The sequence below is a fragment of the Enhydra lutris genome, unplaced genomic scaffold, assembly GCF_002288905.1.
Source record: "Enhydra lutris kenyoni isolate GAN:26980312 unplaced genomic scaffold, ASM228890v2 scaffoldscaffold77, whole genome shotgun sequence".
NCBI classification, from domain to species: Eukaryota; Metazoa; Chordata; class Mammalia; order Carnivora; family Mustelidae; genus Enhydra; species Enhydra lutris.
This window is the reverse complement of record NW_019154161.1, coordinates 3,635,762-3,738,867: the sequence shown is the minus strand read 5'-3', so window position 1 is coordinate 3,738,867 and position 103,106 is coordinate 3,635,762. Positions and strand designations below refer to the sequence as shown.

Here is a 103,106-nt window from a genome sequence, read left to right as displayed (position 1 = left end):
CTTTCTTTCTTTCTTTCTTTCTTTCTTTCTTTCTTTCTTTCTTTCTTTCTTTTTTTTTAACATACATCCAAAAGCGATATCTCATGAAAAAATCAATGTCCGAGACAAAAGTATCATTGTTCCATAAGCACAAAAAGAATATTCTAACACATAAGAAATTAGTGGTCATAGCCACACTAAGAACCTCTCTCTTTTTTTTTTTTAAAGACGTTTATCCACACTATGTTCTATTTATCTTTTCAATGCAAACGTGTCCTGGAGGATACTTCCACGTAGGACCTGCGAGACCATCATTTGGAAAAAATTTCACAAAATAACTGTTTTCCCGGGTCTGCGTGACCCCCCACCAGATGTGCAGGAAATGCCTCTATGATGAAATTCCCTTCTTATATTGTCATCCACAATCACTGAAGGCCACACGATTTGGTAAAGGACTAAAACAGACTTGACAAAACTCAGTTCCATCTTCAAAGACTCGAATAAAGCATTTAAAATATGGTAGGGGAGAAGGGAGACACACGGTTATGAAGGAACATGACTCTGCCAGTGGGATCGTCCAACTTGCATTCCGATTCTTTTATTTTTATTAGTCAAACCTTCTTATATTTGTGTGTGTGTTTTTAGTATTTTTATTTTTTTTAAGATTTTATTTATTTATTTGACAGACAGAGATCACAAGTAGGCAGAGAGGCAGGCAGAGAGAGAGAGGGAAGCAGGCTCCCCGCCAAGCAGAGAGCCCGATGCGGAGCTCGATCCTAGGACCCTGAGACCATGACCTGAGGCGAACACGGAGGCTTAACCCATGGAGCCACCCAGGCTCCCCAAGACTCGATTTTTCAATGCTCACCCCCGACAGTGTCACATCACAACTCACCCTCATAGTCAGGACAGACCACACAGTGAAATCCACAGACCCAGAGCAACAGGAGCCCCACCGGCAAGGCCATGCTGCTCCTCTCAGAAACTGCTGGTCGACTTGCTCATCCTCAGGGCTTTATAGCCAACACCGCAGTCTCCTCCCTCCTCCTCTCCCTCTTTCCCCCAGGCTCCTCCTTCGCCCCTCCCCTCCCTTCTCTTAATGCCCTTTCTCCTTCTCTGCTCCCCTTCCTTCTTCTGCTTTTCTTATCCCTCCTTTCTCCACTCCTCTCCTCCTTATCCTCCCTTTCTCCTCCTCCTTCCCTCTCCCCTCTCTGCCCCAAAGCTAGACCACCTGCCTCGCATGGGAAGAATTGCAGGAAAAGAAATACACAAGGATTAGGTGAGTCACAATGAGGAATTTTAAGTTGTTCCCACAATCATCAAGGATCCATGAGCAGTACAGATAATCCCTGTCCTGGACCTTACTGGTCTTTGAAAGCCAAGCCAGGGGCAGCACCGGGGTGGCTCAATTGGTTTAGCATCTGCCTTTGGCTCAGGTCATGATCCCAGGGTCCTGGGATCGAGCCCCACATTGGGCTTCTTGCTCAGCGGAGAGCCTGGATCTCCCTCTCCCTCTACCCCTGGCTTGTGTGCTCTCTCACTCACTCTATCTCAAATAAATAAAATCTTAAAAAAAAAAAAGAATTGCAATTGCTAAACTACTCAAGTTTGCCTTTACCATCCCTGTTCCGTGTCAGTCACTACAGCAAGGCACGTCACCAATGTCCCACTCTGTAAATTTTTCCTCAGTCACGTTTTCCTTGTTATTAGCCATGTGAGATCCAAGAATCCCTCAGAGTGTGAATGAAGGAAACAGTTTCTCATGAGCACATCTTGCTGGCTATTTTTAATTTCTGTGATTTCTGTGAGTCTGAGTGTTGCTGAATGGGCTAAGAATCCACACATCTCATTTATCACTAAACTTCTGCACAGACAAATATAATTCAGGGAAAACTTTTTGAATCATTCATTTTCTAAAGTTTTTATTTTATTTATTTATTCATTTATGTAATCTCTACACCTGACGCAGGACTCGAACTCACGACTCTGAGATCAAGAGCTGTACACTCTTCCGACTGAGCCTGCAAGGCACCCCCTGAATCATGTATTTTCTAGAACATTGTAACTAGGATTTGCCTGAGCAAATCTCAAAAATCTTCAACTACCAAAATTTGTCAGCCATTTACAACAATAATAGAAAAACTTGCCTAAATTTTTAGCCTCTATAGACCTGAAAGAATGTTTTTCTCAAAATGTCTTGTAAAATCTGATGCTTTGAGGTTTGATTGATGAGAACAAAATGTATTAGGGTCTCTCATTAAAAATCAGTATTTTTATTATATCTAGAAAGAAAGATGATTGCACACGGTTGCCAGCAAAAGTGCCAAAACTGTCATTATGCTTTTAATTTATGTTCAGACTATTGAAAGGGTTCTGAAACAGGGTTTTTTGGAAGACAGGTGGCCTATAGGGAAGAAATGTGATTCCTAAAGATTTTGTTTAACAGTATGAATGTGGAGTACTGAGCAATTACGTACACATAAACACTTATTTTCTGCTTATTCTGCCTTGTTTATAATCATTTAAATCATCCTAATATTTTACCCTAAAGGGATACAATGTTCTTCTGAAAGTTAACAATCTAACTTTCTTAATCTTCATGTAAATAAATTCCCTTATTCTATATGCCTGTTTGAAAGGTTTTTTTTTTTATTTAAGATTTTATTTATTTATTTGACAGACAGAGATCACAAGTAGGCAGAGAGGCAGGCAGAGAGAGAGGAGGAAGCAGGCTCCCTGCTGAGCAGAGAGCCCCATGGGGGGCTCAATCCCAGGACCCTGAGATCATGACCTGAGCCGAAGGCAGAGGCTTTAACCCACTGAGCCACCCAGGCGCCCCTGAAAGTTTTTAACAACTAATTTTTATACAAAATTAATGACCCTCCCAAAGCTATTTTGTAACAGTAACATTGATTATGGTCACATTTTGCTCTTGCATAACAGATTAGACATCTCACTGCTGTAATCTCTACATATAAAGTACACAAGATTTGTTTGCTCCTTATGTCTAGAATGCATACTAATATTTAATATTTAATTTAGTATTTAATATTAATTTAATATTAATATCTAATATTTAATATTTAAATGTATATATTAACATGAAAAATGAATCTGAAACCATGCCTCATTAGTGTTACTGATGTTTCGCCTTTTAAAACGCATTCTGTGCATATTAACAATGAAAACAGCCGACGTGATCACAAAAATCACCGATCCAGTTGGCCATCTGTCTGTCTTCTTTGGAAAAATGAAAAGGAAAAAAAAGTCATTGATCAAACAAACAGTTGGGGATTCCAGGGAAGATATGGGCTGAGGCAACTGGACCGGCAGGCCAAAGATCAAAGTTGAATACACATTTTAGCCAAATAACAAGATCAAAACCAAACTTTCGGTCTAACTCACACCAGATGATTCCTCCCTTTTACTTAAATTTGCGTTTATCTGAACACTAATGCGATTGAGTGTTTCTTCCTCTTTTGCAAAATAAGCCATTCAGCATTCATCTCCTGTTCGTTCCCTTTGCCTACGTTTGTACTGGGTTCTTTGCCTTTTTCTTATGATTTGCATGAATTCCTCGAGTATGCTAGGTATTAATGCCAAGTCAGTCCTAGACAATGCAAACACCTACCCCTGCTCCCCCACTCTCACCTGAACCTCAGAGCACCCATCTTCTCACTCCTGGTCTGGGGGATGGGAGGGTGTCCTGCAACTGAGGTCGGGCATTCTGGCTCATAGCTTAGTCCTTAGCAGCTGTGTGAGCCTGGTCCCTAACTTCCTCTTCTCTAAGAAAGGGGTCATAGTGTCTGCCTGACAGGGCTTGTTGGGGGGATTAAATAAGTTCTAGTGGGTGAAGGGCTGGCCGAGTGCCAGTTCACTGTCTTTTCCTCTGTACCTCCGAAGGGGAAGAATTGAGGAAAATTCTTCACCACAGAAGGAGGCAGGAAACTTTGCAGGGAAGGCTGTCTGCCTCCCCTTCCCCACTGTGCCCTGTTTTGCCTTAGACGTGACATTGGCACCCACCGTTGCCGCCACCAGTGCGTCAAGCCCTGTTATCTCTCGGTATATGGGAAGCCTGAGGAAAAGAGAGCCAGCCTTGTCCTCATGAAGGTTCCACTCTAAGCAGGAATGGATGGTACCAGGAAAGGCGTTTGAAGTAGAGAGCCCGGTTGGCATCCTAGCCAAGAGGATGGTAGCTCGCTCTGTGTGTATGAGAGAGCATGGTGCTGGAAGACACCACAGGAGGGCTCGGGGCTCCCTTTCGATTGGTGGTTCCAAGGCAGAGATGAGGTCTCTAAAGTTGTTGTTCAGTGTGTATAAGGTTTCAGCCACGCAAGATGAGTATGTTCTGGACATGTGCTGTCTCTAACTAACGCAGTGTCCATACCCAGCAACACTATACTATGCACTTAACGGTTTGTTAAGAGGGAAGTCTCACGTTGAGTGTTCTTGCACACAAAGCAAACACAAACAAAGGGATGGGAGGGAGCTTTTGGAGGTGATGGACCTGTTGTTACCTTGATTGTTGTGATGGTTTCACAGGTGTATGCCTGTCTCCAAACTTGTCATCAGACAGGAAACGCATCCAATTATATCTCAAGAGAGCTGTTAAAAAATTACAAATGCCAGTAGGTCTAGGTTGGAGCCTGGGAGTCTATTCTTAAATAAAGCTCTCCAGTTATTCCAACATACATTCCTCTTTTATTTATTTCTTTAAAGATTTTATTTATTTATTTGACAGAGAGAGAGATCACAAGTAGGCAGAGAGGCAGGCGGAGAGAGAGGAGGAAGCAGGCTCCCCGCTGAGCAGAGAGCCCGATGGGGGCTCGATCCCAGGACTCTGAGACCATGACCTGAGTCGAAGACAGAGGCTTTAACCCACTGAGCCACCCAGACGCCCCTACATTCCTATTTTAAAATAAGGAGCGGTTGGGGGTGCCTGGATGGCTCTGTCAGTAGAGCACACGACTCTTGATCTTGGGATTGTGGGTTTGAGCACATGTTGGGTATAGAGATGACTGAAAAATGAAATCTTCAAAAACAAAAAAAATAAAGCATGGTTGAGAGAGAAAGAGAGGCAGGGTGATGGACTAAGAGAAAAAAAGAAAGAGGGAGGGACAGAGTCAAATGCACGAATTTATGGACACACACACACATATATAAACACACACACAAGTGTGTACATGTATCCAGTGAGACATTCGAGTCAGGATGACATGAGGAGACCGAACAACACCCAGAGACAGAGAGAGAAAGAGGAGGGAAGAGGAGACAGGGCTTAGAGCAAAAGGGAGAGGGGGAAGAAAGATGGTACAGGAGAGGCTGAGAGAGAGTGGATCTCCACGACACAGAGACAGGAACTGGAAGGAGGAAGAAAGGAAGGAGGCCACCATGTCAGAAATCAGAGACCTTAAACCTCTTATCTGGAAAAAAACCCCAAACCTGTGAGATGAGAACCTGGCACCAAAGTGACAGTCACATGAGACCCCAGACTCAGCTGCTCCAAGTTCCACTTTCCTCACATGTTTGCTGTATAATTTTAGCAAGTCCTTGAGCCCATCTGAGCCTCCATTTCTTTATCCTTAAAACCAAGAGGTCCTACCTGTGATCAGTGGTAATATTTGGTAAATTTCAATGGTGTCAGTCCTGAAAGATACCAAGACAGGGCTGTGGATTTCTGACAAAATTTTCAGAATGGTAGAATGGGATTTAAAAATGAGGAAAAATGAGATGATGTGTCTCAGAGAGCGGGTGGTTTGATTCACCCACGCCTCCCTTCTCACTAGAAAATTCTAGAGCACTTGGTCTCACATTATTCACTTAAAACCTGTCCACTTCCTTGTAGCTGCATATCCAGGAGCATTTTCTCCTCTGTTCATTAATATTCCTGCTCATGGGGCGCCTGGGTGGCTCAGTGGGTTAAGCCTCTGCCTTCAGCTCAGGTCATGATCTCAGGGTCCTGGGATTGAGTCCCGCATCGGGCTCTCTGCTCAGCAGGGAGTCTGCTTCCTCCCTTCTCCCTCTGCCTGCCTCTCTGCCTCCTTGTGATCTCTGTCTGTCAAATAAATAAAATCTTTAAAAAAATTATTCCTGCTCGTGACACCAGCCCCTGCACGATCCCATTAATGTACACATGACTGAATTTTATGGGCCTCATGGATATGCATGAGCTCATCTTGGGGCATCATTAACCATGGGGCTATCCCATCCAAATTTCCCCAGTTGTAACCAGTTACAGAAAACCTTCCTTTGGGGAGCTGCAGTGTCTTCCTACAGACAGGTTGGGGCCAAAACGGTCGGGCCTATCCCCAAACAACCCAGAGATTTGGGGAGCACAACCTTAAAGAGGGCTCGTGGAGACAGCTAGGGCCAAGAAGGACTTCTCTCAAAGGTACACCTCAACCTAGAAACTCGGGAGGGGTGTGAGAAGTGGGTCCTGGGGGCCCCCCCACAGCAAAGAAGGAGGGTTTAGAGCAATGCTCTCCTTTGGAGGAAATGTAACAAGAGCCATAAATATCATTGTAAATTTTATAGTAGCCACATTAAAAAAAATAAGAACAGGTTTAGTTTATTTTAATTATATTTTTGTTGAATCATAATATTGAAAATATTACCATTTAATGTATAATCAACACCAAAAAATTTAATGAGATACTTATATGTTTCACTTTTCCATACTTCATCTCCAGAACCCAGTAAGTATTTTACACTTACAACACGGGGCAATGAGAACTCACCACGTTTCAAGTTCTCAAGAGCCACAAGTGGCCAGTGGCCACCATACTGGATGGTGCCCTGGAGCTTTGGGAAGGAAAGGTCAGAGAAAGTGGGGAAGGGGGCCATGTGGGGCAGATTCCTTTCTCTTTTAGGCAACTCAAAGGGGTGGGTGAAGCCACGTCTGGCTGGATTCAGACTAACTGAGCTATGTAAAGCTACGGAAGGCTATCTGTCCCCCAAGTCTGGGGAACGGAGATGGAAGAAAAGAGAACTAGCCCGGACAAATTGCCTACTAAGTTCCTGGTAGTCAGCTACTGTCTTCATGGTCCCATGAATCTTTGCACTGTCCCTCTAAGGTAAGGCTCACTCTCCCTGTTTTATGGAGCAGAAAGCTGAGATTCAGACATCTTTCTGAGGTCCTGTCACTGCTCCTTCCAAAGGCAGTCCAAATACGTAATAGAAGGGGTGTGTGCGTGTGCGTGTGTGAGGAGGTCTCACACGAGGTTTTGTTTCACACATGGAGTCATCATCTGCGGCCAAGGAGTGGAAGGACTCAGTGTTTTGAAGCCACATTAAAGTTCAGTGACCTTATGTCCATGAGCTCCTGTCATTCCCACAATAGCTTCTGTAGTTGGATTTTTATCTCCACTTAACAGATGAGAATTTGAAAACTGGAAATCAGAGGTCAAATGATCTTTCCAAGGCCACCCAGGAAATAAATGGGAGAGGTGGGCTATCAACCCTGGTTGGTTGAGTGCCATCTTCTTCTCATGACTCCACTGTGACATTTTGGCTCAAGAGAACCAGCAAGCTGAGGTGGTGGGCTAGGCTGCCCCCTGCTGACCCTTTTAGCACCTTAATACTACCTGGCTTTGCTGTTCCATGTTGGGTGACAGATATTGGTGCCCATGTCTCATCTCTGATTACCGAGGTCAGAAATCACATCCAGTTCCTCTTGGTAGTTGCCACTGCTCTCTATATATGGTAAGGTTTTGGAATACTTATTCAATGGGTGGATAAAAAAGTAGATGGTGGAAGAATGGGTAGATGGATGATGGATGGGTGGGTGGATGGATGGAAGGATGGGTGGATGGATAGAAAGATGGATGAATGGATGGATGGAAGGATGGAAGGACGGATGGTGGATGGTAGATGGTTGGATGAATGGATGAATGGATGATGGATGGGTGGGTGGATGGATGGAAGGATGGGTAGAGGGTGGAAGGATGGATAAAATGATATTAACAATGAAGAATATCATTAAGCAAGAAAAGCATTTCCTAGAAGGTAACATTTAACAAAAAAGATTTTACTCACTTATTTGACAAAGAGCGAGAGAGAGAGAGAGAGAGAGAGAGAGCACACAAGCTGGAGGGGGCAGGCAGAGAGAGAGGGAGAAGCAGGCTTCCTGTTGAGCAAGGAGCCCCATGTGGGGCTTGATCCCAAGATCTTGAAATCACAACCTGACGCTAAGGCAGACGCTTAACCAACTGAGCCACCCAGGTGGCCCTAGAAGGTAACATTTTCCGAAAAGTTTGGAAGATGATAAATAACAAAAAGTAAAAGAAAGAAGACTATCATAGAACATTCCCCAAATAAACTTAACTTAATGAATTAATTACTACAAGCCTAGCATGGTGACGAGAAGACTGGCTGATATCATCATCATACCATTAATGGCCAACATCTACTGTGATCTCTCTACAGCAGACACTGTGCTAAGTACTTTATATCTTTTATCCAACAACTCTGTGGAGTAGGTATGATTCCCATTTTGTGGATGAGGAAGTGCCCTGCCCACCATCGCTCTGCCAGCTGCCAGGGACGCACCCACACGGGCTGTGGATGTGATCCCTGTGAAACGCTGGCACCAGAGGGCCCCTAGCACTGTGCTTTGCTCTGTGGGTGTTTGCTAGATCTGGTCCAGCGTAGCTTCCCCTGAAAATCAATCCATTCTAAAGCCAGACATCTATATAGATTTTATAGATTTTCAATTTCGTAATTTTGAATGGCCTCATGTTGCTTTATCCAGGATGCTCTCTTTTGTTTTACCAAATTTTAACCATTTGCACACTAGTGTGTGAGCATGTGTACATCCAAACGCCTGTGCATGTATGTATATGATGTGTGTGTGTTTGTGCATAGGTGTAAGTATAGACACCTGTAACATGTGCGCATATACATGTGTATGGGTGCGTATACATAATTATTATTTTTAATTATGAAAGTCACACACATCTATGGTAAAACATTTAAATGGAGAGTCTCACGGTTGTTCTCAGCTGCTCATTCTCGCTTCTGAGATCCTATCAACTAAACTATGGTGACAATGGCAGGATGCCAACTCCAACTACCCCACGGCCCAGGACAAAACGTCCTCTGCAATGTTTGAATGTGCCAGTGCTCAGAGAATAGCTTGGTCCTAACCTGAATGTTCCAGACGTGGGTGTCGGGCTATTATGGCTCACTTTATGGTTCAACCATTGTCTTGAACCACCCCCAAACATTTTCTATTAATATCCATGTGTCAATCCAAGGAGACTCATTAACATTCCAGACTATCAGTTCCTATTGGCTCCTTGCATACATACAACACCTCAGATACCTAGGGAGAAGCATCCATGTAGAGAGAAGAGGAAGTGCAAAGGTCCTGAGGTGGAAGGAAGCTTGGCCTGTGCTGGAAGCAGTGGAAAGCTTAATGTAGCTGAGGCAGATCAAGGGAGAACAAGAGTGATAAGGAATGAACTTTGAAGGGAAGGCCATGGTAGGGACTGTGGATTGTATCACAGAAGGGATGGAGAACTATGAATTAATGGATACCACTTGCCGCCACTTTAATCTCTCCAGTGGCTTCCATTTACATTTAGAATCTAAGGGTGGCTCTGCAGGGTCCAGCTCCATCCACCTTATCAAGCATCTCTCAGGCCTCACTCCTCCCTGCTCAGGCATTCCAGGTGATCCTTAAATACATCTAGCTCTTTCTTGCATCCTGCCTCTTTGGCCCAGAAGAGCTGCCACTGCCCCAGGCTCCCCTCACACCTACATCCCGCACTTCCTGCAAGCCTGTTTCAGTGTCATCTTCTCAGAAAAGCCTCCCCCTGACCTCCTGACCAGAAGTCACCTTGCCCCAGTTATTCCTTATGGCAGCCTTGGTCCTTTTCCTTTGTAATCACGATCATGAGCAAGAGTTTCATGCTTGTCTCTGGTTTATTCCCTTCCTGCCTGTCCCACGAAGGCAGGGTCCAGGCCTGTCTCACACACAGCTGTTGCTCATCTCTGAGCTCTGCAGACTACGCACATTGCAGGCTCAGTAATATTTAAACGAATGCTTTAAAGCAAGCACGAAGAGAGGCCCAATTTGCAGCCCTGTGGATGGGACGGGGAGAGGCTGGAGGCCAGGACATCCATGAGGGAACATGACCACTGTCTGGGGGAGAGAAGGTGAAAGCATGGCTTTGCAGGAGCAGGAGAGACAGAGAGAAGGCGCTGGTTTCAAGAGCCCTTCAGGAAGTAGAAGCTACCGGGGTTGATGATTGCTAAGACATGACACGGAGAAAGCTTTACTCTTGGGCTGACCACTTGGGAGATGGGGAAGGACATTTAGTCCATTTGGACTGCTGTTACAGAAATATCATACACCGGGGGACTTAGAAATAGCAGATTTCTTGTGGTTCGGTTATCAGGAAGTCCAAGACCCTGGCACTGGCAGATCCAGGGTCTGGGGAAAACCCACTTCGTGGTAGACAGCCACCTTGTCATTGAGTCCTCGTGTGGTGGAAGGGGCAAGGGAGATCTCTAGGGTCCCTTTGACAAGGGCACTATCCCACTCATGAAGCTTCACCCTCATGACCTCATCACTCCCAAAGACCCTACTTCCTATTGCCAACACTTGGGGGTTAGGATTCCAACCTATGAATTTGGGGGAGACACAAACATTCAGACCATAGGAAACATAGTGCAATTAAGCGAAGTCATGTGTGTGTGGGGGTGGGGGAAGGGGATATTTGGGGCTTTATATCAGGAGCCCAGTCTTGGAATCTGAGGTGCTTGAGGGCCATCCAGATGGACATACCCAGGAAGCAGGTGAAAATACAATCTTGACACTCAGAAGTGAAATTTGCCTGGAGAGGTCTGGTATGGACGATGATGTTGGCTGATACTTCTGGTGGGCTTAGTGCACATGAGGTAAGCCTGAAGACAGCGTCACACAGCAGCTAAGAGCCCAGTTTCTGGTGTTAGGTTGTCAGAATTCGGGTAGGAGCCCCACCGCTTTCGAGGTTTGTGATCCTCAGCAAGATGCTTAAGTTTTCTGTGCCTCCATTTCCCCAAATGTGCAACGGAGATGATACTGGTGCCTCCCACTTTGGGGTACTATCAGGATCATAAGGAATTTAGAATAGTGTATAGCACTCAGTGAGTATTACCTGTTTTTTTTTTTTTTTTATGATCTCACTTAGTCATAACAAGCCTAAATGGCAGGTAAGATTAGTATCCCCATTTAAAAAAAAGTATTTTAGGGGCACCGGGGTGGCTCAGTGGGTTAAAGCCTCTGCCTTCGGCTCAGGTCATGATCCCAGGGATCGAGCCCCCATCGGGCTCTCTGCTCAGTGGGGAGCCTGCTTCCCTTCCTCTCTCTCTGCCTGCCTCTCTGCCTACTTGTGATCTCTGTCTGTCAAATAAATAAATAAAATCTTTTAAAAAAAGCATTTTATTTATTTGATAGAGAGAGAGAGAGAGCATGAGCAGGAGAAGGGGCAGACTCCCCATTGAGCAGGGAGCCCGACTTCGGGCTCGATCCCATGACTCCGAGATCATGACCTGAGCCAAACACAGGCGCTTAACTGACTGAGCCACCCAGGCACCTCAGTAGCCCCATTTTTTAGGTGATGAACCTAAGGCTTGGAGAAGTTAAGTAAATCTGAAGGTCACCCAGGCGGTAAATGGTAGAGTCAGGATTTCAGCCAGGACAAGCTAGCCTTCACCATAAAAGTGTGTGTGGGGGGTGTCCAACCCTGGAGTCTGACCCACCAGTCAGGGTTAGTCATGAGTCGGTAGGCAGTGAATGAGGCTTTACTCAGAAAAAAGTTTGGGGCATGGTGCTGTGGTTAAAGAGAGTGAGAGAAATCAGAAAATGCTTCCATATGTAGCAAAAAGCCAAGTGAAAGGGTATGTTCAGAGACCCTGGTGCTCAGATCTTGGTCCTGTTGAGGACCGGAATCAATGACTTTGGGATTTTGTTTTCCCAACCCGTCATTCAGATTTGTTTTTAAGAATCGATGCCATCTGATGTCTCTCCTGAACTGCCCTAATCTTTGCCTTAATTATTCGTAAACACAACTAACAATTGACAATGGAAACATACTTTCGCATCAGGGTCCACCTGGGCCCTCACGGCTTCCCCCAGAGCCAGGAGTTAAGAACCTACGCTCTGCAGGTGAGAAGACAAAGGCCCACAGAGGGGAAGTGGTTTACTGAACTTGAGAACTCCGACGCTGGTGTAGACAGGTCTGCCGTTGAACCCGAAGTCTGTCACCTACCATCTGCAGTGCTTGGATAAGTTAGGGTTAGACTTACCCTCCCAAATCTTGGTTTCACTCTTCTGTAAACAGAACTGGTCATGCCTGCTCATCAGGTCGTTAGAAGGTGGCATACAGCAGGCGCTCAATACCGGGTAGCCAGCAGGAGCGGTAATAGTAACTGAGCCTCGACAGAAAACCAGACCACCAATTCCAGCCCTGGGTTGTTGTTTCTGTGGAGAACGGCACATCTATGTGTCATTAAGGAAAGGGCACAGAGGCAAATGGGGGTAGCGGAAGTTAAGGCTGGGGAGGATGGTAAATGGTGATCATTAAGGTACTTTAATATCCAGCTGGAGGTGGGTGTGAGCATGAGGAGGGTTTAAGGCTACTGTTAAGAACCCCATGATGAGTAGAGCCTTTGGAGCCACTTATATGGATTAGAATCCTGCCATTTCCTCGAAGTGTAACCAACTGAGGCAGGTCACTTGGCTTCTCTGAGCCTCAGCTTCCTCATCTGTAAAATGGGATTAAACTAGCTATCATTTCATTTCATAGTGTGTGTTGAGTCCCTACCTGGTGCTCAGCGAATACTATGTTTCTCCTTCCCAGCACAAGGACCCCTCCGGAAGGACTGTGGATATATTTTTTCTTTCCTGTAAGAGTAAATTATTCTTCACTGCCCTCTAGGGGTGGGAGGTAAAATGGCATGCGTGACACCAAACCTGAGAATTAGTGGAAGAAGGAACCCATAGGAGCAAAATTTTTGTCTTCCTGGGGCGCTGGGTGGCTCAGTTGGTTGAGCATCTGCCTTCAGCTCGGGTCTTGATCTTGGGGTCCTGGGACCTGGCTCCGTGTCAGGCTCCCTGCTCAGATGGGAGTCTGCTTCTCCCTCTCCCTTTGCCCCTGCCCCCGCCACTTGGGCACACACACTCTCTCTTTCTCAAATAAATAAATAAAATCTTAAAAAAATTTTTTTTTCTTTCTTGAGTCCAGAAAGAAGAGGCTAGTTGAGATGAACCCATGGTCCAGTTACCTGTTGGGATGGACGACCTTCGTCCTCTACTCCTATGAGATAAGTGGAAGTGAGTATACTGGAAAATGATGGATTCTGGATTTGGAAACCAGAAAGAATGAATGGGGCCAAAGCAAAGATTGCTGGAGTCAGGTAGAGAGGAGATAGAGAATCATCTGCTTCTGGACTGCCTTGACCATGGATAACTGAAAATGTGGAAAGCAAGATAAGTGGGTAGGAGCTATAATGGACACGAGCACTTTCATGATGGTCAGTACATGGTAGGGAAGTGCAGATGTGTTAATTAAAAGGGGGGCTTTAGGGGTGCCTGGGTGGCTCAGTTTGTTACGTGTCCAACTCTGAATTTTAGCTCAGGTCCGTGAGATCGAGCCCCGCGTCAGGCTCTGAGTTGAGCGTGGAGCCTGCTTAGGATTCTCTCCCTCTCCCTTTGCCACTCCACCACCGCTCACACGCTCAGTCTCCCACTCTTTCTAAATAAAAGGGGGGTGTCTATAATTCCAATAGATTGAGTCCTCAGACTCCAACTCAGACCCTCCACTCTTTTTCTTTAGATTGTAGTAAAATGCCCAGAACCTGAAATCTATTATTTTAACCATTTTGAAGCACACAGTTCAGTAAACAGCATTGACTTTGTTGTACAACCAAGAGCCAGCACTCTTTTTAGCTTGCAAAACTAAAACTCTGTACCCATTAAACGACTCGCACTTCCCCTCCCTCCAGCTCTGCCAACCACCGTTCTATTTTCTGTCTCCGTGAATTTGACCGCTCTAGATACTTGATGAAAGTGGAATCAAATCGTACTTGTCTTATTGTGACCGGCTTGTGTCACTGAGCATAATGCCCTCAAGATTCATCCATGTTGTAACAGCTGTCAGAATTCCCGTTCCTTTTAGGGCTGAATGATATTTCACTGTGTGTGTGATACACACATATACATACATTTTGTCTATCTACTCATCCATTGATGGACTTGGATTGTTTATACCTTCTGGCTATTGTGAATAATGCTGCTATAAACATTGGGTGTTACAAGAACTTCTTTGAGTACCCACTTTAAAAAAAATTATTTACTTATTTTACAGAGAGAGGGCACAAGCAGGGAGAGCGGCAGGCAGAGGAAGAGGGAGAAGCAGGCTCTATGCTGAGCAGGGAGCCTGACACGGGGCTCGATCCCAGGACCCTGGGATCATGACTTAAGCCAAAGGCAGACGCTTAATGACTAAGCCACCCAGGCACCCCAAGAGAACACACTTTCAATTCTTTGGGGGATATAGCCAGAAAAGGAATTGCTGGGTCATATGGTAATTCTGTGTTTAGGTTTTTGAGAAACTGCCACACTATTTTCCAAAGCAGCTGCATCATTTTATATTCCCATCAACAGGGCATAAGGTTCCAATTTTTCCACATCCTTGCCAACACTTGTTTTCTGCCAAAAAAAAAAAAGTAGCCATTCTAGTGGGTGTGAGTCTATGTTCTTAATATATCTAGGAATCTAAATCAGCTCCCCAAAGATCATATGGTAAACACAGAAGCAGAACAAAGAGAGACCCTGATTATATATAGTTCACTCAAGCTATGGTGAAACAATTCTCTACAATTAATATCCTTTTCTACCTGACAAGCCTTCTCCCTTGGATAGGCTCAAGAAACACTCCTTTTTTTTCTTTTTAAGATTTTGTTTATTTATTTGTCAGAGAGAGAGAAAGAGAGAGCATAAGCAGAGGGAGGAGCAGGGGGAGAAGAAGGATCCCCACTCAACAGGGAGCCCGAGAGGGACTCAATTCCAGGATCCTGGGATCATGACCTGAGCTGAAGGCAGAGGTTTAACCAACTGAGCCACCCAGGCCTCCCTCAAGAAACACTCCTATTTTCATGCCCTTGGATTCCATGAAGCCTTTTTTCTTTTTTTTTTATAATATTTTTAAAAGAGTTTATTTACTTATTTGACACAGAGAAACACAGTGAGAGAGGGAACACAATCAGGGGGAGTGGGAGAGGGAGAAGCAGGCTTCCCACTGAACAGGGAGCCCCATGCAGGGCTCGATCCCAGGACCCTGGGATCATGACCTGAGCCGAAGGCAGCCGCCCAATGGCTGAGCCTCCCAGGTGCCCCATGAAGTCCTTTTTCAATGATCACATTCTATACTCCAGAGATTCCTAATATCACTGGGCAAGCATTAGAGTCCATGAAATCCCGGATTGGTATTTAAAAAAGTGTGTATTTATCAGGGTAGTGAGAATAGATCTTGAAACAGATAAACTCCAAGCCATCAGCAGTTTAACATGAAACATTTTATTTCTCGTTCCTATAAAGCCCAGTGAGAGTGCTTCTGGTCAGCAGGGGTCCATGCACCTTCCACCCTGGGGCTCCACCATCACCGAGGGCTTTGGGGTGCTGTGTGGATTCTTTGTTTGGAGCTGATAGACAAGAACCAAGAGTGTGATAATATTGGAAGAGAGGTTTTTTTTGGCCAGGAAGTGATATCTGTTACTTTCTCCCATTTCCACTGGCCTGAACTCACAGAATGCTTAGCTGCAAGGGAGTCTGGGAAATGTGGCTTTTAACAGTACGTTTGGGAGGAAGATGAAGCCAGTTTTGAATCCACAGCAGTCTCTGTCACAGGGAGGTATGAGCGTTTTCCCGAGAGAAGGTCTGGCTTCTCACAAGAACTGAGGAGTCCCAAAAGGCTAAGAACCCAGAGTTTATTCAGACAGGGAACCATGCCAGCTTTCCCAGTTCTTGTCTCATTCTGGTCATACCTTCCTGAGACCACCCCCACATTCCTGTGGCGAGACTTGGCACATATTTTTGGTTAACTTATTCAGTACACGTTTACTGAGTGATTCCCAAATGCTGGGCACTGGGCAATGGGTCAGAAGCATGGCAATAAATGAACTTATGCCCTGTACTCAGAGACCCTGCAGCGAACGGGAGTGATAGACATGGAAACAGATAACTGTATTCTTTGAATATTTGGTAAGTACATTGATAGAGATTGGCTCAGAGTATTGGAAGAGTGTGGAAGAGTATTAATCTAGACTGAACCAAGTCATGTGGTTGAGTAATGGGAATAAGGCTAGAAAGAAAGAAAAGAGCAGGGTGAAGGGCATGAGCCAAATGCCAAAGACAGGAAAGAGCGTGGAGGAAGGTCGAGGAAATGTTAATCAGACAGTGAGAACAGAGAGGTCAGCAGGGCCCAGATTAGAGAGGATTTCAACCCAGTTAAGAAGATCAGACCATCTGCTGGGTTACTTTGCAGATGGCTAATAGTATCTATTATGTGTTGATTCTTACTAACAACTCCCAAGGATAATCTTAATTCTGGGTCAAGGGGGCATCTTCCTGCCCTCCCTTCACCACCAGCATCCTATGCTCTGGTGGCATCCCTGACTGAGAACCATGGATGACGATGATGATGGTGATGGTGACGATCGCTAACATTCGCTGGGTAGCAGTCATGTGCTCTTCTAAGCACTTTCCAAATATTAACTGGTTTCAACTTTATAAAACCAAGACCCGAAAGTTCTGAGACCGAGAGGTAGAAAACGCAATGTGAGTTCGGGGCCCCTACTTGCGTCAACTCACTGGCGAAGCTCAAAGATGGAGGTCTGCCTTTCCACCCCCTCCCAGGACATCCCTCATCCACCCTTATGATGGCTTCGGTCAGATCATACAGGCTAAGAATCTGATCCAGAAGAGATGGGGCTACTAGGTTGAAGGTAGAGAGGATGTCTTGTTCATCTATATTGGTAACAGAATAACTATCCCCAAACGTCAGTGGCTGAGCTCAATAGAGTTCACATCAAACTCAGCTAGCACTTCGATGTAGATGTGTAGTGGAAGCCTCTTTCGTTGAGATTCAGAGACACAGGATCCTTCTCTATCATGGCTCCTCCAGCCCCTACAGCCTCAAGGTTCTCTGCAGGGTCGTCCTCTTTATCTGAGTTTCTCAACCTGGCCACTGTTGGCATTTGGGGCCAGTTGGCTTTGTTGTGGAACCTGTGAATGGTAAAAAGTTTAGCAACAACCCTGGCCTCTACCCAGTAGATACCAGGAGCACACCTACCAGTACCCCCTTCTCCCAGCTGTAACAACCAAAATGCCTCCAAACATTGTCTAATGTCTTTTTCTCCACTGATAACCATGGCTGTATATCCAGCTGACAGAAGAAGAAAGGAGCATGGAGGTTTGCTTGGGAGCAAGGAAGTAGTGAACATCATTTCCACCCACATTTCCAACCACCAACATATGAGTTGTAACTGAGTCACGTGACCCCACCTAACTATAAGAGAGTCAAAAAATAGGTTCAAGCTAGGAACCCATTTAGTGAGTCCACGGAAGTTTTGTCTCACCGTGTTTGGAAGAGGAGCACAAACACACACACACACACACACACACACACGCACGCACACACACATGCACATGCACACACACTACATAACCTATCAGAATGTCTTTATCATGGTAAGCCTTCATTATATCCTTGAGGGAGGGGAGGAGGGAGTGACAGGATGAAGGCAAAGAGAAAAGCTATGATCTTGGACCATTAGGTAAAAAATTCTAGTTCTCGTTCTAGTTCTGCTTCCAAAAAAAAAAAGGCATTAAATTGAAGTGATTCTTTATCTTACGTGGGTCTTTACTTCCTTCTCTATGATGTGAAGAATTTGAACTAGAATTTCTTTCTTTTACCTACTTTCTTTCTTTCGTTTTCTCTTTCTTTCTTTCTCTCTTTCAAGATATTATTTATTTGACAGAGAGAGAGTGAGAGAGGGAACACATGCAGGGGGAGTGGGAGAGGGAGAAGCAGGCTTCCCGCCGAGCAGGGAGCCCTATGTGGGGCTCGATCCCAGGATGCCGGGAGCATGACCTGAGCCGAAGGCAGACGCTTAACCAGGCACCCCTAGAATAGAATTTCTTAAGATGTGTTTCAGGGAACATTATTCTCCAAAGCTATCAAGGAGTTGGGGAAAAGGACAGTTTAAGATACTCCATACGCCTCTTGCTAATTCAGTTCTCATTTGCATACTGGCCCTTCTGATGAGTCCTGCATTAAAGAAATCTGTCTAGCTTTTTTTTTTTTCATGTGGTATTTTCTGAACTTATGTCTTCATTTTGTCAGTTCTTTCTTAAGCATCTTCTATGAGCAAGTGACTGTTCTAGTTTCCGAGGATACACTGCATCAAAGACAAAGTCCCTGTCCTCACACCGAGGAATACAAAGGCCAAGGGTTGCATTTCTTTAACTTTCCTCATCCAAGTACCACCTCCTCAACATTTGCCATATTTGCACCCCAGCATCACTGGCTCTACCTTCTTCTTTAGATATGATCTCTTCTTCACTTTAACACCCTTATTTTATTTTTTTTTAAGATTTAAAAAAAAATTTATTTGACAGAGAGAGAGGGATCACAAGTAGGCAGAGAGGCAGGCAGAGGAGGGGGGAAGCAGGCTCCCTGCTGAGCAGAGAGCCTGATTGTAGGGCTTGATCTCAGGACCCTGGGATCATGACCTGAGCCGAAGGCAGAGGCTTAACCCACTGAGCCACCCAGGTGCCCCAACACCCTTATTTTAAAAGATAGTTAACATCAGGTCTATAATCTATAAAAATGCTTCTACTTGCCATAAATAGAAATTGCAAACAAAAATAAACACTATGAAAACAAAATCCTATTATTAGATTCTACTAGACGCTATTGTCCCAATATGGCTTTGAGCCCGAGTCCTGCCCTCTTTTTGTTGTTGTTAAGAGGGAGATTATTCAGAATTAGAGACATGGTAGAGAAATAGCAGCATTAAAATGAAGTTTTCTCTTTTGTCATCAGAAGGATTGAAAACAGCACTGCAAAATGAAATTGCTTTTCAGAATTAGTTAATGTGTGTCCCTCCATTACCTACTGTGATATCATGACCTTTACCAAATGTGTTTGCTGTGATGTTGATGGTGCTCTGCTGGTCTGAGGAAAACTTTATCCTGGTTGTTTTCATGGTTTATGAGACTCCTTCCCTGTATTCTTGGTCTCAACATAAGCTGGACATGCCCTTATATTTCACAAGAAAGCTCGATGCTAGGACGCCACATGTCGCCTTCAGACCCCCCATGGGAACCAAACTAAAACTCATCCTTGGCTCTTTGACAGTGATGAAGCCCCTCTGTTTTGTCTCTCTGTCTTCCAGATCAGAAAGATTCATGTGTCTTTCCCTTCATCTACAAGGGGTCTTCCTACTTTTCTTGCATCAAAACCAATAGCCTCTCTCCCTGGTGTGCAACCAGAGCCATTTACGATGGGCAGTGGAAGTATTGCACGGTGGACGGTGAGTGGCGCCATGCTGTCCCCTCAGGAGGCCTCCTCAAATGATGGGTCACAAAAGAGAATGTGTGGATTTGTATAATATGGTCATATTTTTGAACACAAGTTATGATACGTATGTGTGTGCCTAGAAATGCTGCGGGAGGCCAAGCACTGGATGCTAATAATGGGGTAATGATGTTAACAATGATAGTGTTGAAAATGGAGCTCTCTGAACCACCGTATTCTTTGTCTCTTTCTTGATTTTCTAAATTAATAAGGAAAAACAGAAACAAAGTATAAGGGATTTGAGAAGGGATATAAGAGACTCTGTTTACTTTTTTCTTAAAGCCCAAGACATTTTTGCAATTGTATGATTTCTATCTTTTGTGCACGGGACAAAGGGCATTTTGTTTTAACCAATATCCTATTGTTGGACATTTTAATTGTTCCTACTAGTAACCAGGTTTTGAATATTTAGAACCTACTTTTCCCTATACCACTGTTCTTGACTCTCTTAGATCGAATTCTCCCTTTGGTAATAAATATAACACCTCTTTTACTATCCTGAAATAAAATTTATAAGGAACATTACCTATTCTAAATTCCTAACTTCAAAATAAATCAACAAAATTCCATAACTGCAGTGGAAGAAAAATAAAAAGAAGCAAAATGGTAATAAAGTAATTAAGTACCCATAATCCTACTTAACCTACAAGATATTAAAAAGTGGCCAGACTCTTGTACCTCCAAGCAGAATCTCGTTGATTCCAAGAGATAAAAATGACTACAAAGAAGCCCCACTACATGCAAAAAAACAAACCAGACCTGGAAGCAGTACTATCCCTGGCTGAAAATATTGCTCAAACAACGCAAATCAGGATCAACTGGCTGAAACTGATCCTGAAAATTAGAGGGGTTTTTTTTCTTTTAATTCTGGAACATGTCCCCAAACATGCATAAGATGTACAAAAGGGGACAAAACTCTGCCAGAACTGCATACACTAGACACAGTCAAGGCCCAGAGAGTCAACAACCTGCATTTGATTAAACCCCTCTCAGCCATGTCACCAAGGGCTCCTATTAGATGAAGGTGTACCTTTTGCATCTCCTCCCTCAGATCTGGCTCCTGAACCAAGTACTGCTCTTTGAAGCCATACCGGCAGGTATCTCACTCCCTGTGAATAGTGGTGGGGAAGCGGTTTTTCATGGTCATTTCTAAGTACTGCCTCGCAGGACGCTTCTCGTGAGCAGAATATGGAGATCAGAAACAGATATCCATGGCAATCCCTAGTGACGTTAGCTTACGATATTCATATCACTTAACCATATACTACTGTGCAGATGCTTTTCTGCTCATTTGCACGCTTCCTCAATAAGGACAATGTGCCACTACTGTGTAAATCAGAAGAACAGAGTCATCCCTAATTCTTTCCTTCCCACCCCACAGGTAACCCACCAACTAGACTTAATTTTGTCTTCAAAATAGATACTAGCTTCAGCTTCTGGGGAGAACCTGCTTCCTCTGTTTCCATCCTTCTTGAATCACCATCAACTCTGCCCACCAATATTTGCTAACCTGTCTTCCCAAATCCCCCTCACCTCCCTCCAATAGATTCTCCACATATCAGTCAAAGAAACCTTTTTGGGATGTGAAGTCAGGCAAGGCTACTTCCCTGATCATGCCCTCTGTGGCTCACCGGCACACTTAGAGGAATATCTTGACCCCCGGATAGCCAATGCAATATTGAGAAAGAAAAACAAAGCAGGAGGTATCACATGCCCTGATTTCAGGCTATATTGCAAAACTATAGTAATAAAAACAGTATGGTATTAGCATAGAAATAGACACAAGGATCAATGGAACAGAATTGAGAGTCCAGAAACAAACTAATGCATATATGGTCAATTAATTTATGACAAAGGAGCCAGGAATATGTAATGGGGAAAGGACAATCTCTTCAACAGTGGTGTTGGGAAAACTGCATAGCCACATGCAAAAGAATGAAACTGGACCCCTATCTTACACCATACAGAAAGGTCAACTCAAAATGATTGAAGACTTGAACACAAGATGTAAAACCACAGACCTCCTACAAGAAAACATGGGAGTAAGCTGTGAGACATCAGTCTTGGCAATGATTTTTTGGGTTTGACACCAAAATCAAAGGCAACAAAAGCAAAAATAAACAAGTGGGGCCACATCAAACTACAAAGCTTCTGTATTGAAAAAGAAACCATCAATAAAATGAAAAGGCAACCTTAGAGTGGGAGAAAGTATTTGCAAAACATGTATCTGATAAGGGGTTAATATCTGAAATACCCAAAAGAACTCCTACAACTCAACTGGAAAAAAGAGGAAGAGGAGGAGTGGGGAGAGTTGGAGGAAGAGAAGAAGAAGGAGGGCAAGACGAGGAGACCCCTCACCTTGGTCTGGAAAGCTCTACTTGACCTTGCCCTTCCTGTCCCCATCTTCCATTCCCTTTTTTGCTTGCTGAGCTCCAGCTACACTGACTGACATGCTTCCTGAATATTTTGAACTCCTTCCTGTCTTTGAACTCTCACACTTTTATTCCTTCTGTCTGGACCTCAATTCTCCCCAGTTTTTGCATGGCTGGCTTCTCCACATTGTAAGAACCTCTTCTCAAATGCCACCTGCTCAAAGAAGACTTCCTTCATCCTTTCGTCTATGAAAACCCCTCCATCATTTCCAAATGACCCTGATTCCCTCACTTAGTGTGAGTAAATCCACCCACTATAAACATGATGTCCAAAACTATATTTGTAGCCCTACATTTGTGGTGGGAAATTCAATCTGTCTATGGAAGTTGCCATAAGACACCAGCACCTAGATGATAATTTTACTGTATTTGACTTCTCTGACATTTGACAATTTTTCTTTTTGGTAATGGCACCATTCTTGTATGTCAAGGTCTTGGCTTTATTTGTTGGTCATAAACCATCAAAATTCTTTGTCTTGACTTGATTCCTATAGGTTGTTTTCTAAGAGATTCATTTTTAAGACACAGTGAAGTATGTTGTTTGTACAGCAGGTGGGGACACCATGGTTGAGATTGGGAACTTCGTTGGGGAAGTTTTGAGGATGAAAGTACAGGAAAAGGCTTTCTTTATGAAATGCTTGATGAAATGAATGAATAAAATCTTTTCCAGACTTGATGCTTGTCTGGTACTTTGGTGGCTAATTGATGGTTGGATAGTTGGATGGATGGAAGGATGATTAGATGACTGTCCCGTGAATGGCCAAGAAAGTGAAACCACTCATGGGCTCCTTTCTGTACAGATTACCCACGATGCATCTTCCCCTTCGTCTATCGAGGAAGGTCCCATAATACCTGCATAATGGAGGGCAGCTTCTTTGGAAGGCTGTGGTGCTCCGTCACCTCCAGCTTTGATGAGAAACAGCAGTGGAAGTACTGTGAAATCAATGGTGAGGCACTGGCGCAGGGATGGGGTGTTTGGTGGGGAGGAGGGGAGATAACAATGATCCTCCTGAGGGGATGGTGGCACAGGGGAGAGCAGAAGAATGGGAGCAGTCTTCTAGGAACCAAATACCTTCTTGGAGAGTACATTAGGACAACCACAGGAGATAGGAATGTCTTGAGGCCACATTCCCCCAAGACCCCAATGTCAGCATGGAAAATCCAGTTGTCCTGAGAATAAAAACCATGGGATCACATTGGTTTTCAAGTGTTTCTGTCACCAGAATTGCCAATAAACAGATTCACCAAGTGCTGGACCTTTCCTTAACATTTCATCTTTATAATCTCTTCACTTCTTAATGACCTCCACTCATTCTAGAGCCCTCTCTGTATTAGACTCTGATCCAGGACCTCTACATATAACCTCCCATTGAATCTTTCCATGGAAGCTCTATAAGATGCTATTTTCTTCTCTATTCAATAAATGGTTGCAGTAAAATTAAGTCCTGCCCAAGGTCACACTCCTAGGTGATGTCAGAGTTAGGATTTGAATTCAAGGCCATATGGCGGTGATGTCCATGTTTCTCACGAAGTAGTGTTGCCTCCATTGAGATGAAGATTCACGTGAGGCACCTATCCATGGAGCACACTTATTCCTGTATAAAATCTTCACGATGTTCTTCCCTTGGCTCTCAAAAAATCCTAATCCCATAGAACACCTTAATTTTATCTTTGGCTTAGCCATCCATCACTTGTGTCCTTGCCCCTACCACCCTTATCCTTAAATCTCACAAAAACTCTGTTGATGAAGCCTGTAGAACACAAAAGCCTTTGTTCAGATAGACAGTAAACCGTGTAGTGGTTGACAGTTTGGGTTCTCCCTTGTATGCAAAGTGGACCTGATAACATCACGAGGAACTCGTTTGGGCGTGTTCAATGTTATGTTGCCTTTCATTAGATAAAACGTGGTGCCTAGTTCATGTGTGATAAATGGAAGCTCTTTTTGTTGTCTCTTCTCATCCCTGGGAACTTTCCATGATTATTTTCAGAGTATGGGGGAAATTCTTTCAGCAAGCCCTGCATCTTCCCCTCCATCTACAGAAATAGCACGATCTTTGAGTGTGTTGAAAATGAAAGCAACAAACTCTGGTGCCCAACCACAGAGAACATGGATGCGGATGGGAAGTGGAGCCTCTGCGCTGACACAAGTAACTGGGGAAGGGGACTGGGTGGGCACGGGTGGGTTTCTTCATCCATCTACTCATCATATGTTGGGAGGTGGGCATATTGGCGATGAGTAATTCAGGGTCTCTTCCTCATGGATCTGATGGGTGAAGAGCATAAACAATGCAACTGTGTGACAGGCAAAGTACAGGCTGCTTAAGATCCAAGAGAAGGGAGCCAGTATAAGATTTTCAAAATGCAAAACACCTAACACTTGCTTATACAAACATAGAGTAAGCACATGCTAAGGGTTTTTAAAAAAAAAATATTTATTTATTTGACAGACAGAGATCACAAGCAGGTAGAGAGGCAGGCAGAGAGAGAGAGGGGAGCAAGCTCCCTGCTGAGCAGAGAGCCCAATGCGGGGCTCGATCCCAGGACCCTGGGATCATGACCTGAGCTGAAGGCAGAGGTTTAACCCATTGAGCCACCCAGGTGCCCCTAAGGTTTAAAGAAAAATCTGGGATGCCCGTGTGGCTCATTTGGTTAAGCATCCAACCCTTGATCTCATCTCAGGTCTTGATCTTAGGGTCATGAGCTCAAGCCCCACATTGGGCTCCACTCGGGGCATGGAGCCTACTTAAAGAAAAAAAGCTATTAATAAAGGAACTAGAAGGATAGTGAAGCTAATACAGGGGACATTATAAGAAACACATAAAGTCAGTGAAGAGAAGAATGTTGAATGCAAGCAAGATTGTTAAGTTAGCTACCAAATCCATTAACATCTAATGGGCAATCAAACCTTTGTGGTTATCTTGTCTGCAAGACAGAAGTTACTGGCATCTCTATGGAACAAAAATCATTCATGATGTCTCAGTTTTCTACACGTCCAGAGTTGGAGCCTCCAACAAATACAACAGCAGGTAGTAAGTGAGACAAAGTTCTCTTTCCCTAGAGTAGGGGTCTGTGAATCCCATCCTGCCTATGGGCCACAGCTGGACCATTTTTTTTTTGTTCCCCAACCTAAAAATCATTTTTACATTTTTTTATGATTGAAAAAAGTCTACTCTCTCCCTCTCTCTCTCTCTGACAAATAAATAAATAAATAAATAAATCTTTAAAAAAAAAAAAAAGGGATGCCTGGGTGGCTCAGTTGGTTGGGCAGCTGCCTTCGGCTCAGGTCATGATCCCAGTGTCCTGGGATCGAGTCCCGCATTGGGCTCCTTGCTCATCAGGGAGCCTGCTTCTCCCTCTGCCTCTGCCTGCCATTCTGTCTGCCTGTGCTTGCTCTCTCTCCCTCTCTCTCTCTCTCTGACAAATAAATAAAAAAATAAATCTTTAAAAAAAAAAAAAAGAAAAAAGTCTAAAGAAGGATGGTATTTTGTGACCAGCAAAAGTATGTGAAATTTGTTACTCAGGACCCATAAAAAAGAAAGAGACTGTATGAGGCATGAAGCTGAAAATACCTACCATCTGGTCCTTTCTAGAAAAAGTTTGATGACACTGAGCTGGGGAATCAGGTGACTGTTAGGGACTCTTCAGACAATGCTCTAGGAGGACATGAAAAGGTCATGTGGCAATCTTTCGGTGCCATTGCATGTTTTGGATAATTTTGCTAACAAAGGAGAACAAATGTAGATTTGGTGGCTGATCGCGGCAGAAGCCCTTAAGGAAGGAAAATAGAACATTTCTCTGTAAATATAGTATAACATTTCCTCCCAAGGCACATCCCAGCCTGCCTGCACGTCAGGACCCTGGACAGCTCTACAGCATGAGAGTTGCACGGAAAAAGCAGGGTGCAGCCTTGCCAGGTTTCAGCTAAGAATGTGGGCACTATGTGTCCACACACGGCCACAGAAGCCCCACCAGTACTGATTTGGGTTCCAAATAAATTTTAGCATGTGGAGAATTCACACACTGAGGATCTGGGATTAAAGAGGAGCCCCTGTATTACGTCCTCTCCGTGCTTTCCGCTCCGCTCCCTGGTTCCCTTGGTGACATGATGTTGTCCTTGTCTCTCCGCCTGCCAGGACCCCTTGTGCTTTCACTCTGCCCTTGTTCCCCATTCCACACCCCATGGAACTAAACTCAAATAGCTTCCCAGGGAAGAAAATCTCTGTGAGATTTAGGATTGGGTCAGCATTTCTCTCCACTAACGGGAGCCTCTGAGCAGTGCCAAAACAACACATGCAAAGGTATTGTGGACCCAATTTTGATATCTTAGGGTGGGCTCTGAAGCCTAAGACTTCACCATAGTGTAAAAGGTACAGGGATAAGTACTGTCCTATCCCTTCTTCTCCCTAGGAATTTCCTCCTTGGTTCCTGGGTTTCCATGCCACTTCCCATTCAACTATAAAAACAAGAATTATTTTAACTGTACCAACAAAGGAACAAAGCAGAACCTTACGTGGTGTGCAACGTCTTACAACTATGACCGGGACCACACCTGGGTGTATTGTTGATGCAAAGGTGAGATGCGTAATGTACCCCGGGGCAATGCTGTGTCCTTCCAGCATGATTCGCTGTGGTTCCCAACAGGATGAGATCCACGTCCCAGAGGTGAGGTGAAGTGGGAGTGGAGAGAGACTGGGACAGCTTCCTGACTTAGAAGGAGGTGGATGAACTCTTTCAGACCCCGAAAGGTACCATGCCAAGTTTTAGGACCAGGAGGCCTTGGGTGTGCAAGGAAAATGGAATTTCTCTAGAGCATGAGAAGAAAAGATGAGCTTGAAAGGAAACCACCAGGACTTCTCCAGTCCCCAGAGGAGATGGCACCAGGTTGTTGATCTGCTAACCCCATCATTAAGTAGCCAGTGGAGGAAAAGGTGGGGTCATTTCTGCTCCCCATCGTGTGGGTCCCTCCCCCACCTCCACGCATAAGACTTCCCCTCTCTCCGCGGGACTCCCCTTCCAGCTCTTTCCTCGGGCTTCAGTATTCTAAGTCCTGTGGAAACTCTCCATACCTCCTGCATAGTTCTAATGACCTAATCACTCTGTGGTTCTGGGATTTAAACACAGAAGCCCTTCCTTCAGATGTGGGGACAACTCTCATGTTTCTAGCACTATATGCCCTTAGGATGTGTGTGCCTTATGGATGACTCCTAAATTTTGGCTTGGCCATGAAAATTATCTTCCTAGACTAGAGGAGAGGCAAAGGAGTGGCCTTGGGGCTCTGGGTACCATCCTAACAAGGTGGATATTTAAAAACACTCGCATGTTGTTGTGCCTGGGTGGCTCAGTCGGTTAAGCATCTCTTGATTTTTGGCTCAGCTCATGATCTCAGGGTCATGAACTGAGCCCTGAGTTGGACTCTGTGCTCCCTTCCCCTCATCCCCCACTCACACACACACACACACACACACACTCTCTCTCTCTCTCTCTCTCTCTCTCTCTCAAACAAAACCCAAACCCAAACCAAGAACACCCACAAGTCATCCCCAGGCTGTGGCTAGAAAGAAGAACATTTTTAGCGGACATCCAGAGCACAACTATCTTCTTCAGGTCCCTCTTTCACCAAACCTATTAGTAGAGGTGAGGCTGAGATGCTCATGGTCAGTGTTTTCCAGCCCCTGTGAGCCAGGTGAAGGGCAGGGGTGTCTAACCACTCTTGTCTCAGCTCCTCATCTTCTGACTCAGTCTTGAAAACCAATACAGTACTTTGGTATTCACATTGCATTTTTGAGTCAGTGCATACCTATTACCTGAATGCTGGCTTATGATTTTATTTTCCAGGGGAGGAAAGATATCTTCAGTGGAAGACGGACATACCAAGTTTAGAAACTGCTTTGTCTTTTTCATTGAGTCTTTCAAGTTTAATCGCTTTTAGAAATACCTTGTTCGCCATTTTGCTTGATCACTTGGTCCTTTGTGAAAAACAGAGGGGAAATGTGGCATAACCACCAAAAAGGGAGCCCACAGTTAACCCCGGGGCTGCCCTTTGTACCTCTTGGAATGAGAGAGATGGTGAGGGACAGGAATGTGGTGAAGGAAGCGTTGGTGACGGCACTGGTGAGTCTCACGGGGGGAGGTCAGATTCTCAGCCCAGGAGCCCAAGGAAGGAATTGCAGCCTGCTCTCTCTTTCTGGGAAATGGCAGATTTGGGTGGAGCTTTTATAGATACTTGTTAAATCATTAATAAATAAATTTGTAAGTAAAAAGAAGGTAGAGAAGTCATTGCACTTGATGTAAAGAGCACTGGGTGTTACATGCAACTGACAGATCACTAAATACTACCCCTGAAACTAATAATACAGTATATGTTAACAGTATAGGAATTTAAATAAAGAATTAAAAAAAAAAGAAAATTCATTGCAATACTACCTTGACTATTCCCTCCCTATGCCCGTGGCAGACATCAGTAATTGATTACAGAATCTGTTTCCCTGTGAGCCCAGATGTGTCCTCATGTTATTGTTCTCCTCCCTCTCCCCCTCCCCACTCTTCCCCCTCCTCCTCTTTCATAAAACACTGAGCAATTGCGGCCACTATCCCACACTGCCTGCAGACATCGGGGATAGACTTAACCATTCAGCCACAAGGTACCAATCTGATTGTCTAAAATGACGTTGCATAGACATTGGAGAAGCCCAAAGATCTCATTCCATGATGGCTCAAGAACCACCACACGCCAGTCACATACAAACATGCCACAGGAAACTTGGCTCTCCTGCTCCCAGATCCCACATGTGCCTCGCCCTTGTCTCCAGCCTTCCCTCACACACTTCCTACCTCTGCCCCCTCACTCAGTACACTCCAGCCCCTGCCCTATTCCTGACTCCAGCCTCTGTGCCTTGCTTATGCGGAATCCCCTTCCCCTTGCCCTCCTGACATCATTCATAAAATCATTGTTGATAAAATGTTGATTTAGCAGAATAAAAATAAAATTCAGTTTCTCAGCCTCACTCACCAGGTTTAAAACTCAGTAGCCACATGTGGTGAGTGGCTACCATAACAGTGCAGATCTAGAACATTCCATCATCATGGTTTAACCCTGATCCACCCCCTACCTCTGTCCAGCCACCATGGCTTCTCACCATTCCTCCAACACAGCCAACTACATTCCTGCCTCCAGGCCTTTGCATTTACCCTACACTGTGTTGGAAGTGCTCTTCCCCTGGATATGCCCCTGGTGCTCAGTAGACTCCCTGATGTCCCTACATGGAATGGGGACTCCTCCTCGTTCTCAGACCCCTTAAACCACCTTTCTGCGCCACTTTTCTCCATATCTCTTACCAACTTCTACCATACTAACTAGGATTATATTTAATCACGTATTTTGTTCCATGTCTGTCTCCTCCCTTTATAATGTAAGTTCTCTGGGAGGGGGGTGGGGATTGGTGTATTTCATTCATCAAGGGAGCCCCATGCTTGGAAGAGCACCTACAGCAACAACTTCATATATCACTGTTGAATAAATGCAGTACAGAAGGGGAAGAAGGGAGGGAGGGAAGGGAAGGAGACAGGGAGGAAGGAAGGGCAAAAACGAAATTTTAATTTTATGAAACGAGGCTATTGAACTGGATGACCCATTATATACATCTACTTAGTGGGTTTCAGACGTGAGGAAAACTTTCTGGAAGGTGGGACACGAATCTTGTACTTGGGGGACCTGGCATTCCTGGAGCATCCTGCCCGCAGGTAGAGGTGAGGAGGAACAGACCCTCCGGTTTCAGGGCGCAGGTCAGTGTCAGGGTGTGGGGGCTGGCATGACATCCCTCCTAACAGAGGCCATCTCCCGGAGTGCCCAGGGTGGCCCAATGCAGGGGGGCTGGGGTTCTCAGGAATGGTTTCCACACCACCTGGCTGAGCTGGAATTTGAGAACTCCCCGTCCCCCGCCCCACCTTTGCTTGATGACATTTTGCAGGGGATTAACTCCCCTGGGGATCAACTCCCCTGGGGATCAGCTTGCCCTAAACCTTGGTAATCCAGATTTATGATTTAATTCAGTGGCCTGAGTATCTTACACAAGGAAAAGGAAGTAGGAGGCCAGAGGGAAAAAGCAGACTGAGCTTCCGAGAAATGAACAAAACGGGCTAAGCTCACTTTTGAAAGCCTCTTTAATGAAACATTTCTAAGCCCAGTCTTATCAGGAACCCCGTTTGTAGCCCCAAGATTGGCATGCCCCCTCTTACTGGCAGAAAGAAACTGAGGAGATCGGAAGCAAGAAGGGGGGAAGTGTGGACTACGGGCTGAACTTTTTCAGGAGTTGGACCCAAGAGGACGCTGGGGAAGAGACATAGGCATTGGGGATTATGAAAAGTCAAAAGGTGTCCTTAACCTTTGGAATTGGGGGAGTGGCACTGACCCTAGTCCCAATCTCATTTCCGTATGTAGACTCTTCCTTCTTAATCTCACTCCAGAGAGGTATGTGCTATCCGGGCAAAGCGATCACTTCCAGGCTAACCTCAGCTCATGCTCTCTCTGCAGGGCCCATCACCACGCACCCTCCCACCCTCTCTCCTGGAAGGGCCCAGGGGGATTCAGTCCTCAGCAAATGTTTGATCCACGTTGGCCAGGGTGGGGAGTATGGGGCTTCTGGAACCTTCTCAGCGAGACATCATCTTCACAAACTCTGCAAAGAAAAGTCCCTGGTGAGACGCGCATTTGTAAGGGCGGCCAGCTTTACTTTTGAGCCCTTATTGTGTGTGCATGTCAGGAACCATGGGGGATCTGCAGGAAAGTCCCCGGTGTACCTCAGTTTCTTCATCTCCAAACTGGGAGTCACAGGACGGCCATAAGCCTTCTATAGTCTTTCAGATGGTTAAACAAGATCCTGCTTATAAGACACATGAAGTGTTCAATAATAACTGTGATTACCTGATCTCATCCTTTCAACTAACCCTGGAGGAGAAAATACCATTTTTACAGATAGGCAAACAGAGGCCAGTAAGGCTGAGCAGTGAGCCTGAGGTCAGGTGGATGGTGAGCGGCAAAGCCTGGAATGAAGGCAGGGTACTCCTGACTGCTCCGTGACTCCATGCCAGATGAGCTCCAGGGCCCCACCCAGGTCCTGAGGTCAGTCTGTCCCTCCCCTGCCTGGAGATCTGTCTCCAACCTTGTCCAGATTTCCAGTGGTGTCCCCTGCACACCTGAGCCTGGTGAGATCCAGCAGGCATCCAGCAAACATTTACTAAGTTGTGGTCATGCAATGAATATCTACCAAACTTCCCTCTGGGGAATGACAGTGGACGGTTCAAAGAACATCCTTCATTGCCCTCCAGGAACCTGACGGCCCGGAAGGCGAACACAACTCAGAGCATCAAAGTCTTCAGCGATTACTCCCTCTGAAGGGAGAGGAACAGGAAAACGTCTGTGGGACTACCGAGTGGGGTTTAATACACCCAGCTAAGGGTGAAGGGAAGCTTCTTGGCAGAGGCTTTGCTGTGCCGATTCCCAAGGGATGGATAAGACCTAAGAATGCACTAATGGGGAAGGTGCAGGAAGTGGAAGGAACATCAGGGAAAAAGGAACAGGATTTGAGGGACACAGAGCAGGGGCCAAGGGTGCCCCAGAGCACAGCAGCTCAGAGAGAGGTTGCTGAAGTGTGGAGTGGGTGGGGGGCAGACCATGGATGCACTTGAATATTGGATTAAGAATTTAGCTTTTGTCAGGGTGCCTGGGTGGCTCAGAGGGTTAAGCGTCTACCAGTGGCTATCCCCATGTAATGTCACCTTCAAAGTCGACGGTACCGTCTCCGTTCACATCGGCCTCCTGCACAACCTCCGAGATCTCACGGGGTGTGAGCTTCTCTCCCAGGAGCTTCTGCATGGCCTGCTGCAGCTCCCCGAGGGTGATCTCTCCATCTCCATTGGCGTCAAACTGACAGAAGCAGGGGGGTGATGTCAGCCACATGTACGACAATCCCAAGAGCAGTGTTTACTGACCAGTTAACTGTGGGTCAGGAATTAAGATAAGTGCTTTTGCACATGGTGTACAGGTGGGTCAGCTCCCCAAAGGTGGTCATCAGCACTGCCTTGTTCACTGCCCCATTCACTGCCCCGTGCCCAGCCCCAAACAGTGCCTGCCATCTGGTATGCTGAATCAATGAACTATTTTCAAACCTCTATGCTGCAAACACTTTACCGATCTACCAGAACATTTCATATGTTCTACATTCCAAGCAGGTGGGGCAGCTAACTATCCTTCCCTAGCCAGCCAATGCTAACGTGGCCCAAGCCACAATCATCTCTTGCCTGGACCATCATGACAGCCCCCCCATTGGTCCTCTGGATTCCCTCATGGTCCATACATCAGAGCCTTGTGTTCATGTTTGTTTAAAACAAATCAGGGGCACCTGGGGGGCTCAGTCGGTTAAGTATCTGCCTTCAGTTCAGGTCATGATCTTGGGGTCCTGGGATCAAGTCTCGTGTTGGGATCTTTGCTCAGCAAGGAGACTGCTTTTCCCTGTCCCTCTGCCCCTGCTCATCCTCTCTCTCTCTTTCTCTCTCAAATAGACAAATAAAATCTTTTTTAAAAAAAAGAAAAGGTAGACCACACACCCAAGTTTTTCTGAAAGGAATGTTTCCCAGTAACTGAACTGCGTATTTGTTTTTAAATTCACACAAATTGAATTTATATTCTGTTGAATGTAAGTGAAAATTGAAAAAATAATCGAATTGAAAGTAATCAAAATTAGATAAAATGAAAAAAAAAATGAGTTCCTCAATCACACCTGCTATATATCAAAGGCAGACGCTTAACTTACTGAGCCACCCAGGCGCCCCTGAGAAACACATTTTATTAGGGGATGAAAGCAAATTTCAGCAAGCCCCTCACCTCCCTGGGTCTCATTTTTAAAGCATCTCTACAAGTGGGTTAAACCAGATTATCTCTTTGCATTCCCCTGTGGGATCTCAAATTATTGGATTCCCTCTTCCCATTAAGGGCACGGAAATTAGAGGTCCTAACGTGTGTTCTGGGGATTGCAGGACCTTGGGTAAGATTTGTAAATTCCGTAAGCCTCATTGTTCTCATATGCATAGCTGGGGTAAGGAGTCACTTACCCCTACTGTTCCATATGATGTTTAAACTAGAGAGTATGTGTAGAGGGCCTTGTGCTTTGCAAGTGTTTGGAAGATGTCATTTTTCTTCCCTATACATCCCATTATAGTTCCCAAAAAAAACTTGGTTTGGGTGGGTTCCATCCACACTTGAAGACTAGTCATAGAACCTTGAGGTTTCCTTCAAGCACCGGCACCATGAAACTCTTAACTCACTTCCTTGAAGGCGTCTCTCATCTCCTGGACACCGATCATCCCTGCTGTTTCGGCCAGCAGTTTGGGCGTCATCAGCTCCACGAAATCATCAAAGTCGACACGGCCACCCACTGAGGACAGAAGAGGCTGGTCTAGTGAGATGCCAAGGAACCAACCCCCCATGACCCCGCTGGACTCTTCGATGTCTGGAGATCTGTTCAACAGGAAGACCTGTTCCGATCTCTCTGCCTTATGAGAACTTTCCCTCTCAGCCAACCTGGGTGCAGAGTCCCTCTAATCCCAACCAGGGTGGACCGGGTGTGTGGGATGGAAATCACTAGCTGTCCCTGTGACCTTGGGCAAATCTCTTAATTGGTTCAGATCTATGTTCGCTCATCTGTTGGTCTGTAGAAGGGGGAGAGTGAATTCAGTGGGAGCCAAATCCCTTCCAGATAGGAACACGATCCCATCCATGCCTAGCCTCATTTACTCTGTGGTACACCTGGAAGCAAACCCCAGAGCAATTTTGTCCAAGCTTCCTTCTCAAAATGAGCTCTGAAATCCATCCCAAGTTTGCTTCCGGTGATAAACTGGGTTCCAATCTTGCCCTCTACTAATGCATCTTGTGGTTGTGGTTGTGACCTCCATGAATCACCATTTACTGGAGGCTAAGCCTGACCTGCATCAGCTCCTTTATCGCAATCCCACAAGGAGCGACATCGTCTCCGCCTGACAGGTGGGGAAATGGACTCAAGTGTGGGAGCTGACTCCACATTTCAAAAGTACCACCATCAGTAAATGATAGAAGTGGGTCTTGAACCGAAATCTGCCTCGAAGAGTTACCCTTTTATCCACTTCCAACACTGCCTCCCTGAGTCCAGCCTGGAGTGCTTGCTTCCAGACTCCTAGCGACCCCTACCCTCTTCCTTCTTTCTGGCTTAGCCTCACATCCCTCCCCCTTCCACCATAGCCCACCCCCACCCCCAGCAGTTCTTCCCGCCCTGGCCTCACAGTTCATGCGGATTTGCTGGCCCAGTTCAATGAGCTCCATCTCTGTGGGCATGTAACCCATCGTCCTCATGAGATTCCCCAAATCTTTACAGGAGATGAACCCATCTCTGTCCTTGTCAAACTCAAGAAATGCTTCCCGAAGCTCTGAAAAGTTAAGAGAGAAGAACTTTGGGGGAGCATGAAACAGTCCATGGGGAAGACTGGCATCCCTTGAAACCATCAGGGAGTCACCGACTAGAGACTTTGCAAAGGAGAAGGGATCTTTGAAAACAAAAGTTTCAAAAAGGAGTGATGTATGAAATGTGGCTGGAGATTGTAACGTGCAAGACCAAAATGTACAAGAGAAATGATCCGTGACACTGCAAAGCGACGGCATGGCGGTCCTCCAGATTCTGGGCTGAAATTATGCAAAAGTTCCAAACCACCAAAAGAAAAGTCAAGTTTTTGATTCAGCTAAAACTCATGCATGTGAAATAAGTCAATTGGAGAAAGACAACTATCATATGATCTCCCTGTTATGAGGAAGTGGAGATGCAACATAGAGGGTTTGGGGGTAGGAAAAGAAAAAATGAAAGAAGATGGGATCGGGAGGGAGACAAGCCATAAAAGACTCAATCTCACAAAACAGGCTGAGGGTTGCTGGGGAAAGGGGGGTCGGGAGAGGGTGGTGGGGTTATGGACATTGGGGAGGGTATGTGCTATGATGAGTGCTGTGAAATGTGTAAACCTGGTGATTCACAGACCTGTACCCCTGGGGATAAAAATACATTATATGTTTATAAAAAATTTAAAAAATTAATAAACGAAACCCCCAAAACTCATGCATGTGTCTCTCCTGGGTCTCTGAGATACTTAGGGATGGGCATGTCTTCTAAATACTTTGGGAGGCTCCTAAGTGAGCATGAGAAGGAGTTGCACAAAATCATGGCTGAGTGGGAAGAGAGAGGGGGATGAAGCTTGCATGGGAAGGGTCTACCCTGAGATGCACAGGGAGAAGCCTAGGGGTGGATGACAATGAGGTGGCATTCGGGGACAGAGGTTACCTTCGATCTCATCTTGTCCCAGGGGTCTTTCCTGGAAAGGAATGCAGGGAGAGGGAATTTGGAGAGGGTCAGGGAGCCAATATCTACTTCTCTAAACGTGTCCCCTCCCTCCTCCGAGCAACCCCTTCCCCTTCCTGTCTCTCCCCACCCCGCCCTCCTCTTCCTTCTCCCACCTCCTGACTCCCACCCCTGATGGCTTCTCGCCCTCATTCTCATCACTTCCCCTTCCCTCTCTCCTATCCCGGAATCTTGAACTCTCTCCCTCTGTCTTTCCTGAACAGACATCCCTCCCATTGTGCTGCAAGAGGCTTTTGATGCCACGGCATCCAAAAAGAAAACGAGGCTAGAGGCTCGGAATCACGGCTAGGCTCGGAATCACAGCTAACGTGCTCTGAGCGCCAATGTCATTTAAATCTCAGAACCACCCCGGGAGGTAGGACCAAACAGCATTCCCATCTTCCTTGAGAGGAAGCTGAGGAACAGAGAGATTAAGGAAATGGCCAGAGGTCACCCGGCTCCTAAGTGGCAGAGCCCTTCCCGGGGGCAGGGAGACATTGAATCACTTTCTCAAGGTCAGTTCCAGTGAGGGTTGAGATTTGAAATCTGAGCCAAAATTCTTTCCACTATACCCCCTTGATTCTTTCCCTACGGGCCCTATTCTTTCTCCCAAGGGTTAGAAGCCATTTGCATGGGACCAGTGTTCAGTGGAGTCTGGGCAGGATGTCCCTGGGTAGGTGGCACGCCACCTGGGGACCCCCACCAGCCTCAGGCTTCTCCCTTTATTCTTGGAGCCCCTCCAACTTCTTTTATTGTCCCCCCCCCCAATTTCCTTCCTTCCCCCTCCCCTCTCTCTCTCTGGTCATCTGAAAGCCTAACAAGGAAAAGTAAGCCCCCTGGAATCAAACAGATCTGAAGGGACCCTGCCACTCAGTAACTGCGTAAGGCAGGGGCTTTGTGACTCAGCCTTAGCGTCTGCATCTGTGAAATGGGAATGCAAGCATGGCCTCGTGGGCTTAACGGGATGAAATGACAGCGGGAAAGCAAAGCCCTTTGTGCAGGGCTGGGCACGCAGCAGCGCCGTGGTGAAGTGGCTGCTGCTGCCATCATTGTCCCTGCTCTGGGTGTCCGTAGGAATGAGTGGCGACGAACAGGGACAGCCCAGTTCCCCTTTTATTTGTGGGTCTCCCTCCCCCCTTTTGCTGCTGACTTCTGATTTCACCCCCACCCACCTCACTGGCCCACCGAGCTCCCTGAATTCTACCTTCTCAGGCACGCACCCCCTGCCTGGGCCCCCCATCCGGCCCCCGGCCCCTTGCACCTGTCACACCCCCTCTTACCCCGCACCCCGGACTCCCTTTGCCTTGCCCGCCACCTCACCCGCTGTTTCTCGGCGATGCCTTTCCTCAAGAAGATGCAGGCGGGGCCCATGGGAAACTGCATGGAGGGGCAGGGCACGGGGCACCGGGCACCAGGCTCAAGGCGGCTCCCCCTCCTTCTTGTCCCCCTCCTTCCCGTCCCCCTTGGCGGGCTGGGCTTCCTTATCTTCCCCGGCACTCCTTCGCCAAGTCTTCCTGCCTCTCTGGGCCTCTCCCTCAGTCCGGGTCCCAGTGTCCGAGAGTTGCGACAGCTGGATCGGAAATCTCTCCCGAGGATGGGGAGGGAGCAGAGCTGTTCCTGCCTCCCCATCTGGCTTGAGTGACGTGGAGGGGGTGCCAGTCTCAGCCTCTGACCTTTTATCCTCAGAATAGAACTGGATGGTCTCGAAACTGGGGATTAGAGCGGAGAGCACCTATTGTTTCGCTTTCCAGTGGGCCTGCAGGGTGCTCGCTCCAAGCCGGGCCTCCGCCGGCCTCCAGGCCTGTGAAGCGGCCCATGGCCCACGGCCTCAGGGAGCTGCGGTCACTGAGCCTGGTGACAGTCCGACTTCAGGAAGTGGCCACCCACAGCGATTAAGGGCGAGCGAGCGAGGGGGTTGGGGAAGGGAAGCCCAAGGAGGCGACGAGGGTCTCTCCCTGTGGGGTTGGGAGGGAATCGGGACAGGGAGCCAGAGTTCAGATCAGGTGCAGGAGTGAGGGGGTGCCCACAGAGGGACAGTGGGGCACAGAGTGTTGGGGCGTGGGGAGAGGAGCCTGGTGGGCCCTGCGGGAGCAGCGGCAGCTGAGTGAGGTGTTGAAGGCAGGTCCCTAGGATGTCCACTCACGGGGGCAGCACGGTGTAGGGCGTGGATGCGGGGTCAGGGCCAGAAGGGCAGTCCCGCTGCACGGGGTGGGGGCGCGGAAGGGAGAGGAGTGGCACACGGGGTTCTACGACAGAGGAAGGGAGATCAGGTGCCTCATGGGTACAGAGAGTGGGGAAAGGAGGAGTCTGCAGTATCGGGATGAGAATCGGAGGCACGGGTTTGTACTGGTGGGTTTCGGTACAGAGAGAGGGACGTAATAGTAAACACAGATGTCATGGGGCGCACGGGGACGTCATCGAGCTAAGAGGACACGTCCAGCATCGGGGCTTGACTTCTAAATACCATTCCCCACGAAAAGGGCCCGAGTCCTGGGAGACTGAGCTGTTCCCATGTCTGGAGCAGGACGAGCAAGTCTAAAATGACCCTAAAACCTCTTGGGCGGTAAAGCAAGGACAGTTGTGGGGTCCCGGCAAAGGGTCAGAGGTCAGCCCGAAGAAGCTCCCCAGCCGTATCAGGGGCAATTTGAAAATCCAAATAAACAACGACAGGGCATACAGGGTAACAGAGGAAACCAGGAATCCATACGGACAGCAATAAGAGTGCCAGGTGTGGTAATATTTATTTACAACACACAAGGTACCCCTTACGATATGCTAACTGCAAAGGAGGGTCACTTTACAGGGGGGACACCGAGCAGACCATATCTTCATCAAATGATTCAAATGAACATCATCAGTAATGTGACAATTCGAGATTATATATTCGATTCATGCGCAATAATGAATGAGCACTCCTGTCCCCTCCCCCGCTCTGCACACACTTCCCTGGACCCAGCTCCGAGCACTTTCTGCCCTTGATGGGTCTCGACAAGTTCTAGAAGCATTGCACCAAGGAAAGATGTTCTAGCTGCTGCCCCCAGCCCCTGGACCTCTCACCCCGGGGTCATCCCTTCACCATCTGCATCTCCAGCCATCGGCAGGATCTTGTCACTTCCAGACCTTCACTACTTGCGGGATTAGGTTCCACACCCTCGAGGGGCCACACGAGGTTCCCCCCTAGAGGCACTCTGGGCACAGGGCCTCCTGCAGACCGCCTGGACCAAATCCTGGTCCTCTGTCTCCTAGATAGAGGATGTAGGGAAACTAACTTCCATCCCTTTGCCTCAGTGCCCCCATCTGTTAAATGAGGTAATAAAAATTGTTGAGAGGGTCTTTGGTGAGTGAGGACGATCCCGCCCAGCCCTGGCAGAGGGCCAGGCGGCCGCGGCTGCTTAGGGGGTGTGTTCACAGGGGTCTGCAGAGGCGTGGAGGGGAAAGAGCACGTCCCCTACCCCGCTTTCCTCAGGAAGACTGGGTTCCATGCCTAAGGGAACCACAGGGCTGGGGATCTACGGGTGACCAAACCTCACGGCTCAGGCCCCAGAATCCGCAGTCCCCAGTCGGTGGGCTGCAGAGCTGGGGAGGGGGTCTCACGGTCACTGCACTGACTGTCTCCCACGAGGATGGGGCCCGGAGCCGGACTGCCGGGTCAGAACCCCGGTGTGGGCCTGGATGCCCAATCCCTGCTCTGTGCCCCCCGCCCCCCACTGCCTGCCTGGCAGGACCGCTGCGGGTTACCGGAGTTAACATTCATGGTCAAGGCCACCGCTGTCTCCTACAATAGCCCCTAACGGCATGTGGCTGCTCACAGAAAAATTCATGAAAATGAAATAAAACACACCATGGCTCAGTGGTTGGGCGCGGCCGGTGGCTGTCCTGCTTGGCCGTGTGGACACGGGATGTTTCCAGCGCAGTGGAAGAGTGTATGGGAAGGTGCTGGCATGGGGCCTGTCACTCGCCACCCACGTGGGAGCTCCTGGGGCTGTACCCCAGAGCCCAGCACACACCCTGACACGGCGCCGGGTGTTCAATAATTATTTATTGAAGAAAATGATCGAATAAATCCCAGATCCCGCTTAACCCATCCCCCTCACATACACACACACACACACACACACACACGCGTGCGCGTGCACACGCACGCACACCTGTGACACTCCAGACCCCCCCCACCCCCCGATCGCAACAGCAGGTCTGCTGAGCAACAGGACATCTGCGTGTCTGCACCTCCGTGCCCCCAGCCCCCAGCCCCTGGGCGGGCAGGAGCCTAGTAGAAATCTTCCGAGTCGGAGTCCAGGTCCGCGCCCTGCTGATTCTGAATCTGACTCTGCTTCCTGTACAGCGAGGCCACCTGCAGAGAGCGGGCGGTGGCGGAGGGGCTCAGAAGCCTCAGGGCTGCCCCCCAACCTCAGTTCCAGAACCCTCCACCGAGAAGCTGGTGTGGCCAGGCAAGCCCACCCCGGCTGAGGCCTCACCTGGGCGCTGGTGGTGGCCTCCTCTGGCTTCTTGTCTTCACGGACGCGGATAAACCGAGGAAAGCGAAGGGAGATCCCCTTCTCACCATCCACCTGGGGGAGGGGGCGAGGGTGGAGATGCTCCTGGGGTCCAGCCCACAGGCCGCTCCCAGCAGCAGGTCCCCAGCCCGGGTCTCCTCCCCGCACCCGCCCTCTGGCCTCGGTTTCCTGATCCATACAACGGGGCCAAGCAATGGGTTGTCAAGACTGAATAAGGGAATAAAGCACTTGGAGCACAATGACAGCTTAAGAGCCAGCAGCTGGGACCTCGGCTGCCATCCTATTGTCACCCGGGGACAGGGCAGTAGAGACCCGGGGTAGGTTTGAGAACCAGACAGCACAGTTCAAATCCCAGCTCCCAGCTCAGGGACTGTGTGACCCTGGCCCAGCGCCCTCGGCTCCCGGGCTCTACCCCCCCACCCAGCCGCAGGCCGGGCTCGCTCAGTGCTTCGTGAGGATGGGAGGGTGTGAGGCAGGGCTGGGCCTGCGAGCAGGGCGCCTGCTTCGCTCGGAAGCTCCGTCTACGCCGCTCCTGCCACTTATCACTGAGGGACCCTGAGTGCCTAACAGGGAGCCTGAGCGAGAAATGTTAAGACAGAAATTTGATGTAAAAATGAGAGTTCTGGGGCGCCCTGGGGGGCTCAGTTGGCTGAGCGTCCAACGCTTGGTTTGGGCTCAGGTCACGACCTCAGGGTCGTGAGGTCGAGCCCTGCGCCGGCTCTGCGCTCTGCTGAATCTGCTCAAGATTCTCGCCCTCTGCACCCCCCACCCCTGCACTCTCTCTCTAAAATAACTATATCTTGGGTAAAAAAACAAACCCGAGTTCTGCCTTTAATTGGAAGTCCACTCCCAATCAGAGAAGCACACGCTAGCTAGATTCTGAAGGGTCCGAGGGGATCGCAAAAGAAGCACATTTTGAACTCAAGCCTCCCCTAGTGCCAGGCCAACCGTGGAGCTGGCCTGGGGGCCGGAGCCACTGGTCAGAGAGATCGGCCTGGGGATTTAAAAACCTGGCAGCATGAAAATGAATTACGGTCGGGAAAGATGGGCCCCAGCTGACGTCACTGCCCAGCAGGAAGTGTCCCAAGCTTTACGTTCAGAACTGTGTTTTCAAAAACGCTGAGGAGCCGAATGTGAGCTTATTGGTATTAAAGGAAATAACTTCAGTGTCTACTTTCTGCACCTGTGGAATTTCTTTCTTTCTTTTTTACATTGAGACTTGGAGCCCGTTGTTGGATGCCCAAAAAAAGGTGAGCTCAAGCTCTCCTAGTTACTACAGCCCGGGCACAGGCATGGGCTCCATCTCCCGTCCTGCTCCCCATCTCCCATCCAGAAGCTCGACCCCAGGTCCCTCCTGCTGCCTTCGGCCTGTGGGGCCCCGGCTACTCACCAGGCCCCGGGCAGCGGGGTAGATGGGGGACAGGGACAGGTCAGCGCATTTCACCTCCCACACGGCGCTGGGGTCCAGCCAGTGGTCAGGGGCCATGGCGCCGTCCACCCGGACGTAGGGGCGCGGGCTGGGCAGCACCAGGGCCTGCGGGCAACGGCAGTGGGTGTGAGGAGGACGGGGTCTCGGGTCTCCAAGTCAAGGCTGGGGGTTGGGGGTCGGGGAGACAGGAAAGGGGACAAAAATGGGGCAGGAGTACAGATGGTGACACAGGCATGTCTTAAGGGAAAAGCCTGGGCAGGGATGGGGGGAATGAAGGAAGAAAAGAGCCAGAGAAAGAGAGAGAAAACCGAAGACTGTCACAGAGACAGAGAGAGCACAGAAAAGGGAGTTGTACCCGCAAAATACCTGTGACCGTGCCACCAACAGTCCCAATTACTAGGGGCTTCCCCAGTCCTGTCGGGGTTCACTCAGGGCCGACTCGGGGACCCCCGCGAGAGTGCTCCCCATGACTCATCCCCTCCCCTCGGGGCAGCGGAGGCTCCCTCACCCACGCCCTGGGCTAGCAGCTGGCAGAGCCGGGACTTGAACCTGGACATGTGGGGCTCCCGAACCTGTTCCAGCACCCACGGCCCCTAAGAGGGTGAAGGGCCAGAGCCTTGCGCGCACACAGGGCGACAGGGGGCGAGGCCGCGCCCCTCACCTGGAGCCTGTGGTGGTGCTCCTCCAGCTCCTCGTCGCTGAAGCCGGTTCCGAGCTGCGGGGAGAACAGGGGCTCAGCCGTGCGGACCGGGGCTCCTGCCGCTGAGGACCCAGCTCTGCACAGGGGAGGCCCCCACCCTACCCCGGCCAAGCCAGAACCCACGGAAACCACAGAGGAAGTGCCAGGGGTGGGGGCGCCAGGATGGGGATCCCCTCTCCCAGCGGCAGTCCCCTGCCCACCCGCAGCCCGTCACTTGGCGCTTGCTGGAGAAGCCCTGGCTCCTTCCATCCGGTCCCTGTGCCCGCCCGTAGCCCACCGGCCCCGGAGCGGGCTGTCTTCTCCGATCTCTGAGCTGCTGAAGATTTTCCCTCACCTACCCACGTTGTCCAACCTAACAAAAACTCGGCTGCCAGCAGACGTGGCAAGACGCACGTCTCCAAACCACAGATAGGAAATGCCAACAGGAAAGCCCTCTGTGTGCCGAGAGCCTTCGGTGGTTTCTCTGGCACGGAGCTCTTCCAGAACACTGTCGTGGGTCGAGAGCGTGAGCCAGAGCCGGGCTGGTGCCCCGTGATGCATCTGAACGGGTAAGGCCACCTCTGCCATGGTTCCCTGGGGCTAAGCACCTTGTGCGGTGCGGAGTCACTTGTGAGAGCCACGCTGGCTACGAGGGAACCAGCCAGCTGCGCAGAGCTGGTCCAGGACCCGGGGCGCACCATCTCTCGGAACACTCTTCCACAAGCGTTTGTGAAAAATCCTGGGTCACCTCACTAACGCGGGGTCAGGGGCTGGTCAAGGGAGGCCCCCGATTGTCAGTTACAGGAAGAACTGGCCGTGACAGAGGCCAGCCCAAGCCTCTGTGATGGGCTCCCAGGGCGGAGGCCCCCTCGGGGAAAGATAGACTTTGCTCTCCGACAAGAAAGCGACCACCGCAGCCACTCAGCCCCCTGAGAAGAGGTCCCCACCCCACCCCGGGCTGGTGCTTTCTTCTTTTTCCTCCCCAGTGAACTTTTGTTCAAAACAACCCCTTCCCCTGCCTCCTTCTGTTCCATAAAATAACATTCCTCTCCTTCACGGGACGAGCCCATGGTTTCGCCACAGCTTGTGTGTCCCCAACTGCAATTCTCTGCTATTTCTGAATAAACCCATTTTTGCTGGTAAAATAAAGGACCGTTTTATTTTTAAGTTTAACACATTCGAGTTGTGCTTCTAGAAGTCCTAAAGACAAGGGCAAACGCTCTAACATCTTATATCACTACGTCACTTAAATGTATCTGATGACATTTAAAACACGATATTTCTGGGACAAAAAGCAGAGGAAAAAATTCCTGTTATACAAAGATCACAGCTTTGTAAAGGTGTTAATAAGACATTCCGTCAAATTTTATTAGTGGTTGGGGCGCCTAGGTGGCTCAGTTGGTTAAGCGTCAGCCTTTGGCTCAGGTCATGATCCCAGGGTCCTGGGATCGAGCCCCACATCGGGCTCTCTGTTCTGTGGGAAGCCTGCTTCTCCTTCTCTCACTCCCTGTGCTTGGGTTCCCTCTCTTGCTGTCTCTCTCTCTCTCTGTCAACTAAATAAAATCTTTAAAAAATTTTTTTCTTACTTGTGGTTATTTCTAGGCATTGGAATTGTGGGTAACAGTTTATGCTGTTTCTGTGGCAAAAGCCTCACGTTTGTTGGGTCAACAATGCGTGTAGCTTTAAACAAAAACCCAGACCACCGCATTTTCCAGGCTGCCCTGTGCGTGGGGGAGGGCCATGGAGCAGAATTCTGACCCACGCCACAAAAGCTGCTCACTGGCAGAGGCTGATGCGGGGGACATATCTCTCTGCTCAGGGCCTTCCTCCTTCCTGCTGCCTGGAGTGTGCACGGCCGTGATGGCTGGAGCTCCCGCAGCCACATTATGAAGATGAGGTCAGAAGCCCATGACCAAACCCCTGTGCGGGAAGAGAAGCCTGGGTCCCCACTGACATCGGAGAGCCACCTGCCCCCACTTCAGACTTCTCCTTATGTGAGAGAAATGTAAGACCCTCGTCAGCCATCCTCACCCACAGCTGAACTCTTGACGTAGCTTCCTTACAACTTTCTATGACAGTGCATTTCTCTACGTGAAGCAAGGGTTATTTACAGGATCAGAAAAAGCACATAAAAGCTAGAAAAAATAATCCTACACATGGCATGAGAGCTTCTTGGTTCACCCCCCGCCACCCCCCAGGCTGAGAAGACTCTACTTCCCTCCTGCCTCCCTGCACCTTGCATATGGCCTGGAGCTCCTCGCTCTCCTCGTCGTAGGCGGCCAGCAGGAAGCCCCCGTAGCGGCCGGCCCGCTTGCCACGGCCCAGGTAGGCGCCGATCACCACGAGGTCCAGGGTGTCGCCCACGCCATCGAGGTAGTCCTTCTTCAGCTGGGGAGGGAAGGCAGGAGGTGAGGGACGCTGCCGAGGCACGGACCTCGCTGCTGGAGGCTCTGCGGTCGGTAGAGCTGGGGCTGGGGTGAGTCTAGGGAGGGTTCCCACAGAGGCCGAGGACGGCCGCTGGGCTGAGGCTGGCCGCGGGAGGAGCTTCTGGACTTCCAGAGCGGATGCGAAAGAGATGACCAAAGTGGGAAGAGCTGGCAGGACTGAGGGGACAGGTCAGACGGAGAGCTTGGGGGTCCCTCTTGGGTCCCCTCTTTCCTTCAGGACGGACACACATTCCACTCACTCCTTCACACGGAGAACACTCATCATTTGTTCCAGAAATATTAACTAAGTGCCAGGCAGGACTCGGCCTTGGGGACGCAGCAGGGAAAGGGTCCTAAGACAGGAAATGCTCATACGCTTCCAGCTGCTGACAGGACCATGGGCAGCTAACACACACCCGAGAAACCCAGCTGGCTCTGCAGTCCTCCTGACCCCTCCAGGAAAGCTGCCCGCCCGCAGGCGCCCGCTCTGCCCAGCACCGCCCCCCACCCCCAACCATCTGCCATTCACGGCCAGCCAGATGTCTTGTGCAAAATGATAATCAGACCACGGGACTTCCTGCCTAAAACCTCACTGGTTTCTCAAAACCTTTAAAGGAAAAGCCAGAGTATTTTACAACAACCCCTGACGCGCTGGGTAATCTGAGAGCTGCTCTCCACCCCGACCTCACCTCACACCTCAAAGGCCTCGTTCGCTGCTTGTTCTGACCTCAGGGCCTTTGCACTTGTTGCCTCCACCCTTCTCCTAGATACTCTGTCCCAGATTTCCAGACGGCTGACCCTTTCCTGTCATCCGTGTCCTGACCCAAGCATCAGCTCTGGAGAGGCCTCTCCCCATGACCAGAGCACTGCAAGATCCTCGCTGGCCCGACCTCGACTTGCTTTCTTCACGATGCTCATCGACCCCAATGTCATCTCGTCTACGGCCTGGCTCTCTCCCTTCCTGCAGGCCCCACTCGACCCAGACGGCCCGCGCAGGGAACAGAAACGTCACGTAGCTCCCATGGCACTCAGGTGGGGGCAGCGCTCAGAGGGGCGGCCTCAGGCTGGCTGGACTGTGAGGCAGGCAGGACCGAGACCCACGGGATGAGGTCGGGGCTGGAACCCCGTGTGGAAAGATCGCCGGATGCGGGAAGGGCGGCCGGGCCAGCTCACCTTGAGCCAGTTGTGTGACCTCTTGGCGATCTCGTAGGTGGCGTCGACGTCCAGGGTTTTCACCATCAGCCCCTCGCAGGAGTCTGAGGGAGATACGGACAAGGGGCCTTTGTGAAGCCGCGGCTCAGGACAGCCAGCCCGCGGAAGGCACCGGGGCTGGGGCGGGCGGGAGCGCAGGACACACACGGCGGCCGGCCCCAGCCCCCCTCACCTTTCACAGACTGCTCCAAGAACTCGGCGATCTGCTCCGTGTCCTTGGTGTCCAGGGAGGTGGCGAAGACAAACTCGCCCTCCGTCTGCACGAAGTTCTCCCGGAGCAGCTGCCGGCGTCGGGAAAGCGGCTCGCGCACCAGGGACTGGGTTGCGGGCGGGGCAGGAAGAGAGAGACAAAGGGACGTCACTGTGGATGAGAAGAAGCCCGGGCCCCGGAGAGACAGGACGTCCGAGTGTCACCAGCCACTGCGCAGCTCCTGACGGACCGGCCAGAGAGGGAGGAACCATGCCGGCACCAGGATTTTGAGAAGGGAAAGGACCAAGAGCGGCGAGGGGACTGGAGATGGGAACGGACTCCCATTATTGGGGCTACAGGTCCTCGTTCAACACCGGCTGAACAGAGCCAGAAGGAAGCCGACGACCACAGGGGTGTAACCTAAACGTGTTTCTGAGGACGCGTTCCGTTTTCATCCAGGGGTCGGCAGCCCTGTCCCACAAAGAACCAGACAGTAAATATTCTCGGGTCTGTGGGCTACTCGGGCTCTGTTGCAACCGCCCAACTGTGGGCTGCTGGGTGGAAGTCAGCGGACGGGAGCATCAAACCTTACAGGCAAACAAGGCCGAGACAGACCGGGCCCGCAGGCCTTCGTCTGCCGGGCCCTGAGACCAGATCCACTCGTGGGAGAACACGGCTTGCTTTGTATGGTGAAACAGACTCGCCAACCTTCTGGAAGTTAATCTACTCTCTGTGACCTTATTAACTGTCCCCTTTCATGTGCTGTGCACTCCCCTGATTTCAGAACAGCCCTGCTGGAAACCACGCAGGCCGATTCCAAGCCGAATCTGGCAGGAAGCCCTGTTCTTACAAACCATCGGGCAGGCTGCGGGAAGAAGTCACCTAGCTCTCGCCCATCCAGCCCCAGGGGAGGTGCAGCCCTCCTCCACCAGGCTGAGGTGGGATGCTTCCTGAGATGGGGAGCTCACTCCTTCTGTTCTCTTCCATCCCTGCAAGGGGATGGAACTTATCTCAACAGCCCAGACTCATCCGTTCTGTGTCCAGATTCACAATGAGACTCTCCTAAGGGGAGACTCTGGTGATTGATCCCAGTAGTGATAAGGAAACGGAGACCCCAAGAGGCTGGGTCATTGGTCTGTGGCCTCACACCCAGGAAGGGAGAGCTGGGATGTGAAAAGACGTGGTCTGGCTTCTGATTCTTACCCCACACCCCAGAGCAGTAGTTGGCAAACTTTCCAGTCTCAGGACCCCCCTGACTCCAGATAGCTCGGGTGTATGTGGGTTACGTCTTTGGATATGTACCAGAGCAGCGACGGAGTACCCGCGATGAAATCGCGTGTTTATACTGGCTATGTGAAAAGTGAGAAATCTGGGCGTTTGTTAATTCATTTAAAATCAATGCCTCCCATATGTTAACCCAACAACAAATTTTTATGAAATGTGCCCGGGAACAGGTGGCATTAGTTTACGTTTTTGCAAACTCTTCCATGTCTGGCTGTTAACGGAGCTGGGCTCTCACGTGTACATGTGCACTCAGATGGCGGCCGCTCGGGGAAGCCCCACCTCACCCAGCTGCAGAGCTGGAGAAGGCGGGTGGAGCCTCACAGACTCCCCTGAGAGGGACCTGGAGATACCCTCAGGGGTCCTCAGGCCACACTTTGAGAACCGCTGCCTGAGCGTGGCCCCACAGACCGCCGGCTCCCAAGCTCACACACAGCACCCCCTGCCCCCAGACCCGCAGCCGGAACTCACCTGTCCGTTGAGGTAGATGAGGTCGAAGGCATACAGACACACCTGCACTTGGATTTCTGCTGCGTCCACCTCCTGGGTTGGGACAGAGGGGAAAGCAGGGGTGGGGGATGGAGACAGGGGCATGGTCGGTGTGCCTTCCACCGTGCCCCAGGCATGTGACAGGCAGGTGACGCCTGTCACCTACCACTCTCCCCTTCTCTCCAGCCAAGAGGCCACATACCCATGAGGGTGACAATGCTCCCGGCTCTGGGCTCTGCATCGTGATGGCTCTCAGCTAATCCCAACAACTTCACTCCCCTTTGTCAAATATTTGCTCTCCCAGCCTCCCTAGTAGCTATGGTGTTGATGGGACAGAGTTCGGGCCATTGAGGGAAAAGAAGTTTGAGGGGCACAGACTGTGGAGAGGCCTCCTGGAACCGATCTTTCACGATGAAACAGAGACATAGGAGAAGGGCTCTTCCCCCTTTGTACTAGGCATGCTGGGATGAGAACGCAATGGCTGGAGCTGTGGCAGCCACCCTGTAAAAGGCAGCAAGAACCGCATCCCAGTGGACACTCTGTTCTTCTGGGGACGGGGCAGGGCTGGGAGGAAGAGGAGAAAGTGTGTGACTATGGCAGGCAGCAGAGGGGAACAGAGGCTACCTTGCGTTTGCGGGTGGTGAGCACTTGGAATGGCTGGATCTGCTTCTTTTCCCTGTCCCAAGCCACGGCTTCTGTGTCCAGGATGAAGGATGTGACTGACGGGAGTTTAATCTGAAAGGTGGAGAGAGAGATCTGGGGCTACTAAGAGGTAGGGGATGAGGGCAAAAGACAGGCCCAGAGAAACAAAAGTTCTTTTCCTTCCACAGCTCTCGAGACCCACCGATGAACTGACGTCAACTTAGAGGCGCATGTACGGACACACCCTCGCTGCCCACGAGGAAGGGAAAACAAACTTCTCTGAGACTTACTGCTTGGTCCCATAAGCTGGAAACCCAGCAGCCTTTGTCAGTTCCCCGGGAACTTGTCCACTTCCCCTCTGAAATCTCTAAGCCACCTCCAGTCCCCCATCTTACTGAGCCCGGTCCAGCCGAGGCCACATCATCCTACCAGTCTCCCTGCTCCTGCGTGGACCGTGTGTCTAACCCACTCTCTTCACAGCAGTCAGGGTGCCCTGAGCAAACCCCAAGTCTGATCGCAGTGCATCCCTGCTAAAAACCATCTCCAGCTCCCCAAAGCTGTGGGGGCTCTCCTGGGTCAGCCTCTGGCCCTCCCAGACTCTGCACCCCAGCAGGCTAGCCTCTCCTGTAGATTGGCTGGGCCCCTCCAACCACAGGGCCTTTGCACATGCTAATCATGCTAGAATGCCTGTCCTTACTCATCATCTCCACGGGGAGGACTTCTTTTCCCTCAAAGGAACACTGCTACACAACCCCAGCAAATGCCCACCTTGGGGATGCGGCTGATGATGTCCGGGTACTTGCTGGTATTGTCTTCCTGATTCCTGCTGAAGATCTTCACCTCCCCGCCTTCCAGGACATGGATCTGAGGCAGTGGGAAAAGGGAGGGGGACTCAGAGCCTGGCCCACCCCACCTGGCCCTAGCCCCACCTTGACCGGCAGAAGGCTCCGGAAGCTCTGGAGGAGGAATCAGTGCAGAGACTGGAGGAAGTCATCTCTTCCATCCACACGGTGCCTCCCACCTGTTCATGGAAGCCCCTGCCATGTCCTTCCACATCCTCCCTACCCACCAACCCCCCAGCCCCGACCCTGGAGGTTCCGGCGTCTTGCTGTGTTTGCGCGGATATGCCTGAGTGTTAAACCATAAATATCTGAATGTATTGTGTTTCCATACAGAGCCTGGCCACAGTCCTTAAGCAGAACTACGAATATGTTGCTTTACTCGTACGACAGCTGCATGTGGGCTGGATACAGCATATGTGACTTAAAACACATATGTATTTTCAAGATCACTGCCGCTACTATGAATCCTTTTGTTTCTTATTTTTTCTCAGTATCACAGTTTGAAGATCCACCAGTCTCGTTTGCTGCTTCTAAGGGCCTCAGAGCACCACGTGTCACCCGCCACACGCGCTCATCCGCCCCCACGATGAACACGGCAGCCCCAGCTCCCCGCCCGGACAGAAGAGCCACGAGAAGCGTCCTTACAGACCCAAGCAAGGACATCCCTGACTGCGGGGTGGGGACACCCTTGTACACAGCCAGGGCACTGCGGGTTAAGGAGGGGCCTCCCACCACGGCTGGTACAGTGAACGACCCCACCCACAGGGCACGGGCGGGTGAAGCCAACATTGCTTCAACTCCTACTGCTGTGGCTCAGAGATCTGGATGATTTTATCCAATCAAACTGACTTCCAGTAAGCTCTCGTGGTGGTTACTGACACAGCCACTATGTGAAGGTGGAAACTGAGGCCTGAGAAGTGTGAGGTCGCATGGGTGGGCGGTCTGCAGCAGGACGCAGTCTGAGTTCGGATCTGAGTCACCCCCGGGCCCCACTCTTGGGCACCTTCCCTCCTGCCTCAGGGGTGTGTCCGCCCCCCTACCTGTGCCCTCTGCCCATCGTATTTGTACTCGCAGGTGAAAGCTGCCTCCTCGAAGCGTTTCAGGACCTCGCTGACTCCGCGGGTGGGGTGCGCCAGCATCGGTTTCAGGGGAACCCCTGGGAGAGAGGACTGAGAGTCAGCTGGGGGAGGCGCCAGCAACGCGTGGGATGGGGGTGTGTGTGGCAGAGACAGCTGGCTGTGCCCAGGGAGAACATGCCCTCACCTGGCCTCCCAGCTTGGGACACTCACAGCCTCCCCTGCAGGAAGGGAAGGCCTCGTGATTAGGACGCCAGTTAGGACGCATGGGGAGTGCTGAGTGCAAGGTCTGGGTCACACCCTCACCCCTCTTCTCTCTCTCCCTCTTCTGTGATCTAGAAACCTGAGCCACCTCTGGTCACACACCTTAGGGTGAAAACCTCGAGACAATAAAGTGATGGGGAAGAGGAACCTCAGTCCCCGGTCGGGGGAGAGGGGATCCCTGGAGCCCAGCCACAGTGTCCTCCCTGATCCCCTGCCTTCCTCTGGACTCTTACATGTGAGAGAAAGATTCTGTCTGGCCTGATCTGCTGCCTTTTAGGGTAATAACTCTGTCCCAGCATTTACCCCCACCCTGCCTCATCTGACTGGGACACCAAAGAGAAGACGGATAGGTTTCAGCATGGGAAACAGGATTCAGTTTTGGAGGCAAGAGGAGGAATCCGCAGATTCTTGGCGGGACGGAGGAAGCTATACTGGGAGGAGGGAGCGGAGCGTGCAGGAGGGCAGGTCCCCCAACCCTGCCCCATGCCCCCTGCCCCATGGTCCCGACCCCACCCCGTGGCTTTGTACCTGGGCTCAGCTTGCAATGCTCTGGGAGGCGCTCCAGGCCGTGCTCCAGCAGCACAGGGATGATCCGGTCCAGGTCGGGCACCTCGCTGGGGCAGAGGCAAACACGAGCCGGCAGGTGTCTTTGCAGAACTCTGGCAGCCTGGAAACCCTGTGCTCTGGCTGCAAACTGCGCCTCTCCCGGTCCTTCCCCTCGTCCGGGGGTCTGCTCCCACCTGTCCCCACCTCCTCCATGTCCCCTACTCCGGCTGTCTATCACACTGCCCCCCTCAGCACCACTGCACGTCGCTCCGTCTCCCCTGCTCTGGGCCTGCTGTCACCCCTCCCTGTCACCAGGAGACCAGGGGCCCTCTACCTGAGCTACACGTTAGAACCCCTCAAGGATGGATTAAGAAATTTCTCCAAGACCAGGCCCTGCCTCCCAAGAGTCTGATGGAGCTGGCTGGGGGCAGGCCGGGGAGCCCCAGTTTGCAGATCCTCCCCGTGGGCAGAGTGGAGACCGCTGCCCTGGCCCTGGGCGGGATGGTAGGGGGTGGCAGGTGCCCCAAGGGCATGTGCAGAAATGCTCCTGGGCCCTCCTGCCGCTGACACTCTCTCTGGGCACTCACCACTTCGCTGTGGCCAAGTCCCCCCTCCTTGGAGCCCTCGCTGTCACCCCGTGGATGTCCTAACCCCTCACTCCGCGTCGGTCAGTAGCCCTGCTCCGGTTCTCTCGGCCTCTGCGCATGTGCGGTCTCACTGGGAGCTCTCAGATGTCTGCTGCACGCACCTGTGGCCAGCACCCCGTGCCCCCGCTCCCCATTCCCATGTCCCTGGTCCTAATCACGGTCCCCTGCCTCATGCCCAGCACCAATCTTGTCTGGATCACTACCCCTGCTCTGTCACCCCCGCCCCACGATAGTCACTGGCGCCTGCCACGTCACACGTGGCCCTCTGTGCTGAGCCCGCCACCCCTCTGGCTCCCGCCACCCTCCCACTCTGCCCACAGACCCCGATCTCACCAGAACGTCTGCTTCAGGATCATGCCCTGCTCCTCCAGCCATGTCTTTCGGGCCTCTGCTGTCCTGCCCTTCCCAGCATCCACAATGCCCGGGGGGAATTCTGAGAACAGACCACCAGCAGAGGCTTTGGCGGCTGACCCTCCGGCTACCCCAGGGGCATAGCAGGCGGCGTGAGGGAAACAAGGAACGAAAACGAGGCTGCCAGGGAAGGAGCCTGGAGAGGAGCAGGGGAGCGTGGACTTCGGGGAAAGGAGGGCTACCCGGTTGACTCCGGTGCTGGGTGCGGAGACAGACCGCGGGGCCTCACCTTGGCCAGGGGGCGTGAGGCTCACGGCCTGGGCGAGGGCGGCCAGCACCGACTGCTCTGCTAGCCCGAGGCGCAGCCGTCCGCTCAGGGCTCTGGGGAGACAGCAGGAGAGGGGGAGTGGGCTCATGGCCACCCTCCCTGTCTTGCCCTCCATGCCCTGCCCCTGCCTCCTCCCGTCTCCCCCACCTCAACTCTCTGTAACCCTCTCCTCGAAACCTGAACCACCTTCAGGGCCAGAAGGGACCCGAGGGATCACACAGTCCCAGTGAGCAGACGAGGAAACGGAGGCCAGTCCCGAACGGCCGTGGCCGCCGGCCTTCCCTAAGCAGTACCAGGGATCCCGTGGTGTCTTTGCCTTTCAGTGGGCCTCTGGGGAAATTCAGTGAGGCTCGGGGCAGGCGAGCCAGGACACAGAGGGCTGCGAAGCAGGACGGGGCCTCCCCGGAGGGGCCCAGAGTGTGCTACTCAACAGCCTGTCCCCCACACAGGCCTGGCTCTGAGGCACTGCCCTTCAGCGCGAGGCATACCGTCCCCCGGCCTCCGTCTCCCCGTCTGTAGACCCAGCTGAGGGTGACGGGGCTGAGGGTGACGGGGCCTGCCTGGCAGCACCTCGGGGAGGAACCACACCCGGCTGGGGGCCCCGAGAAACGCTCTGTGATGGGGGCGACCCACGGTTTCATTTCCACCTGCACGGCCACCGCCGGGCCCCAGTCCTGTCCTGCTTCTGCTGAGGCCAGGCAGGCAACGCTCATCAACCCCGGCACTACTTGGCCACGAGCCCCAGGCCTTGAGGAGGGGAGCTGCCCAGGGAAAGGGACCCGGTGTTCCCAGTCCAGACCCTCAGGGCCCAGTGTGAGGGCGGTTGGGGTCCCAGTGGGATTACCACAGCTGGTCTTTCCCTCCCGCCGTCGCTCCCAGCCTCCCAGGCCCACAGCTACCTGGCGATGTATCGGGCTTCTGAGTGGCGGCAGGCGACAAATAGGCCTTTGATGACGTCCATCTTCTTGGCTGTGGACTGAAGGCCGGTGGAGCAGTCAGTGGCTGGGGCGAAGGGAGGGGCCCACACCTCCTCCTGGCTGGCCCCCCAGAATAGGCCCTGGCTGTTTCCCGACTCCTACTTCCCAGCCCACCTCCCTCCCGCCCTCAAGCAAGCACGTACTGTCCGGCGTGGGGTCACGTGGCAGCTGCGGAGCAGGTGCCGGGATTGTGGCAGGAGACCCCCGGCCCCACAAGCAGGCCCGAAGCGACCCAGCCCCAGAGAGCGTGACCGGAAGCCCCCCGCCACACGCATGCCTCCGGGCCGCCCAGGGGAAGGGCAGAGGGTCTGGGTGCAGAGGGCCAGCCTGCCCCACTCACAGCGCTGCCGGCCAGCCGCGCGATGTCTCGGAACTTGGCGAAGACTCCGGCGGTGGTGAGAGCGGGCGGGGGCAGCACGAGTCTCTGGGTGCTGCGGCTGCTCTCCGCCACCAGCCCCACGTCGCCCTTCTCGGCTGCTTCGGCCCTGACAGACTCCAGCTGCCGCCCTGGGGGTGGAGGGAACCCGTGGTAAGGGCGACGCACAGGGCCGGATGTCTGTCTCGGGTCCTCTCTGCTCACACCCGGCTTGGCCCCCGCTCGTGGTCTCCCCACATCTCCCCTTGGCCCTCCAGGCTCTGCCATGTCCCTGGGCCCTGGCCTTCGTCCTAGTGCCCTCACCCCGCTCCCTCTGCAGCCCATCTTCCCAGCCCCTCCCCCCCCACCCTGCCCCATGCCACCCAGCCTCCAACACCTGGAACAGTGCCCCACGCTCCCCCCACCAGACCTGTCTATCCGGTCGGCCCTTCTCCCCACCTTCAGAGCTCCCGCCGTGTCTCTCACCTCCTCCTTCACCTCTGCACCCTCTTCCTTGGAGCCCCCGTCCCCAACGCTGGAACAGCCACCACACCCCCTGCTTACCCGTGGCCTGGGCCACTGCCTTGAGGAGGACGCCGTCACCAACGCCAAGCTCCAGGCCCTGCTGGGGCGGCCCGAGGCGGTTGAGGCTGAGGTAGAGGATGGGGAGGAGGTCTGGAGGGGACAGGGCCACCACAGAACGCAGCAAGTTGCTCAGCGTCTCTACCATCCGGAGCCTGGGGGGGAAGGGGGGCAGAGGTGTGACCTCCTGGCATTCTGGCGTCAAAGCTGGGGGCAAGAAGAAAGGACCCCGGGGAAGGAGAAGAGGAGGAGCTCCAGTCCAGGCCCAGGGGGTACCACGGGTGCTGGGGACAGGGTGAGCCCATTCCATGCTTACGGCCAAGATAGGGACAGCCATCCAGAGGAGCAGCGGCTGCTGGGGGGGGGGGGCCCTTTGGAGATGCCAGACGGGGGGGGGGGAGGAGGGTGCTTACTGAACACTCCCGGCCCCGCCACAAGGGAAATACTGATGTTACCCCCACTTTACAGAGGAAGCAGCTGAGGCCCAGAGAGATCACGTAACTCGGCCAAGGCCACAGAGCCAGTGAGAACCAGGCTGAGACGTGAGCTGAGGCCGTCTGCCCGAGGACCCGTGCTTCCTACCCCTGCACCGGCTGCCGGCTCAAAGAGTAAAACCCCGTTTCTGCGTGGCTCGTGGCCTCTGTGCAAAGGTCTGCGTTTGCGGCTGAGAAGACCTCACTGGAAAGGGAAGCTAAGTCTCCCTTACAGAAGCAGCCCAGTGAACACACGGGGGAGGCACGAGAGAGAGAAACGCAAAGCAGCGCGGGGCAGACACCACGCACGTGACTTACGGGCAGACCAACGGCATGACCCAGACGGAGGGCCGCCAGAGCCCCAGGACAGGACCTTACTTGAAAAGAGGGGCTTAGCAGGTGTAACTGAGGTCAGGGTTAAGATGAGATCATCACAGATGGGTGGGCCCTCAATCCAGCAAAAGTGTCCATATAAAACCCACAAGAAGACACACAGAGAAAAAGAGCCTGTGGAATCAGAGGCAGGGACTGGAGTGACGTTGGCCACAGGCACGGATGCCCGCGGCCACCATCAGCTGGGGGAGGCACGGGTCAGGTTTCCCCCGAGAGCCTCCAGGAAGAACCAGCCCTGCCCACCCCTTGATCTTGGCCTTCTGGCCTCCTGAACCTCGAGAGGACACGTGTCTGTTGTTTTCAGTCCCCAAGCGATGGCGATCTGTTTCGCCGGCCCAAGGACACTCCTATGGATGCTAAAACCAGCGGTGCGAGTCTGAGGAGAAATGGGGTCGTTGCACAGGCGCAAAGGGAAGCCCCCAGGACACCTGCTCACTGCAAAGGGGAAGGCAGCAAGTGTGGAGCGGAGGCGCCGGCAGATGGCCCCGGAGCCGCATAACCAGCAATCAGACTGGTGGCCGCAGGGAGGACCCGCTGCGGGTAGGTGTCAGGGTCCGGGGCAGGTCCTGGCCCAGCAAGGACAATGCAAAAGGGGAAACTGGCAAAACCCAAGTGAAGTCTGGATGTCACTTCACAGTGCGCTGACGCTAACGTCCTGGTCTCGGCCACGGCCACGGCCACGTGCTGGCAGAAGGGGCTGGCGCCAGGGGCCGCTGGCGCAGGGTACAGGGTGACTGGTGATGCTGTGTCTGCAGTTTTTCTCTAAGTTTCAAACTATTTCAAGAAGATTAAAAAAAAATTATAAAACCCCCCAACTGGGGCATCTGGAGTTTGGACAGTCACCCATGGTTCTGAACTCAGGGACATTGGACAGTAGTGTCTCTGGCTGCCGAACAGCCAACTGTGCTACTCTTTGCTCCATGGGTCTCGGTGCAATCTCAAGACGGACGAGTTGCACGTGTTTCTTGAAGAGACCAAAGCTCAGAGAGGTCAGGCCACCGGCCCACAGTCACACAGCCAGGAGGCAGTGGAACTGGGCCCACTCCCAGACCCATGTGCCCACCCCGGGCAGGGCTCGGGCTAACCAGGCCCTCCCACTGCCGCAGCCCACAGGTCTGGCGCTTGAGGCCCTTCCCGCACCCTCTGTGGCCTGCAATTCCACTGTGGGGCTTCCGTCCCGGAGGACATTCCTCCCATGTTCGCAGAGACACACGTGCGCGAGAACAAAGTGCTGGGAAGAGCCTAAATGCTCCACTCATGTCTGAGAAGTGAAAGAGGAAGGAATCCCACGGAACCAGATTAAAAGGGCCAAGACCTACTTAGACCAACGTGGAAGGATCTTTTGGAAACAAGGCTGATGCGCAGGTAGGAACCAAAATGGCGGGGGAGGGACCTGATGATACTGACTAGAACCTGGGACTGAGAGCCAGGGGGCTGGGTACTAGGGGCCTGGAGAAGGGGGAGGGCCGGGGCCGGGCAGCCCGGTGCGCCAGCGGCCTGACTAGCACTCGCCGGGACTGGGGTTCCCACTAGAATCCAGACCCAGACCTCCTCACACTGATGGCAAGACGGTCAGCGAGGCTACGGTTACTTCTCCCTGCCCAGGGGAGATTAAGTTCTTGCCATCAGGAGGAGGCGGCTTCCCCACCCCGGAACCTGGGCTCACGTCCACGCCTCCTTCTGACCCACAGAAAGAGACAGAAGTGCGGCCCTCCGGGCCGGTGGCCCACGAGGCCCTGCAGACACTCCAGGGGAGCAGGCGGGAAGGTGAAGCGGAAAGGGCAGAGGCAGAAGGGACCGAGCAGCGCGAGCCACCGCCCCACCTGCCCCTGCCCGCCCAGGTGGGCCTGATGAGTTACCGAGCAGAAACTTCCTCAATCTTCTCAAAGGTCCGGGCCACAGCCAGGTAAGGAACCCTGGGGAAGGAAAAGAGACACAGGGCGGCATGTACAACCCGTGCCATCCATCTGTCTGTCCACCTGCCTCCCCCCACCGCTGGGGTGGCTGCCTGTGTCCCCAGAATGGGAACTTGAGAGGTCTGACGGCTTCCTCCAATGGAGGCCTCTGGGGAGATGTGCCTGGTGACAGGGAGAGGCGGAGGGACTGCTGGGGGCGGGGGGAGCCTCACTTCTGGCCTGGCTTCCAGCACGCGTCGTCAATGGGATGGTAGCTGTTCTTGGCAGGATTGTAGCTGGGGGGGTCCGGGGGTCTGTGGAGGCAACAGGGAGATTAGAGAAGAGGGTCAAAGAGAAGCCATTCCTCCAGCTAGTGTTTTCTGAGCACCTACTATGTGCCAGACACTGCTCTAGGCATGAGGGCACAAAAGGGAATGAAAACAAAGTCCGCGAATCTAGAGCTCACATTCTAGCCAGGGAGTAGGGGGAAAAAAACCCCAAAACATAGAAACGAATAATTTTAATATCAAAAAATTTTCCAAAACCACAATAAAAACACGCTGGGGGAAGGCAGGATGGCAGGTACCGCTTCTGAGAAAAAGGCTGGAGAAGGAGACATTTAGGCAGAATGACATGAGAAGTGAGCAGAGTGGGTATCAGGTTGAAGAGCACTCCCAGCAGGGGAAACAGCAAGTGCAAAGGCCCTGAGGCAGAGACGCACATGATGTGTTTGAGGAACGGGAAAGGGGTTGGTATGGATGAAATGGAGCAACACGATCTGCTTGGTTTCTGGGGGCCATTCTAAGAGGCCAGAGACCTCTTCGGGCCTCCCACCCAAGCCCTCCCTCCCTCTCTCCTGATGGAAAGGCAAGAACAGCAGAAGGGTGCAGTCCCGAGATGTCTCGAAGTGCCAGGCACTGTGCTCAGGGCACCTGCCTGTTAGCTCCCAGCTACACCAGGGACTCTTCTAACCCTGTTTCCCAGGCAAGTGCTTGAGGAGCTCACACACAGCTAGCAAGCAGCACGGCCCTGGAGACAGTATGCTGAACCTCTCGCTACCACGATCGCCCCTGGAAATGCCTCACGCCAGCCCTGCCAGGGGCCCTGCACTGTAGCCCCTGCAGTCTGATGCCTCTGGGCTCACATCCCCACACCGTCACTGAGCAGCCGTGTCACCCCAAGGGAGCACCCTCCTCTCTCCGAGCCACACTGTCGCCCTCTGTCCAATGCAGCTCCCGGGAGTCCCTACCACCATGTGAAATCAGGAGGGTGCCAGAAGACACGATGGAGGGCGTTCCCCCTCCTTGGAGCACTCTGTGGGGAGCCTTTTCAAAACAACACGGACTCCCCAGCCTCAGGCCTGTAGCTATGCAGGGGAGGCCCAGGAGGATCGGAGAAGCCTCAGGAGGTTTTCAGGCTCTTAAAGCTGATCCCGACACACAGACTATGGGTGGCCGAGCTGGACCCAGTGTGCAGGGCTGCGCATGGGGAGCTGGACACATTCAGCCTTTCCCAAGTGGTAGCCGTCCTGGCGAGCCCGCTGTTATTACGAGACACCAGAGTACTGTGGTTAAGGAATTCCGCAGTGAGGGGGGCGCCTGGGTGGCTCAGGGGGTTGGGCGTCTGCCTTTGGCTCAGGTCATGATCTCAGCGTCCTAGGATCGAGTCCTGCGTCGGGCTCCCTGCTCAGTGGGGAGTCTTCTTCCTCCCCTTCTCTCCCCACTGCTTGTTCTTGCTCTCTCTTACCCAAATAAAATAATTAATTAATTAATTAATTCCACAACCAGGAATCTCAACGGGGGTGCACTCCTCCTTTGGGCCGTAAGTGAGGCACTAATAGTAAATTCATAACAACACTAACAACAGCAGTGGCTACAACTTGCTGAACTTGACCATGGCCAGACCCTAGTCGAATGTTTCGAACCCTCAGGAGGAAACTGGCCCAGAAAGGCTATGTCACTTCCCTGAGGTCACACAGCCGGCGTGGGCAGAGCTGGGCTTTCTAACCACCCAGAGTACCATCCTGCTCCAACGCCTCACCCTTCCCATTTGTGAAATGGGGAGACTGGCAGAATCTACACACAGTGGTGCTGGGGGGATTCAAAGCGTCAGGATAGAGAAGGCACGCCGCCCGGTGCCTGGCCCACAGTTAAGAGTGGATCAAAGGTGTGCTTTCTGTCACCAGAATGTCCCCATTTCTGAGGTGAAGAGGCTGGAGGTCCTGAAGGTGTGTCGGTCTCCTTTAGGCAGCCGTCAGAGAGGGACAAGTGATTGGGCTGGGAATGGGCTAAGAGAAATGGCCACCAAATTCCACAAAATAAAAAGCAAGACAGAAAGCTTAGCGTGTAGCAGGACGCTGGTTTTGTCAGAGAAGCTTAGTCGTAGACACGTAAGCACAGGCACATCCCTGGAGGCAAGATGGGGCAGAAGCCAGGGAAAGCCCAGACCCAGGATTCAGGGGGACCCGAGTCCCAGGCCCGGCCCTGCCCCACCGCCTCCCTGTGTGACCCGGGGAAGCCAACCTAACCCCTCGGGGTCAATTATTCCAATGTCCGTAAAATGGCTAAAGTGCCCTCTCCTCTTCCTCCACAGGAGTAGGGCAGAGGGGAAGTAACACAGCCTAAAAGAAACCATCCCGTATGCAACGCACAGTCGGTGTTCGAGAAAAGGAGCTGACCGTTCGTAGAGTGACGTCACATGCTGACACAGCGCCTTTCGGTCTCCCCAGTAATGCCTCAACTGGGGCACAGAAATGACACTAAGAATGCCCAAAACACCGGCATTGTTATAATCAACCGTAATCGCCGACGGTTCGAGCTGCAAGAATTTCGGGTGCTCATTGGTCTCCTTGTAAGGGGAATCAAATCAGCAGAATCTGGACCCGCCGCGGGCCTCCCCTTAGCGCCCCCCCCCGCCCCCCCACCTCGACAGCCGACACGGACTCACCCCTTGGCCTCCTCCTGTCTTGGAGTGCCAGGTCCCTCTTCTTTCCCTTCTTTCTTGGTTGCCGGTTTCCGGGGGGCTGGGAATGAAGTCAGGCAACTGTGGGTCCCCCTCCTGAGAGCCCCCACCGGCCGTGAAACCAGGAGTCCGGGGTCGGACCTTCCACGGGGCGGGGTGCGCTCTGGGGAAAGGCCCGCCTGCCTCCTCCCCGCGCGGCCGGGAGCCGAGGGGCGGCAGACACTCACCGAAGAAGCTGCTGACCGTCTTGGGAGCTCTGGGGGGCGGCCTGGCCGGGTCCTCCTCCCGAGCCTCGGGCTTCCCGGCCACCTCAGGCTCCGAGGCGCTGTCCGGCAGGGACTCTGCCGCTAAAACGAGAGACGTCGGTTGGGGATGCCAACTTTCACCCCGGGACTTCGCTGGCCACCCACAGCATTCTGACTCCACGGACGGAAAACACCCTCGGTTCCACCCTTTTCCTTTCTGTGCGTAAGTGCTGAGCCCCTTGGGTCTGATGCCTTTCCATCAGCAGTAACAGAGTTCTCCCTAGCGTCCGGCCTGAGACCGGAGACTTAACGGACAGCGGTTTAAAAAGAAATCCCCGCATGAGCTCAGTGGGAAGAAAATGTTCCCACTTCTGCTGCAGTTGGCCGTGTCCTCAAAATGTCCCCACGGGGCTGTGTCGCGCACGGGAGGCTCCCAGACACTTGGCTGGAGCTGGCACCTCAAAAACCCCATAGCTCCGCTGGGCTAACTTCATCAACTACCCCTCGGTTAGTAACGTTTAGTACCCGTGATTTCTCGAAGATACAAGTATTTTGTTGAGGGATGACTGGCTCTTCTTTCCCGTGTGCATGGGGGGAGGGGTGGGGCATGGATTTTAGCCATAAAAACAACGATGGCAATAAAACCTCTGATTCCCTTAGAATTTGCATTTTAACAACATTTTTGAGCCTTACTTAAAATTAACTGGCCTCGGGGAGGCACCTGTGTGTGGCTTAGTCGGTTAAGCGTCCGCCTTTGGCTCAGGTTGTGATCCCAGGGTCCTGGTCCTGGGATCGAGTCCCGCATAGGGCTCCCTGCTCAACGGAGAATCTGCTTCTCCCTCTGCCCCTCACCAAGATTGTGCTCTCTCTCTCTCTCAAATAAATAAAAATATTTTAAAAAAGAAAATAAACTGGCCTTGTAAGATATCCGACCCGAAACCAGAGAGCCGGGGCCACCGGGGGACTGGAAACTCACAGGTCTCTGGATGCTCAGGGGACGTCACGGGCTGGTCCTCTTCCTCTGCTTCTTTCTCTTGGCTCACTTCAGGCTCTGTGAGGCTTTCTGGTGGGGTCTCAGCTTTGGATAACAGAAAAGTCACATGGCAAAAAAAGAATTATTCTGACCCCCAGGGACATTTCAACTCCCGAGACGTCCTGCCCCCATTTGCTCCTGTGCCCATCAAGCATGTCTGTAAAGCGACAGGAGGCGTGAGCCCGCTCCTGCCCAGCCCCAGGCACGGCGGGGCGTCCACGGAATCCACACCCCGGGCATGAGCGCCAGGGCAGCCAGAGACAGTCACAACCAGCCAGTGCCTTCTTTTTTTTTTTTTTTTAAATTTTTTTTATTTGACAGACAGATCACAAGTAGGCACAGAGGCAGAGAGAGAGAGGAGGAAGCAGGCTCCCCGCTGAGCGGAAAGCCCAATGTGGGGCTCGATCCCAGGACCCTGAGATCATGACCTGAGCCAAAGGCAGAGGCTTAACCCACTGAGCCACCCAGGTGCCCCAGCCAGTGTCTTCTTACCAACGTCTAAAATTATTCACCGCAAGACACGACTGGGAAGAGTTCTAAATGTACATGATAACTTGATGTAGGTAAAAATGAAAAATGTTTTAAACTGGAAAAAAAAAACCCCAGACTTCTAGGACAACAATACGCTGTGTAAGCGAACTTGTGAAAAACCAAGCAGCTACCTGCCCTCCCACGGCCCCAGACACTGACACTGGCTAAAAATGCACAATTTACAGTAAGGGTGGATACGGACTAAAAGACGGGGAGCCTAACAAGGGGCTTTTAGTAAACAAACACTAGCATAAGTCAAGGCTGCACACGGGCCCCACGGGACCAGTGGTTGTTTCCTGTTCCAAGGGACACTGGTGACACCTGCTGGTCACGGCGGGAACTACTAGCTCGAGGTCTTCCAGATTTCAGCGTCCTGAGCCCCCAATGGCCTTGCAGCTCCTGCCCTCACCTGTCCACAAGGCTGGGCTTCCTTCCCGTGGCTGCACAAAAACCAGTGTGAACGGGGAACAGGGGATTCCAAAGTTTGGGCAATTGTGCGGAGAGCAGGACACATCCTCAGTTAGAAACTCACTGTGATTCTTTTAAGGATGAAACAAAGAACAGTACTTTTCCTTTCACTGGACAAGTGCCTTTTTCTCAAATGCCCAAGTTTCTAGAACATCAACAGTCGTCCGGACATAGCTACTTAATGAATGGAACCATTGAGGTGCTGGCCCGGGGGGCCGTCAACAATTTACTTAGACACTAAGGGTGCTATTGCAAGGCTGGGGATCTCTGCCTCCTGGTCATGTTTCTAAGAACAAAGAAGTCGTGGAGAAGAAAACATTCTCCATCAACAGAAACAGAAAAACAGAGGGTAAAAATGGGAAACCACCTATGAATAAATCCTAAATTAAAGTGGCCCAAATGATTGCATTTCAAAACGCTCTCATAACCCAAATGCCTGTGTTGGTGTGTGGGCTTCTGACGGACACATCCGGATTCAGGGACACAGACATCAGACTGGGGATCCTCACAGCCTGGACTCTGGGAGAGGCCCCCACATTTCCAGATTCCCCACCGCGCACCCTCCAACTCTCTCTCGCCCTCCCTCCTCCTGGTGCCTCACCTCCTTTCTCCTTCTTCCTCTTGGCCTCTCTGTCCTCGTCCTTGGCCTGCTCCTCCAGGACATCCTGTATTGTCCGCTTAGGAAGCTGCTTCCGAGCTGGGAAGACAAAGGGCTCAGCGTGATTGACCTTGTGGGGCCCATCTACTCCCCAACCCCGTCCCAATGAGCTCAGGCCTCTATGATGGGGCCCCTGAGAAGGCTGCAGGACCCTCTCCCCTCCTGCCCCAGGCACGCTTCATCCTTCAAGCTCTGTTGCTTCCTGGCTGTGTGACCCTGAGCAATTTACTTAATCTCTCTGTGCCTCCATCTCCCGAGTGCACAGAATGGAAACAATCCCCAAGTGTAAGTGATGCTAGGACATGTTCGGCCCAGCACGGAGCCGACTCTAGCAGCTGCTCTTGGGGCCCCATCAGCACCCCTGGGATCTGCCATCAGCGTGTGTCTCCAATGGCTCTTCCAGGGCCTCAGAAGTCCACATGCAGTAGGGAAGCAACAGGCCCTGACAGGGGCCCTTGTTCATGACGGATGGGACCTGGCACATAAACGCAGTAGCCGCCCTGAACGTCCGTCTTCTGCCGGCCGTGTCCCCTTCCCCGAATCATTCACCGTCGTGCTCTCTGCACCCCCCAAAGACATGCCATGTGTCTGAGGCTTGTTTTGGAGCTCCAGAGGGTGCTTCTAGAGGCCTCTAAGCAAGGTGCTCACGCATGGTGAGGAACTCACTGAGGCTATGGCTTTTTTATTGTCACCAGTCCCCTTGCCCCTGGCCTCCTGGACCTGGTAGCTCCCTTGCACGGTCACAGAGGGGTCTACTATCAGCTGCCGCTGGCACTGTCCCCCCTTACTCAGAAAGCCGGCCATGTTTCCCCACCCCCCCCATTCCAGAAGCAAGTCTTCTGCTGCTGTGCAACCTCACCTCTCTCCAGCTGACCTTCTAACTCTTCCCACACCTGGCAATACTGCATTCCCAGCACGGCTGAAGTCCTGCTGTTCCCAAATGTAACTCTGGGCCCTGGCGCTTGCTGTTTGGGGGTCCTCCACACCAGAGTGCAGAAGTCCTTTCCTCTAAAAAATTCCCTGACACCCCCTGCCCCCAGGACCAACCTCAGGGTCAGCCCTGAGCTTCTGGCACACCCTGAGCCACTTAGCTATTTCACGATGAGGCCCTCCCCCCATTCTGCAGCCTTCCTGTGGCACCCCAGTACCCCCAGGGCGAAACCTGGGCTCCTGGCCTAGCACGCGAGGCCCTGTGGGGGCCAGCCCCACCCTCTGTGCCGCCACACTGTCCTCAAACTCACCCTGCTCCCCAAACTGCACTCGATCCCCCAGAAAGAGGCCAGCATGTGCCACCCCGAGTGTCACGTGGCTCAGCTCTGCGGGCTGCCCATGGCTGCCCGGCTTCCCCCGCAGCCCTGCCTCGGCACGACCCCACCTTCCATGGCTCGGCTCAGGTGTTACCCGCTCTGTGCTCCTACAGTGCTAAGCCCCGTGACCCCTTGAGACTCCTTTTCTTCTTTTTTGTAATCCCAAAAAACTTATTTTAAGTTTTTTATGCAAGTGTAATTCACGTACCATCTCTTAGTTTCAGCTGCGTTACATATATATATTTTTTAAGATTTTAAGTAATCTCTCTGCCCAACGTGGGGCTCGAACTCACAACCCCGAGATCAAGAGCTGTGTGCTCTTCTGACAGAGCCTGCCGGGCGCCCCCAGTTGTGCTGTTTCTCATACTAGCGCCACCCCATGGAAACAGACGGTGAGCCACAGACCTGATCCTAAACTTGCCAGGAGCGATACTGAGAAAAGCAAAAAATCCAGATACGCTTTGTTTTAATAACACAGTTTATATAACCCAATGTATCCAAAAACACTGTAACTCCAACGTATTGTGTTTTCAATGTTAAAATAACGAACGCTCTCTTCTCCGTGCTGTCTTCGAAGCCCAAGGTACCATCAGCACATCTCAACTGGGCGCTAAGTTTTTCTCAAAGACAGCGGATCTGTGTTTGGATTTCACAGAATTTAAAGCCGAAGAAGATTTACGCACCCAAGTCATTCTAAACGTGCCTGAGAGCCCTCGCTGATTCAATCCGGCATCGCTTGCACACTTAACGAAAATGCTGCAGCACTGAACATTCGGTCCCTCGGCCGCACCTGCCACATCTGTCACCGAGCATCACGTGAGGGTCTCTCACTGGTGCCTCCCCACCCCGTATGAAACACTCCCGATCCCTCGGGGGGATCCCTCGGGGGACAGAGGTGCCATTCCTCAGGCTGGCTTTCCATGGACCTTCTCCAGTGTCCCCGCTGGGGGTCCCCAACCTACTGCGCTAAGCACCAACACACCAAGCCATCAGTGCCCTGAAGGGCCTTCTCGATGTCTACTTCCTTCTGCCGTTAACCCTCTTCCTTGTCCTTCAGGGCTCGGCTGGGTGAATCTCTCTTCTGCAAGTCTCCCTCTTCACTGTGCTCCCAGAGTGAGCCGCGCTGCCTCCCTCATGGCCCGTACTCGTGGTTACAATAACCAACACTTCCTGAGCACTCGCTATGGGCTGGGCCCAGGTCCAAGTAACTTCCGCATATTTCCTCTTAATCTCTGCATGATAAATGCTGTCATTATTACCATCCCTGTTTTACAGATAAAGTAATGAAGCTTTGCTTTGACTTCTGAGAAGGTAAGTCATTTACCCAAGGTCACACAGTCAGTGGATGGAGAAGCCACGCTCTCAACCACAGCGCCAAGATCGGAGCTGTCACGAGGCTGGCCGCCTGGTGCAGAAATCCTTGCAGGGACAAAGACAGGCAAGGGAAGGGGGCGGGGGCCTGTGTGTCCTCACCTGTCCGCCGCTTCGGGATCCCTGCTGGGGAGATGTCCACAGGAGAGGTGCTGGAGAGGGAAGGGCTGCTCTCGGGAAATGTGACAGGGCTGGGAGGGGAGACTTGTGGAGAGCCCGGGGCAGGCTTCTGGAAAGCAAGAAAAAGCAATTCTAGAGTGAGGGGAGGAAGGAGTAGCTACCTCCTTGTCCTTTTCCAGTTGGGGTAGAGAGTTCCCTGTCCTAGTTCAGGGCTCCTCTTCTCTTAACCCGGGCCTTAGCCTCCTTCCCCTCCTGTGGAATTTCGTGGCACCAGACTGTCCCCATCATGGACAATAACAACTCTCTTTTTTTCTAAAGTAACAGAACTTTTGATTTTTAGCTAAACATATAATGGCCCAACTAAAAACCACATTTCACCGCCTCCCCTGTAGCTAGGTACGGCCCAGAGCCTAAGAACCACACTTCCCAGCCTCCCTTGCAGCTAGGCGTGGCCAGGAGCCTTCTACACAGTGCAATACAAGGGATAAGGGTGTACACTTCCCGTGGAATGCCTCGCTCTTCTCACTGGCTGAAAATGGACATTCGCTTGGACAAAGGCATCTAGGATAAAAGTAATGGCACAGAAGGAGCCTGCGTCTCTGACACTGAGAGACTGCCATGCTAATCCTAGACTTTTTGTGCTCATTAGAAGGAGAAATAAATTCCTACCTTGTTTAAGCCCATTATTTGTATGTTAGTTTCAATGCCTAACTCATCTTACAGGGTCCTCTGCCCGTTATTAAGTGACAGTCCCTCAGCTCCACGCCTACCCCGTCCACTCCCCCTCATGAGGCTGGGACTCCGCAAACCCCTTTCCCGTTCTGGAAGAAAGCTCCAGGGCAGGCAGCACCACCACAGGGCATGAGAGGGGCCTGCTTCAGGAGGATCTGATTTACAGCATTTCCAACACTCACGGGGCCCGCGACGTGATGCCCCATGGATGCCGTCGCTCGTCGCCCAGCGCCTGTCACAAAGATCTAACCAGGCCCTCAGGCACCACCTGGAAGCTCAGAGAGCCCAGCAGGCACCAGCTGGCATCTGAAGGTCTCACTGTCAGGTCCACAGCTCCCGGGGTGGCAGCTGCCCCCCACAGCTGCCACCTCCATGACGCCTTCCAGTTTTCTTTTGCTCCTGCAGTGACCCGCTTGAGAACTGCATGCCTAGTTGGTAATTCTCTGTCTTAAACTCTCTCTGCTCAAATCACTCATGTGGTTTCTCTCTATTTGGACCCTGATGGGTGGAGGCCCCAAAGGGATGTTGGGAAGGCTGCTCAGGACCCAAAGCCACCTCTGTCCCTCTCCTGCTCAAAACTATTCCACACATCCCTAGCGGCCACAGGGAAAAGTCCAACCTCCTAAAGATGGCCCCTTCTTGTCCCTGGAACCCGTGAATATATTCGGTTACACGGCAAAGGGCAATTAAGGCTGCAGAGAGAATTAAGGTCACCAATCGGCTGCCCACTGGGCGACTTTGGAGCAAGGGAAGAAGCGAGCCAATGTCTCTGGAAAAGGTGAAAAGCCCTCTGACAACAGGAGAGATGGGATGGGTCTCTGAGCCCTAATTCTGGCTCATGCATTGTTCTCAGATCCACAGGTGGACTCTTCCTGCTCACAGTCACCCCAAACGGTAGGTGCTCCACGGGGGCATATGGTACAGGTGAGGCGGCTGAAGCCTGAGGGCAGGAACCTGCCCCAGGCCACGGGGGCGCAGGTGGAGCAGAACCGTGCAGACCAGGCCGTCCATCTGCTCCAGGGCATGGCCGCTCAACTCGTCCACCTCCTGGGGCATGAGCGCCCGAGCAGCTGGACTACACTCCGCGTCAAAGGCTGCTGGGAACGATGGCTTCTTCCGGTCACGGTGGGCAGGCTTGTGGGGACCTACCTGGCCTTTGGAGGGTGTGAGGGCCTCGTCCTCCTCCTCCCCTTCACTGCCCAGGACCCGGGCCACCTTCCGCCCCGGCCTCTTCACTGGAGAATCGCTCTCAGGCACCTCTCCATTCCGCTCCTTCAGTGCCACCCTGGAAGGTGGGAAAATGGGGGTGCTCTGGCAGGTAGAGAGGGGGTCCTTCCCAAATGTTCCAGCCCTTCCACTAGGTCCCATTCCTTTCCTTTCAAGCATCCCATGAGCTTTTTCTAGGCGCTCCTTGGCATACACTCTTAATCGTCCATCCACAGCTCGAGACTATCCTTCCCAGCCTCCCCTGGAGCTGGGAACAGCCTTGTGATGGGTCCTGACAGAGACAATGGAAGGGATAGGACTAATGCATGCACCTTGCTCCTGAATGCCTGCCCACGGTTGTCTTAATCCCGGAACTTGCACTTGCCAACTCGCTTTGACAAGGCCGAGGCCCTGGATGCAGTTGTGCCTGAAGCTGGATCTATGCCTTTCGATGTCCCAATTACTGAAGTCAAAAAATTCCCTTGAGGACTCCAAGACATTCTGAGCTGGGTTTGACACGCTTAGAGCCAAGGGAGTCCTGACTTATAAAGGAACAAGTTCACCATGTCCTTGTCCCATTACGTACTTTGGAGGCGGCTCCGTCTCTCTGACGCTGTTGGAGGTCTCCTTCTCTGGCTTTTTCACTTTGCCCTCCTTCTTGGGGTAGAAAAATGACCTGGAGGAGCACAGAAGGAGACGAAAATGGGAACGATAACTGCACGAAGAATCAGGTAAGTGCTTCTGATGTGCCAAAGCCTCTCTGCACTGGGGAGTCGGTGGAGACAAAGACAGCAAGTCCCCACCCTCAAGGGGTTGACTCCATAGAAGAGGCAGCTGTTAAATAACTAAACAGAAAAGGTCAGGAGGTGCAAAGTGCACTAGAAAAAATCATTAAAGCAAGGTATTGTCCCTCCGTTTGAGACTGGCTGGCCCAAGCGCTGGCTTCCAGAGAACTGAGCACTGACGAGGGACCACAGAGGGTAAGGTGGAGAGGCCTCACCCACACTCTCCTGACCCGGGGATGTTCTGCACCCCTACTATGCGGGGATGAGAGGCTACCTTGCTTCGCTGCCTGTGACCCCCCCCTAGTTATGAGAACAACATCAGACATATTGGAGGACCGTCTGCAGGTATCCTGACAAACGGAGTCTGAGAAACTGTCACCCGGAACCACCAGAGGGAACCGAGGGGGCACGATAACTAAATGCAACACAGTACTCCAAGCCGGGTCCTGGGAACAGAGAACAGCATTAGAAGGTACACTGAGATCGGAATAAAGTGTGGAGTGTGGTTAACAGGAACGCAACAAAGCTGGTCCCTCACTGTGACCAATAGGCCACGAGACGTCAACGGTGGAAGCCGGGTGCCAGGTTCCAGGAATGGGCCCTATTATTGCTACAACTTTTCTGTACGTTTAAAACCGGTCCAAAATTAATACATAACGAGTGGTCAGTCAGTCAAATCAACCGATCAAGCCCAGCCCAGCCCAGCCAGGGGCAAAAAAGCCATGGAAGGCACCATCAGCCCAGGACAGACTATGCCCAGACTCGTCATCACGTGAGAAAAACGCAGCCTGTGATCTGTGACCTCCCAGATCTCGGCTGGGGCAAAGAGGGGGGTGTCGGTGTCCGGTCTAGAATCCATCCCCTCCTTCTAGGAGCAGCCCCTCCACCATCCTATCTGGACACCCTCTCGAATTCCAAAGCCCGAGGTCATTCATTCTGGAAGGTTTCAACTACACAAGCCATGTAACCGCCTGTCTGGTTCTCCTGAAGCCGGCTTGCAGGACAGGCTTTCCCACTCTGGACACCACTGATGGTTCAGGCCAGATCATTCTTCGTTGTAGGGGGCTGTCAGCAGCGACCACGCCCAGCCCCTATGCTCATCACAAGGCCCCTTCTCCCCCTAGTTGTGACAACTAAGAACGTCTCCAGACACAGCTGGCTGTCCCCTGGGCAGGGGGATCAAACCACCAACTGTGAACCACTGGGTCAGTGTTTCTGAACCTCCAGCTAAAACCCTCCGGTCGCACCACACGTCCTCCCGATTCCATGCCCCGCGCTCTGCACTGCTCGGCTTCCGGAAATTCCGATTTGCAGACTAACTTGTGTTCTTCCAAGAAAAGGCACAGAAACAGAGAAACAGAGATCGCAGCGCTTGTGAGACAGTGGGGTGGGGGCGCGGGTGGGTTCTCACATGATACTTCGCTGCATGATGGGCCAGAATTCTCCCTTCCCCTCTCCTCCTCCTCTTCTCCAGCCTCTGCTCCTGAAACAGAAACCCAGATCCTTCGTGAGACTACTGGTTGAGCACAGACCAAACCACGTAACCCTCCTTCTTTCAGAGAGAAAAAGAAAGAAAAAAAAATCCACAAAATCAGAAACATGAGTCTCCTCACTGACAAGAAACTCCCATTTTCGGGGCGCCTGGGTGGCTCAGTGGGTTAAGCCTCTGCCTACAGCTCAGGTCATGATCCCAGGGTCGTGGGATCGAGCCCCGCATCGGGCTCTCTGCTCGGCGGGGAGCCTGCTTCCCCCCTCTCTCTGCCTGCCTCTCTGCCTACCTGTGATCTCTGTCAAATAAATAAATAAAATCTTAAAAAAAAAAACAAAACAAACCTCCCATTTTCATGGACCAAACTGATTTGCTGCCGAGATTTATGAGTGAAGAGAAAGTCCCAAGTCAGAGCAAGATAAGAAGCCTCCTTGATCATACGAAGCCTGCTTCTCATCTAATAGGAAGGCACCATGAAGGCCTACAGGTATATTTTTTTTTCCAGTTTTGTTTGAGGTTTTTTGGGGAGGAGTTAAGTTTTAAGATTAGCAAAAAACTGGGGCACCTGGGTGGCTCAGTCGGTTAAGCGTCTGCCTTTGGCTCAGGTCAAGATCCCAGGGTCCTGGGATGGAGCCCCGCGGTGGGCTCCCTGCTCAGTGGGGAACCTGCTTCTCCTTCTCTCTCTGCCACTGCTCCCCCACTTGTGTGCACACACGCGCGTGCGCTCTCTCTCTCTCTCTCTCTGTAAAAATAAATAAATAAATCTTGTCAAAAAAAAAAGATCAATAAAAAACTGTTTTTAGGTGATTACATAATATCCTCAAATAACTCTGAAACATGGCAGTCCATTAAATTATACCCACTGGTGTATACAGACCAGCTGCTGAGCAGTTTCTAAGGGATGTTCTTACCAGAAACGAGGAGCAAAAACATCACGCAGATCTCAGAGAGTTACGTACTGTACGATTCCATTTATGGAACGTTCTCTAAGTGACAAAACTTAGGATGGAGAAGAGATTGGGGGTGGTCAGAGCTTAGGGACAAAAGATGGGGGGGTGGTCAGCTATAATGGGGCAGCACAGCGAGAGCATTTGTGGGGACAGAACTGTTCCATATCCTGACTGCGGTGATGGTTACACAGATCTATACATGGGTTCAAACCGTGCACGCGTGTGTGCACACACACACACAGCTTAACCAGCTCTGTAATCTAGCTCAGGGCCCAGCTTCCTGGTTTTGATACTGGACTACGGTTATATAAAATGTCACCACTGGGGGAAGATAGGTGTGTACTATTTTTATAACTTCCAGTAAGTCTATGTAATCTTTTCAAAATAAAAAGTAAAAAAAAAAAAAAAAGTAGAATGAAGACATTCTCTATGTATGTCCTGCTACAGAAAGACGTTCTAGGTATTTTAAGTCACATTTTATTTTTTTATTATTATTTTTTTTTTTTTTAAAGATTTTATTTATTTATTTGACAGAGAGAGATCACAAGTAGAGAGGCAGGCAGAGAGAAAGGGGGAAGCAGGCTCCCTACTGAGCAGAGAGAACCTGATGCGGGGCTCGATCCCAGGACCCTGAGATCATGACCTGAGCTGAAGGCAGAGGCTTTAACCCACTGAGCCACCCAGGCGCCCCTTAAGTCACATTTTAAACAGTAAAAATAAATAAAAAAAGGAGGCAGAACAGTGGACATAATATGCTACTGATTTCGTAAGACAGGAGAAAATAGAAACCGATCTATTCTTTGGTCCTGCTTTTGTTTGCCAAACAGAAACTCTGGAAGGATAGTCAGGAAGCCAACAGAAGTGGTTGGGGGGCACATTAGGTGACTGGGAGTAGGGGTGTGAACGAGACCAGTCACCGCATAGCTCTGTCCCGATTTTATTTTAAACTCTGCATATTTCCTATCCCTTCTATTAAAACAAACAGTAAATCCAGACCCCACATAACTGTTCAAATTTTATGATCCAGCCTCCTACCCCCTTCCTCCAGGCTCCCTCTGGGGAGTGCCCTCCCTGACCCCCAGCAGCCAGTCCCCTCCTGTCCAGATCTGAGCACTGGATGGATGTCTAGAAGCCTCCCCTGGGCACCTGCTAGAAGAAGCTCCATTTCCTGACCTCCTGGGGCAGTTAACTAGTACTTCTCACACATGTTGTGCTGACCCTGTGCTCTCCTGATGACGTCACAGTTCATCTTTCCAATCAGACTGGGAGCTCCGGAGCTAGGGGGCCAGGCCTATTCCCTCCCATCTCCTCCAAAAGTTATTTCCCAGACTTCAGACATCCTCCATAACTGCCTTTGAAATTTCAACAGTATCTCTGTAAAACCTGGATATTTTTTTTTCACTTAATATTTTTTCTGTAAAAAAAAAAAATCAACTTTATTAACTGGGGGGCTCCCTAGGAACCAGGCTTTATGTGAATTAATTCCCACAAAATCTACAATTCGTTATTATCCTGATTTTACGAAGGAGGCAAAGGAAGCAGAGAGGTCAAGTGATTTGCTCAAGGCCACACAGCCTAATGGGTTGTGAAGCCAGGATCTGAAGACAGCTGGTGAGGATGGGAACAATGGGAAGTCTCACACTTTTCTGGTGGGAATTCAACATGGTATGGGCACTTCTGGAGAAACCTGGCAGTTTCTCGGACGATTAAGTATACGCTTACCATATGACCCAGCTACCCCACTCAGAGAACTCTTATATGCACACAAACCCCTGTAAGCCAATGTTTTTAGCCATGGATCTGTTTATCGTCACCAAAAATGATCCAAACGTCCTCCCACGGGGAATGGACGAACCAACTATGGTACAGCATACAATGCTTTTACTTGCCGAACAGTATCCCACTGTAGGATGAACTAAATTAAGCTAATTTACACTCGCAGGGCAATAAAAAGGAGTGGTCGGGTGCACTGCAGGAAGACAGAGGGACGGATGGCTGCAGGTGTACCTAGGGAAGGGAAGCCTGAGAATCACTTTTTGGAGTGAGGAAACTGTGCAGTATCTTGATGGCAGTGGTGTTCACATAATTCTACACATTTCAAAATGGACAGAACCGTAGAGCGAAAAGAGTAAATTCACTTAATTTGTTTATATTTAATTTTTTTTATTAAAAAAAACAAAAAACTGAGTGCCTGGGTGGCTTAGTTGGTTAAGCATCTGCCTTCGGCTCAGGTCATGATCTCAGGGTCCTGGGATTGACTCTTGCGTCGGGCTCCCTGCTCAGTGGGGTGTCTGCTTCTCCCTTTACCTCTGCCCCTCCACCTCCCCCTACTTGTATGCTCTCTCTCAAATAAATAAATAAAATCTTTTGAAACAAAACCAAAAACCCTTGGATTGTTGATTGACCTGATTCGCCTCTTTTCTCAAACCCCAAATTCACTGACCCATGAATCCCAAGGGCGCTGCCTCCCAAAGACCACCCACTGCCAACCACCCCTCAGCATCCCACTGCTCTGGCATCCCAATGCTCAGAGCGCAGGTTGGGCCGCCCCCATGCCCAGCCGGCTATGCTAACCCTCACTCTCTTCCTTCCCTACAGTTAGCATAACTAGACCTGCCAAATTAGAATTTGTGTCACTCTCTAGAGTAGTGCTTCTAACACAATTTTCTGTGTGATCGAAACCTTCTGTACCTGTGGAGTCCAAGGAGGTCACTCTATCCATATGTGGCCTCAAGCATTTGAAATGCAGCTAGTGCCACAGGGGAGCCGAGATTTTCATCTGTTTCTAATGAGCTTAAATTTAAGTCCCTATGTGGGGCTAGCTGTGACTCTGTTTGCAGTGCGCGGCTAAAATGAGGAGTTCCATAAATATAAGGATTTTGTCCATTTTGTTCAGTGATATGGCCACAGGACTTAAAACGGTGCCTGGTATTGAATGCATTGGCCCATACGTATGCCTTTATTTAAAAATCAGGGTAACAGAGGCGCTTGGGGGGCAAAGTTGGTTGAGCTTCCAACTCTTGGTTTTGGCTCAGGTCATGATCTCAGGGTCGTGAGATCGAGCCCCATGTCGGGCTCCCCACTGGGTGTGGAGCCTGCTTGGGACTCTCTCTCCCCTTCTCCCTCTGCTCCTCCCCTGTTCCAAATAAATAAATAAATCTTTTTTTAAAAATCAGGATAACAAAAACATCATTGCTAACGAGTTTAAGGTTCATAAGCAGGATCTTTCAAAACCTGCAGGCCATGTGACAAGGAGCATGATATCAAAGGGTCTTTATTTTTTTTTTAAGATTTATTCATTTGAGAGAGAGAGGAAGAGCACAAGCAGGGGGAAAGGCAGCGGGAGGGGGAGGAGCAGACTCCCCAGCAAGCTGAGAGCCCGACATGGGGCTCGATCCCAGGACCTGGAGATCAAGACCTGAGCCAAAGGCAGATGTCCAAACATTTGAGCCACCCAGACACCCCCAAAGGGTCTTTAAACAGCTTGAGGATCAAAAGGCTTATCTTTTTCTTCTTGTTAATAAAAGCTCACATTTCCTAACCTGTCTGTTCCCCTGACCAACGTCCACCCATGGGAAGTATTTTACACCATTCCCCTAAGTATGCTACTCTCATCCCCCGAAGCTCAGAACAGCTCAGCAGCCCCCAAAAGGCAATGAGGTAGTTGGGACAGGGGAAGGAAAGCGACAGGGCCACACAGTCAGCCAATGGTGGATACCAGAAACACAGAGTGCCAGTTCTAAGAACCACCTGGGATTACATGTAAAATATTCTAGCCCACTCCCAGGCCTAGTGAATCAGAAGCGCTGGGAATAGAAGGGGGATCTGCAGGCTTAACAAGCTCCTAGAGATCCTAAGATAAGGTGAAATTAGGAGGTTTTACTTAGACTGCACTGGCCTTTCTGTTATGCCTCCCTGAGGCTAACAGGTCAGAGATTCAAACAGGATGAAATGGGTTTGGAGGACTAGAAGCGATGTGTTCTTAATCCCATGTCCCGCTGTCTCTCCTCAATGATTCCCTTCGGCTTTCAGATGCCAGCCTCCCTTTCTAATTGCTTATCTCTTCTCCCAGCCAAGTGCACCCTGCCCCACCCCTTGTCTTACCTTACCTTTCAAGCCTCCCCCTCACCTAAGGACATCAATATCCTTCTCTCTCCGCTCCCCAAGCTCCTATGGCCCTCCCTCCACCCTTTAGGAGAACAATAAACCCAGACCTTTGAGTTACTCTCTCCAAGGCCCCCTCCCTTCCCAGGCCTTGGCCTTCCAACTGTGTGGTTCAACCCTACCTCTGCTCCTCCCCCCTCATCAGGCATCCAAAAGCCAAACATCTCCCTATACAAAAGGGTCCCCACATTTCCAAAGACATAAACCTGGACCAGACCTCTGACCTCTCTCTGCCCCACCTCTGTCCAGCGGGATCCTCCCCCGACACGGTCTAAACCCCACCCCACTTCTCCCCATCCATGAACCTTTTCCCGGCCACGCCTCCTAGCGTCTGGCCCCGCCCACTAGCAAATTTGGCCCCCACCCCTTTTCAGGAGGGCCAGTCTCCCCGACCACCCAATTTCCAATGGCCCCGCCCACGGAGTCTTCCCCCCCCACCGGATCCCCGCCCCTCGAGCTACGGTGACCACGCCCCCCGCAGTAGCCCCGCCTCCCGGGCCTCTTTTCAAACCCCTTCGAGTCCTACAGACTCCGGCCCTCTCTACCCTCTACCTGGCCCTCTCCCTCCGGTGGACCCCCCCCACAATGCCCTGCAGCGAGCTGCTGCCGGCGCTCTCCCTTCCCCGCCGCGCTCTCGGCCGCCTGAGCGTACCCCACGCCCGCTCCTCGGCAGCCGACCGACCCGGCGGAGCCGCAGGCCCGGAGCGTACGACAGGCGCGCACCCCCCCAGGTTTCCCACCCCCGCGTCGGCGGCCTCACCTGCCTCTCGCCGGCCCCGCGCGCCGCTGTCCTGCGCGTCACACCCGGAACCCCTCGGCGCCCGACTGCAGCCCTCAATTCGCGCCACGGAATTCGCGCGCAGACTTTGGCGGGCGGGGACGGTATGGGGGGCGGGGCCCGGGAGTCGTCAGCGCCGCTGCTGCCTCTCGGAGGACGCTGGGAGTTGTAGTCTCCCCGGCCGGAGGCTACTAGGAAAGGGGTGAAGCAGGGTGAGCCCTCCCGCAGAGCACGATGGGAAACGGTCCGTGCCTTCCCTCCCTCTGGGTGGGCGGGTGTTGCTGCGGGGCCGAGAAGTGACTGGCGGGGAAAGAGGGAGATTCAATGGAAGCCGCTGCGCGAGGCACGGCGGGAAGAGAGGCGGGAGGCCGCGCGGGGCATCCCGGGAGCAAGGGCCGGGCCTGGCCTCGGCGCTGAGCATTGTGGGAGGTGGACGCCGCTCCGGGGCGGGTAGGTGAGTGGGGAGGGGCGGGAAGGGTGCACATCTGGGGGAGGGGAGAGGCACAGCTGGGTGGGACAGCGGAGATGGGAGGGCCCGCGGCCAGAGGGGCTGGGAGGACTTGGGGAGGGGGAAGCGGGTTGGGAGGGGCTGCGCGAGGTGGGGGGGAGGCGCAGCTGGACGTGGGGGAGCATCTGGGGTGATGAAGCCCATCTGAGGACGAAGGGCCATGTCTAGGACCAGAATGCACATCTGGAGAGTACAATAGCTGCAAATGGGAGGAGGGAGCTACAGCTGGACTGGGGGGCGCGTCTGAGCAGGAGGTGGGCACAAATATTGGTGACACTTCTGAAAATTGGCCACAAGTGAATGAGGCACACACCTGTGGGCGAAAAGTACATACCGGATGTGAGGAGGACATCTGGATATGGGAGCATCTCGGAGGCAGGGGCTACAGCTGGATGTGACGACCCATGGCGTCACATCTGGGACAACAGCCATTTATCGGAGACACGTGCAGGGAGGAGGAAGCCACAGGTGCGTGAAGAATGTGACTGGAAATGAGGGTCCCTGAATGGATGTGGGAGAACATCTGGACATGGGATATCTTTAGAGGAGGGCAAAGAGGGATATGAGTTACAGCCAAGTGTAGACACATCGAAGGGGGGGGTTTCCTATGAATGGGGGCACAAGAGGTTATGGCCAAGTATAGGAGATCTATCCGGAGGGGGAAGGAGGTCTTGGCTGGAAGTTGAGAACACATTCGAGGTGTCCACCACTGCACTTAAGGGTTGTGTTTTGGGAGAGGGACCCCAAATGTACCTAGAGGCACATCTACAGAGGAGGGTGCCAGAGCTGAAATTGGGGATCAGGATGACAGGCTCCTGCTGTCCCGGGAATAATGCAGAAATGGGAGAAAGCCGAAGATGGAGTATAGATTCATATCTAGATATTAATGGGGGTGCATCCCACCCTGGGCCCTGCCTGGAAAGAGGCACCAGCACCAAAGAGGCAGGCAGAAAATGGAGAAAGTGGGATACCCCTGGTGGGGATGGGTCTGATACCCACATGCCCCCTCTCTTCCACTCAGGTGCCCCAGGATGGAGTCCCCACCCAGCACGGCTGGGCAGGAGGAACAGGAGCTGCGGGAGCGTGCCTTCTTCTCGTGGGCTGAGTTCAGCCGCTTCTTCGACGCGTGGTGCCAGCAGCGGCTGGCGCTCTTCTTCGTCAAGAGCTCCATGCACCTGGCGCGCTGCCGCTGGGCCAGCGCGCCCCCGCTCTACACGCTCATCGACGTGCTCAAGTACAGCTACGTGCGGCTCGTGTGCAAGGACGTGCGCGCGCCCAGCCGGCCCACTGTGGGGTGCGTGAGAGGAGCCGCGCCCTGCTGGGTGCTGGGGGTGGGGAGGGGAAGTGAGGGGGAGGAGTAGGCAGAGAGCCCCCCACCCAGAGATGGGGAGGGAGAGATGCCAACTAAAACAGCTAAGTACACCTTGTAGAGAAGCTAAGACAGGCCCAGAGAAAGGCAGACAGCCCGTGAGCTGGAAGGACAGAGGCACGCAGAGTGAGTGACAGGATGGGCTCCAATTGCAGACTTACAGAGAGGCAGAGTGAGATGGACACAGTGAAGAAAGCCAAAAGGGAGGGGGGCAGAAAATTCCAGAAACACAGAGACATGGAGCCAGACACTCTAGCCAGAACCAGAAAAATGGGTGAGAGCCAGGTTTGGGACATACACAAAGAGGTCAGAGACAGAGCTGCAGAGTAACCCATGGGACAAAGAGAGAACAGGGCTAGGTTCTCCGCGGGAGCCAGAGGTAATTCACTGGGGTGAGAAGGGGTTGAGCAGGATAGACAGATCCCCTGCCCTCCTAGCATGTTCAGACTGGACAGGAAGGCTGGTGTTATAGGAACAAGCTGACAGATAACTTCCCTACAACTGTAATGCTACAGGGGCAAATGAAACACCTGCGAGACAGCTGGGAGAGACACCCAGCTGGCCAAGGATGTTTTAATCGTTTCCCCCCAGTTTTAAACCAGAGCACTCCCCATAAAAGGTTCAGTTTCTGGCTTTTCTTGAAACACGGGAAAAGGCTGAACCCACCTTCTTGTGTGGCGGACGGCCACTGCAGTTAGAGGGGCGGGGGCCCTCGGGTTTGCCCCAGACCCCACTGCTCCCTATTACCTCCCACTTAGCCCTGCCACTTTCATGTTTCACCTTCCCGGTCCCTGTAGGTGCATGTGAGTTTCAGACCCTTGGTTGGAGAGGTATGGCCAAGAACGGAGCGCTTAAAAGCAGGCTCTGCCTTCAGGCTGCTTGAGACCGGCCCCATTGCTCCTGGGGTGGGTGTCTTTGGGCAACAGACATCACATGTCTAAGTCGGGTTTCTCCCCTCTGGAACATCAGGCAGCTGGGTAGATAACAGCTGTTCTAGAAGTCAAGAGCGCAGCCAGCCAGCAGCCTAGCCTCAAACCCCAGGCCTGCTATGATTAGCCGGTGACATCACCTGAGCAAGTGACATCACCTCTCTGGGTCTCAGTTTCCTGCCTTGGAAAACAGAGGAAGTGCCGGTACTGATCCATCCCAGGTTTTGTGAGGATTAAATGAGCTGATAGATGCAGATCGCTCAGAAAAGTAAGCACCTTCGAGCAGTGATTCTCACCATAGTTACTGAAACACTTACTGAGAGGTTACTCTTCTTGGTACTTGGTACTCTTCTTGGTACTTGACTCCTTGCTCATCTAGAAACAGAGACGCAGAGGTCAGGAAGCAGAATGGGATCAAACACACACATCATCATCACAGAGAAATCTAGAACATTAGAGCTTGTGAGCAGCTCAGGCCCCATCTGGAATCTCTCCTTGTTAACAGAACCCAATTCAAAGTAACAAACACTTATTGAGTGCCTACTGTGTGCATGCTCTTTCCTGGGCATTTGGAACCCAGAGCTTGGCCTCTGCCTTTGAGCAGCTGAGGACCTAATGGAGGGGGAAAAAGACGAAAAGAAAAAAGAAAAAAAAATTGGAAATGAGGGTTCACAATTGTGGGAGAAAAGAAGTTAGAGAGTGGGAGGGAGGAGGACAAAAGAGGGGTGGTCAGCCCAGCTCCACCTGGGATCTTACGGGGTATTTCTGGAAGGCTTCCTGGAAGAGGTGACTAGGAAATGAAAACTTGAGGGATTCTCTTTGTTTATACATTTATGTATGTATGTATTTGACCTAGACATATGGCGCTTGCTATGTGCCAGCACTGTCCCCAGTGCTCTGCCAGGGAGGAAGCCAGGAGACAGGAGGGGCTGAGAGCAACAGGAGCTCTGCGCATAGGATGGTCCCTCCCAGGGCCCTGTCAGGGACAGACTGAGGGAGAGAGACAGGAGGCCAGTGAGGAGGCAGGGGCTGCGGGGCCTGAGAACCACACACCAGAGCTTTCTCCCTGGCCACTCCAGCCCCGTTCCCCAAACGTTGCCTGGAAACCTTCCCCAAATCGCCACCCTGTCTCTTCCAGCGCCAGCCCTCTGCTCTGCACACCACCACCACCCCCTCCCCAGCCTCTCTCAGCGCTTCCCTCTCTAGAATACACACACCAGCCTTTGAGAACACAGAAAGCTTGACGACCTGAAAGATCAAGAAGAAACGGGTGCATGGAGGGCAAATGAGCTCAAAGCGATGGTACTTTTAGAAGAAAAAAAAAAATGGGGGAAATAGCAGGTTCATTTTTATTAAGTACTTACACCGGCCCTTTGTCTAACTACTTTGCATAATGTAATCCTCTTCTGGACTCCTCTCAATGAGGAGGTACTATTTTTGTTAGCCCCAATTTCCGTATGAGAAAACAAGCACAGAGAGGTTAAAGTGATTTCCCAAGATAGCCCAGCTGCTGAGAGAGGGAAACCAGGATCAGGACCCACACGGTTTGACAACAGAGCCTGTGCTTTCAGTCCCCTCTCTCTTCCTTCCCCTACCCCTCATCTTTATTTCACTCATGGATCATGAGAGTCGAATGTGATCCTAGGTGCCATGCTGTTTGTCCACCTGAAGGCTTTGTTTCGAGCGCCTGCTGGGTGCAGGGTGAATGTGTTTTAGATGGTGGGGGCTTCAGGGGAAGGGCACCCCATTCAGTGAAGACCATGCATTACAAATGGGCCTCCGTCAGATCCTCATCCCAATGTGCAGTGAAATCTGCCCAAGCCTGGGGATGGTCAGAGAGGGCTTCCTGGAGGAGGTGACACTGGTTCAGAGTTGTGAAGGAGGAATAGGAGCTAACTAGGGGAAAAGAAGGGAGAAGGATGTTTTATGAAGAAGGAGAGAACTGAGTAGGGTTGCGGACGGTGGGCATGGGGAAATGTGCGTGGTCTGATGAGTTTATAAGGCACGACAGGCAGAACTGGGTGCTGGGTGGCTTGACATAATGAGCAGAGTGCCTGGGTGTCTGGGGTTCATACAGTGGGATTCTGTCATTCCTCATCATCTGTTTACTGAGCACTTCCCAGGGGCTAGGGGCTGCTCTCAGTGCAGGGACTATTGCAGTAGGCAAAACAGACAAAGATTCCTGCCCACATGGAGTTCACACGTAGAGGGGGGTGGCATTCTTCACCCCAGCTGCATGTAGAGAAATTGCAAAAATAGCGTGCTGAGGCCACAGTAGACAATTATGTGAGGTACAGGGACCCCTGTGGGTACGTGCTTTTCTCTGACAAGATGCACAGCTCCCTGGTGTTGTGACCTTCACTGAGTGGGGGCTTGTTCTAAGGGCTGAACTAAAAGAGGCCAGAGAGAGTTTCACAGGAGCCCGAGAGTTAAGCAGGGGAGGTGGGTCAGGTAGAGTCCCATGAACGGGCCACAATTTGGGTAGCTCAAAAAGGGCTGCACATCGGGAATGTCTTTTGGTTCCACCAATACCACGGGGGTGGCTCCACGTTTGTATTTTATTTATAACGATTTGGAGGCTTAGACTTTTTTCTAATTTTGCATTATTCTTGTTGCTTAAAATAAGGCAAGAAATCCCAAGCTTTTTATGTAGATTTAAAAAGTCTAGCGGGCTCCCGGTTTTACTTTCCCTCATGCATGGAGCAGAAAAGGGGTATGTCAGGTAGCCCCTTCTGGTTTAACAAAGACAGTTCTTCGATATTTATACTGGAGAGACCTGGGGTGGGTTCTGGGGAGGCTCAGCCTTCTCGGGGGCCACTTGGAAACAATTTCGGAGCATTTTAGGGCGTGCTACTGGCATTCACTGCCTGTGAGTCAGCTTCTTCATTTCTTGCCAAGCCCTAGACAGTCTATGTTACAAGGGCTGACAAGCTGTGAGGACCTTGGGCCAAATCCATCCTGCAGCTGTGTTTTGTAAATAAAGTTTTATTGGAACACAGCCAGGCACATGCACTGACAGGCAATCTATGGCTGTTTTCACAGTATAGCAACAGTGTCTATTTACTGTCTGCCCTTTCGCAGAAAAAGTGTGCCAATCCCTGCTCTGTAAACACAAACCTCCTACCTAAAATGCCAGTATCATCCCTCATGGAGAAACACAAAACCTCCTTTCAGAAAGCAGATGTCAATAATATGTGTTATTTATCAGGGAAATGCACCCTGATTTTCCTCCCTGTTCTCTTTCATTTTTTAGAAGGCTGTTTGTAGCTCCCTGATTGATTTCAGCTAACGGGTGGGCCGTGCCCTGCAGCTTGAGGACCTCTGTCCGAGACAGACTCTTGCCCACACACAGATGGATAAGAGGGTTGGGGGTCATCGAAGCATTGTTTTTAAGAAGGGAGAACAGGAGACAGCATGCAGTTAGCAGAGGGGCACCTGGCTGGCTCCATCCGTGGAGCATGCAACTCAGTCTCGGGGCTGTGAGTTCAAGCCCCATCTTGGCTATAGAGATGAATTAAATAAAATCTTTAAAAAACAAAACAAAACAACAACAAAACCCCCCAACATACAGTTGGCGGAGTTGCCAGTGGCCTATCAGGCAGCAAAAGGAATGAAACAATGTTGAAAAGCTAATGAGTGAGAAAGCCCTTTCCAAAAGTATATAGAGAGTGGGGTTGGTTTCCTATTGCTGTTGTAACAAAGTATCACAGACCTGGTGGCTTACGGCATCGCAAACGTGTGATCTTAGAGCTCCAAGGGTCACCAGTCCAGCAGGGGTCTCACAGGGCTAAAATCGAGCTGTCTGCAAGGCTGGTTCATTCTGGAGACTCTAGCGGAGAATCTTCTAGAAGCGCCCGCATTCCTTGGCTTCCTGCTGTTCTAGCAGAGAAACATCTCTCTTTCTCTCTCTCTCTTTGACTTGCCTCTCTGGCTTCTTGCTTCTGTCTTCCCTTTATAAGGACCCTTGGGGGTACACTGAGTCCACCTGGATAATCCAAGATCATCTCCCCATCTCAGGACCCTTAATTTATTATTATTTTTATTTTTTCTATTTTTTAAAGATTTTATTTATTTATTTGACAGAGATCACAAGTAGGCAGAGAGGCAGGAAGAGAGAGGGGGAGCAGGCTCCATGCTGAGCAGAGAGCCCAATGCGGGGCTCGATCCCAGGACCCCGAGATGATGACCCAAGCCAAAGGCAGAGGCTTAACCCACTGAGCCACCCAGGTGCCCCAGGACCCTTAATTTAATCCTACTTGCAAAGTCCCTTTTGCAGTGCACGGTAACATTCACACAGCTCCAGCAGCTAGGGCGTGAACATCTTTGAGGGGCTGTTTTGCCTACCGTACACCAGAAGAAGAAAGGTTTCCTAAGTAAACTTTTTAAAAGCATTAACACAGGTGAAGGAAAGCACATCCATCATATGTATGCAACTCGGTGCATTTCCCCCAAATAAAATGCACATAACCAATGCCCAGAGCAAGGGGATACACGTGGCCAGTGCCAGGAAACATCCCCATTAGCATTTAACCACTCAAGGGTGACCACTCTCCGGTCTCCCAACAGCAGAGGCTACCTTTGCCTCCTGTGGAACTTTCGATAAGCCTGACATGCGGTGGCTTATCACCTTTCATGTCCGGCATCTTTCACACATTGGATCCGCGAGATCCGACCATGTTGCTGGGGACAGCAATGCCTGTCCATTCTTACTGTGGGTTAGGTATTTTCCCATCCTCCTGGTGGATATCGGTTTGTTTCCAGTACTTGGCAGATACGAGCAGGGCTGCTGTGAACATTCTAGTACAATCTTTGGGCACCCATCTTCCAGGCATTGGTCTTGAGTGGAAGCACTGGGTCAGGGGGAGGCACGTGATCTGAGTTAGCAGAGACTGGCCCGCGGTGAGAAGCGACTTATGTTGAAACTCCCATCGCCAAGAAGCTAAGTGCTAGGCTCTCTCCACATCCTGGTCTGTGCTCCCTGTTTATTTGGTTATTCAGGTGGTGGGTGGTGGCCTTTCCTGAGGCTTTTCTTTACTTTTTTTTTCCTGGGGCTTTTTATTGGGGTTCGCTCGATGACTGATGAGTTTGAGCTCCTTTCCATGTATAAGAACTTTTAAAACATGGGAACCCACCTTCCACTGTTTATGGGTCCCTAAAAACACACCCAGGAAAGGCTAGATAACCCATTTGGGAAGTGGCTACTTTGGGGGACCGAGGAAGACTTTTGGGGGGCAGGGTTCTCGGAGACCCTCAACTGGCCATGCCGTTCTTGCTAAACGAGAAGTGGATACAGGAGTCTCTGAAGGGTTTTGTTTCTTACAGTTTTTCGAGGTAAATAAAATATTCCTTGGCTTTTGGTAGAGATGAGGAGGTAGATGCAGAGCCACGGCCAACGTGGATGCTGACCGTTAAGTGCTTTCCATACATCAACTCTCAATCCTCACAACTCCAGGACAAAGGTCTGGTGATGATGAGCTCCCTCACAACATAGGAGGAAACTGAGGCACAGAGGCTTGAAGGGACTTGCCCGAGGTCACGCAGCTGGCAGATTCGGAAGGCCCTCTCTCTTCTCGATGCTTGCCACAGTCTTTAATTTTAGAAAATAAATAATTGAAGAGGAGAGGGAGAGGAGGAGGAGGGCAGACGGTGATGTGATGGCGGCGGTGGTCGTTCCTCCCGCAGGCCTCCCCAGCCCGGCTGCCCGGCCTTCATCATCGTCAAGCTGAGCCCACTGCGGGACCGCCTCGTGGTGACGGAGTGCCAGCTGACCCACTCGCACCCGGCCTGCCCGCTCGAGTTCGCCTACTACTTCCGCCCGGGCCACCTGCTGGCCAACGCCTGCCTGCCGGTGCGCACCACGAACAAGATCTCCAAGCAGTTCGTGGCGCCGGCCGACGTGCGCCGCCTGCTGTCCTACTGCAAGGGCCGCGACCATGGCGTTCTGGACGCCCTGCACGTGCTCGAGGGGCTCTTCCGCACCGACCCCGAGGCCAAGGTGGGGTCTCGGGAGAGGCAGGCGGGGGCGGGGGAAGAGCCACGTCGGAACCTCGCGGGTCGGTCGGTCATTCATTCATTCATTCATTCATCCGCCCACTCATCCGTTCACTCCTTTCATCCATCCACCCCCGTTGCCCCCACATCCCTGTCATCATTCGCTAAGTGCTCACTGCGGCCTTGGGGAGACAGCAGCCTGCCAGACACCCATGGTCCCCGCCCACAGGGACCACCACAGCTTCTGCCCCAGGGGACGAGGGAAATGCTCTGGGATATCCCCACACGGTAGGGTAGACCCTGGCCACATGGGGCTGTTGAATGCTTGCAAGGTGGCCAGTAGGACCGACGAGCTGAATTTTAAATTTTATTTCACTTTAACTCATTGAAATTTAAAAGAGCCTCTTCTGGCTATTGGCTACCTTGCAGAGGAAGATACTAGAATCACCTTGCCGTGGTAGTGGGGGAACCAACAAGAGACAGACACACCCAGCCGTGATAAAACGTCAGGAAGGTTGGGCGAGGAAGAGGAGGTGACAGAAAGTGCCACTTAAAAAAAAACAACGAACCACACACATAGAAGGTACACAGATGAGACGTGCATAGTTAGAGGAATGACCCCAACGTGAAAACAGCCTTTCCCCACCACCCCGATCAAGACTCAGAAGGGAGGGTCACCTTTGTCACCTAAGGTGATGGAGTGAGGAGTAGTGTCAAGGAGAATAGGGTGAGGACATGGAGAGGGACAGTTAGTTGTAAGGGTGCTATTTTAATTTATTTTTTAAAAAGATTTTACTTATTTGAGAGAGAGTGAGAGAGAGCACAAGCGGTGGGGAGAGGCCGGGAGAGAGGCAGAGGGAAAATAAGAAGCAAACTCTCTGCTGGGCGGGGAACCCAATGCGGAGCTCGATCCTAGGACCCCGGGATCATCACCTGAGCCGGAGGCAGCTGCTCAACCAATTGAGCCACCCAGGCGCCCCTGTAAAGGTGCCATTGTGATTTGAGTGGTCAGGGAAGGTATCTCTAAGGAAATGCTCATGAAGCAGAAGAGGCAGAATGGAGGCAGGGGACCCCCATTCTATCTTCAGAGGGACTGGAGTTCCAGGCAGAAGGAACAGCCAGTGCAAAGGTCCGGAGGCTGGAGCATTCCCACTGTTCCTCTATGAGGAATCTTTCTGATGCTTTCATCCAACTCCAAAGTGAGGGGTGGACATGTAGGAAGGGAGGGAGGGAGGGAGAAAGAGGGGAAGCTAGGTTCTCCCCACTGGCTGTGCTTTTCTCTCATGTAAGGAAGAGGTCCCCACCCAGGGTAGTGATGCAGTGACCCACTCTCCCGAATTGGGTCCAGAACCCTCCCCCCACCACCATCTCATGCTCAGGACCCAGCCGTGATTCAAACCACCAACCCAAACCCAGCCCTCTGTCCACACATCATATCGCTGATAATTTTAGTTCATGTTTAGCAAGCACTGACTGTGTGCCAACACTATCTCAAGTGCTTTGCATGTTATAATTCATTTAAATCATACCAGAGCATGTTGAGGAAGGAGTCCCCCATTCGATAGACATGGAAACTGAAGCACAGAGAGGTCAAGGAATTGGCCCAGGGCCACACAGCTGCTTAATGATGGAGCTGAACTTCAGACCCACACAGTCTGGATCCAGGGCCATGCTCTTATCCGCTTGGCTATTCCCCAGTTTAGAAATGAGGTTCAGGCCCTTTCCCAGCAGGTCTAGCCTCCGGAGAGCTGAGGGTCCCACCGAAGTCAGTTTACTGCTCTGTAAATTGGGAAGTTCGTGTGTGTACTCCCCATGCTGCTGGTCTTTGCTGAAGACCACTTACCTGTTATCAGTTATCTCCTGTCCACCGTCAAATAAATAAGCCTTGGCGGTCCCTGCAGACACCTATGTAGGGCTGCCCCTCCCTCCCATGAGAAGCCGCTCACCGACAAGCGAAAGCCTTTAAGGTCAAGGCATTGTCTTCTAAACTTCCAATTAGGAGGCTGTCATAGAGTCCCGGCTAAACCAAGGTTGGCTCTGGGGTCCATCTTTCAGTCCACCTTAATCCTTTTAAAGCAAATGAGGAAGGAGTTCTGGAACACCAAGAGACAGAAAAGCCAGAGGATTATTCCTTTTTTTTTTTTAAACACTTAAATATTGACTTCTTGAATATGTAACACATTCACATGCTTCTAAATTCAAAAGGTACAAAGGTTCAAAAAGTGAAAAGTCCCCATGTCACCTCCTGTCCCCCAGGTCCCCTCCTCAGTGGCCACCAGAGCATCCGTTCTTCATGTATCTTCTGTCTCTATTCTGTGGCTCAGGGCTATCCAGGGGAACTTGCTATGATGATAGAAATGATCTGTGTCCCCTGGACTCATGTGGCTATCAGGCACTCGGAATGTGGCCAGTATGGTGGAGGAACTGGATTTTTAATTTAATTTAATTAATTGCATTTTAAATAGTCCCGTATGGCTAGTGGCTTCACACTCAACAGCCCCACCGTATCGGTATACAGAGAAATTTGTGTCTATCGTTTTCATTTTATTTCCACTTGCTCCCCACCCTTGCAAGGTAGCCTATTAGACTTTTTTTTTTTTTTTTTTTTATCTTGCTTTAAGTGTTGGGGCTGGCCACATGTCAGCCGCTTTCATTTCTTCCTCTGGGGCTGGTCATCTTAAACTGTCTTGCCTGGCGGGTACGGGCCAGGCTGCCAGCTTCCAGGAGCCACGTGGGGGAAGAGGGCTGGGGAGCTGGCTCTGGGTAAGCAAGATGTAAGGACACCCTGTCCCTCATCACATGGACTTGTTGTCCCCAAGGCCAGCGGCCCCTTCTTTCTTTCTTTTTCTTTTCTTTTTTTAAGAAATATTTGTCTTTTTCATAATCTTTTTAAAAACATTTTTATTATTATTTTTTAAGATTTTATTTATTTATTTGACAGACAGAGATCACAAGTAGGCAGAGAGGCAGGCAGAGAGAGAGAGAGAGGAGGAAGCAGGCTCCCTGCTGAGCAGAGAGCCCGATGTGGGGCTGGATCCCAGGACCCTGGGATCATGACCTGAGCTGAAGGCAGAGGCTTTAACCCACTGAGCCACCTAGGTGCCCCTCTTTTTTTTTTTTTTTTAAAGATTTTATTTATTTAATTGAGAGAGAGAGAGCACAGGAGCAGTGGTGAGGGGCAGAGGGAGAGAGAGAAACAGACCCTCTGCTTAGCAGGGAGCCTGATGAAGGACTCGATCCCAGCACCCTGAGATCATAACCTGAGCCCAAGGCAGACGCTTAACCCACTGAGCCACCCCGGAGTCCCAGTCAGGGGTCCTTTCTGTTTTACCCTTCACACAGAATCAACTCCAGCCACCTTGGAATGAGAGGGAACTTGACCTTGAGAGGTCTACTTTGAAAAGTCGAATGCCTGGGACCCCCTGAGTGGTGGTGACCCACTTGGTCCTGGGACGGGTCCCACAAAACTAGCGTACCCAAAAGCCACCGCCACAGTTTATGGGCAAGACTGAGCAGCTGCCTCAATGAGGGAGGTGTTAAGACCTTTTATAATCTGCCCTGAGGCAGCAATGATAGGCTGCGGTGTTTAGTCATGTCTCCAGTGCCTCGTTTGTGGCAGGCTCCAGGGTAATCAACAAGCCAACTGGCTTTCTGGACAGAGATGGTGCTTGGCACAGAAATGTTGTACCTTCTGGCATGGGTGCGCTATGCCTTCTGAGAAAGAGGAACGTTGATCTGAGTGTGCCACTTATGAATAGTAAACGGTAAACTGGTAGAGTCACGGTGGGCGACAATTGGGCAATTCTACTGAAATGAGCACGTTGGTCCCTCCCCCACTGCTGGGAACTCATGCTGCACAGGGTCAGGGTGACTTACAAGTTAATCAGCTCTTTTCTGGGTCCTGGAGTACCAGCTAGAACCTGGTTTGATTTATCTTGTGAGGTGCTAAGAGCTTTCTGTACCTTCCAGCTGTGCCGTTCACTGGTCATGGGACGTGCAATGAGGTGCAACAGGTTACTTCTCCAAGCCTTAGTTTGTTTGTCCGCAGAATGGGGATAAGAATAGGTGATACCTCGTAGGGTTGTCGGGGTTGTTGTGCGAGGATTAAGTGTGTGCACGTGCATGTCTGCGTAAAAACAGACAAGTAGGAAGCCCTGTATGCGTCACTTTTTAGGTATTATTTTTATTCCCTCAAGTTTTTCTTTGAGACAGTCTGGAGAATAGTACCGTTCCGATCACGTGAACACAGGGGTGTGGATGGAGCGCCTTCCGTGGCGTGGTCCCTGAGAGTCACATCTGTAGAACCCTCCATCTGTGCTGTGGCTGACGCATCCCAGTGCCACCGATCCGGGTGTCTGAGGCGACCCCTGCCCTCATGGGAGCCCTCCCATCTGCCAGCCATATGCCCTTGAATCAGGCCTGTGGGATCACCTTCGTGAAGGCCAAGGGGGTATCGCGGTCAGGAGCGTGGACTCTAGGCCCAAGCAGCCTCGGGTTCAAATCCCAGCCCTGCCACGTATTACCTGCAGGTGTTCACCTCTCGGTTCAAGGTACTTCTTGTTGTGCGACTTCTTGGAGCCTCAGCCAGCCCAACAGGGCAGGACTCTGGCCTGCCTCCGTCCCTCCTCTCTCTTCAAGGCCAAGCGCAGCATCTGGGCCCACAAGAGGCTCTCAGTCAACGCTGCTTAATGAACCAGTCGCTGGGCAAGAAAAGCTTCTGTGCCCTCTTTAGAATGAAAACCTGAGGTCAGAAATCGAAGTTTTCCCTTAAAGAACGGAAGTCTGCTTCTAACTCATCAAGGGCTTGCCTGCTCTGGAAAATCTCAAGGCATGTACGTTTTGCTGTATTTCCTTTCCCCACTCCTGATTCCCCAGAAGAAACAGACACTCAACACAGAACTCAACACTATAGAAAGGTGTCATTCTTTTTGTTATACTTAGGACAACTTTTATCTTGGCATTGATTTCTACACTAGGGCTGTCTGAAGGAACTTTCTGTGAGGTGCAAATGTCCTGTATCTGTGGCATTCAGGAGAGCAGCTGCTAGCCCCGTGTGGCTGGTAAGCCCTTGAAATAGGACTAGCACGGCCGGTGACCTGAATTCTCATGTCAAACATTAATTAATTTAAATGTAAATAGCTACATGGGGCTAAGGCGACCAGCTTGGACAGAGCAGTTCTAGATGGAGACCTTCGCGGAGATATATTGCAAAGTAGTCGTAGTATAAAAATTCATGATGGTTGAAAACAATCGCAGTGGGCCGGTAACTAATCCAGCGGTAGGTTTTCTAGGACTTTTCATAAAATTTCATAAAAATTTCATAAAATTTCGAATTAGTGAATTCTAATACGAGTTAAGATGTTGAATACAGGATTTTTGGGTTGGAAAAGCAATTTCCTTGTTCTTTTGGGACTCTACTAGATCTTTTTGTTTTTTGTAGAGGATTTTTTTTCCTTCCCCTTGAAAGCTGAGAATGATGCAGTGCTTTTCCCCCCTTAAGATGTATTTATTTATTTTAGAAAGAGCACAAAAGAGTGCAAGCAGGAGAGGGAGCAGAGAGAGGGGGAGAATCTCCAGCAGGCTCCCCACTGAGCAGAAAGACCTACGTGGGGCTTGAGCTTACAACCCCAAGATCATGACCCAAGGCAACGGAGCCATGTTCCTGCCCAGGCAGTTCAGTAGATGGAGCTAAAGCCTGGAGATACGGAACTGGGAGTTACCAGCTGAGAGATGAGGAAGGCAGTGTGACCTGATGAGATCACCTTGGCAGAGCCTGGAGACAGGAAAGAGGAGAAGAGAAGCCCGGACAGGCTCTTTGGCTCCACAGCTTTTACAAGCGGAGCAGGGACGGAAGAGGGCAAGCAAAGGAGACCACGTGGGATATGCCTGGGCAGAAGGAGGACAGCCAGGAGTCTCCAGGGTGACAGAAGCCCAGAGAGACCTGTGTTCCAGAAAGGGGGCAGGCTCCGCGTCCTCGGTGCCGCTGAGAGACAAGTAACACGGAAATCATAGCGGGATTAGATATGCACCAAGCTTTGGACACAAATGATTTTGTTTTAGCCTCTCCATGACCATGGTGGACAGACATTACCTCAATTTTGCCGCCAAGGAAAGTTGAGACTCAGCCCAGGATACCCACAGCTAGCAAGAGACAAAGCGAAGATTTAAAAGCAGACTCCTCCCTGGGCTGTGGAGACGCGGCTGATGGATAGCGCTGCGCACTGACCCATGCGCTCATTCAGGATGTATGGAGCTGCGGTCGTGAGCGCCCCTGCAAACATCAGGAATGCAAAACACAACATCCCTAACCTTGTGGCGCTTCCGTCTTAGGAAGGGCAAACCGATGATCAGCAAATCAGCAAATAAACACGTGACATGCTTCAGGGTGGTTAAGTGCCATGGCCAACAGTGGCTAGAGAGAGCCACTTCCATTGCTTAGAAGTGATGGTTAAAGCAGACCTTGATGAGGACATGATCTCTGAGCCGGGGTGATAATGGCAGTGACGATGAATGCTTGGAGAGCACTCGCTCCTGATTGAACATTAACATATTTGTGCCAGGCAGTGTTCTCAATGATTTAATGCATTCCATCCTTCCAGTCACAGAAATACTCTCTTTTCATTTTACAGATGGGGGGGGCGGGAGGTCAGGGAAGTTACCCGAGGCCACGCCGCCAGGGTCTCAGCCCCTGCAGTCTGGCTCTAGACCCTAAACGGGACCTGAGCCTCCAGGCATGAAGGAATGAGTTTTCCATTCCCAGAAGGGAAAACTGGGGGAAGAAAGGGGGGAAGGAGGAAACTGAGGCTCAGAGAGGTTAAGCCTTTCTGAGTGGTGGGACCAGTTGTCAAACCTAGACGATCGGGCTTTGGAGTCTACCACCTGAGCGCTAGGCCAGTGGCTCTCCAACTAGAGAGCGCGTGGGGATCCCCTGGAGGGCATGTCAGAGCGCCGACTGTGGGGCCTTGAAGAGTTTCTGACCCGGCAGGTCTGGGAAGGCCTGAGAATATGCATTTCTGTCAAGATCCCAGCAAGCGATGCTGCTGCTCCAAGGCCTCCACTTCGAATTTTACTCTAGTCTGCCTCTGAGTGCACGAAGCAATGAATACCCAGGTCCTAGTAGGTACACCGAGGCTCAGAGAGGCTGTCTTGTGTGCAGAAATCACAGAGCTCTTAGACGGCAGGGCCAGATCTCACACCCGGGCAATGGGCCCCCAGAGGTCGCATTTTTAACCATTCCCCGGCACTGCCTCCTACCGGTCGGAAGAATAAATGGCTGCACGCAGGGATGCAGGGATTCCCACTGCCCCCAAGGATGGTGCTGGGTGGATGCCCGAGATCTGGGAACCGCCGGGCGAGCCCGGCGTCCCCTGACCTCATTCCCTGCCTCCCCCGTCCCCGCCCGCAGGTGAAGCTGGTGTTCGTGGAGGACCAGGCGGTGGTGGAGACGGTGTTCTTCCTGACGTCACGCACGCGGGCGCTGCTGCGGCGCTTCCCCCGCATGCTCCTGGTGGACCGGCTGCCCGGGCTGCAGGGCGCGCTGGACCTGCTGGCCGTGCTGTGTGTGGACGCGGCGGGCCGCGCGCGCCAGGCCGCCTGCTGCGTGGCGCGTCCGGGCACGCCAAGCCTGCTGCGCTTCGCTCTGGCCTCGCTGCTGCAGAGCGCGCCCGACGTCAAGGGCCGCGTGCGCTGCCTAACCGCTGGGCCCGAGGTGGCGGCGCAGCTGCCCGCCGTGCGCCAGCTGCTGCCCGGCGCGCGCGTGCAGATTTGCCGCGCGCAGGGCCTCGAGACGCTCTTCAGCAAGGCGCAGGAACTGGGCGGTGCCGGCTGCGAGGACCCGGGCCTGTGGCCGCGCCTGTGTCGCCTGGCCGGCGCGTCGTCGCCCGCCGCCTACGCCGAGGCGCTGGCTGAGCTGCGCGCACATGGCCCGGCCGCCTTCGTGGACTACTTCGAGCGCAACTGGGCCCCGCGGCGCGACATGTGGGTGCGCTTCCGAGCCTTCGAGGCGGCCCGGGACCTGGACGCGTGCGCCCTAGTGCGCGGCCACCGCCGGCGCCTGCTGCGCCGCCTGAGCCCCTCGCGCAGCGTGGCACAGTGCCTCCGCGACCTGGTGGCCATGCAATGGGCCGACGCGGTCGGGGAGGCGCCTGATGGCCTGGACGGTGGGGGGCTGGGGCCGGAGGTTGAGCCGGGGAGGGGATCCCAAGGGGGGGAGAGGAGAAAGGGCCTGGAGAGCGGGGACTGGGGAGGGGCCCCGAAAGGAGGAAGTATTTGGAGAGGCGGCCAGTTGGAGGAGGAGTGGCCCCGGGGTTTGGAGGCCAGAGAGCGGGGAGGGGCTCAGTTAGAAAGCGAGATGGGGGGAGGGTTGCAGGTCCAAGACTGGAGAGAGGTCCAGTTGGAGACCCGGAAAGTGAGAGGCCTAGAAGGGAGTGTTTGGAGAGGGTCCCAGTGGGAGAACGAGCAGTGGAGAGGACCAGAGATCAGAGACTGGAGGGGGTTCCTGTTAGAGGAGGAGAAAGATAAGGGACCGGAAGGTTATGTCTGGAGAGGATCCCGGTTGGAGGACCATGGGCTGAGAGGATTGGAAGACTACACCTGGAGGACGGCCCAGCTGGAGGATCGAAGGGTTAGGGTGCTGGAGACCACAGACCGGAGGGGGACCCAGTTGGATTCTGAGAGGGCCAGGAGTCTTGAAGGGAGCACCCGGAGGGGGGCCCAGCTGCACGACGAGAGGGCACATGGGCTAAAATCCAGAGAACGGAAGGGACCCCAGTTGGAACCTGAGAAGGGAAGGGGGTGGGAGGTCAGGAACTGGAGGGGGCGCCATTTGGAGAAGCCCAGGGAGTTGGTCCCTGAGAATGGAGACCAAAGGGGGCCCCAGTGGGGAGAGGAGAGGCAGAGAGGGCCGGATATTGGAGAAGAGAGAGGAGTGAGTTTGGGGGTCAAAAGAAGAAGGGACCTGGAGGATGTGGTTCTGGTCCAGCTGGGGGACACAAGGATGACAGGCCTGGAGAATGGGGAGGGAGCCCCATCTATGGGCCCCAAGAGCAGAGGAGGACAAGCGATGGAGTGTGGGGGCACAGGAGGGAGGTGTCTAGGGCTGGGGAACGGAGTGTGCGGCACCCCATTGGGGACTGTGTTTGAGGGTGATCCGGAATGGGCAGGGACAAGGAGAGTCTACCTGGCCACTGGGGAGAGCCTGCAGGAAGGCGGTGAAGAAGGCGGCCCGCGGGAACCGAAGAGGCCTTGCTGCCCCTCGGCAGAGGAAGAGGTGGACTGGGAGCCCCTGGCCAAGTTCCGAGCGGCGTGCGGGCCAGAGCTGGCAGAATTGGTGGCCGAAGAGCTGTCCTTTGCCAGGCAGCACGGTACCCGCGGTTTCCACTGGACTGGAGCTGGGTTTGCCCTTAAGGATGGCACCTCGGACTTCTTCCTGGACAGGGCTCTGACCCGCTGTAGCTGCTCCATCCATGCCGCCCGGCGTCTGCCTTGCCGCCACCTGTTCGCAGCACGCCTCCTCACAGGGGCAGCCTTATTCCACATGGACCTGCTCAGGGATTGCTGGGGGAGAGCTCCAGAACCCTGACCCACCAGGGTCCTGCCTGCCACCCTCCACTGCAAAGGTAGGAGGGCATTCTTCGATCCCAAAGATAATAGGGCTGAGGCCAAGAAGGCCAACCCAGTCCCTCTGGCCACCTCCTGTGTCATCCAGGGACCTCACCTTGGCCGTTTGTCTCTCTGGGTACAAGGGGAGGCTGACTGGTCTCTGAGGCCCTGGAGCCACAGTGTGGAAGACAGTGGTGGCCAAGATGGCTTCTGAGGGCTTCCCTCAGGAGAGGAAATGTGTGATGAGACAGGGGCAGGCTGGGGCAGAAGGAAGTAAAGGGACAAAGCTTGGGGAGGGGAAGACACCAGGACATGGGGAGAGCCCATGCAGGAGCAAATGGTCACTCCATAGAGTGCAGGGGTGAAGGAGAGAAGCAAAGGGGACTGTAGGAGGACAGGTGGGGGGTGGGGGGGAGAGAGAAGCTAGCGGGGAGACAAGTAGAGGAGAGAGGACAAGAGGAGAGGCAGAAATGGGGAAAAGCAGAGGGAAGCAAGGGAGAAGGAGGCCAGGGTGGAGGACAGAGGAAAAAAGAAAAAAGACAAAAAGGACACACAGAAAGAAAAGGTATGGGAGATGGGGAGAGAAGGAATAAGAGGGGAGTGATTTGAGAGTCTCCAAAGCCCAGAGGCTTGGATCCCCTTGACCTTCTGGTTGGTCATTCCCAGAAGAGACTGAATGAGGGGGTGTCTGGTGGGATGGGCTGGAGGTTCTCCAGTGGGAGAGGGGAACAGTCTGGACTATTGTGTTTCAAGATTGGAATAAAACATATTATTTTGATTTCTGCACTGAGTTCCTGGCTTCTCAGGGAAAGAGGGGAGAGAACTTGAGGTATTCTGACATTCCTTCTCCCATTCTATCAACAAGACCTCCTGGGGCCAGATGGAATGGAGGGGCCAAAAATGAATCCAACCTTCGGCTCCCGCCAACAGCTCAGCCCTCTTCCTGCCTCATTTGGACCAGTACACCAGAGTGGCAACTTGCTAGCATATGTGAATTTTGACAAATAGCTAGTCTGGGCCAATCTCAGCCACTGTGCCAAGGAATGGTCTAAGAATGGGCGTGTGACCCAATCCCGGCCAATGGGTCTGCTCAGGGTGGGAGGCTTCTAAACATTCTCTCAATCCTAAGAAGCCCCAGAATGAGAATGGTCAGACCTAGACCTGCTTGGGAGCATCTTGATAGAGCGTGAGAATGAAGCCAGTGCTGAAGGTGGCAGAGCTAACAGGTGCCCTCTATGATCACACAAACACCCCTGAAGGTGGGCATGGTGCCCATTTTCCAGCTGTGGAAATTAAGTCCAAGAGATTCAGTGACTTGCCAGAGGACACACAACAGAGAGTCCTCCCCAACCCAAACATCCGCCCCTGCATTTACTTTTCCTCCTCCCTCTCATCCCTCCTCCCTCCCTCTCTCTTTCAAGAGAGATTGAGAGGGTGCATTGCCGGGGGGGTGGCAGAGGGAGAGGGAGAGCATCTTAAGCAGGCTCCACGCCTGGTCTGGAGCCCTGCATAGGACTTGATCTCACGACCCTAAGATCATACCCTGAGCTAAAATAAAAGAGTTGGGTGCTTAACCAACTGAGCCATTGGGAGCCATGCATCCCATGAATGTCCCTACACTTCCAGTGGCTCTCAGCGAGTAGGGATGGGAGTAGTAGTCATGCAGGACTAGCTCCCATTCCGCTCTCTCAGGACACCTGCTGAGCACCCCCTCCCACCCCCGCCAACCTTAGTGTCTTCATGTGGAAAATGGCGATAATACTAACTCAGCAAGGCTGGTCGGAGAATTGAAAATAATGTACTTATACTGTGTAGTGCATGCTAAGCCCATCAGTAATTTGCCGTTATTATATATCAGGCCTCCCGTTTTCTTTTTGAGAACCTAAAGATGTGGGCTGTCCCTTAGTGAAGCTGCATGGGGAGGGTCTCCCACTATTTGTCAGCCCGGATCAACATCTCTACGGCCACCGGCCGGGCTTCCGGAAATGCGCCACGCAGGCGTACTGGGGCAACCGGAAGCGCTTCTGCCCCGAGTTTCCCCCGTGAGTGGAGGTTCCTGTGAACAGCCCTGTACCTGGCGGGAAAGGGGAAGACCGCAGCACCAAGTGAGGTGGAGGCAGCGATTGGGGGGTGGCGAAGTCTGGGGAGACACCGGTTGAATCTGAAAGGTACCAGGGGAGCCAGCGGTCCCGTCCGTCTCTTGTTGAACTGGGACTCCCTTTCTGCGTCACCCCTCCCTCGGGTAATGGTCTCACCAGGTCCCCGGTCCCGCACGCCATCCCGGGACACACCAAGTTTCCAGCACAGGGTGGGAGGAGTGGGCCTTGGATAGGGCAGGGACGTTTCGCCGGGCGGGACCATCGGTCCGTAGGTAAATGCTGGGGTGGGGGGAGTGCGGGATAAAGGGGAGAGGCTTTTAGGAGACACTAGTTTGAAGGGTGGGGCGGGGCTTGGAAGACCTCTGTCGAGAAAAGCGGGGCCTCTGGATGGATGAGCGAGTTCACCGGGTGTGGACGCGGGAGGTGGCGGTCGGTGGGCTCATTGTGTGTCCGGTGAGGGGGATAGAATTGGTTGGGAGAGACCATTGTTTGTGTGGGGAGATTCGGGCAGTGCTTGGGGGTGACCTCCGCGTGTATGAGCAGGGAGGGTCTGGAAGAGTGTGCGTCAGGAACTGGTTTGGACTATGCCTTGAAGCAGGAGCTGAATTCTGACCGAGGCTCTGAGGGCATATCCCATACGGAGGGAAGACAGGTTGCTAGTGCTCCTTGGCGGAAAAGTTAAGGACCTACTTAGAGAAGGAGAGGCTGCCATTGGAATGTAAGGCCCACAGGCAAATACATCGAGAATTATGTGGAGAGGGTGCAGGGGGCTAACGCAGTCCTAGGTGCTGGGGAGCCCCCGGGGTTGCTGTGATTAGGAGAGGGGGCGAGATCAGCCCTAGGTGAAGAAAGCCTTCTGGGGCCATGGTGGGGATGGACTAGAGTGGGGAAGACTGGAGGCGAGGAGGCCAGAGAGGAGCCTGGGGTGAGATCCAGAGGGAGAGGAGAGCTGAACTGGGGCAGGGGTTGTGGGGACACAGGGGAGGATAGAAGGCAGAAAGAAAACGCAAGAGGGGTGGGGTATAGGGATGACACGTGGGGGAAGGGTAGTGAGGAGGAGGAAGAGGAGGAAGACCTCCCTGGGGATGTGGTCTGGTACTGGTGAACCATGAGACTGTCCATGGATGAGGACCCCCGGAAGAGGAATGGGTTTGCAGGAAAACTCCGAGATCAGCATATATGTCATGCGTGTGAGGGACCAGTGGGTCCTCCAGCAGGCTCTAGAGGGAGGTCCTGGTGCTGTCAGCTATGATTTGTCCTTAGTACTTGCTGATGGTTGAGCTAGCTGGAGAGAGGGAACTCAAATGAGGAAGAAACCATGCAGTTCCAGAAGCCATTCTGTGAAGGGCTTTGAAGGCCAGATTAAGGAGCTGGGCTTTCTCCTGTGGGAGCTGGGGAGCCATGGGAGGAATGTGAGCAGGAACGGGGGAGGGACGGCACTGGAGGTTGGAGAGAGAGACTCCTCTAGAGCCACATGGGGGATGGGATGCACTAGAGGCAGGACCCTGAGGTGGAGGCGGGGGGTGGGAGGAGGCTGGGCAAGCACATGCATGAGGTGGGTTCAGCACTGTGGGGATGGAGAGAACAGTGCATATTTGGTGGTGGAGGCTGTGGGAATGTCTGTCACTACTCCCCCACCTGGAAAGGTCTTGGAAAGAGATGGCCTGTCCCAATGCCTAAGGCAGGGAAGACCTAGGAGAACCTCCAACCCCAGCTCTCAAGGCAGACCATCCAGGTTCAGATCCCAGCTCTGCCACTCCTGCCTCGTGACGCTGGCCAAATTATTTAACCATTCTGTACCTCCTATTTGTCCTCTGTCGAATGGGGATAATAATCCCACCTCCTGAAGTAGGCTGCACTGAGCAGGGAAACCCCAGAACAGAGTAGTACCTTAAATACAAGAGAAATACCTTTTTATGTCACTGAACAGTCTTACATAAGCTGTCCAGGGCAGATAAGCACCCAAGCTGCTTCTGTCTCGTCGTTCTGCCATGCTTGAGGCCCTTTTTCACATCTGGAGGAAGGTGGCCGCCATCTTGCCTTCCAGGCTTAAATGCCATCACTGCCGCTCACATCCTGTTGGCCAGAGCTTGGTCATACTACCCCAGCGGGATGAAGGAGGGTCAAGGACATGCCGTCTTTATTCTAGGTAGAGTCCTGTGTCCCATGAAAATATCAGGGTCACATGTTATTTCCTGTTCTGGGAGCACAAATGTAAGTCACTGGGTTCGGTGGCCAAGGAGGTGTTAATCTGGTCTCCTTTGGAGGAACCCCCCCAAATTCTTATTCTTTCTCCTCATGAGGATATTAAGGGAGGGGAAAGCTGATGGTCATGAATTTCTCTCCGAAAAGGCAATGTCTTTCTTCCAGTCGGTTCTCCTGAAATTGGGAGGTGGAAAGGGTGTAGCAGAGATTCTGCTGAACTTGGGCTCTCGGGCCGGCCCCACCAGGACCAGGAGACCTGCCCCGACTGCTGGTGATTCTCTGACCTTACTGGAGGTTGATGTTGGGTTTTTTTTTTTCTTCTCAACTCTGGGTCTTGATAGTTCTGAGAAAACAGCGCCCAGTTACATCCCGTTTTGTAGATGAGCTAAGCGTGGCTTGTGGAGGTTGGAACCATGTAAGGTATTTTGAAATACATGTAGTTGAGCCCGAAGTGAATTCAGATCTTCAGAGACCAGGCCCATAATGCCATATTGGTAACATGAATCTTTATCTTCGAGCCTCCAGAGGGTCTTTGAAGACGTGGAATCCATCCATCCTAGAGACATCCCAAGGGACTGAGGTCCAAAGTGAGGACAGAGGTTGTGGGGACTGCGGATGGGCACACTGGGCTCTTGCATTCAAGGACAGAGGGAGGGAGGGAAGAGAGTGATAGATATGATAAGATATTCAGTCAGTTTCATCCAGTGAATAAGACAGCTTTGCAATCAAGTTGACTTAGTATTAATCCCAGCTCTACTATGTACAGCTGTAACCTTTGACAAGTTTCTTAGCCTCTTTGTATCTCAGTTTGGGAATTTGTTGAAGGGATATAACATTAGCACTAATGACATCAGCTCATTCAACCCTGGCAAGGTTGGTTTTCTTACCCCCATTGTATTGTACTGGGTTCAGAGAAGGGAACTAATATGCCCAAAGCCCATAGAGTTAGTGAGTAGAGTGTCATGCTTCTCACACAGGCATTGGGTAAACATTAAAAACTATGGGGCACTGGTATGGGTGTTCTCCATGTTGTTGAGCTTGCTCTAGCATAATCAGGTAATGATGGATACGTTAATAGAGGTACAGACACCAGAAGGAAGGGAGTACAGTCCTCTTCTGCTTGGACTACATGTGATTTCTGACTTCTAGTCTACATTCACTGTTTTATTTATTTATTTATTTTTTTGATCAGTTGGTTGGTTGGTTGGTTGCTTTTTTTTTTTAAAGCTATATAGAGTGAAATGCACAGATCTTCAATGTCTAGTATGAGTTTTGACAAATATAATCACCTGTGTGACCAACACCCCAATCAGATACGGAACATGTACATCACCCTCTGTCATTTCCCCAGGACATAAGATTGAGAATGTAAGCGAGAGACTGCCTGAGAGAAGAGGGAGGAGTGGGAGAGAAAGAACCAATGTCTGGCAAATTTCAGGGAGGCAGGTTTGGTGACAAAGTAAAGAATGAGTTTGTCATGTCCTTTGGGTTCCTCATTGTTCATTCTGGTAAGGCGGGATGCTGTTTTTCTATCTAGAACTTCTCCTCTCCTCCCGCTGCGTTCCTGGACACACCCACATCCTTCAGCATCAGCATCATTGCTAGGGAAATTCAGGGATCTTCGGTCTGCTCCTTTAGTCCATCATGTGTCAAGTATCCATTACAGGGTGCGACTACCTGGCATTATGATTGTGTGTGTGTCTGTTACACCCACCAGGCTGTGCACTCCTGGAGGGACCATGCCTTACTCACTTCTGTGTCCCCAGCGCGGGCCAGCCCATAGCAGGGGCCATGAAAGTTGTTGGCTGAAAAATCCCATCTCAACACTCATCACTGGTGCCGTTGTTTATTGAACACGACACATGTCCAGTGTTCTGCTAATGCCCTCCACGCATGCCACATTTATTCCTCACAAAAACTACGTAAAACAACTGTGCTTGTCACCCATGTTCCCAGGAAGCAGAAGCCTCAAGAGGCAGTGTCAACCCAAAGGAGGAACCCCCCTGCTGCTGTCAAATACAAGGCTGGAAGGGAGAATGAGAGAAAGAGGAATGGGGGCTGAGCTTTGTTTTTTCCCAGGGAGCAGTCAGAAGGATTCATTCTCTCTTTTATTACGCTAGCATTTATTGAGTGTCTGTGATGTTCTGCAGGTTGAGATTCCAGTAACGAGTAAGACAAGGTATCTCCTGTTATGAAATGTACATCTGGTGGGTGGAGACAGACAGATGCTTCCCACCTGGACCTCGTTAATGGATTATGTCCTGGTTGTCCACACAGCACACATCCCCGGATTTCATTTCTGACGTCCACTCACGCCTTGCACATGCCATACACGTTGTACACATCGGGAGAACCTGCTGCAGACTCCCCGCTGAGCAAGGAGCCCGATATAGGACTCGACCCCAGGACCCTGAGATCCTGACCTGAGCCAAAGGCAGATGCTTAACTGACTGAGCCACCTGGGGGCCTCTGGCCGGGTGTTTCTTGAGATAACTGTGTTTGTCTTGGACATGGATGCCTTGGCAACAAAGTTTAAGTCAGGCACTTGCATTATCCAAAGAAAAGCCACCTGTGAAGGGTGTACATGAAATCAAAGAAATGCAAATAAAAACCACAATAAAATATCACCTTATAACTGTTAGAATGGCTCTTATCAGAAAGAAAAGCAGGGGCTTCTGGGTGGCTCAGTCATTAAGCCTCTGCCTTTGGCTCGGGTCATGATCTCAGGGTCCTGGGATTGAGCCCCACATCGGGCTCTCTGCTCAGTGGGGAGCCTGCTTCCCTCTCCCCATCCCGCTGCCTGCCTCTCTGTCTACTTGTGATCTCTGTTTGTCAAATAAATAAATAAATAAAATCTTATAAAAAAGAAAAGCAATAACAAGTGTTGAGGATGTGGGGAAAAAGAAACCCTCGTGCCCAGTTGGAGGGGTATAGTTGATAGTGAGTTGATAGTATGGAGCTCCCTCAGAATATCAAAAATAGGACAACCAGATTGTCCCCACTTCTGTGTATCTATCTGAAGGAAATGAAATCAGCCTCTCAAAGAGCTACCTGAGCCCCACATTCATTGACACATTAGTCACAATAATGAAGACATGGAAACAACCTCCTTTGAGAACAAAAATTCAACTAATTAGCTTTATTCAATGATCCATGTGTCACGCAGCATCCCTTCTAGTAGAGAGATGGGCTCAGAGGAGTGGTACAAAAATGGAAGGTTTTTTAGACAGAAGGAGGCCAGGGCAAGAAGTTTACTAGCAAAAGAAAAGAAAGGGGCACCTAGGTGGCTCAGATGGTTATGTGTCTGACTCTTGATTTCAATTCAGGTCATGATCTCAGGGTCCTGGGATCCAGCCCCAGGTCAGGTTCTGCCCTCAGCATGGAGTCTGCTTGAGATTCTCTCTCTCCCTCTCCTCTACACCCCACTTGTACCCGCTTTCTTACTCTCTCTAAATAAATAAGTGAATACATGAAATCTTTAAAAATATATATAAATAAATAAATCAGTGTTATGCAATCAGAACGAGAGGAGATAATAGGAAAACAATTAAGTCTCAGAGAACTTAGGGACAACAACAAAAACCTAACATTCATACCATCAGAGTCCCTCAAGGAGAGGAGAAAGAAATGCAGGATTGAAAAATATATACTTAGGGGTGCTGGGTAGCTCAGTCGATTAAGCATATGACTCTTGATTTCGGCTCAGGTCTTAATCTTAGAGTCATGAGTTCAAGCCAAACCCCATGATGAGTTCCACACATTATGGAGCCTAGTTAAAAAAAAATTAAAAAAAAAAAAGATATATCTATATCTATATATATATCCCCAAGACATGGAAGCAAATACACACGTGAGCACACACACACACACATTTAGCATATATGTATATTTAATACATATCTTTAAAAATAATATTGGTAAATTTTCAAGTTTGCTGAAAAAACATAAACTTACAAATTTCAGGAATTAAGTGAATTCCAAGTAGGACAGACCCCAAAAAATCCATACCCAGATGTATCATAATCTAATTATTGAAAACTAAAGACAAAGAAAACGAATCTTGAAAACAGCCAGAGAAAAATGATACATTCCATATAGGGAAGCAATCTAAATGATGGTAGATTTCTCATTAGGAACCATGAAAACCAGAAATAAATGGCTGAAGAAAAGAACTGCCATTATGTTCAGCAAAAATATCATTCAGGAATAAAAGCAATATAAAGACATCTCTAGATGAAGGGAAATTAAGTGAATCCACAGTCAGGAGATCTGCTTTAAAAGAATTGTGGGTGTGCCTGTTTGGTTCAGTCAGTAGAGCCTGCAAGTCTTGACTTCAGGGTCATGAGTTTGAGTCCCTTGTTGGGTGTAGAGATCACAGAAAAAATAAGCTTAAAAAAAGAATTTCCAAAAGAAGTTCGGTGAAATGTAGAGTATCAGGATTACAAGAAACACAACATAAATGGTAAATGTCAGGGCACATATCATAGATGACATTCCTCATGGGTTTTTAAAACATACTAAGCAATTGAAAGTTAGAGAACATGGGTATCATTTGGCTTAGTCCGTTAAGT

The 103,106-nt window shown here is 51.5% G+C and overlaps 5 protein-coding genes across 10 annotated transcripts in view; 2 read left to right on the top strand and 3 right to left on the bottom strand.

Moving 5' to 3' along the window:
* Positions 1–947, bottom strand: part of LOC111160546 (binder of sperm protein homolog 1-like) — a 9,018-nt gene extending 8,071 nt beyond the window's left edge. Inside the window, exon 1 of the mRNA XM_022523722.1 lies at positions 875–947. Coding sequence (XP_022379430.1) covers positions 875–947 — 73 coding nt within the window. The remainder of the gene's footprint in view (positions 1–874) is intronic.
* A 12,280-nt stretch (positions 948–13,227) lies between these two features.
* LOC111160841 (epididymal sperm binding protein 1) lies at positions 13,228–26,601 on the top strand. Its single transcript, XM_022524211.1, has 5 exons — positions 13,228–13,297; positions 19,423–19,560; positions 22,837–22,983; positions 24,025–24,183; positions 26,444–26,601. Exons 1-5 carry the CDS (start codon positions 13,228–13,230, stop codon positions 26,599–26,601), a joined length of 672 nt encoding a protein of 223 aa, XP_022379919.1.
* Positions 26,602–30,019: 3,418 nt separating this feature from the next.
* On the bottom strand, positions 30,020–37,003 carry LOC111160789 (calcium binding protein 5). Its single transcript, XM_022524137.1, has 6 exons — positions 36,766–37,003; positions 35,389–35,419; positions 34,346–34,489; positions 33,356–33,465; positions 31,811–31,958; positions 30,020–30,711 (listed from the first exon to the last, which is right to left on the bottom strand). Exons 1-6 carry the CDS (start codon positions 36,826–36,828, stop codon positions 30,686–30,688), a joined length of 522 nt encoding a protein of 173 aa, XP_022379845.1. The 5' UTR covers positions 36,829–37,003; the 3' UTR covers positions 30,020–30,685.
* A 2,461-nt stretch (positions 37,004–39,464) lies between these two features.
* On the bottom strand, positions 39,465–70,026 carry LOC111160665 (DNA ligase 1). 5 transcript variants are annotated; one of them, XM_022523924.1, is made up of 28 exons: positions 69,865–69,918; positions 68,255–68,344; positions 67,612–67,747; positions 65,713–65,839; positions 62,876–62,971; positions 62,592–62,594; positions 61,219–61,320; positions 60,225–60,344; positions 59,983–60,058; positions 57,270–57,350; positions 57,001–57,057; positions 54,258–54,430; positions 53,679–53,845; positions 53,261–53,337; positions 52,323–52,414; positions 52,016–52,115; positions 51,018–51,103; positions 50,190–50,305; positions 49,076–49,171; positions 48,290–48,400; positions 47,648–47,719; positions 45,878–46,022; positions 45,667–45,749; positions 44,303–44,455; positions 42,050–42,103; positions 41,350–41,493; positions 39,921–40,013; positions 39,465–39,796 (listed from the first exon to the last, which is right to left on the bottom strand). In XM_022523924.1, the coding sequence occupies exons 1-28, from the start codon at positions 69,879–69,881 to the stop codon at positions 39,713–39,715; spliced, it is 2,751 nt and encodes a 916-aa protein (XP_022379632.1). In that variant the 5' UTR covers positions 69,882–69,918; the 3' UTR covers positions 39,465–39,712. The 5 variants fall into 5 exon arrangements, with proteins under 5 accessions (XP_022379632.1, XP_022379631.1, XP_022379635.1 ...); XM_022523923.1 differs by lacking the exon at positions 62,592–62,594 and having other exon boundaries at positions 69,865–70,026; XM_022523927.1 differs by lacking the exon at positions 68,255–68,344 and having other exon boundaries at positions 69,865–69,881.
* Positions 70,027–76,543: 6,517 nt separating this feature from the next.
* Positions 76,544–94,618, top strand: LOC111160833 (zinc finger SWIM-type containing 9). Of its 2 annotated transcripts, none has more exons than XM_022524193.1 (4): positions 76,544–76,810; positions 77,364–77,636; positions 84,323–84,635; positions 92,037–94,618. In XM_022524193.1, the coding sequence occupies exons 1-4, from the start codon at positions 76,701–76,703 to the stop codon at positions 94,209–94,211; spliced, it is 2,871 nt and encodes a 956-aa protein (XP_022379901.1). In that variant the 5' UTR covers positions 76,544–76,700; the 3' UTR covers positions 94,212–94,618. The 2 variants fall into 2 exon arrangements, with proteins under 2 accessions (XP_022379901.1, XP_022379900.1); XM_022524192.1 differs by having other exon boundaries at positions 76,544–76,842; positions 77,366–77,636.
* Positions 94,619–103,106: the final 8,488 nt, after the last annotated feature.

Bases quoted from the DNA above. Each gene is read 5' to 3' on its own strand.
- LOC111160841 (XM_022524211.1), top strand. From the start codon at position 13,228: ATGAACCCATGGTCCAGTTACCTGTTGGGATGGACGACCTTCGTCCTC. The intron at 13,298-19,422 runs GTGAGTATACTG...TCTGTCTTCCAG, and splicing joins CTCCTATGAGATAAGTGGAA to ATCAGAAAGATTCATGTGTC. The intron at 24,184-26,443 runs GTAACTGGGGAA...TCTTCTCCCTAG, and splicing joins GAGCCTCTGCGCTGACACAA to GAATTTCCTCCTTGGTTCCT.
- LOC111160789 (XM_022524137.1), bottom strand. From the start codon at position 36,828: ATGCAGTTTCCCATGGGCCCCGCCTGCATCTTCTTGAGGAAAGGCATC. The intron at 34,490-35,388 runs GTAACCTCTGTC...TTAACTTTTCAG, and splicing joins GGGACAAGATGAGATCGAAG to AGCTTCGGGAAGCATTTCTT. The intron at 33,466-34,345 runs GTGAGGCCAGGG...TTCTGTCCTCAG, and splicing joins CCAGCAAATCCGCATGAACT to TGGGTGGCCGTGTCGACTTT.
- LOC111160665 (XM_022523924.1), bottom strand. The intron at 47,720-48,289 runs GTAGCCTCTGTT...GTCCCAACCCAG, and splicing joins TCACCACCCGCAAACGCAAG to GAGGTGGACGCAGCAGAAAT. The intron at 39,797-39,920 runs GTGAGGCCTCAG...CGCTCTCTGCAG, and splicing joins AGGCCACCACCAGCGCCCAG to GTGGCCTCGCTGTACAGGAA.
- LOC111160833 (XM_022524192.1), top strand. From the start codon at position 76,701: ATGGGAGCATCTCGGAGGCAGGGGCTACAGCTGGATGTGACGACCCAT. The intron at 76,843-77,365 runs CCTGAATGGATG...TTCCACTCAGGT, and splicing joins TGTGACTGGAAATGAGGGTC to GCCCCAGGATGGAGTCCCCA. The intron at 77,637-84,322 runs GTGCGTGAGAGG...TTCCTCCCGCAG, and splicing joins CCCAGCCGGCCCACTGTGGG to GCCTCCCCAGCCCGGCTGCC.